This window comes from Thermobia domestica, chromosome 8 (genome assembly GCF_964235325.1).
Source record: "Thermobia domestica chromosome 8, izTheDome1.hap1.1, whole genome shotgun sequence".
Taxonomy (NCBI): domain Eukaryota; kingdom Metazoa; phylum Arthropoda; class Insecta; order Zygentoma; family Lepismatidae; genus Thermobia; species Thermobia domestica.
The window spans coordinates 56,154,927-56,299,105 of NC_137461.1; the positions used below are offsets into that span (position 1 = coordinate 56,154,927).

Below are 144,179 nucleotides of genomic sequence, written 5' to 3' on the forward strand. Positions count from 1 at the left end.
TTAGCGTTAACAGATTCATTCAAATTGTCCGAAACGTTACTCGCAGATAAACGCAGTATGAGCACATTGTCTTCTCGATGCACTACTTTCAGTTCCACACCTAGGACATACTAGCCATTCCACTTCACTTTGACTTAAAGAATCAAGTTCTTCATTTGGTATGTTCATGCAGTCGAAATGGTACCAGGACCCACAGCGACTACACATGATTGATTTTATGGTTTCGTCACTCGACGATAAACTAGTAACTGACGCGCAACACACGTATTCACTGTCCTGCCTATTAGCATTAGAAAGTCTGTTACTTCAAAACGCCATTTCTATCTTCATAAAATACCCTCATATCCTAAGTAAACACTGGTGTAATATTGAATTAGTTAGAACTTAAGCACTTCTTCGACGACAATACAACTTCCGCCTTAGCTTCTCAATCATAAAGTTGTTGCTAAATCAACCTGATAAAATTCTGTTCACAGTCGCCATTTTGTTGTAGTACATCTCCTCCTTTTTCTCACGTATACGAAGACCGGAGGGAGTAGTTAATTTAGTTAAATTAGTTCTCATCTGTTTTTTCATATTAAAATTTCTTTAAATTCGGTGCCATATCTATAGTAAATTGCAGATTCGGAATTAAGACGATGTGCCCTCGGAAAAAGTGCCTAATTGGATGTAGTTAACAAATTTGATGAATATTGTGTACATGGTTAAGTTGAACTAGATACCAATAAAAGGAACTTAGATTGTCAGATGTGAATAAATCTTACATCTAATATATTTTCTTATAGCTAATGATATCTGTAGGATTCGGGAGGACGTTGGTTTACATCTACATAATTTTTTTTCTTAAACTTCCTGGCAACAAATCCCTTTTATCAAAATATAGAAAAACAGAATAAATAATTGCAAATCTTGCAATTACTTTTTTGTTTTAAGACAACACACTAACTATATATATATATATATATATATATATATATATATATATATATATATATATATATATATATATATATATATATATATATTTCAATCTTGATTACAAAAATTCAAAGATGATTTATATCTGTCAGAGAGACAATTTTACAACATTTACACGTAACACGAGGTAATTAATAAGCAATAAAATCAACATAAACAGCACAGAGACATAATGTCGGCATATACCTAGTTATATCATAAATACTGTCAAAGTTTGGAGTGGCGCTGTAGGCATCCGGAGTGGCACAGTGCTGCCATCTGTATAGAGCGGAAGATGCATGTAGTGTGTGTTTGACTGTTCATGACATACGTTGATGTTGTACTGTTTTGATGGAGTGGGGCGGTTACGAAAATCGTGTAGTAGTAATAGCACTACAAGGTCAGGAAGACAGCAGGTGAGATTTTCAACCTCCTGAAAAGCCTACAAATCAGCAAGAGATTCATGTATCGCGCCACACAGCGATACACCGAGACTGGAACGGCAGCTGACCGCACAGAGTGGCAGACCACGAACGGTACGAACACCGCAGATCCAAAAAGCAGTCGCAGCAAGAATTCGAAGAAATCCTGTTCGAACACAAAGAATGTTGAACATCAGCAGAAATTCCATGTCTCATGTGCTCAGGAGTGACCTACATCTACGGGCGTATAAGAGGCGGACTGTCACTTTCTGATCCAAACATTAATGTCGCAGAGAGTCCTTAAATCAAAGAGACTGTTGGGGCGTTATGCCAACAATCTGCACAGAAAGATTCTGTTCACTGACAAAAAGATGTTCACAACTGAGCAGGCCTACAACTCCCAAAATGATCATGTGTATGCCACGTCATCTACTGCAGCTGCTGAGGCAGCTCCAAGGGTTCAGAGGACACTCATCCTGCCTCAGTGATGGTTTGGTGGGGAGTGAGTTACTCAGGCACAACCAGGGTTGTAAAAAATAGTTTTTTTAAAAAATAACAAAACATGTGTTTAAAACATGAAAAAGATGTTCAAAATGTTTTAAACATGGCTTTTAGGCCTATAAAATTTTTAATGAATTTTTATTGGCCATTTGTTGTTTAAGATGATTTCCGAAACAAAGATTAAATATTTTCGTAGTACACTGGTAATAATGCACCTTTATATATCAAATTTCGTTTTGTAGCACCAGCGGTTTTGGAAATGACTTTTGTGAGACTGGTAACGCACTTTTTTTTTTACCTAGTTTAATTTGTGTAACACCAGTGGTTTGCCAAATGACTTCGAATGACCATCGGATTTAATATGACATTTTTTAATGGTAATTGGCTCAAATAATTGTATTGTTATTTGAATTGTATTCATATGTACATAATTTTTACTCAATTGGTCACCTAGAGGTGGGTGAAATTTTAGTTGCAAAAATTTGATCGCTATTTCGGAATACTGATGCTAATAAAATTATTTTAAAATAATAAATTTTCCAAAAGTGATGTTTCAAGCACATTTCATGTTGTGCTAACTTTAGAATATTTTCTGCAAGCCTGTGTATTGGTTGTTGTTTAACTCAATAATTGTATTGAAGAAAAAACAATATTTGGGACATTAAGAGCACAATGGATCCAAGTACATTTTCAATAATGTTCCGTTTTACTCAGCAAATGAATGCTATTTCAAAATATAATATCTTCGTAGTCAAGAATACGAAATAAATGAAACTAAAACCACGTGAAAGGGCGTGGGCTAATTTCATATGACAGCCGCTAGACAGGAGCGTCAGTGGGGGCAGGAGGGCAGCCGCGCCCACTCCCACTCTGAATTCAGATTTTGAGGGCAGTAAGGCAGATTTAGAAACTTTTTGATAAGCAAAGCCCAACAGAACACGTTTGAAGTCCTTACACCGAATAAATACGGAGGAAATATAGATGATCAAAACTGGAAAGTTGCTTGGGCACAATTTCCAGAATTTTAAGCAGACCCGAAGCTCGAAAGTAGAGCCACCTTTGGAATCCTTGGGTCAAAAAGAAAAAAAAATACAAAAGAGCAATATAAGCCTATAGCTACTTGTGGCCAATGGAAATGGATTTTAATTGTTCAAACTCCGTATTTATTCGGTGTAAGGACTTCATTTTTTTCTGTTGGACTTTGCTCAGCAAAAGGTTTCAAAATCTGCATTACTATCCCAAAATTTGAAATTCAGGGTAAGCGGTAGGAAGGCGGATGACCTTTAAACGGATGCCTCTATCTAGCGGTAATCATATAAAACTCCAGATTGCACCTTGTCACGTAGTTTTCTTTTTTTCTTTTCGGATTCGTGGTTGCGAATATATGACGTTTTCCGTCGGTGTATTCTTTTTGACACACCCTGCATTTATGTAATATAATTATGTATCATTGACAATGACATTTGGAGCTTGACTTGTTAATCTTTCTCACGTTGCAGCGTGCACAATATCTTAAATTTATGAACAGGGAGGGGGGAATTAGCCCTTCTGTTCCCCCGTTCTACAAACGCCCTTGTCTAGCGGTTGTCCTATGAAACTCTAGCCCACACTACAACTTTTTACGTGGTTTTTGGTTCATTTATTTCGGACTCTTCGCTACAAAGATACTACGTTTGCTGAGCAAAAATGAACCTTTTTGAAAATGAACTTGGATTCTTGTGCTCTGAACGACCCATATCTAAAAGTATTTTTTAAAAACTCTAAGTTGGAGCCAAATTTATCCTGCAACTCAAGTTTGTTCGAAACGTATAAAATTAGTTTCTTCGGTTTACTCGAAATGGTGTCCTTTTTTCTTCCCGTAAAACTCATGTTAAACGATTCCAAGTTGTACGAAGACTGAGAACCAACATGTACGGTATGTATTAACGAATGCCTGCGACATTTTAATTTCAGAACTGCAATTTAGTAAAGACCCCTTTGTTTTCTGAATATAACACAAAAACTTGTTTCAATGATAATTCTTTTATTTATTGTTTAATATCATTTCTACAAGTAGTCCAACCTTCGACTACAACACTTTCTCGCAAGTTAACTGATAAGCATTTAAGCAATACAATAGACGATAAAGAAAAACAAGAGAAAAAGAGACGAAATAAATTGTGGATCACCACATCGACCTGCAGTAGCCACGAGAAATCAAAACATTCACACGGGAACAGTATTGTCACAGTCCTAGCTCTGGAATGGGCTGAAAATAGTGCCGAATTAAAACAAAAAAGGGCTGAATTCATTACTTTATCTCAGTGTAATTATATGGCTTTATAATACGAAACTAAAAGAAGTAAAGTTCTAGAATACTCCGCCCCTTTTTCCAAGAGTCCAAATCAAGAAATTGCTCTTTTTAAAAATATCCTAATAGGAAGACCCCGAACAACTGTGGAAATAGATTAAACTTTTCTCGCACGTAGGAAGTGTAACAGAGGCCACAAATTAAGGGAAAACAGTTATCATCTTCGAGATGTATTGTAAGGAAATCAAAAGCGCCTCTATTTCAAAATTACCAATAGACCAAAACGGTATTATGGCCGTATATGAAAAAAAAATATATAAAAGAGGAACAAATCAATCAATCAATCATGAGATGTAGGAAAAGTCTTACTGACACTTTTGAAAATGTGCCAAGTATCTCTTAAATGATGCTGAATTTGATAGAATTGTACCAACTTCTTTTCACACAAGGGGCTGAAAATGCCAGCGTGGTACCAACGGACCGATGAATGACAAAAAGGGCTGAATTTAATAATTGTACCAAGTGTGGCAACACTGTACGGGAAGGAAATGGCCTTCTGAACGGATCACTTTTTGGTAAATTTCTTTCTCTGGCAGATTTTCTTACAAAAATTAAATAAAATAAAGATAAACATATATTTAAAACAAGCCTTAAAAATACACGTGTTTAAAACAAGTTTTAATCATTTGTTTCAAACAAAACAACCCTGGGCACAACCCAGCTGCATTTTTGTGAACAAGGTGTTAAAACATCTGCCAAGGTGTACCAGGACACAGTGCTAACACCTACAGTGAAACCACTGTCTGCTACCATGTTCCCTGGAGCAAGATGGACCTTCCAGTAGGATTCCGCTCCAAGCCACAAAGCGAAAACAACCCAGGAGAGGCTGGCACGGAACGTCCCCGACTTCATTTCCAAAGCTGATTGACCTTCTAGCAGCCCATACCTTAATCTATTGGACTAAAAACTTTGGGCAGTCCTTCAGGCAAAGGTCTGCCATAAACGGCATCCATCTGTCGACAGTCTGAAACAATCCTTGACCCGAGCAGTGAACAATTTTCCCATGGACATGGTGCGTAATGTCATTGCCCAGTGGCCTGACAGACTTCGTGCCTGCATCAAGGCCAGGGGGGGACATTTCGAAAAATAATTCGTGCGTCAGGTGTATAACATATCAATGTAATACATGACCAAAATAAATTGCCTTGGTGTTAATATTCTGTGTTATTCACATTCAAACTTGTGACAGTATTTATGATACAACTAGGTAGATAAAAAAATAATTAAAAATAAACCAAGCAACATTGAAATAAAATTAACATTGCTGGAACGGTCCGTTACAAACATTAGCATAATAATCTCCATTTATAGTTTGATTACCTGGACGCCAATGCTGTAGTATTATAAGACGGATATAAAAAACAATCAACACTAACTTCTTTGAGGAATCAGAAACCCGAACATTTTTTGGGAGGTCGTGAATCGGTGTTTCCGTATACTGTACTCTTGGTTTGGTTGAGGATTATGTCTGATCCAGAATTCGTCAGTGATAATTATTTTATTCGAGACTTCAGGATACTGTTTCACTCGTTGAAGAAATGCCCGGTATCAATAAAATGCGACGAACCTTCTGTTCTTCACTAACAATTTCGTGATATCTTGTTACATCAACATTTAATTTAGCTGCCAATTCACGAAACAATCAACGTTTATCTTCTTTCACCATGTTCTCATGTTTCCACTTCGTCAGTACGGCTGATCTGCTCATTACTTCTTCACCGTACGATTGTTTAATAATCTCAAAGGTTTTTTGGCCACCTTTGTACAGTTTCGCACAAAATTCAACACCAATCACTTGTGTAGTAATTAAAAGTATATCATTTTTATCTGTCATTGTAATACACACTGCACTTCAACTTTTGTAGCGAGCAAATAAACAACTGCGGGTTGGCTTTAACTTACATTAACAAAGTACGCTACAGGCTATCTTCACGTGCGCCATCTTACACAGAATCGGCGCAGTGTTGCCAGCTCATGAACTTTCGAAACAGCCCTCGTAGCGATTAATTTGAAATGAAAGTTAGTGATCATCTTACAATGTGAATTTCAAGTTTCAATTTTGAAAATGGATCGCCTTAAATATTTTTGCTTGGATATTCTGATATGTTAGGGTAAGGTATAGAAAAAGTATGGTAAATAAAGTTCTTTCTTATTCCTATCTCACAAACAAATAATGGTTGTTAATATTTTAAATGGATTGAAGGTATCTTTCTCATTTTCATTCCATTAACAAAAAATAGTTGTTAATGTTTTACAAGGATTGAGGGTATAAAATGAAAACAATTGATCTTTTTATATAACTTTTTTATGTACAAGTAATATTATACAAATCCGTACAAAAACTTTTGTGCCGTGCTTTATTTCTAATGGTGATTAATATTTTATTTCCTTTCCATAAACATCCTTACCTTACTACTACTTTTCTATATTTACAAAGTATTATCTATAAGACACAAGAAACAGTTCTGTAATTTTTCTTCATTTTTGACCGAAAGGATAAAATCATTGGCATAGTTCAGTACTTGCACAATTTTATACAAATACGATTTTTGGACATATCCATTCACAAGGATATTTTATGCTCAAATACGGGGATCAATTATGCTTGAACAAATCGAGTAGCACATCCAGAATTTAACTGCGAATTTCGAATGTATTAATACCAAGCTGAACTTGAAAACGACTATCTTCTCACCGCTGCGCTGGTTCGCTATTTTAATGTTTTAATTAAATAAACGTTTGTAGGTTTTACTGTTGAATATTTCATTATTTTTGTGTGCTAGTTTGTTACACTAGTGGCAGACATAACAACTGAAGCTATATATTTTTTAACAGCTCATCATGTCACTATCACATATCATGTAACATAATTATATTCTATATAAACCTTTCGATTATTAATATTAGAGTCGCGGATACAAGACTATCGACTTTATGACTAGAATAATTCCGATATTGAAATTGATTCACAAATTAAAGTACGAGCTATAATCGAAATGATCCGGCCATAAGGCCAAATTGTAGAATTGTTTACACTAAAAAAAATGTAATATATAACATGAGGTAATGAAGCAAGACGTGTATACATTGTTTTAAGTAACTTAAAGATTGTATTGAAGTGAAAATTATCTAAAAGTAAAATTATATAAAAAGAAAGAAAAAAACAGGGAAAAAGTGAGAGTTTTAAACTCGTGTATTCACCTGTCCGGCCGTCATCTTGATTCTATTCTATTCTATTCATCTCCCTCGCGGGAGATTTTATAAAAAAAAGTCACAGCACTATGGCCCAGTTGACTGCTTCACTATAATTGTTTTAAATCTTTTTGTTGATATTGTAACTGTAGAAGATGGCCCGTTCCAAACTGGACGAATTGGCCTGTTTCAAGTAATTCTGTTTCCACACTATTTTGTTAATTGAAAAGGAAGGCAGAAACGTAGAACATACAAAAAATTATGAATAATACTATAAAATTGCAATACACTAAATTGTGTCTAAAATTGAAATTGTTTTTTAAATTTAAATTGAAATAATTAAAGAGTATGACGCTCTACTGTGTAAAACATTCTACGCCATCTTGCCATCCTCATCTTGATTCCCTATGAACATTAGAATTATTACTAACAATTTCCTCGTTGTCTTCTTTCAAGCAAGTGCATACACTGGAATAAAGCACTTCTTGTCCATTATAATACAAGCTCTTATCCAGTTGTAACTTTGCTGAACTAGTTCGCACATGAATATGTTAGTGTGCGAACTAGAGGCAGCACATCTGAACTATTATAGTGGATAACTTACTGAACTAGTTTGCACATGAATATGTTAGTGTGCGAACCAGAGACAGCACACCTGAACTATTAGTGTGGAAGGAAAGGAAAAAGTTTGTTTGAATGAACTCAAAATTCAAATTTGCGATTGTGTGAATCAAGAATCTTTCTTCTGTTCTCTATGAGAAATTTATATATATATATATATATATATATATATATATATATATATATATATATATATATATATATATATATATATATATATAGATAGATAGATAGATAGATAGATAGATAGATAGATAGATATAGATATATATAGATAGATAAACTAAAAATTATTACTACAATTACATTCTTTTGTTGGTCTCAAACGAGAACAGGGTCACTCGGCGTCGTATGAAACCAAACTGTTTACGGTATTGCTTAGGATGTGGACTTAAGAAAGACTTTTCCTGTACGAAAATAATTTATTTTTGAAACTTCTGGATACTGTACATTCATATCAGTGCTGCCTAGTCTGCAGATTTATCTGCGGATATACACATTTTTCACCACAACAAGGAAATAACACTCTTTTGTATAATTTACTAACTTTTCTTCAGTGCTTGAGAACGTAGTCCGAGCAAGCTAATTTACAATTCACTATCAAGTCGAAGGTTAAAGTAAAAAGCTTGTAGTGGTTCCGCGTAGCGTAGTCCTCACGCTCTCGCCTTTGGCGCAAGCAGTCTCGGGTTCGATTCCTAGAGGGGATACTCCGTCGAAAAGATGTTACAGCTTTTCCAGGCAGTCATCCTGAAAGAGGGTTTTCCTGAGTTTTCCTCATTCACCAGGCAAATGCTGAGAAGGTAAATAACATACAGGTCGCATGTCGCATCCTTCTTTTCCCATTCCTTTATTCCTTCCCACTTCCACGAATAGTGTGCTCCCCGAGGTATATCATTCCTCACATGTGACAGGTTTACGGTCGTAGATGCCAGTAATGCCAACAAATACGTATGAATAAACAAATAAAAGAGAAACCTTGTAACTCAAAGGTAGCAAGCACATATTTTTCACTTTAATACACTTTTAAAATTTGGTTATGCTCTAGGATACATATTTAACGTAGAAAAGAAACTCATCTTGCATCCGGTGCTTTTGTATCCCTGTTAAAAGTTAATATTCGTTATTTCAGCCTGCGCTGGAGCCATGATCGCGAACACTTCTACCGGAAACTGGAAGAAAACCACCGAGACATTATGATTTTTTTTTAATTCTGTAATTACGAAACATTCCAAGTGTCCACAGAGCACTAAGAAGTATTTAACACTTAATAGTTCGAACTATGTCCGTTCTGTTTTAAGGTGTAAAATTTATTCTACGGAAGATTTTCTTGTTTAGAAATTTTCACTTTTCAATACTTGTTCCCACTCACTGCTTTTTCATAACCAAATATAAATTTTGTACATAGGGGAACAGTGAAAATATCTAAACTAGACAAATTCTTCTCTAGAATGCATATTACATCTTAAAAATGAACGGACATAATTCGAACTGTTACGCATTAAACACTCTTTAGTGCTTTGTAGTCACTTGGAGTCTTTTGTGGATACAGGATTAGAAACTTCATGTTTCAGTGATTTCTTTCAGTTTGCGGTAGGAATGTTCACAATCATGGCCTAAGCGCGGGCTGAAATATGAATATTAAGTTTTAACAGGATACAAAAGCACCAGTGCAAGATGAGTTCTTCCTTTAATGCACATATTTAGAAGCTGTTAAAATGCAGTGACGCTCTGGCATATGAGAAGTTATTGCTGGCTGGTGAAACGCGTAGCCATTTCAAGACCTGAAGATATTATTTTGGCTTCCTACCGGAATTCGCTGTCTCTTCGCTCTTCGTTCAAGTGGTCACCTAGTTATCTCACAACAGTGAAGTTCTGCTCACCAGGGATGGCTTCTGACCTTTTGGTATTTTTATTAATTAGAATTCAGTGCATGGACTAGGGCCCTATTCCACCATTGAACTTTGCAACTTTTAACTTTGCGCTTTGCAATTTGCAGCAAGGTTTATGTTCCACGAAAAAAAAAAAAAAAAATATTTCTGCAAAGTGAAAAGTGCAAAGCGTAAACTTCCAAAGACTTTGCAGAAATTTCTGACTTTTGTTCCATCATCATCTTAAAACTGAAAAGTGCAAAGGAAGAGTTCGCAAAATTGTGTTGTATTTTGCAAAGAGAAGTTTCGCTTTGCCTGAATAATTGACTAAGAACCATTGTTGTTTGAAAATGTTTCGGAGGTTATTATATTCATCAAATGATGAATCACATGAGGATAAGATTCCTAAGAAACTGTATAAAAGCATAATCAACTTCTACGGTATGAATTTATTTCAGTTTAAAGAATGTTTTCGTTTGACAACTGAGCAAGTAGAATTCGTATTGGAGTACATTGGAAAAAATTAACAAAGTTAGTTTTTGTTAATACTATAATACTACTATAATACCACTATAATTACTAAGATGCTCACTTGGCAAATACACCGGACTGAGATAACTTTATATTCCTATTTTTAATTAACTGATTTGTATATATTTTAATATTCAACAATAATTGTCGCTGAGACCGAACTAAATTCATAATTTATTAGGTTTGCTGCATGACACGATACTAACTATGGAAGTGTAAAATAAACTATTGTACAAAATGCATTCAGTAAACATACCCTTTTGAAGTTTTTCTGTACGTATTCATAATAAACTAATATTGCGTCATGAAGGCGATTGCGATATAAAATACTTGCAGAAATATTTGTTTGAGAACAAATATGACTAAAAATAAATAACATTTATGAAACCGGTACCATAGCAAATCATAGTAACAATTACCATTAACTGCTAAATACTGGACGTAAAAGAACTCAGTGTAAATGAAATAATAGGAACACATTCACTTTACTGGAACACATGAATTAACTCAATTAATAATTACTACTTCGCAACAGAAACGTTATTTATTCATTACACACGGATTTTCGTGGTTTTACTATGCAGATTCATAGTATAAGTAGTAGTAGTAACAGGAGTAGGAGTAGTAGCAGGAACGGGTTAGAAGCCCCGCAGGGGTTGGTTGAGTTCTGTTCTTGACATGAAATGGACAAATTAAGAACTTGCCCAAATTTTTCTGTACATTTTACAATCTATGAGTGAGTGAGTGAGTAGGGGGTTAATGGGGACGTCAGCAACGAGTCTATATGTCCCCGTCACGATTGATTTGGTACAATCTATGGATCCGTATAATAAAACCGCACACGGATTTTAACGTAAGTATTTGTGTCATATTTGCCATTTATAAAAAGTCTAATCATACTATAAAATAAAATTCCAACTATACACTGTAATTTGTGGCTGTATACTCTATTCTTCACTTTTCAATTCCATTCATATCTCAAAACTTTTTTTTTTTTTTTCCATGAGTAAGTAGGTTTGCAAAGACTTTGCAACTGAGTGAAAAATTGCAAAATTCAATGGTGGAATAGGCCTCAGGTATCAATCAGCTGAATGTAATCCGTCTGGCTGGCCACAGCAGTCCTTCATGGCACTACAGTCACGGAATTTCAAGTGGCTTTTCAAACAATAGTTCACTGAGCTGACAAGGAAAGTTTGCTTTATTTCACCTACAAGTTCCTTATTTAAATATTTCGCGAATTTTTAACTAACGTTGTACACATTGAATTTTCAAATATCAAAGAAAAGTCGATAGAACATTAAGATGAAACTATAAATATAGCAACACTGCTGAACTAAACCAAAGAAAACCTCACAACACCGCTGGACTAAATAAAAAATTCGCTTACAAACTAATAGTTTTCTAGTTTGCGAACTGGATGTGCCCTCATTTAGAATCTTTCGCGAAGAGAACTTCCATCTTGCCAGTAATCCTCCACCTCCGATCATATTTAGTTAAGCAGCTATTTCCTCTATAAATGTTCGTATCCTCATGTTAGTGAGTCATAATTCCTTCATTGACGAACTAAAGAACTACAATGTCCAACACTAATCCTGAATTATAAAAGGAAAAGAAAATCTAAAATAAAATTTTCCAAAAACAATGTTTAAAAATGTGCATACACTAAACTAGAACAGCGAAAAACTTGCATCAACTTCCATTGTTTTCCTTTTAGAACAAGATTTTTGCTGAGGACTGTACAACAGGTTTTTTTATATGTATACAATATATATATACTGTATATGAGAAGATGTTTAATGTTCAACTGTCAAATGTTAATAATAAAATCTGAACCTTGCTGTACACATTTATTCATATACACACATATCCAAAAGACAACGTATTTTTGTGAGTGACACTGAAGGAATGAATTACGTTTGCAGTGTAGCAAATGAAACTGTTAGTGTGCAAAGTTTCCCAACATTTTTTTCAGAATTACCTAGTACTTGGTTCAGTTTTTTTTTTTTGAAACAACAACATAGTAGTTTATTATTATAAATAGTTCAGTAGAATCAATTTGAAAATTGAATTAAAATAATTTCGAATAGGAAATATTTCTGTCTTTAGTTTTGATAAAATAAAACTTTTTTATATATATAATACTGTTAAACTTAACATTAATAACTATAAAAATACAAAAGAAATGCAATTTTTCCTCAGCGTCATGGAAATGATGCTTGAATATATATATATATACATACATTAAAAGTTTCAATAATACACTACATTATATAAAATATACACCAAATGTTAAACACATATCATATTAGTCCTCTTTCCTTTTAAAACACAAGTCAGTTCTTGGGATGGCAATACAGTTAAACAGAAAACGAATATCATCACCAGCTGTTGTGAAGAAGTCTGACAGGCGCTAGTCTTCTGGTTCTTTTATCGAATGCCTGAATGAAGTCATACAGTTCTCTCAAATGAACCTTCGTTAGCTCGAAAGCGACCTAAAAATGAAGAATTAATTGAATGACCATTAAATATTCCCCAACAGTTCAGGAGAAAATCTCTCTCTAAGACATAGGTATGCTACTTGTATTATTATTATTTTCAATGTTGCCTAGCCTTCTTGAGATGGTTCCAGTCCACCTTGAATTTCCAAAGCCTCGCGATTGCAAAAACTACCTTGCAATATTTTTTTGATTCTTTGCAATAATTGTTTCCCTAGATTCCGTGTATGTATCCAAAATCGAAATCTTATTCAATATATGTCGATCTTCACTGCTGAGATTGTTTATCTGGAACTAAGGGATGTGCCAAGGACAAAGGAAAAAGATAACCATGCCTTTTACATGAAATACTGGAGCATAACTATTAATTGAAATTGTCAATTGTTGTATATTAGTGATCGTCCAAAAAATTCGCTCTGTTTAAATTTCCTATAAGTGAAGGTGTTGTTTCGTTTTGACTTTGCTAAGTAATATGAAAATGTTCATGATGACCTAAGAACAATTCGAGTGAAAACAGTTTTTAAATCGATCCAGGGGATCACAAGATATAAACGAGAACGCTAATACTTGAAACCAAAGGACAAGCCTGCTTGCCTTTCCCTCACCCATCTAATGATATCGTGTTAAGTGTGAGATTACTGTGGTTTGTATCCTCAGTGAAGAATGGAATAGTTTATTAATTTTTCTCATAAGTGATTCCTTTCGTATTAATTTATTATCAATTATACTCAATAATTTATTTCGGTCATTATTCGTTAACATTTAATATTTGAATCATTCAGTAACAATACTTCAAACTACAAAATGTGTTAGAATGAAAACAATGATTAATACGCAAATTACAAATCTACCCAGCATCCCTTCTAGTAGTTCCAATAATTCCCAATGTTCTATATGTAGTAAGAGTTTTTTCAACTCAAGAGGACTAACCATACATAACAGCAAATGCCACAATGACATTAATAAGGATAAGAAAGTAATCGATGCCACCGCGAAACAACAACCTAGTGCGCAAATTTCGAATACAAATGCCAATGTGATAGATGAAAATGCATTAATTTCTAAATATAGTGATATTTTACGAAAATTAAAATCATCAGTAAATATTTTACGAAGAGTTCCGCGAGGAGCAAGACATGTTATGGCAGATTTCTTATGTGAAGTGCTTGAACAGATAGTGAACTCTGACAATTTGGAATCCTGGATGAATCTGTTATTCTTCCCCTACGTAATACTTTGTATGCCTCCACATACTGTAAAAACCAATAACCTAACTACGTGGGTAAAACAAAGAATCCAAAATTGGTCAAGCAGCTCCAGTGACAATATACCAAACCAAACATCTTTGAAAAAAATAAACAAAAACGCACAACTGACAAATCATCTAATAGCATATTTATCAAAATAATTGAAAATAAACTCGCAGATGGAGATGTACATGGAGCAGTCAGACTTTTTATTTCCGAAGATACTTTAGCTCCAACAGATGTCAACATATTGAAAGCCCTAAAAGCCAAACATCCTACACATGCATATGCATTTACAGCTTCTGATATAAATGATTTTAGCACTGATCTTAACAACGTCACATCTAATGAATTTATTAAAGCACTGAAATCCTTTCCTTCAGGATCGGCTGATGGTTTAGATAACATGCGCCCTTCAATTATCAAGGATTTGATACTATATAATAATCAAGATTCTAAAGATCGCCTAATTAAGAACATTTGTGAGTTTCTATCAAAGATTATATCAGGTAATGTTCCTAAAGAAATAAGACCCATTTTCTTTGGAGCATCCTTAATAGCCTTGACAAAGAAAAATGGCGGTATAAGACCCATTGCCATTGGGAATGTTTGGAGGAGACTTGCATCCAAGATTATCTGTGGGAGGATTAAACAACCACTACTCCAATTCCTTGTTCCACACCAACTTGGAGTAGGCATTCAACATGGTGCTGAAGCGGCAGCACATACAGCACGTATCTATTACTCATATCATCACCAGAAGCCCAAAGCTTTCTTAAAAATCGATTTTAGGAACGCATTCAATGAAATAGACAGGTATACAATGCTATCTATCGTCAAAGAAAAATTTCCTTCGATATATCCCTATGTACACCAAAGCTATGCTGAAGCCAGTCATTTATATTATGGCAAAGATATAATCTTATCAGAAAGAGGAGTTCAACAAGGTGATCCTTTAGGTCCAGCATTATTTGCCGTAACATTGCAGCCTATAGTCAATAATACCAAGACAGACTTAAATATCTGGTACCTTGATGATGGTGCAATAGCTGGAGATCCGGATATTGTATTAAATACACTGAAAATGATCAACACACAGGCAGCTACAATTGGTCTGCAACTAAATTTCTCGAAATGCGAAATCAGCTTTCTTGAAACTACAAATGAACAAAAGCACACGCTGTTTTCGTCATACAACCAAGTAGCTCCAGGTATCTAATTCATATCGCCATCAAACGCTTTCCTCCTTGGAGCTGCTCTCTCAGCTGAATCAAGAAGAACTCTATTAACCGAGAAGATTAACCAGTTAGACATGTATTTCTCACGTCTATCATCAATATCTGCTCATTCTGCGTTTTACTTACTAAGAACATCATTTTCAATCCCAAGATTATTATACTTCCTGCGATGTTCACCTTCATGGAAAGAAGAGGATTTATTAGAAAGATATGACAACAGTATAAAATCTGGTTTGGAGTCTATCCTAAACTGTGTCCTTGAAGATAGCACATGGCTTCAGGCATCTCTCCCAGTTAATCTTGGTGGATTAGGCATTCGAAAAGCCTTAGATTTGGCTATTCCCGCCTTCTTGGCTTCATTCTACGGCTCTCAATGTCTAATAAAATCACTTCTCCAACAGAACAACAATCTCCACTGGGATTCTGAAGTTCAAGATTGCTCGTCCACATGGTCATTGTTGGTGGGCTCCGATTTACCCGACTTCAGTTTCAGGGCTAAACAATCCACATGGGAAGAACCTATCATACAATCAAATTTTTCACTTTTACTACAGTCTTCCGACAACCCAGAAGACAAGGCCAGACTGGTCGCTGCATCGCCCATTGAGTCAGGTGCTTGGCTCAAAGCTTTGCCCTCACGTCCTCTAGGCCTTCACCTGAATGATGAATCTTTTAGAATAGCAATTGCGTTAAGACTGGGAGCAGATATTTGCGAACTCCATAAATGCCAAGCGTACAAAAATCCTGTTGACAAAAAAGGACTACATGGTCTCTCCTGCATAAAAAGCACAGGTAGACACCCTCGACACTCGAGCTGCAACGATATCATTGTGAGAGCACTCATCTCCGCAGGTGTACCGGCACAATAAGGGAGCCAAATGGCTGTAGTAGAACAGATGGAAAAAGACCAGATGGGATGTCCTTAATTCCTTGGAAGAAAGGTAAAGCCTTAATTTGGGACTTCATATGCACAGACACTTTTGCACCTTCCAACCTTCCTTTCTCTTCAATCCAGGCGGGCAATGCAGCAGGTCGGAAAGAGATAGAGAAAAGAAGAAAATACAACAACCTTGTGGAAAAATATAAATTCGTACCAGTTACAGTTTAATCCGGTGGCTCGTGGAGAAGGGAAGGCCTAAACTTCATAAAGGAAGTAGGAAAACGCATCACACACTTATCCGGTGATGAAAGAGCAACCAGCTTCCTAATCCAAAGGATAAGCATGGCGGTGCAGAGAGGTAATGTAGCCTCAATACTAGGAACCATACCTCCCGGTAAAGCACTGGAGGAGATTTTCTTACTTTAAAAACAAGAGTAATGTGTCCATATTGTTGTATACTAATTATTATTCATTAATTGTTTCAACTGCAACAATGTAATATTAATTTACAACTACATCTCTGGTATATGATATGTTCAAATGAGAATTTGCCACTTTGTCTTAAGATGTAGATTAAGAGGTACTAAGGTAAAGTGTCAGACATAACTGACCAAAACAAATAAAGAAAATTCCATTCGAGAATTGTGACAAAATACAAGGGACAAGATTTTGGTCATATACTGAGCTCGTATCTTACTTGGCCGTGAAAATTCAATGCAAGAAACGATTCAATTCAATTTCGAATAACTCTTACATAAAAATACTACTTTGAATAACTTACAGGAAATGTATGTGTCTGTATGCATGGAGAAGAAAGATTTTACACAAGGAAAAGTTTTCACTTTCCCCTCATTTACTCTCTTTCCTTTTGACAAAAATCTCTTACTTCTAGGGAACTTTGGAACGTCCTTGTCTGAACGTAACACAATGAAATAACAACAGTGATTTTCAAACCACCTATTACATCCATTAAACTGATGTACAAGATAGAAAAAACTTACGAATGAATATTTCCATTATACGAAAACATAATTACTGATGATTCGTGTTGGAAAATAATTACAGTATAACTTAGATGACAATCCATAAGTTACATGAATAGTAGAAAGCATTAATTTTTCTACATGGAACAAGCATACTATTGTACAAATGTCATATATGAATCAGACAAAACACTTACGAGTATACTGGGCTTGCACGACTATCCAAATACCTGATACATCAGTAGTACAAATACAGCTATTACAGCACTACATTACAACTAAAGTAGCTGTGCAATCTAGAATTACTATGTAACCTGAAGTATTACCCACTTCTTTCCAAAGTTGTGTGCCTCCATCGGGATTGAACATGTACTAGAAGTACGTATTAACCATTCTGCTATACGAAAAGGGCAAAAGGGCGCTTGCATATATAATAAAGATATACCAGGCTTTAAGGTGTGTTTGTTACATATGCATAGAAAAGAATCCATTGTATATCTTAACATACAATGTTGAAACATGAGGTACGTAACTTAAATAATAATATATATAATAAATCTATAAAGAAACAGGGCATGATATAGATTGGGAAGGTGTAAAGGGGCTAGAAAGCGAGAGTAGACCAATGATAAAATGGAAGGAAGCACGAAGGATAAAGAAAGAGAAAAGTGACACAGTAATGAACTGGACAAGTGGACTGTAAATATATGATCTATGGGATAAATTATTGGAACAAATTGAAGTAAAAGAACAAAATTGAACATATTTTTATGTAATTTATATTCATATATTTAATATTATATATAGTTTAATATTGTATATAGTTATACAGTGAAACCTCTACTAACGGACACCTCTCACAACGGACATATTTTGTAATCCCCAAACACTGTAATAGGAAAAAAACATGTTGACAAACCTCTCTAAAGCGGACACTCTCTAGTACAGACACGGACAGTCTTTTCTGTCTCTTATAGATATTATTTACCTTCATATTACGGACACTTTCTCTAGAAACAAGTTGAAAAGTACAGAAAAAAATACATTTTCAGAAATGCATACATGTATCACCAAGGAAGCATTGTAATAACATTTTTCCTCGTCAACTTGCTGTTCAGAAACTCAGATGAAGCGTCTTTGTTTAACAACACCCTCATATCCTTTGCTTGCATTCCACTCCCACCCAACCTGTTTTAGAACCAAAAGTGATTGACAGTTGCCTGCCATTTGGGATGACACGTCATTTTACTGTTCCGCTGGAATCAAGCAGAAGACATGTTTGGTATTTTTTGTCCGCGTATTCGCATATTGTCTTAGTGACTCTATTTGTAGACGGAAATCTTTTTAAGTCATTCTGCATCGAATAAGCAATAAGGTGTAAGTTGTTGTGAGCTTTCGAAATGCTAATGTTAAAATCGAATTGATTGAATTTTCGAATAATACTGAGGTGTGCGAAGGATAGCTGAAATTTTTTGTATCGGTAAAACACAAGCACCTGAGATAATATAAAACCAAAACAAGTTAATAAAGTTGTGGTGTGAAAATGACAATGAAAATAGCGTCTCATTGCTTTGAACAAAGTTGGTGTGCAAGTGAATGTTTCTATGGAGTGCGGAATGAAAAAAATTCCTGTGTTAGGGTCGATGCTAAAAGCTAAGAATTTGGAGGTAGCAACAGAAATGAATGTTTCAGATTTCAAGGACTCGAACGAGTAGTTAGAGAAGTTTCGGATTAGACAAAATTTCTTTCAAAACGATTTGTGGAGAATCCGCAGATGTCGACATGCCCACAGCCATAGAACGGTTTGATAAATTACCTTCAATAGTTTGTAATTACATATCACCTTATTTACTAATTTACGTAAGAAAATATCGAAACCTCTCTAAGACGGACACCTCTCTATAGCGAACAATTTTTGATTCCCCACGGCTGTCCGCTTTAGAGAGGTTTCACTGTACTTATATAGAGCTTTATTAATTGTTATATTTTATAGTTTATATTTTTTATGTTTATATATATTTTTATATAGTTGTATTTATAATCAGTTGTATGTAGTATAGTCTGTTATTTATCTCTAATAGGCATCAAAGGAAGATTAAAATAAAGTTTTAAGGCAATTGGCCTAGTATAAACAACAGGTGTGTTACAGATGTCTGGAAAAGATAAACAAGGGTGGGAGGGTAATTAGGTCAGGGCAAGTGGTCGAGAGATGACGCCCGGGGAAGTACAACACAGGTGGCTTCCCATGCACACACAGAATTTGATTTCCAATACTTTCACTTTTAGTATAAATATCTATGCTCTAAGATATCTTTTTCAGTTAGTGTCTGATGAAGACAACGTTAAGTTGTCGAAACTGTTACACTGTAATTTAGTTTTTAATAAACAAGTGTATATACTCTGGTCAGAAGTGTTTATTATTTCTTTAGTTCGTGATGAATGTGAGATTTATTCTTGTGGGGCTACTTCAAAGATAATGTCTCCGCAAGAAAGCCTTAAAGTGCAGCTCAACCCAGGGCTTTCATTATGCAGTTGTGCCGTCTAATTTCGGAAGACTTGTGCAGGAAGGTTGTGACAAATGTAAAGGTTCGCTTGCAAGAGGTTGTGAAACAAAATGGTGATCACATTGAACACATACCACAATGAACTAAATTTCCATGCTCATACAATTCTGCACTAATTTTGTAATACTTTGATAACAAATACACGTGTAATGAACAAAACAAATGGTATGACATTTCGTGCGCCAGCCTGTACTTATTTCACACACTTGCCTATTGACCAAAAATTATTCATCAAATCAAATTACTGCAAAAACTTACGTGCTTGTTAGTGAGAAATTGCGCTCTTTCTTGACTCTCGGCCACATATGGTGCAAGAGCTAAATGATTATTTATTGTAAAAGCTGTCCACAGTGAAGGTAATGCCGAAATGTTGTTACTAAAGGCTCCCAATATAAATCCATTTCTGCTTACGGATGTCTGTACAAAATATATAAAATAAATGAAAATAAAATAAATAAATAAACTAAGATTGTACCATTTCTTTATTATTTAAAAAAATAAATTATTCGATAAGCTTACCTTGTGTATGTGTGGAGAGGAAAATCTCATAACAATCGATGAGTGCCTCGTGTAAGTGACGAATTAAATCCATGCGAGTGAAGTGATTCACTTAATATTGGAACGAGCATATCTACTTCTCAATTTCGCGCATAAAATTTTTTTTTTCAATGTATTTGCTTTATATACTACTTTCAAATGTGACATGTGGTGGACAAACACCGTCTGCATGGATTTCCTCAGGGTTCTCCCGTTTCCTTCCACTTCATTCATTTGTCATCATCACCGTCTCCTTTAGCCTAACCAGTATAACCGTGAGACGTAAAGCTCAAGGATTTCATTTCATTTCAAATGTGATAAGGAAGCGTGTTGTAAACTAGCTTTTTTTTTTTTTTTTTTTTTTTTTTTTTTTTTTTTTTTTTTTTTTTTTTTTTTAAGATTATAACGAGAATAGAACCTAAAGTACTTCCTAGTTTGTATGCATATTTCTGACTGTAAGGTTCAAGTATTTGTCTTTCATATTTACCTTCTTTTTTCTAAAAAAAAAATCTGGCGGTCATCTGAAGAGATTTTTTAAAATTATTTTTTTTTTTTACATGTTTATAATTTATTAACGGTACAGGTATATTTGCATGCATACCTATATTATTACTATCAGAACTTCAATATTATTACTTTGTGTTCTATTGCAGGTATAGTGTTGGAATCATTTGCTGTTCCATTTATACTTGTGTCCAAAAGTTACGGGATACCACTGGAAACTGATACATGAATGAAGCCAGGGACTGATGCCGATCTGCGGAATCGAACGTGTAGGAGAGATACAGAGAGACTATACTGAAGTTTAAATGACAAAGAAATACGGCAAACAGCGACTGAAAGGTACCTATCTCGTGTGGGTTCAGCCTGTCGACCGAACATCGGTCCCTTTGCACCACAAGGAACATTCAGTATGAAGTGCGATCACCCCGAACGGCTACGCATATTGCAAAGCGTGTTCCCATACTGTGAATGAGGTCATCCAGCAGCTTCTATGATAATAGATCCCACTCTTGCACAAACATCGTCGGGTTGTAATTCGTCGTCTAAGAGCATCCTAGACATATTCAGTCGGATTAAGAACCAGGGAGTGTGGTGGCTACTCCAAGCGTGTAATACCCTTATGTTACACCACAACCTGTACCCTGTGTAGAGGCATTATCGTTCATTAGATAAATCCTAGGACCACAAGCACACGGAAGAGTTACACATATGATAGCAGGATAACATCCCTATAGATCGCACTTGTCACAGTATCCTGCGAGAACACATACTGTAGTGTCACCAATTGTTTGTGCTACTAAATTAGTATCTTTAGTTTCTCAAGGTTGCTTACAGAAATAAAATATTGAGATTTTTCCGAAACCTGGTTTCTTCACGTAGGTTCTTTCTTTTCTTTTATTATTATTATTATTATTATTATTATTATTATTATTATTATTATTATTATTATTATTTGTGAATTTATACGATAAATTATACTTTTCATTCTTTTGAATAATTACGTAACACTTTCCGGCTTCAATTATACACATTACTAAAATGTATCTTGTGCTTGTTGTTTTTCCATTCTCGATAATAGACGACAATTTATAATATACGTGTCCCTAACATGATATCGCTCCAGATCATAACTCCCGCACCGCCACTACGAGCTCGTTTCTCAAAATTGGCACGGTCATGTCCTTGTTCCCCGCCAGACTGAACCAGGACTTATCAATAAAGAGTACTGCACCCCACTGTTCTTTGGTCCACTTACCAGTGGGATAGACAGCATTGTAAGCGGTCGTTGTAGTGTCGTGGTAGAGCGAAACGCCTTTAGAGAATCGCCTTGTATAAAGAAAACCCTCGTGAAGCCGATGATACAATCTGTCTGGAGGCATGGTCCCAGAGGCTGCTGTAAGATCTCGAGATAATGCAGATACAGTGCTAGCTGGACGTTGCCGGGCATTTAACGACAGATATCCAACTCTGCACCCAGAGCCCATTGACTTAGCCCTATTTCTAGTGTTTCAATGGTACGGCCATGCGTAATCCTTCTTTGTACCACTTTCTACACCGAATGAAATATGCCCTTGTTAGCTTTGCATGTTCCATTTGCCGATGATAACTGACAGTAGTAGAGGGCACTTATGTCACTCATATGATTAACAACACAATTAACTCTGACTTTAACAAAATCACATTTTGTGCCATGGTGTCTCAGGGTTTCGAAGAAGAAGAAGAGTAAATCCCTTAACTTCTGAACATTAGGGTATTTTTGTTGCGTAATCAACCAATTACATAAAATTAACATGCTACTTACTATTCTATTAAACTGTGTTATTTTTAGATTATCTTACAGTAAGCATGGAAGGAAAAAAACAAGACAAGCGTAGGTATTTATTGTTGAAAGTATGTTATTTGTATACTGTAATTATTTTTAGCTTATCACAGTTCGACTTAAGACGTTATACATTCAGTTCCCATATCGGCGATATCAGTGTCCTTAGAAGCGTAAACAAATACTTGTATTTCAACATGTGAAACAACTTAATATTGAAATAGGGGACTTAAAGAAGAAACTTTAAAAGCAAAAGCTACTAAAGAAAATAATATATAATCGTTTAAGTGTGTATCATTTGCAAAATATGATATGTCCAGGAAGTTATACAGGGTGTCTCAAAAGTCCCCTGACATAGAGTAACTGTTATTATCCGAGTTACAAAATTTAAGATGGGAAACCGTCTCCAAATATGATGTTTTCAATCTAAAGTGAAGGAATTTTTTAAATTGGACAAGCCATTTGGGCTGTACACTCTTTATGCGCCCAATGTTAAATCAAAATGCTACGTTGCCATTAATAAAAGGGCTGGGAGAGGAGAGGCCGGGGCGAAAGGTGGATAAATTTTTGTAAGAGTATGGTGAACCGGGGTATGTTTGAAATGGGGGCTGGCCATCTACACGTTAGTGTAAAAGACAGTAACTTCATTCACTTACGTTGTGGGTCCAGGTAAATAGCAACGTTGCATTTTTATTTAACATTGGGCGCATAAAGAGTGTACAACCCAAACAGCTCGTCCGATTTAAAAAAATCCTTCACTTTAGATTGAAAACATCATATTTGGATACGGTTTCCCTTTTACATTTTGTTGTAATTCTGAAAGTAACAGAGTTACACTATGTCAGGGGGCTTTTGAGACATCCTGTATACAGTCAATTGTGTTGGCTACACTCACATCAGATATAACAGAACTACAAGAAATGATTAAAGAAAACAAGATTAACATACTTGGAACAAACGAGGGTTAACAAGACAAATCATCATAATAAATAAATAAATACAGTCAAAAGAAATTCTCACTGGTTCTTACTAAGACTTAGATTATTTTACGGATTATCGTCAAATCTTGTATTTCCCTTTTGTAGTGCATGTTCTTTAAGCCAGGTTATCATTTTACAAGAATCTTGTACCTGTCATAAAAAAATTTTGCAACCCTACTATATTTCTCCATGTAAATATAGTCTTGAAAGGAACATACAAAATTTTTTTTTCCATCATGCAAGGAGTCAAAGGATGTGCAACTTTCTAGGCCGTCTTGCTTGCTACGTGTTATCGACCTCCCGGTGTCATAAAGAAAAAAAAAAGTTTTGTGGCTTCCGAAACGACGGATTCTTTTGGACGGGGAGGGGAAGCGCGCCAAAATACACGTTTTTAATGAGGAGGTTCACTATTTGTCCACTAGAGTGCAGTGCTGATGGGTAGAGATATCTTTCTTGCTTTCAGAAAGTTGTAATGTGTAAACAGTGAATAGAAAGATCAGGTTTCAAGATTTTTTAAAGACAACTACAATATTCTTGTAAAATGATAACCTGGCTTTACGCAAGGAGCTCAAAGATGTAATAAGTAAAATATTTTGATGTAAAAACATTCAACATCAAAAAATTCATAGGGAAAAGTTTACAATTTTGCTCAATTTATGCAAATTTCTGTAAAAATCAACGACAAGTTTGAGGAGCAATATTTGGCTACAAGAAAAAAGAAAATAAAAATGATTGAAGAAGAGAAAAGCCCTTGAAAGTTAAATTTAAAACAATATCCCTGAGTTCATGAAGGTCCTTAATTTTTGAAAATAAATATAAAAGCCGCAGAAGTTCTAGAGCTTCAGATATCATATATGAGATCAATATGACCTACTAAACTTAATTTTGAAAAATCGACGCTAATATGATATTCACCTTTCTGTTCCACAACAAAAGCATGAAATCATCTTTGTAAATTTCAATAATTTTTTGTTTTTGCCATGCATCTTCATCGCTGAGGCCCTCACTCTTTTGTCTTTCAAGGAAATACAAGCACTTTGTTTCACACCTGAAATACATGAAGAAAACTTAATATTGCAATAATATAGATTGCGAGCAGTGATAATAGTCACAATGAAAAATAAAAGATAACGCTTCATGTGCGCCGCTAGAAATCATAAAACAGCAGCACTTTCGAGGGCTACAGCCGTCATCTTCAATTGACTGAAGTCTGAAAAATATTAAGGTGAAAAGGTAAAAATGGTTATTTGATGTAAACAAAAAACTTTATGCACAAACATTATGGCGAATGAACCTGTGTTAAACACTATACAGATAGTCACTGTTCATTGTTCATGCACAGAATAATAGTTGAGCATGTTCCCGGATTTGGACTCAATCCGCAGCAAATATCTTGACTGACACAGAATCTTAAATAAATAAATAAATAAAAATAAAAATAAACATGACATTGTAAATGTACATGTAATGGAAAAAATGAAAACGTAGCTTTCCTAAATTAATAAATTTAAGCCTCAACTCAACCTGGACAAAGGCAAATTTAATCCAATATGGAGTGACCTCACTACGTACTGCTACTGGTTGGAAAGAAAGAGAAACAATAACAGTGAACAGTGACTACCTTCATAGTGTTTAACGTATGTTCACTTGTCATAGTGTTCTTGGACGTGAAGTGGTTTGTTTAATTCGAATAATCATTTTTTTTTTTTTTTTTTTTTTTTTTTTATCCTTTCACCTTCCCACAAGTTTTTACCTGTTTAGTCTTTAAAGCTACTGTTTTGTGTGATTTATAGCGGTAAGTATGAAGTGTTATCTTTTACTTTCTATTATTAGGATTACACAATACTGTAATTACTCGAATAATAATGTAATTTTAGTATGTTCATACGTACGTTAACTCCTCACGATAACTCTTGAACAGAAGCGAATTTTTAAATTCCTTTTTAGCAATCGATAGCTACATCGATTATCTCGGCCAAGTTAGTCAATCCGTTACCATTTTAACAGATAACGGCGACAAACGTTTGATCGTTGGTACACACGTTAACTTGAATGAAAGTGTATTTTTGAATTTAGTTTTCTGTTGTAGACAGCTAGAGTAATTATCTCCGCCGAATTCGTCAATCGAGTCGATCCGTTAATATCTTAACAGGCAACTTCAACTTTTGTTTGTCCGTTAGTGCACACAATAACTCTTGAACGAAAGCGATTTTTTTTTTTTTTTTTTTTTTTTTGCAATAGATAGCTAGAGCAATTGTCTCGGCCAAGTTCGTCAATGGGGCCAATCCGTTAATATCTTAACGAGTAACGACGCTTTACGTCTGTCCGTTAATGCACACGATACTCTCGAATGAAAACGAATTTTTGAATTCTGCTTCTTGTAAATGTTGAAGTGCCACAAATTCAACACTAGATGGCATAAAAGTCATCAACCGCTGACATCTACCACATAAAATTGAAACTTCTACTGCATAATCTTCTTTGCTGTCTACTAGAGTTTATTATAACTTGAAATTGTTAATTAATTACCATTGGTTTGGAGATCCTAAATGATTCGACGTTTGACTATTCCTTCTAAGACTCACGTTTTGTGTTAGAACAAATATGCTCTTCATGCAATTTTGAAAATCAATTCTAGACTGTAATGACGCTGTAGCTACACTGTTGTGTGAAATTTGTAACACCAAGAAAGATACATACGAGCGGAATGAAATTTATACCACCAATACGTTTACACGACTACACAGAAGTAATTAAAATTTCAGAACTGAACAAAGTCTCAAACCTTGACACACTAATATGTCGCAACGTTTCATGCTAAAAACAGAGACAGGCGTTGAATATATTTCTGAGGATTCGCTCACCATTCTGTTTGTATACACATCTACAAGAGCTCCCTCGTGGCTATGTGGCTAGCGGACGGGTCTTGGCGCGGGAGACTCGGATTCCATTACTGGCGAAGCTCATGTGGCTCAGATTCCATGTTCCCCTGTAGGTCAATGTCTGCCTCGTATGGCCTCGCTGCTGAAAGGGATGTTAAACTACAATCCAACCAACAAGTCCACAAAACATCTACACTGTCTGCTGGAGAACCGTGATGAATAAGTTGTCGACCAAGCCCACCCCACACATGCTCTCGATGGGCAACCACATAAGCCAGGGAATCAGCAGTTCCCGTCGTTCGTCAAAGTTTGCCATATTCCGGAATAGATGTGGTTGGGCACAAAAACCAATTTTCTGATTTACAGAAACACCGAAACCGGTTTATAAAAACATTTAAAAAAACAGTTTGGGCTTTTCAATCAAAAAACCGATAGTTTTCTACCAAAGCAAGGTTTCAGTTTCAAAATCCGTTCGGTTTAAGCCCGGTTCTGTTTTCTAACACTCTTTGCTTCTTCGTTAACTTTTTTGAAAATGAATATTACAAGAACAAGACAGAATACCGGCTTCGGCGAAAATCACACTGGTTTCAGTAAAATATCCACAACTATTGAAGAAAAATGAAACCAGCTTAGGAGAAAACCGATTTTGCCCATGCCTAGCTAAACGTAGCGTCCGGAGCTCTTTCAAAAGAAGAATATGACCATGGCCTGAGACCTTCAGTGATATAATGGCCTCCACGCGTAGCAGCCTAGCTTGCGTGTTGTACCTAATGGCGCTCCGCATCATCACACATGATGTTCGGCCGCTATGATGGTCAACAGTGCACGCTGGCAGATTGCGCCCATCATGAATCCATCTAACACATATGAGATCATCATGCCAAAACTCATCCGAACACACGACAATCTAGGTCTCAGTATGCCAGTCATGATATTCATGCGTCCATTGTAGCTTGAAACGTTTGTGGTTCTGGGTTAATGGAAGCCGCCGCAAAAGCATGCTTGCCGCCAGATCAAATGCCGTCGAGTTAACACTGCATAAGACGCTTTATGGTCCATAACCCCCATGTGAACAATTGTGATATAATCACATCGCGCGGTCCACTGCTCAATCGTCACTAAGTTCGGTTCTCTTCTTTTGCGTATTGCTACCTCGCACGCATCACGGTCATGGTGCCATATCCTATGTGGCACCCTATACCTCAATTTCGCGGTAGGAAAAACTGCCTCCCTGCAAGGCAATCATACGACTCGCTTCCTTTTCGCTTGTTTCACCCTCTACTAGTGGAGTGTGACGTCAACTACCCTTTCGTAGTACTACTTCGTGCACCGAATAGAGGGCACCTGGGCTCTGAAATGCGCCATCTCCTTGAAACTGTAATCGTTCGTACGTCATACTCTGTTGTATAAATCCCAGTTATGAGTTTGGACACATTCCTTCTACGTGTTGCAATTTTCACAAAGAAGAGTGCACTTGTTTTGTTTTACATTCCTCGAAATTTGCAAGCACATTAGAATGAACACACTTTTTAAGTACTGTGCCGAAATTCAAATGGCGTGCCAAAGATAGTACATATGAAGTGGGAATTCAAGTCATTTGGGAATTTTTTCTTTTACAGGTTTAAAACTGCATCCCAGAGTGGAGGTAGAGGATGTAGTAAGAACTGACAACTGTGTAGGCAGCATTCATTTCGCGCGTCAATCGGAGACCTATTCAAGATGGTGAACAAGAGTGTGTAGTGGTAAACTCTTTAGTGACGAAGGGCACAATACCAGCTGGAATTTACAGAACTCTTCAGTCAGTACAATGATGAGAAACTCAGCGGCAGTAACACATTTGAATGATACAAGCGCTTCAAAGACTGCCTTACGTCTGTCATTGACGATCCCAGTTGTGATGGATCCCAGTCATTTTTGGGAATATTCAGTGTGTTGAACACTTATCATTGACAACCACTGTATAACCTGTCGTAAAATTGTAAAGGTGTATAATCTTTTGTTAAGAACAGTAAAGAATAATTCATGACCATTTGCTCTTTCGAAAAGTCAGTGCATGCTGGATATCACAACAATTTGACTGGCGCAGAATTGAAGTCTGCATTGAACTGAAGGACCACTATGCCTTAGCGTGAAGTGATTTTCCTGTTTGGAGCTCAAAAGAATTCCTTGAAAGTCAACACTTCCATAGTGATAACGAAGTAAAGCAAGCTGCCTTACAGGGTTCAGACGTACTGACAAATCTTTCTATACCGAAGACTTCAAAGCACTATCTAAACGCTGATATAACTGTAACAGGGGGTTGTGTAGAAAAATGAACAATTTCTACTTCTTGATAATTATTTCCAACTCCTTTTACAAAAAGTTCCAGATTAACTTGAACGTCCGTCCTATCTGAAAAATTCCACTCAAGATAAGCTAATTATTGCAATAAAATTAGCCACTAGATAAGCATACGTGATTTAATAATATCAGTAATGTTTAAAAACAATAATCAAGAAATCATTCTTCTTACCATTTCAATAATGAGCAAGCACGCGCTAGTTGTACCGCATTGATTGTGAAAAGGCCGTGATACACAATACTTGGACGAAACTGAAGACCAAGTGGCAGCTTCCCAAATCCTCTGATTTTTAGAACCTGAAAACAAATACTGTAGTTAAGAATCGACTTTAAGGTGTTAGTGGCGTTTTTTGTTTAACTTTTTTGTATTCTCTTCCTTATAATGTTGAACGAGAGCTATTTGTAGGTAGTTCAACTAATCAAAGGTATCAAATATTTTAGAGTTCTGAATATTATATTAATTTCTTACTGCATTTTGTTTCAATATCTCATTTTCAAAATAAGTTATAATCATTAAAAAAAAAAAAAAAAACTAAGTAAGTAAGGGAACTTCTACTAAACGACTAAAGTTGTCCATAGTATGAGGGACAAACTTAATTAAAGACTAAAGTCGTATTAGGTCACTTTCTTAAAGAAGGGAATACTAATTTGGATAATTTTAATCATATTTTGCTTTTTAATGGACGGAATATACAGAAGACTGTTCGCTCTACATCCGATCATCTGGTACTGGGAGTGTTAAGTAATGGCCTTTTTCCATGCCAAGTTTTCGTATGTACGCATTGTGAAACAGATCCGGGAGAATGGGTTAACACTTGGAGTGACTACCGCGAAAGCTATTGCAGCCCGTTACACACAACAGGCTCCTCTTGTGAAACATTCACCCACGAAAACCACCAGAAGAGCTGCAAGGAAAGTAACATTCGTATTGTTAAGGAGAATCCGTCGATTGGCGTACGAAGAAAATCCTCCAACACAACGCGTTATGGGCCGCAGATTCCACCTCGCACCGTCAACTGTGAACAAAACAATTCGCAAGTGCCTCAGGTTGAAGTGTGTGCTGAAGGCCCGTGTACATCACTTTCTACCGCGTCACATTACCGAACGTAAGACGAACTGGAGGAAACTGAAAAGTACCTGGTGGGTTTCAAATGGAAGGAAGTTGTCACAATGGATGAATCATATGTCCATCCCACTGCTGGTGGTCACATTCGGGCGATCACATAACGTGACATTGATGGTAAGGAGCGCAGTAACTTTGTTCGGCAGTACAGGGGAAGTTTCCCTAGTGGCTTTATGGTTGTAATGGGATTCGGATGTAAGAGTAAGTTGGTGATACATAAGGTAGACAAAAATGTGAAGGCAAATGTAAGATACTTCCAAGAATCCATTCTGACACCTATCTATCGGAGACATCTCACCAGGTGATGATTCATATGGACAAGGCTTCGCGTCATACCGCCAAACATCAATACGTTTTCATCAGGAAATGGCAGAGGAATTAGGAATGCGTGTCATTTCATTTGAAGACATTCCTGTTAAAAAGTCAGATACAGTCTAATGGATTTTTGCGCATTTGAACTGTTGAAACGACGTCTTCAACACATCGCCATCCGTGCATCCTGGGTGGTCTATGGAAAGCATGCAGGGACGAGTGGATCAGAATTCTCGTGCCTGGAGCTTGCTGCAATGGCAACTGCAATGATGTGTGATAGTCCACAATGCTTGGGGTCTAATAGAACATGATCGGTGGTGGAGGCGAGGTATCTCTTTAAATGAGTACCGGTCAAAAATGATCAGATATAAAGCGAACAACCTTCTGTATTCCTTATTTTTGTACTGTTATTAGTAACCGCATTTAAGTTAAGTTTATACAAATTTCAATTTTTATAGAACTTTCAATAGGTTGGTTGGAGTTGAGCATTCTTTTTCAGCACCGAGGGTATTTGAGACATGGATCTCTAGTTTAAAGGGAAATTCGAACCTCCGTAATGCGTTCAAATTTCAAGAATCTCCACCAGGAATCGACCCTGGGACTAAGTTATCAAAAGTGTATACATATAAGTTCTCACTCAGCTGCAACCGAGAGGAAAAGATGCAATTTATCGATACTGAATCATGCTAATAATATTCTAATCGTTGTTTTACTAATAAGGCCACTCCAATGATAAGCCCACTCATCGATCAGATTCATTCTTATCCAACAATACAGAGTAAAACAATTAAAGTGGTGATTCCCTCTAAAGGACCAAGAACACATTATAAAATACAAAGATCAATCCTATAATCATTAGAAGAGTTCAGATTATTTTCTTTTGAAAGCTCAATGGTTAGCTAGACTTCAACTTTCACGGTACGTACACTTTTAAGCAATACTACACGGCGTATATCTCTGCATGTTTCTCTCTCTCTTTTATATGGTGATTTTTTTTTATTTTTTACCTAATGTAAATCAATTGTGTTGTAGTTCTAGTGTTTATTCTTATGTCATATTTCTGAGATTAGTTCCCTTACAATTCTTGAGAACTTTTCTACTTTTCTTTTTCTCACAATGGTTAGGTGTTATAACAGCCTTAAATGAATCTTGTCCTACTGTCTATTTGGAAACAAAATAATCGAGAAGACTTGTAACCACAAACAACAGAAAGATATTAATTGACAGCCAGATTTTGATTTTTAGTCTTTCATTGCATCATATAAAATCTATAGTCATTTAAAACAAAACTGAAATTCATTCTAGATTGCTTTCCAATATAGAACAAGTACCTGATCATTATTGTGATAAAGAGAAAATGAGTATTGATACATCCATACCATTAAGGAAAAATTAGAATTAAGAAAAAAAGAGTGAAATTCCCCATCTGAAAGTAGCACACATATATATAAAATTCTTCGGAATACAGAGTTGTCCCGTAATTTTTGTATTTACGTATAACATTCTTGTTGTGAAATTTAAAGCATGTAATGGCCAAAAAATTGATAGTATGTGTCGTAAAAATCGTACCAATCGGCAATACTGTGATGTTATGAGAATAGTGCCCCAGAGGACGCAGTAATAACTAAGCACGGTTTAATTGATACGGCATTACTCTGCTATGAAACAAAATTAGTTTTATTATTTCGTATTCCTTCAAAATGCCGAAGAGAAAATGTGTTCTCAAAGAAAAGCTACGGACTAATTACCCTTTTATTATGCCATGCAATTTATTCCCGGCGGGAGCTCATGTGGTTCGGATTCCACGTTAATCAATAGGTCCACTTCTCATATAGCCTCGCTGATGAACGAGACGTTAAATTCAAAATCAACATATACCATGCAATTGTCATAAAATGCTATAATCAAAGTAAATCTTTTTCTCTTTGCTAATGTTCGTATATAATACAAGTAATAAAATTTTATTGGTTTATTTAAAAAGCATAGTTTTACTATGGATCAACCTCAATTCTCAAGAAGTGCATGATCACGAAAAGAAAAGAAATATTAACGAACTACAGAACGAAGAAGCATCCGACTCAGTGTAAGCTTTCACCAAGTACTTGAATCGTTCTCGACTTGCAACACAAAACATTAACATTTTGAAATAAATGAAAATAAATAAATAAATTAATTAATTAATTACTAAATATCAAGCTACCCGATAAAATTTTCTACATGAGATGTTCGAAATTCATTTTGATTAAGTATCTGGGAAACTTGTTAAGTATTTGATTTCATACATACCGATTCATGAAAATTCAATACTGCGTGATACATGACAGAGCTTCCTTTCTCCAGTATCATTCCACAAACACACAAGTCTGAAATAAACTTTTCTAAAAGAATCAAAGTTTCTTCAGTTGGCCACATTTTCTTTGTATTCAAGAACAATCCTGGTAGGTCATTTTCTTCGCAAAATAAGTCAACAGTCACCTGGAATAAAATAATAATAATAATAATAGCCATCCTTCTTAGTTGTTGATGTTACTACGAACTAAAATAGTGAAAAACGTAGTACTAGTCGATAAATATTTTGTGTTATAACACATTAAAATTATTTTTAGTACAATCGCAACTGCACGATACAGAACAAAAGTATGATGGTGTTAATAAAACTCGGCGTGTCTACCATTTTAGCATATCATTTCAACACCAATCTGGCGTTGAGCAATGCTAAAAGAACTAAGTGGATGAACGGAAGAATCCGGAGATAGAAACAGTGTCATTCAATATATATATATATATTCAAAACTAATTTTAGTACAACCGCAACTGCATGATACAGAATGCCTGTGTTCTAAAGCCATTCAGGTAGTAATATTCATAACTGCACTATTCTCCAATGATCAGCGAAATCTTATATTTGCTAAGAAGGGTTCAGCAAACGTATCGCAGTCACTCCTAAATCCTACGTATTAGAGATATACGTCTACACTATAATTTTTAGCATATAGGTTGCATCATTTATAATGTCCAACCGTGATAATGGAGAAAAAGAGGAAGAAAAGTGAAACTTTGCACTAAGCAACTATAAGAAGGGGGACATCTTTGCATGTATTAAACAGAAACAGCGTTGCCCAATATAAAGGTATATTTTTTCAAATGGCACTACGTCAGATTATTACATATTTGAAATCAACATGACAAACGAAAATAAAAAATACCAAATTTATTATTCAATGTTGCAAACTAAGGATATTATAGTATCAAAAATATCCAAAGTTTGGAAGCCATTAACACACATGTAGCACAACGTAGATGGACAGGATAACACATATCGGAAGTACCTTAGGACTGGATACCATGGTCATGGTATGACTTGTTTCGGATGAATTGGAACGAAGTGTCTGGGGCTTGAAAATTTGATTTTTTTAAATGCTTTGTTTCGAAAAAAATGCTTAGATAAGTATCATATCTAGTTACTTGTATGGTTTGCAATTAACGTACAAATTATTTTGTCGTTTACAGCACTCTGATATCTCAAACCGTTCCGAAGCTTGTGGATAAACTCAGTGTGTAGCTGTCAACACTGAAAACAAAATAGCAACGATATATAGACAGCGCAAAAAAAAAAAAAAAAGTTCGTTTTGTGTAGTGTAGTTTAGATGTCTTGTGGAGATCTATTCAAAATATAACAGCTACGTTACAAAATAGATTATTAGTGTTTTTTCTAGTTGCTCAAAACCCATTTAGCATATTACCATACATAATTTTGGTTAAATAAACCACAACATGGTAGCAGAACGTGGTTAAACCAGCCTTGCAATTTACGCGCTAAACTGTTCTTTTCATGTGCGTGTGAACTGAACTGTGAACAATGGCAAGTGAATTTAAAGTGCAGATTGAAAAACTGGAACGTCCAGAAGATTGGACTCAGTGGAAGAGGTAAATGGGTTTGCAATTCGAGCAATATGGCTTGGAAGATATCATTGATGGGACTCGAACCAAGCCTGAAGTTCCTGATACCGGTGCTAGTGAACAACAAAAGAAAGCAGCATCTGAATGGAAGAAGGACAATGCGAAAGCCGCAAGTCTAATTGCTAGTGCTGTGAGTAAATCAGTGTCCGAATTAGTGCTGACATGTAAGAATGCTAAAGACATGGGATAAACTGTGCAGTAGGTTTGAGCAAAGTAGCACTCAACGACTGAACATGTTAATGGAAGCATTCTATACCGCCGAGTGGAATCGAACACAAGACATCAACAGTCACATAGCCAAGTTGCAGAAACTGTTTGGGGAGCTGAATGAAGAACTAAAAGAAGCAGGGCGAAAATACGTTATCCGAAAAAATGCTCGTGGGAAGAATTCTGTCAACTTTGGGACGAGAAAAAAATGAAATGAAATCTTTGAGTTTTACGTCCCACGGTTATGCCGGTTAGGCTAAAGGAGACGGTGATGATGAGTAATGAATGAAATGGTGGAATGAAGAAAGTGGGAGGAAACGGGAGAACCCCGAGAAAATCCACGCACACGGTGCTTGTCCACCACAAAGGTCACTTGGCGGGAGCTGGGATCGAACCCGGGACCCCAAGCACCAGAGGTGAACGCTCTACCACTGAGCCACCGCGGCCCCTAACTTTGGGACGAGAATATCACGAATTTAAGAATGTGTGGGAAACTATCGATATGAGAAACCAGATAGTTAATTTGTTGACAGAAAAATTGTGTGCAATTAAAATGAGAACAAAAGACATCCGCAACGATTCCAGTGCTTTTGTGAGTGAATCTAGTCTCTCGAGAACCCCTTCCCTAAGTTATGAGAAAATAGAACATTAAAAAATAGTCTCAGAAGCAAACTAAAAAGTCAGTTCAACGAGCCAAGCAAAAATTTCCATGTAGAATTTGTTCCGAAGTAGGCCACTGGGCTGCAGAATGCCCAAGGAAACCCTCTTCAGACAATAATAGTGGAAAATCGTACAAAAAGAAAACAAGTGGGCCTAGTGCAGGTGTATTTAGTACAAGTGCTTGTAGTCAAAAGGTCTTGTACTCAAAAGATCAAAACATGTTCACCTAAAATTTCATCATCACTTTGCAACTAATAACAATATTACAACCATCTGTGCAAAACTTCACTGAACGTCCCTTGTACATTTGTAACATGTATAAAATATTTTTATAAAATGCACAGTAGTAACAGTACATCAATTTTATTACTTAATATTAATGCAAATTGACGCCATATTCTCTTTTAATACGTTTGTATCTGAAATCTGAATGTTCTTTAAACAATCTGATAAAATACGTAAAAAACATACATGCACATACCATGTTTATCAATAGTGCTGTCAAACTTGTAATTATTCGATAACGAATGTATGACGGCGAAGACAGGAATAAATCATATAACGGGCTTAAAATGCAGATATACAACTCTAGAAAGAAAAAAAAAAAAGAAACAATTAGCAATATATATAAACATAATTTTAAAAAGAGCGACAGAAATCAATTCTTCGGAATACACCAATAAAAATATATTTAATTTCCCTTGAATATCTAAAGATCAACTATTGCATATTCAAACAGTTACTTAATTTTGCAGGATGAATGTTCATTATTCATTAATTGCGTACGTTTCGGCAAAGAGTTATTGCCTTCGTTTGCACATATCTATTTAGAGAAGAACCCATTGTCCTACTTACTTAGAATCTATTTATTATTATTATTAAGTATTCTGCCTTTCGGCAAATTCTTGGACTAATGAGGATTTTTTTTTTTTTTTTTCAATTTTAGATTTGGGCCTGGAAATGTTTCTTCCACTTTTCTCGATCTTCAGCTTCCTCTTTTAACTCCCAATATTTTCTCCTATCTTTCAAATCATCGATCAGCTGTGTTCTTCTTCTTCCTATTCCTCGCTTCCCTTCCGTCTTTCCTTCTATGGCGGTGTGAAGAAGACAATTTCTTCGCAAGATGTGTCCAATCCAATTGGCCTTTCTACGAAGGATAGTGGCTAGAAGTGTCCTCTTCTCTCCTATCTGTTTTAAAACATCTTCGTTTGTTGCTCTCTGTGTCCATTTTATCTTCTCCATTTTCGTCCAACACCACATTTCGAAGCTCTCTAAATACTTCTTCTCTAACTTCCGTAATGTCCAAGTCTCTGAACCATAAAGTCCAATGTCCCATATATAGCACTTGGCGAACTCCTTCTTAAGTCCAATATTGAGCCTGCTAGTTAAGAGTGACTTTTTCTTGTTGAATGCTTCTTTAGCTATGGCCAGTGGCGTAGGGAAGGGGGGGGGCGGAGGCCCCCCCCCCAAAGAGGTCCGACAATGTACTTTGGTACTTTGATGTTTGTAATTTTTATATACTTTTATGTTTATATATTTTTTGTTTGTAATTTTTCTATATGTACCTATAACAGCACTTGCCCCCCCCCCAAACACACATCCTGGCTACGCTACTGGCTATGGCAATTCTTGACTTGATCTCTTTGGTGCAGTAAGCGTCTCTCGTCAAAATATTTCCCAGATACTTGAAATTATCGACCTCGTCAAGTTCTCTTTATTCTATTCTGATCTGTAAAGGCGTGTTTCCGCGGGATATTCTCATGACTTTCGTCTTTTCGATGTTAACTTCCATTCCATACAGTTTTCCAGTGTCAACTATTTTGTCAATCATCTCCTATAGTCCTCCTTAGGTTTTAGCTATTATAACCGTATCATCTGCATATCTGATCTTGTTAATGACCTGCTCTCCAACCTTGAAATTTCCAGTTCCCATTAATGCTTCCTTCATTAAACATTCACTGTAAATGTTGAATAATTGGAGCGACAAACTACATTCTTGTCTGACTCCTCTTCCAATCTGCACACTATTGGCTTCTCCTTCATTCGAGCGCAACTTCACTTGTTGTTGTATGTACAGGTTTTGAATGAGTCGTCGATCTCTCTAGTTGACTCCGATTTGTAGGAATGAAAATATCACAAGCCTGTCCCAGCTTTCTCACAATTTTCAACATGGCGTAAGCGGTGTTAATAAAGAAACTTAATACATCAGGTAAGATGTTATATGATGTTTTGACGATTAGTTTTGACACATGGAATCCATAAAACTAAACCATTTTACATGCCTGTAGAAACTAATCACGTACTATGCAATGAAAGTCTTATCCGTTTAATCTGCTTCATAACGAAATCCGGGTTTGTTTACCTTTTGCAAAAATCGAACATAGGCCTAGTGTTTTTCTACGTATTTCTGTTCTTGAATCTTCTTACTCAGGATTTCACTTGTTATGGTTTCCACTGCTGTCTGAAGTAGGTTATAATGCTCGTAATGAACCATACCAAATTCGATAGTATTTTATATTTACATGTAATATTGCAGTATGATATCGGTATATAGTATGTTATTTACAATTACCACTACATTGTCAAACATCCGAACAGGTTACTTAAACATATTCATACACATTGTTACATGTGGGACTACCTGTTCAGCATGCTGAAAACGAAAATAAAGTTACCTCAACAATATGAAACAATGAAAAGAGGACAAAGATCACTAAAAGTATACCAAAGCACAAGAGTATACAGGGTTAGTCCATTTACATTTAAACAAATACTGTTCGTAATTGCGAAAAAGCAAGTCGTAACGTATGTTACAAATTCAAGGAAAAACTTATCCATTAAGGAATGAAAATGTGCGATTATCCATTGAAAGTAACTTCTCCAACAATACATAAGGCAGTGATATTGTTTATTGTCGAAGAGCGTATAAAGTAAACTGACGCAGTTAAACCTTGCCATTCATATTCAACATTGCAAGACATAATCCAGTCCACATGGATTTACTGAGCTACAGATGCCCATTGTTTCCTTAACGTATTCGAATCCTATCTTTTTTTCTTCTAGGCCTCTTGGAGGAAATTTGCAGCAAAGAATTATCTGATTCATATTACGAAGTATAAAATGGAAAGAGAAAAAAAATATAACAGGGCAGGTGGATTTTGTTCTGCTGTTTGCTGGACCAATTAACAGGGTGCTGTTTATAAATACTCAATATGGCTTTTAGATGGTTGGTTGATTATTACGATTTAGTGAAATGAAATGAAATCTTTAAGTTTTACGTCCCACTGTTATACCGGTTAGGCTAAAGGAGACGGTAATGATGAGTGATGAATGAACTGGTGGAATGAGGAAGGTGGGAGGAAACGGGAGAACCCCGAGAAAGCCCACGCACACGGTGTTTGTCCACCACAAAGTCCACTTGGCGGGGGCTGGGATCGAACCCGGGACCCCAAGCACCAGAGGTGAACGCTCTACCACTGAGCCACCGCGGCCCCTATTACGATTTAATGTGTTTTTTTTTTTTTTTTTTTTGTTTTTTTGTTTTTTTTCACCAAAGGTATATAAGACGTAGACTTAAAGCTTAACGTGGGATCTGAACCACATGAATTCCCACCAGGAGGCTACTTTCAGTATTCCGTTACTTGGTATTAAGGGTTACACAATATAGATGTTTCGAGTATTTCCTGGAACTGATAATTGTCCGCACATATTATCATTAGATGGAAGAAAGAATGTGTAGTAACGTTTTGGGTTATTAGCCTACTGAAATTGCATTTAAATCACAATGCATGAATGGCAATCTTATATATTTATTACATGCCATAATTTTATACTGGAGAAATAGTTTTACAATTAACGAAATACAAACTAATAGGTATAACAAAATACAATTTTTAGGGGTTTGGTTTTCAAACAACTTTTAAGGGTTTGGTTTACTTTCTGTAAGTTGGTCAGTTTTCAATAAAATAAATGGCTAAGGGATGAGGTTTCACCGTACTTCAAAGAAAATGAAAAACTGTGGGTGTACATGTGGTAGGAAGTGCGAATAATCGTATAATCTCATAATGAAGTTTGTTAGTTTTGAGTTTTAGGCCTTCAATTATAAAAGAAATGGAAACATAAATGATGTTTGAAGCATTCGGTGAAGTAATTAAAATGCAGCAGAAAAAAGCCCACGTTCATTTGGTTGGTTTTGGGATTCAACCCAACAAGGTGCAAGCTGCGAATGGACACGTGTTCAATCACACTACTATGCTCGAGAAGTAAACGCTTTACCATTAAACCATGGTAACCTCTACAGACAATCTAAAATATTTTTGGTCTGATTTAAATGTCTGTATGTTTCTAATTCTTCAGCAAAAGGTTCATATTTGAAAACTCCGTTTACATAAATACTAGTCTTACTACTGAGAGGTGTAGAGAATGTGTTAAATTGGCATAGGAGGCGTTACTGAAATGTAGAGATGCCACCATTGAAAGGAAGGGGAAAAAATGTTAAGATGTGTGGGCATGGATGTATAATCATCATGACTTATTATAATGATATCGAAGTAATTCTGATGTAAAGATCGGAAGATGACTTGAAGAATTATTAAAGAAACAAAGAAAAGGAATCAAACGGTAGGTATATAAACATAATGATTGATTTATTAGTCATGATTGGTTTATTATTAGAAAATTTAAACCAAAATCATTCTGATGTAAAGATCGGAAGATGACTTGAAGAATTATTAAAGAAACAAAGAAAAGGAATCAAACGGTAGGTATATAAACATAATGATTGATTTATTAGTCATGATTGGTTTATTATTAGAAAATTTAAACCAAAATCATACACAGAAACCTTTTAGCAGTTAGTGGAACATTGAACCGGTCGAAGAATAGCAACACTGGCCGTAATTTCAATGCTATCAACACGAAATATTTTAGAGATAGAACCTTATCAACATCACGATAGTTATAGGCACACACATCGTGAATCGAAACCTAGACATGTCACTAAGAATTTCTGTCGCATGTTTTAGAAGTGTTTTGAAAAGGTTCGTGTCTCGCTACGCAATGCATCCCTCTTAGACATAATTCAGAATGCTTAAAATTTGGAACGTCCCACCTAATGAGGGGCAGGTGGCAACCCTAAGGGCACTACCACTGTAATATACGTGATTCAAGATCTTCCGCTTTCTCAACATTTACTTTCCCAGTTGCTTTTTCATTCGTGAGAAATTTACACAAATTTAAATCACGGTATACACATCTTTATTTCTCATTTGTTAAACTAATATATTTCACATCTTGTACCTAGCCAAAAGATACAACACTCAGCAAAATATGAATTTCGTGAACTTACCCTTATATGAAGAAAATACAAGTCTCTCAACCAGACGAAATATAAAGTTCATGTAATCGAATCCATCCCATGTTATTAAATATCTTGCCAAGAATCTTGAAACTACGGGAATACCTTGCTGCAGGCAATTCTGCAAAACTATTATTTGATTCAGGAAATGTTCCTTTTCTTTCGTAGTAATATCAGGGTCAAGATCGTCCAGGAACACTGAAAATGCGCGAAATAATTTTAGTTATATCTTCCTAGTTGTTATATACAAACTTACCTTACCTTACAATAAAAATACGTATAACTGTACTATAATAAAGTTATTTTTAAAATTATAAATCTTGTACATATTCCATGGCGCGCCATAGGAATACGTACAAAATTAGTAATTTCGATTACAATTTAAAATGTATTATCTTTTACCACATACGTACTTATTCTTTACCACCATGTGTTACAATCTGGACCGGGTTTAAGGAAGTAAACTCTGTGTCACGAGTAAGGCTAACATGTACTTCTGACTTTGAAAACTCAATGAAACGCATTTAAATTCGAATAAATATTTTAGCAAAATACGATCATGCAAACTATTATTGAACAAGTCGTATGTATGCTTTTTTTTAAGGGGAGGGGGGACTCAAAATTATAATACACCTCCAGTAAGAATCAAATAATTGTTAGCATCCTTAAATCCTTATTAGTAAAGTTCCTGCCATAATATCTAAAATAATTTTAAAATAGTTAATATTAAAATTTGGTGAAAACATAGTAGCGGAAAATAGGAAGTATGATGAACTAGACATTTGGACATGTTACTTTCAGTTGAAAAATACGATATAATTTTACGACGTGATAAGATATCATGTACTTCTCAGCTGAAAACAATAGAACTGAATTTTTTGTACCTTTATTTCTTATACTAATTTCTATGTTCTACATACTATCTTCTTACAGTTGTTTTGAAGAAAGAAAACACAAAGACAAACAAACAAATAAAAAAAAGAAACTTTACTGCGAATGACGGTTGAATAAAATTTCCAGGAAAGGGATAATAGTACATATGGCATTCGCACTTTAGTATCTAATATTTTAATGCTTTTATTTATGTAATTATTTGGTATTTTTCCAGTACACTTTAATAACTAAAGAAAGGCCACAAAGTAGATTGATCACCATTACTAGTTTCAGGGATGAAAACCAGAAACACTGGAGCAAGAAAGAAGTCGTTTCTTCATTCAAAAACAACAAATTCAACTGAAATTCGAAAGAGTGAAAAATGTGCGACTAGACCGAAGATCGAATCAGTTTCTAGCTTACCACCTAGTTCATTAAGGCTCTTCGCTCAGTCCAACGTCTTTGAAACTTAGTAAATAACTTAAAGGCAGTGAAGAATTAAGAAATCTATAAGGTGAACCAGGCAGTACTTATAAAATGATATTATATAAACTAATAAACGTTTCCAAATCTTTTCTTATAAACCAGAAATTTGGGTCCGCAGTTTATGACGTCATAATTATTGGGCACCCAAATATATACACTGTACGAAGGTTATTGAAAACAATTATTGGTTCATATAATATCATTTTGTAGATACTATCTGGTTCACTTTCTGTATTTTTGATATTGTAAAGTTCTGCTTAGGTAGAAGCACAGGTAGAGCAAATTATTCTCCGGAATCGTTTTCTCCCACTACCAAGCTTTATTACAAAATTCTCTTTTCTATAAACAGTAGGTTACAAAAATCACTATGATGTAAAATATAGTATGGGCAAAATATAGTATCTCAAGGTCCGAGCAGCCTACAGAAAAATCTCAACGGAATTCCGAACAAACTAAGTGGAGTGGATTTAGGATCCTGAATGCTCCGAGCAAGCAGAGTTCCTACTGATCAGGAGAAATCTATTTCCCTGACTCTCCCTGACCTTTGACAGGAAATTCCCTGACTTTCATGACAGCTGTCAGATGACGTTGACTTGTAAATAAGGAATAAATAACGGTGAATATTTATATATGAGAACATTTATTCTATAGAGGCAAATAGTAATCAATAGCTCATACGTACACTCATGTCCAAAATGATTGTCGCATATCTATAACTGTCTTCTTGTAAGAATTTAATTTGATAATAATTTTGCAGGGTACTTTTAATACTGATACTATGTTTATAATCGGAAAATGTATATTTGTGGTAAATTTCGTAGGAAAAGAATTATAAATACGAAAATGAGAATGAGTAAAACATAATGTTGCTAAATGGACAAGAGAGTTTTATTTTCATTTTATTGTTCTTATTTACTGCTCTTTTTATATGAAATTTGCCACATACATGTCTGCCGATTATACTGTATACATACTAACATTATAAGCAATACCGGGCAAATACGTTATCAAATTATATTCCTACAACAACATATTTATAGACATGCGACAATAATTTGACATGAGTATACATTCCACTTACCTTTCATAAAAATCTGAACGTCCATTATAATAGTTGGCTAAACTGAAATTGGTATACAATTAATGTTAGAAAACATATATGTTATAAAATTTCTCTGTTTTCAAGTCTTTCCCCTCAACTTCCCTGACCTGCACCATTTTCTCTGACTTCCCTGACCAGTAGGAACCCTGTTAAGAATTCCACAGAGTTCTGAGAAAACTAAGTGGGCAGAACAAGACCTAGAGCTCCGAGCAAGCTAAAGGCTTTGGGTTTGGTTTCTCTCAAAGCTCCAGGCAAGCTGAGAGAGTGGATTTGACCAGCCAAAGACGGATGCCAATCGCTGTGATTTTCCTGGTTTTATAGCTGCTCCAGTATGGCAGTGGCGCTAGTGGTCCTTCGTCACGTGACTAGTGATGTCGCTGATGTTCCAGTCGTCTGCCACTGTAGTAGTTCGCACGCACTTTAGTATTAGGACGAACATGGTGTTGTTTGTAAATACAAACATGTGTTGCTTGTTTGTGAACAGAGCCATGTGCGGGATATTCCAATATTCATTGTTTTTAAGTGAATCACTAAATTTTTTAGAAAAGTGGGAATAAGCTTAGGGAAGAGCCTTCATTACTACGTTGCTCAGTCCTTTCAAAGATCATCACACACTTTCACTTAAATCGCTGAGTGAAACGCTAGAGATGGTCTGAGAAAAAACTGGGTAGCCGCACTTGCATGGTAAGCCAAATACTGGGTTCGATCTCCGCTCCACTCACATTGATAATTTTAATATAATTTCCCTTACAGTAAGGTAGATATTGAAAAATAGTTTAGCATTTTGCTTTTAAAATATAGTGTTAGTTTTGCTTTTAAAATACTAAATGATTCATTGGGTTTCAAAGCACTGTTTAATGACAAGCATACAACGTGAAAGATGGGTGATGCATAAAAAGATAGATACATTCACCAAGTTTCTAGTACATTCTACAAATGTTCAATATGTGCGCTCTTGTCACCAGGTACACAACCAAATGGCAATCCAGTTCCATCCATACGTTCACTAATATGTTTCCGTCTGTGTTCGTCACAGCAGCAGTGATGCGTTCTTGCAGTGTTGTTGGCATTGGCAGTACACAAACTTTGTCTTTAACATAACCCCACAGGAAGGAGTGACATGGCATGAGATCTGGCGACCTAGAGGAACACAGCAACAGAGGAACATCACCCAGTCCAGCAATGTAGCAGTTCTCTGTTGAGAATGGTACGGAAAAAAAGTTGTGTTTTCCCTTTCACAAAGACAACCAATAACACAAAATGCTCTAATGACCAGGTGCAGCTTTTCCGTATTTGCATACGAATGCTCGCTGAACGCTCATAACCGACGATGCATATAGTAACACACAAAAACTTTTTTCTTTTGCATGGTTTCCATCTTTTAGAGTGATACTACAGGACTGCCATCTAGCATGCACGCGAGCCACGAAGCGGGCTTTTAAAACCTGATGAGTGTACCTATCTTTTCGTGTATCACTCGTCTTTGTACGTCATATACTTGTCATTAAATATTGCTTTGAAACCCGATGAATCATTTAGGCTAACCCTGCATTAACAATTTTCGTTACTATCTAAAACAAGCTAATTAATATTTCTACACTTACCACTGCAAAGTCTGCTGTACAAAAGGTAAGAAAATCTACTCTGTATTTGTCTACTGCAATGTGTTAGAAGAAAGCAGCCCTGAGGTGAGCCTAATAGGGATAAAATATTATTTGGCATTTCTAATTCTGAAAATTTTTCCTTTAACTTCTTCGCACTAGAACAAGAGAAACAAATAAACAAATTATACATATTTTCTTATAAATACAGACATATATGCTCACACACTAAAATTACACTCTTGAATACATTCGCTTAAACTTTTCACCAGATAGGAAGACACAGAAGTAGGAAGAAAAGATAAAGACAGAGAACGAGCAGAGTGAGTGCTGGCACATCCATGTATATATCAGGTTTTGAATAGATGGAGTTTAGTATGGGGAAGATAAAACTGGTAGAACGGAAAGGTTGATAGGAGTGCAGGGTAGCAACGGAATAATGAATTGAAGAGAAAAGTGATTGACAAATGATTGAGAAAACCCACGAACATGGTGTCTGTCCACCACAAAGCCCACTTGGCGCAAGTGGAGATCGAACCACAGACATTACACCCCAAATGGCAGCACTCTACCACTGATCCAGCACGATCCCTCTGTTGCAGAAATAATGCTCATTATATGTTTTAATAATAATAAAATAAATTGACAAAAATAAAATGTATATCAAACAGAATGTAAGTAGTAAGTAGATAATTACAGACGATTGAGACCAGTACACACACTCCATTTGCTATCTTTGTCAATTTCCGTTATTATTATTATTATTATTATTATTATTACTTTTTATTGTCTAAATCTCTCATTTTATTTATTATTATATGTATATATATTCTTTTAAATTTAATTATTACTATTTATTTCATATCTTCATTATTTCTCTATTTTTCCTTCGCTTTCTTGTACTTCTTTCGACCTACCCGTTCCAGTAGTTTCATCATCCTCCACTAAACTTCATAACCCTCAGTCCAATATGGTGCCCACCTGAACGGTTCTCAGCTTTTCTCTGTTCATTATTATTATTATTATTTCATTTCTTTTCTGCATAATTTTTCATCCTGTATGATGAAGCGTTTCAGTGAAAGTGCTCATAGTATATCTTTTTAAAGTACTGATTATATTTTCTGGTAAGTACTTCACTACATATCCAACGTGTATTAGTAATATGAACTATCCACTTATACACTACATTTACCAACTCAATATTGGTTTAAAAGCTTATGCAAATTTCTTGACGTTTACTTTTTTAAAAAAATACATAGCTATACACAGTGTCACCACAAGAGTTTTACAAAACAAATTAAAATTTTCAGTTTTACGTCCGACAGATGTGTGTAGGCTCAAGAAGACGGCGATGGGGAGAATGAATGAAATGGTGGAATGAAGAAAGTGGGAGAACCCGAGAAAACCGACACTCATGGTGTTTATCCATGACTAAGCCCACTTAGCATGGGTGGGAGCAAAGCAGGGATCGCATGCACCAGAAGTGAAGCTTTATCCCAGTCACACTACGACTACTTAAGAGTTCTGCAAGAACAGGTAAAAGTAAAGATACACTTCGTTTACAAGACAGAACAACGGGCGTTGTAAACATAAGGTTTTACACCTCCATTACCTCTGCACTTAGAAAAAGTTATGTGGCTAGCACCATGTTCTAGATGGAATCTGAGTCGCATTTGGATGAGAGTAGAACGAAAAATTAACATTGCGCCCCCAGGGGTCAAAAGAAGATTAGATAGACGTTTTACCCACTGTCATCACAGTTCTTTACAAGAAAGGAAGTTCGTGAATAAAAAGAAAAATACCGATCCATTATTTTTCAATGACTTTTATAAATCCTTTCTAATTATTTCGCATTTTCCTGAAGTAGTTTGAAAACTCAAACGAAAGCTAGAATTAAAATCGTATTAATTTAAGCAAACTACGCTGTTTTATCTGTGCTAATGAGCATCATTATGAATCAAAAAGTTACATATTTTTCTTTAATATCTGACAACAAAAGATTATGAATTAAGAAAATATCCTAATTTACTTCCATTTATACAACGATTTTTATATTATACTTACTTATTAACTTGAGTCAAATAGGTGCGTTGCTTTCTAATCAACTTTGATCGAAGCTTCACGTATGTAATAGGAGGAATTAGACCAATTTTCATTTTCTTTGTCTGTAAAATAAATAAATATTAGACTAGCCTAGACTCCGAAACCAAATTAGTTATGTTTTAAATATGAAATAAAAGTTGGTTTGGAAAATAAAAATAGAATATTATTCTTTCATTGTATTTAGTTTTCCGCAGATTGTGCAGCGCAGAGCAGTAAACAACAGTAAGAATAATCAAAGATGACAATACTCAAAAGGAATCGCATTGTACATCTCTTTCCAGCTTAGACGTAAACAGCAGATGTAAACAAACTCACCTGACTTCCAGTGGGTCGATGATCAGTGACTGATTGTTGGTCTCACTGCACTAGTATCCTACCGCAATATAATCCCTACTAAAATAATAATTTCAAATAAAGATATCTGAATTTATCCTGGATTTTGTGATAATAAACTCAATATATATAATATTTAACACAGCTTTATTTCAACCTCATCAGTACTTGGACATATAGTATTTACTGTGCATGCGTATGCGTTCGCGCGCCGACCCCGCTCATTTGAAATTGCAGAATGCAGAGTTTCCTGACGATGATAAGTGACAATAATTTATCTTCATCACGTGTTATAAAACACAAAAGAGGACAACAGAAACAGGGGCACAACAGGAACAATACAACTTCCAACATAGCAGTAGTCAGTGTCAGTGTCTTAATTATTTACCAACCAACCGTAGCCTTACACTTTGGAAATTATGCGACGACAGTAAGCTAGCGACGATCTTGCTGTTCACGTCTCTCGCTGATGAAGCACGCGTGAACCGCGGAGTAACACATTTCGCTTTGTTTACGTCTACTTTGTTTTAAAGCTGGAAAGATTTTATATACGGGTTTCCACTTAATGCAGGTTATACTTAATGGTATCCTAAACATTTCCATTAAAGACAGGTTTCCGTTAAAGGCAAGTTATTTCCTTCTTGTTAGGGTGATTAAAATTCAAGTACTTAATTATTAACATTATTAAATACAACCCCAATGTCACCTAAATCAATATTACTTAAGAGTAATGTTTGCCCCCTCATTATATAAGTATGCCCCGGATTGGATAGGTAATTACTGCTCCACTTTTTCCCATTTACGTACACTATTACAGATAATAACACTTTTATTTTATTTTATTTTATTTGAGAAACTGTGAAGTAGAAGTAAATAATTTACATATTTTTACATTTCGTAAATAAACGAATCCATATTTCTGTTGCAATAGGAATTCCAGTCTTTTATTCGATCTATATGGCAAATACAAGAATAGTACAGCCATCATAAGTCTGCATTTATATCATCATTTTATCCGACTCTTCCATTCATTCAAAAGAATGTTGCTCAAAATTTATATAGCCTTGTGAAAAAGTAAATGTGAAATATGCGAACGACTAAACAAAATAAAATTTTTATCAATACATTTATACAATTTCAAAAATAAATGAACAAACAACAACATATATGGCAAAATCATTTTTGTATTTCCGAAAAGCTTTAAAGATATCTGAAGGTACAATGGGATGTGATTACACAGAAACATCTGGACACTGGGTAGTGACTGGAACGCGATCCCTCACTTGCAGAGTGATTGATCTAACCAAAAATGCAAAAATAGAAAACCCAGTTCGTTTGATTAGACCAATCGCCGGCAAGAGGGAAACGGGCTTTTAAATTCCGTCAATCCCAGTCCAGAATTTTTTCCCCGCCAATTCCAGTCCATCGTAACATGTTGAAGTTCAAGAAGAAAATAAATAAGAGGAAACATTTTCCAGATTTCCACAATTACATAAGAAATACACTAAAATAACGACTGCATACAACCAAAAGTAAATCAATTTTGTACCAAAAATAAATAAATAAACAATATTGGCCTATACTTATATCCTCGAGCAACTGCTTCCAGACGAGCTAAGTCTTACTTTGTTTATGTGAAATTCAAGTAATTTTTAAAATTAAAACCCCATAATTGGTAACTGATACGATGTAATGCATCATTATGAACAGTAAATAAAAATTCTCATACTTTTAAACGTCCAAAACACACAAGACCTGTAAACAGTTTCGAGGCACTCTTCACCTCTTCTTCGGCGTATCTAAAGAAAAATTAATCGGCCAAGTAAGTTTGTTGGTGGACAAAATCGTGTCCGTAGGTTTTCTCGGGATACTCTCACTTCTTCCCACATCTACATTCCACCAATTCTTCTGTCATCATTCACTTGCCTTAATCATCCGTCTCCCTTAGCCTAACGGGCATAATTGTGGGACGTTAAAGTGGAATATTTTATTTCATTTCATTTTAAAGAAATAGTTATTAAGTGAAACAAATGATGTAAGAAATTTTCTGTGTGTTCATCCTGTTGGTTAAAAGTGATAAGGTAAGTCTGTAGTTCGTTAGTAAGACTTTTACTCTTCCTAATTTTTGGGTACTGAAAAATCCTTGGTATGTACTTCTACGCAAGATCACAAATAAAATGTGCCGAACTGTTGAAGTATAAGCTCACCGTACTTCAGGACATAACATTATGGTATGTTTAATTTGTTTGATAACAGTTGTAAACAGTGCTAACTGATTAGTAAAGAGAAGAAGAAGTAGAGCAGACTGAATTTTGGTAATCTGTATTAGTTACCGGTTATGTTAGCTTGCATGTCGGAAGTTGTGACAGGAATATCACGAATGTAATTTTACTTAATTTTTACGTGAATAAAAGAGATACCATTAATCCACAGCTAATTTAAGTACCCAACTTAAATTAGGTTGAAGAGGTTATGGGTACCAGACGGGTATCTCTGTAGTCAGAACAGTTCGATACAACTATCAGTAGAAAGGATTTCGTACAGTTCGGAGTACATAGGACAGGCAGTACAGTACGATCATTACTGTAAAGCCAGAAATACGAGTTCTTCTACCGTATTTCATTGTGATTTCAGTTTCGGGAATAGAAATTGAAACAATTTGTGTGTGAGTCCAAGTATAGAAAATTGCGCGAAGATGACTGAGCCTCAAGTAAAAGTTGAGAAACTTTTTTGGCGCCGAAAATTTTCAGAAGTGGAAATGACATATGATGTATTTTGAACAGTTTGATATGACGTCGATTATTGATGGTTCAAAAAAGTGTCCCTAAGTAATTGAAGGAATAAGTTCCGAGAACGACAAGAAAAAAAGTGCGAGAATGGAAACGAGACAATGCAAGGGCGTCTGCATTAATCGCTAGTGCACTTAGTCCTACAGTCTCAAATTAAATACTTAACTATACAAGTGCAAAGGATATTTGGGACAAGTTACTTAGTGTATATGAACAAAGTAGTATACAAAGGTTGAACATGCTAATGACAGAGTTTTTAATCTAAAAAGGGAACCAGATACAGATGTTGCCATGTATGTTGCAAAAGCAGAAAAACTATTTTCCGACATGAACACAGAACTGAAAAAACTAGGTTCGAATAATATACCGGTGGGCGTATTCTAGCTACCATAAGGCCAGAGTACAAGAAGTTTACAAAACGTGTGGGAGGCACTAGACGATGAGAAGAGAACAACAAGTTGTCTTCTGTAAAAACTCTGTACCATTGAGAAAAGAATGCAAACAGAAGTCAGTGAAGAAAAAGGTGCGTTTCTAATGCAAAAGACAAAACAAAATTCAAACAATCGGTAACAAAACCAAATGCAACAGTGACCAGTGGAAAGACGAAAGAAGACAATCGTAAATGTTACTACTGCCAGTCTATAAACATTTAAAATACCAATGGAAGGCTGACAAGGAAAAGAAGAAAGCGTCAGGGAGAGAAACCAGTCCATCAAGTGCCCAGAAGAAAGAAGAAGTCGGATCAGCGCTTGCAGCAACAAAAGAAGCAAAAGGAGTGGATCAGTGGATTTGTGACAGTGGTGCAACGAATCATATGACCGCAAATAAGCAGTATTTTGAAACGTACACAAATTTCTCAATCCCAGTGCAAGCGTCTGTTGCAAACAAACAAATAGTGAAAGCATATAGTGCCGGTAAAATAAGTGTTGAATTATATGTAGAAAACAAATGGAAACTAGGCTATCTTGAAAATGTGTGGTATGTTCCTGAAATTGGAGAACATCTGTTTTCAGTGAAAAGTGCCGTGGAGCATAGTGTGAATGTTTCAATGGAAGAACAAAAAGTCACATTAAAGAAAAAGGGTCAAATTATTGCAACAGGTAAGTGAGAAAATAATGCATACATAATGAACATGCGAGTAGTGGTGCCAAATGAACCAGCTGTAGTAAATGTTGCATCATCACCAGAGTCACTGCAAGTGTGGCATAAAAAGCTGGTGCATCAGGACAAAAGACACGTAAAGAAACTTTTAGCTAACATAAAAGCAAGTGACAGTGAAAAAGATACTTCATTTTGTGATGGATGTGTTTTGGGAAAAGCACATAGACAGCCTTTTAAGGTTAGGTCGAATAGGCCTAAAGAAGTAGGTAGTTTAATACATGCTGATGTGAACGGACCGATGTCAGTGGAAACACGAGAAAAGCACAAATATTACGTGTGTTTTACAGATGATTACAGCAAGTACCGCAGAATATTTTTCACCAAGCTTAAAAATGAAGTAGCAAAATGTCTACAAACATTTCTCAATGAAACGTCAACAGCAGGACACACTGTGAAAATGTTACGGTGTGATGGTGGTAAAGAATTTGATTGTGAAGAAGTGCGTCAAGTACTGAACAAAAAGGGAATTACACAAGCTATCTCAGCACCATACAATCCAGAGCAAAATGGCTAGGCAGAAAGGGAAAATCGTACTGTTGTCGAAATGGAAAAGGTCGATAATAAGTGTAAGTGGCTTACCAAAAACAATATGGGCGAATGCGTGTGAAACTGCTGTGTACATTCTGAATCACACAGGAAAATAAATAAAAAAAAAAAAAAAAAAAAAAGATAAAACACCGGTGGATAGGAAAACAGCTAAAAGTGCTCAACCATTTGAAAGTTTTTGGAATTGAATGTTATGTTCACATTCCAAAGCAATTTCGCAAAAAGTTTGATAATAAGAGTGTGTACTGAAAACTTGGAGGTTACTTGAACGAAAAAGATGGATACAAAGTGTTCGTACCTTCATTGCAGAAAGTTGTACATTCGCATGATGTATATTTCAAACCAGAAACTGTATGCTCGAATTTGTTAGAAGAAACTGCAATTTCGGAGGAAGTCGACTTTTTGAAGAAGTCCAGGGTCAAGTTCCGGAGGAAGATGTACAAGATCAAAGAAGTGGTGATTTTTCGGACGAAGAACAAGTTAATACTTCAGAAGAAGAGGGAGTTCGAAAGTCAACACGGAAGATGAAGAAACCAGTATGGATGAGGTCAGGAGACTACGTAATTGGAGCAGCCTGTTATGCTTCAGCAGAAGAGAACGAAGGTGATACGCAAAGTTACGATGAAGCAAGTCTGTCAACAGATAACATTGGCTGGACGCAATAAAAGAAGAAATGGAAGATCTGAAAGAAAATGATACATGGGAGTTAGTAGATCTTCCAAGAAATGCTAGTTACAGAAAACAGATGGGTTTTTCAAACAAAGTTGAATGCAGATGGGACTGTACAACGCTATAAGGCAAGATTAGTAGCAAAAGGCTATTCGCAAAAGGCGGGAATAGATTACAGTGAAACATTCAGTCCATTAATAACACGCTACGATACAGTAAGAGCTGCATTAGCTGTTGCAGCGGCAGAAAACTTATCGGTGAATCAATTTGACGTTAAAACAGCGTTTCTAAATGGTAAGCTTCAAGAAGAAATATACATGCGTCAACCGGAAGGATTTGTGACCACAGTCAACGAGTATGTAAGCTTAAAAGAAGCTTGTATGGACTGAAACAAGCACCAAGGTGTTGGAATCAAAGGCTAGTAAATTTCATGAAGCATCAAGGTTTCAAAAGAAGTGAAGCAGATCCTTGTTTATTTGTAAGACAGCAAAAAGGAAAGAAAATACTAGTGACAATCTTTGTCGACGATGGTCTTGTATTAAGTAACAGCGACAAGGAAATAGAGAAATTCTCACAACAACTTCAGTGTGAATTCAAAATAACCAGTGAGGAAGTTGATAATTCTCTAAGAATGCAAACAGAGCAAAGGAAAGAAGGAATTTTTGTATATCAGTGTGTATATACAAAAAATATTCTCAAGAGATTTAGAATGAAAGATTCAAACCCAGTGCCTACTCCTAGTGACAAAAATAATAGTGGTTCAGATGAATTACTCGATAGTAAAGTACCTTATCGCGAAGCTTGTTATATTTGGCTCAAGCAACACGACTTGATATTGCATATGCAGTGTCGCGAACAAAGTGCATATGCAGCAAGTTATGCAGAATCCAACTGAAGCTGACTGGATAAAAGTAAAGAGGATCTTCAAGTATTTAAAAGGAACTTCAAACTTAGGATTGCTGTACACTCGTGAAGAGAAGACAACGTAAAGACTTACAGTGATGCAAATTTTGCTGGTGATCTGAAAACAAGAAGATCAACAAGTGGTGATTGCAACGTATGGAGGAAGTGCAATTGCTTGGTCCAGTAATCCCCAGAAATCAGTAGCACTTTCAACTACGGAAGCCGAGTTCGTTGCAGCTAGTGAAGGTGCAAAAGAATTAATGTGGTTAAATCGTATTCTTCAAAAAATTAGTGCTAAATGTGGTGAGAAACCAATGTTGTTAGTTGATAATGCCAGTGCAGTAAAGTTAGCGAGAAACCCAGGATTTCACAAGCGCTCAAAACACATCGAAGTGCGCCATTATTTTGTACGTGAATGCTATCAGGAGGGGAAGATAAGTGTGGATCATATCCCTAGACAAGAACAAATAGCAGAAATATTGACAAAGCCTCTTGAGCGAGTGAAATTTCAATACTTTCGTAAAAGTTTGGGTCTAACCAAGTTTACAAAAAAGTGAGCTTAGGAGGAACTGTTGAAGTATAAGCTCACCGTACTTCCGGACGTAAGTTTATGATGTATTTAAGTTGTTTGATAACAGTTGTAAACAGTGCTAACTGATTAGTAAAGAGAAGAAGAAGAAGTAGAGCAGACTGAATTTTGGTAGTCTGTATTAGTTACCGGTTATGTTAGCTTGCATGTCGGAAGTCGTGACAGGAATACGAATGTAATGTTGCTTAGTTTTTACGTGAATAAAAGAGATACCATTAATCCACAGCTAATTTAAGTACCCAACTTAAATTAGGTTGAAGACGAACAAGAGGTGAAAGGTGAACAGTGCTTCGAAACCGTATATTATTATAATGTCTCCAATTATATCTACTTATAGAAGCACATACTTATAAGAAAAGTGGTTTGCCTTGTGTCCGTGAATTGATGGTAAATACAGGGACACTTATTAAGAGCAATGACAAATCGAAATTAAATCACTGAATACTTTGCACTTATTGATCTTTAAAGAAGATAAAACTTACAATACGAGATGCAAATGTAAGGATACGGTGATACAGTAATAAAAAGGGTACTGATAACGTTTCCAGGGAAAAAGGAAATATTCAATTAAAATAATAAACACAGAGCTACAAGGTGAGCCACGACCCCAATATAATATATATATATATATATATAAATATATAAAGAAATATACAGCTTTAACATGAACGTGGCCAAGTGAGTTCTACAAGAAAAGATAAACATTATTTTCCCTCCTGACCTCCCTTCTTCCGAACAAGGCATGCAAATCACGGGTGGTGTGATGGTAAGATTCTGAATGTTCATCTCGACACCTAGAAGAGATGACATGATAGACACAACGCCTTGGGGGAACTTCTTAGCCGCGTTTGTGCGAGGGAAGAACGGGAAAATAAACTCCGACCACACTGGGGATCAAGGGTAAACCGGGTTGGTAAGTAGCCGTCTTACTGACTAAGCCCCCAGGAAGGGAAGTCCGTGAAGAAAGAGAGAAAAAAACTATCGATTCAATACTTTTCAATGATTCTTATCATAATCCGTTTTACTTATTTTGCCTTTTTCTGAAGTAGTTTTCAGATCATACTAATTTAAGCAAATCACATTGTTTTGAATGTATATATGAACATCATTAACAAAAATATCTTCATTTATTTCCAACTATTCAATGATTCTTATACCTTAACTTACTTTTTATTTTACGTCAAGCAGGCGCATGCGAGCAAAATTTCACGTATGTACGGGAGGATCAGATCATGTTTGGTTCTTTGCCTTACGTTAATCTTTCTAGTCTTTCGCATCTGCTAATGAGTGGTGATAAAACAGTACAACTATATGATCGGAGAAAACGGAAGTATCAACGAATAAGAATACAGTATATGCTTACTGTACTTGTCCGTCACGCGCCCCATATAGATAGAATTGGCGAACCTATGATCCGGAAATAACTGTTTTACAATAATCTAGTTCTTCCTGATAGTAACTTGAACAGGAAACTGAAACAGGAACTGGAACAGAAACAGGACTGATTTACCTAACGTCGAGAGGAAAAAAAAAAAAATTACCCGTGGCAATCTTACTCCAAAACTTACACTACTTCGAGCAAATGAATCGGTCCACGTAAAATCCAAACTTGGGTTGCCGGTTTCTTCTTGCATCTTGTTTCTCTTCTGAACTTGTTCAAACCTCTCCGATAATTGGCTAGGAAGTTTCGGGAATGCAGAAGAATTTTTCATAGTTGATGTATCCTGAGGTACAAGCTCTGGCTTATAGGATTTATAAAGGCTGTTAAAATAAGTAAAATAAAATAAAAAGAATATATAAAACATAAGCTGTAACAAATAAAAACGAAATAATAAAGAAGAAATTAAATGTAGATTGAGAGGAAAGCGCGGGATTAACACAAACTAAGGATATGTGTAAACAACTTAATGAAAAAAAAAAAAAATGAACCTAAAAGGGACGAGTGAATCGAGGAAGTTACAAAATGATCAAAAGCATCAAGGGAGAAAGTTACAAGACAATCAAACCATTTCAGTGTTGTCAATGTCTGACTATGTTGCTTACCACTAATTGTTCAAACCTCCATACTTGCCAGGCACAGAGTAAGTCGCTCATTCAAACTTTATACTAGCATTGCGACAGCATCCTATGCAGGATTGTGATTAGGCAACACCAAATCAGGATGAATGTCTCTTGCATTAAACGCATGTCTTGTTTGCCCACTACTTTACGATCACTTGCGATAGAAAAAGAATGGAAAATTTCCGCCTTCCCCCAAATTCTCCGATTGTCCCTCGTATATCTCCATATCACCCAGACATTGCCATTTGTTTCAAAGTACCATTGCCATTCATCAGACAACTGTCTGCATGGTAGACGGTTTCATACCCTCGATGAGGCCACCCACGCACTGAACGATTTTTCTGGTTCACACACCACTGTCTTCTATCGTAGTGACATGCATAATCTTCCCAAACGTTGGAGAGAGGTTTCTTAGTACTGATGGGGTCTCTTTGTGATTTCCCAGATAAAAATTTGTCTGCCATTCAAGCCGCAATAACACTTGTAGATAGGATTCGGATACTTATGGGCAATTTTCAAAGGAAAAGGGGAAAATGCGCTAAAATATGTCGAAAAAGGAGCCAAAAGAATTGTGCTATTTTCATCAACTATTTTGGCAACTGCTATTTTATCTAACTGAAAATAAGTTCACATAACTACTTTGTCTGTTCGTCTCTCTCTCTCTCTCCTCTTTATATATCTTTATATATATTGAATAGACTAAAGTATATCACTTGTCAACAAAGGAAGAGAAAACATTAAGCTGTTGTACTTAACAACATTAAAGCATCATCAAGTTGTCGTCTTTGTAGATGATAAAGCTTCTTTTCACATCCACAGAGATCAGTGAGTCAAACTTCATACTCATTCGTAAGCATGACAACTCAGTAAATGTTGCAAATTCGATAATATTAGAATTTTTCTGAAAATTAACTTCAAGCTTTTCTTTGGCAAAACCACTTAACTGTTATCTCACAGAAATAGATACCTCACAGTTCCATTTTTTAGGCGTTCTTATTGCAAGTTTTTAATGGTAACCGACATATTTTTTTTTATAAGCATTGCAATTGCGTCGTTTGGATCCAGAGAAAGTACAACTGCCTAATCTAGTCAAACTTGCCCCACAAGAAACAATACTCTCAATTTATGAACGCGATAATTGGAATCAAATTTTAGAAAGAACTAGTAAAAGAAGAAGGAAGGGAACTAGGACAAGATTGTGGAAATAGAGGACCCAGAAAGGGGAGCTTCTTGTTCTACAAGAAAAACAGTGTGTACCTTAAAATCCTAATCCTACTTTATAAAACAGGGAAACTCTAGAAATTACAAACACTGATCTTAGAGATTGGTTTTGGTTAAGATAGAATACAATGGTTGTCTTTTGTTTCTGATCCGATAAAAAATCGAGTTCTTGGGCCACAAAGTTAACCCATAGTGTTGAGAGTAAAGCTAAAAATATAAAGCATACTGGCAGTTTATTACGAAACACTTACCTTAAAAGTACGCTAATGTATCTCAAGTGTTCCATTTTCATTTCCTGATTTCCTAGTCTGTCTACTCTCCATTTGGTTACTGACTCTTCTTTTGTCAACAGGTACAAAATATGGCACGCGTACGGTTGCTGTAAAATAATAATAATAATAATTCCCACCTCGATATTGCAAAAATAATAAAATATTGTGAATGATGTATACAACTTTATTATATTATATTATAACTGACGAATTCTACTATATTCATTTTGAATACCTTAGAAAATTTAATTCTATTTGAACATTCAGTTGGAAGTGTTAAATAATTTATTCTTACAAACCAATAAAGAGAATTCAGTTGACTTAGAAAATTATTATTATTATTATTATTATTATTATTATTATTATTATTATTATTATTATTATTATTATTATTATTATTATTATTATTATTATTTAAGCGAATTGAAATCACTATAAGATATGTGGTTTAAAGCCTGAAACTAAGAGCTATTTCTCCATCCAAACGTATTAAAAAGTACGAGGAAGTACTAGAAACTATCGATTCATGTATGATGTTAATTTAGTGTTTTCATATAATAGTATAATGAGACTTGCTAATAATAACATCAGCAACTCTACAGTTTTATCAAACGGTATGCAAAAAGAAACAATATGTTGAAACTGAAACTAATAAAAGACATAAATAATGTGTCGACTCAAATCCAATAAAGTAAAATCCAAACTATTATTCAACTTTTTATACAAAGTTTAATATCTTCACCGAAGACTGAACACGAGAACACTGCCTTTATATCACTTCCCAGGAAGACTAGTGAAGTAATACAGACGGTTATCTTGTACGAGAGAGAGACCAAATCACAACTGACACGTCATGTGATTGCTAGCTCAGTGCCGGAGACCACTCAGCTATACTAACTAGCTACGCTTTCTTAGTGTTTTAATGTATGGGATACTCAAGATATTGATTATTTCTATTTTATTTTCATAACCAGTAAACAACCATGATGCTCAAAGTTCTACAAGTAACCTACAATTAGTCAGAAACAATTAGTCAACAGCACTGTTTCAGAAAGACAGTACTCTTGATACCGTTCCGAACAAGTATTTTATTCTCAAATAAACTTACCAGCTTCTGAATATTTAAAAGTTGAAAATAAGTCTCATAATAAACACTTAAAAGACGAGTCTCCACCAATTCATACTTTATCAGTCCTGTAATGAAATACATTATTGTAAGATACTCTCAAAAATCAGAAATATTAGATATCATATAAAAATAAAATGCTAACTTTATAGTCTCCTTTAAGTTTTTTTTCTATTAAGTAGAAAATCAATACAATGGTGGCGATAGACTCAATAGAACAGTCAATACACAAGTAGATACCCGCTTCTCTGAAGTTTGTGGGTGGAAACTAAGATTTTTGCACACAAGAGAGAAAACCAATTGCCTCTTTAAAATACAGAAATATTCAAACAGTTATTTGATTTGAAATTTATTGACAAAAGGAGCTGTACAAGCAGGTATCCATGTTTGCTCCCTAAGAAAAGAAAGAAAAAATACTATAGCGGCCATAGAAGTTATGTGCATTCCTAAGGCATTATTTAAAATAATGATGTCCAATTTGTAACCCAATGCGGGCCAGAACAAAATAAAATCAATACTTGGAGAGCACTTCTTATTTTTCCCCAATCCTGGAGCAACAGTTCGCTAAATATGTCAACTAGATGTACTCACTCTTTGTTCTATTCTGTGTATTCTGCTTCTTGTTCAAAGTGTCTAGGCCAATCAGAGCCTGAGCTATGAACATTAGAAGGGTAAGGGGAAAAAACAAGGAATGTCCATGTGTGTGCTTTATCGGGTGCTTTGTCCTATCTGTTGGTGACTCTTGGTACTATTTGACTGTGTATGCCATGCATAGGTAGATGTAGAAAAGTCCATGTAAAAAGAGCAGAAGATTTGACTAATTCTATTCTTTTTTTACGCAGTTTTCAATATTAAAACGCTGCTTTCTCGAAAATGGAGTTTTGTGACATTCCTTCTTTTTTCCCTTTACCCTTCATTTGAAAGTTACTATGAAATCTTCAGTTTTCTAATAATAATAAAATATTCGACTTTATTGAACCAACAGCCTTACACAGAATGGACTTGGGCACCAAAAGATTAAAGAAAATGTTTTAACAGTTAATTTCGATTCAGCTATATTCTGATGATCAGGCGTATGCATGGAATTAATTTTTTCTAAAAATAGAAACAAATAATTTTCAAAGACAGCATAAAACAAATTCTTGGGATGAATTTGGCCTGCAGGCCGCTATTTGGCCATCAATGATGTAAAATGTCATTATGCACTGTTTAACATAAATATAAAATATAACATCATATTTCATGGGAACAATTCGGAAATCTTACCAGTATTTAATTTAGATTTCAAAAATTTGCAGTAACGATTGTTATTAACAAAAAATAAACTAAATTGAAATATCAGTCCTCTCGAGACCTATTCAAAAACATACAATATTAGCACCGTCGCAAATTCACTTGTATGAGAAAACACAACTCACCTAACGGACTGTACCTCAGAAACAATAGCTCCAGCCTATACTTATTGTTTCTCACTGTACAAAAATGAAATGAAATCTTTAAGTTTTACGTCCCACGGTTATGCCGGTTAGGCTAAAGGAGACGGTGATGATGGGAGATGAGTGAAATGGTGGAATGAAGAAAGTGGGAGGAAACGGGAGAACCGCAAGAAAACCCACGAGCACGGTGTTTGTCCACCACAAAGTCCACACGGCGCGAGCTGGGATCGAACCAGGGACACCAAGCACCAGAGGTGAACGCTCTACCACTGAACCACCGCGCTTTCTGACTGTACAAGTAATAAATATTATATATATATATACAGTATATTTTTTGAACATTTTACAATAAACAAACGCGTTTACAATTATAACACTTAATTACACATTTTCTTAATCGCAGTAGACATATTTAAAAGCTAATTACACCCTATTACAAAAAGAATGCGGCACATTGATTATGGCTGTATTGAACTGAAAATTTTCTAAGTCCAACTTCGAGTATCTTTGAAAACAGTAAACCACAGATGCCAAGTTTGAGCCCCCAGGCCAACCTTCGAAATCAAGAAAAAATTGTGCAATGTGTTTTTTCTTATTTAAGTGTAATAAAACATGTTGAAATGTTAAGTGTAGGGAAAAAAAGTAACATTCATTGAAATACTATATGATACAGTATTTCGAAACTATGTATACATGTGACCATATGCTGGTTTCGCCACCTACATTTCCATACGTGAAAGAACATTTTCAATGAAAGGACAGGCAGCGAACATAGTTCTTGCATCCACAGGAGAATAAAAAAGACAGAGGAGTAAAAAGAACAAACAGTATTTGCAACGGATATGAATGTCACTGTCAACGGATATCAATGTCAATGTTTCATGTGTGTTCCAGCATAACTCTGGAACGTTTTGAGCAATTTTAATCTAACTTCCTACACATATTACTTACAGTATGGAAAGCAATACTCTCGAGATAAGACCCCCCCCCCCTAACACACCCATGAGAGTGGGACGGGGATACATCTAAAAATGATCGAAAACAATCAATATTAGTGTCGAATCCATACTTTTCAGGGTTGCTCAGAAAAACAGTAACATTTCCAATTCCGTATAACTCCTAATTAAGCTCCCATTTGCACCCGGGAATGACATAGTGACGTAAAAATATCGAAATCTTAAGATTTGAATGTCGAATCCTTAGCTTTCACCGTCGCTAAGCTAATTGTTGGCAGTTCTAATGTCGTGTGGCAAGTCCAAGTTCAGCTTCCAGTGGTGGCAATATCCCTTAGCCCTCCTAGGTGGAGTGGAAGGGGCACACATAAAAATGATAATAAACGACCGATATTAGTGTCGAATATATAGTTTGCGGGGTAGCTTAGATAAAGAGTGACACTCCAGATGCCATTTAAGTTTAACTTCGGCCTGCAATAGCACCCTGAAGGGGAGTGTGAAATTGTGACATGTAAAAATAATTGAAAATGGCAGATATTAGTGTCGAATCCGTAGTTTTTGGGGTCAGTAAGTTGATTGGTAGCAGTTCCGATGACCTTTTAAGTTTAGCCTCTAATAGACCCTCTAGCACATTTAGAAAGAGTGGAAGGAAATAACATATAAAATGATCGAAAAGGACCGATATTAGTGTAGAATACAGAGTTTCGAAGTCGTTGAAATGAATAACAACACTTCAGATAGCGTAAGTCCAAGTTCAGCCCCATTACTGTCCCTGGGGGAGGGAAAATGGTGAAATAAAAAAAATAATAAACTCACGACCTTACGATTAGAAGTCCCGCGGTTTATCATTGAGCTAACAACACTTTGGCAACCTCCTTCTGAAGAAATATAACTGAATTTCACAGACAATGACAGTCATATCCGTTGCATATGCTATTGTTTTTGGATCCTTTGTCTCTTTTATTCTGCTACAGATGCGAAAACTATGTTCACTCTTTCCTTTCATTGGAAATATTCTTTTACATATGGAAACGTAAATGCCAAGACCAGCATGTATACATAGTATGTATGATAGGATGACAAGATCAGCAGCTCACATGTATACATTGTTTCGAAATATTATATCAAGTAGTGAATGAATGCTGCATTTTCTTTATTTAATAACACTCCAACGCATCTTATTATAGATAAAACAAGAAAAACGCATGTGCACAATTTTTCCCAACTGCGAAGGTTGACTTGGGGGCTCGAACCTAGCAACTATGGTTTATTGTTTCCGAAGATACCTGAAGTTGGACTTGGAAAAATTTTAGTTCAAAACGGTCATAATCAGTGCGCTCATTCTTTTTTTGGAGTAGGGTCCCTACAATTTGCTAGATTCGAATAAAAAACAAGAATGAGAGAGTAAATTTATTTCCACTACCGATTTTCTTTAGAAAAAGGTGCACAGCAGGACCTTTCATGTAAAAAATACTCGATTTTGATACAATATGGTGTATATTTTCCTTAAGGCCTTTCCAAAATCCACAATGATTCGAGTTACTATCAGTGAAGTTTGAGTAATTAATTTACCCACAATGAGGGTTTAATTGCCCCTATTGCGATTAAAAATAAATAAAAAAAAAAAAAAAACTACGATAACTTGTAAATAATATATTCGATTTTGATGTAATATAAAGCAAATTTTTGTTAGGCTTCTCAATCATCGGTATTGCTTGGAGTCGAAGTAAGTGAATATTTAATGAATTAGTCCTCCCACCCTTCCGATTAAAACATAAATGTTTCGGGAAAATTTCACGAAAAGTATCCTATTTTTATGGAATATACTGTGTTTTGTTTAATATTACACTGCTATTGTTTAAGACTGAAATTGATCAGTGAGAAGGGAATGAATTCGCACTATTTTACGATAGAAGGAGTTACCTAATTTTCATGAAATATTCCATAGATTGAAATTTATAATTATAAATAGAAATTTAAAATTTACAACTACGAAAGAAAAATGCTTGGTTATTGGATGGATTGAAGTTTATGCTGTATGAAAGGTAGACCTACAGCTGGAAGAGATTGTAAACTCCAGTTCAACCAACCAGCCAAAACACATGAACTACAACCGAAAACGAATCCGAGCCTTTCGCGCCAAAGGCACATACGCTAACCATATGGACATGAGGGAGATCCAATAAGTGTCCATATACTTTTTAAATAAAAATAATGACTGAAAAGTTGAAAAAAATAATAGCGAATACCAATCTACCAACCTATAATCCAACACAATGCACAAATAATCTTGTTCGGATGTATGACATCATACAACGACAAAATCCATCTAATTACTTCATCAACTGCATCTTCAGATACCATATTAGTTGGAATTAAGCAGAGGAAAAGATCTTCAGTTTTGCGTATGCCTAAAAAAAAAAATAACAAAAAGTACGAATTATTGAACGCATTAAACAGACGTATTCTAGCTTATACAAGAAAAGACAAATACTTCTTCAAATAAAAGACAAATATATATAGTATTCGGGTTAAATTTGACAGTTGCTGGTGAAAGATAACAACTGGGAATATCTGAATCAAAACGAAATATATTGGAAATACGGAAGAGTGACATAACTATGACAACGAAAACAGAAATCACGCAACAATGGCACACTCAGCATAAATAGCTGCCTTGAGGCGACTCATGACTCCTGAGTCTGCACGGTCTTCCGAAGGAGAGGTTTAAACGTTTCCCGAATCCTGTCGGTCAGCTAATTGCACCCAGTACAGTTGATTCCTTGCTCAATCACGCTTCACACAAAATAATGCAGTAAGGGGCGGAGAGGGGCATATGCTGGGACCAGTAAAGTAATAAATATTTTGTGACTACTTCTAAGCCTTCCCAGTATAGCAGAAAGTTGAATCTTGCTGCCGCACGTAGAGTCTTCCAGCAGCCAACCTCTCCCCTCAAGATACCACATAGCCCACAGATTGCACCATTAGTTCCAAACCGAATACATTATTATGAGTCATTTTCAGTTATGACTAGTATGCATAACTGTGTGAATCAGAAGATAACTGCCGGTATAGGGAATCTTTATCAAGCAATTGCATTTTTTTTTTTTTTTTTTTTTTTTTTAACAATTTGAAGACCCAGAGGTCATTAAGTATTCAGTGAAGAAGGGCATGAAGGGAACGGTAACATATAATAATATGAAAAATATTCTGATGCCTATCATTTTCAACTATTGCTAAGTGAACACTGAGATAAAACGCAGTTGTAAAAAACTGGAAGTTGGACCGCGAAGTGGGCGACCAATATTTGCCACTACACCACACATTATTGAAAAAGTGCACGATATGGAACTTCAAGGCGCCAATTAAAGGTGAACGATGTTGCAGGAGCTCTAGGCATTTCAGGTGAATGAATATTTTGTATTTTGACCAAAGAATTGTGCATGAAGGATCTGCAACATTGGTGTAACGACTGCTGACAACTGACCAATACAATAAAGAATACAAATCTGCAAGGACAATTTAGCCGTTTAAATAATAATAATAATAATAATAAAGATAATTTTATGCGTCGATTCACAATTACCGATAAAACATCCGTACATTACAACACTTCAGAAACGAAGCACCAGTCAAATTAATGGAAAGATCCTGAATTCGCATCTCCAAAGATGGCCATTTGTGTGAAATCTGACCGAAAAACCATGGCTTTTCTTGTCTTGAGATTCAAAAACTGTGGTTATCTTTCACCCGGTAATGCTACACAAAACTTGTAGATCAACTACAACTACACTATACAGAAAACAGGAGGAGACTAGGAAACTCATCCTGCATAATAATCAAGAAACCCATCTCCATATGAGAATCATTGAAATGACAAAACTGAATGAGTTGAGATATGATTTGGGGACCACACTCGTGTTACTTACTAGATTAGGTTCAATTATACCCATCTATTTCCAAAGCTGAAACAATACTGTAATATGACTGAAGTTAATTGGTAAAGGGTAAATGATATTTTATTAACTTTGACATCAATATTTTGTAGATTTTCATATTTTAAATAGAAATAAAACTCAATTCCCACTCTGGTGCTGTCAAGTCGTTCACATTTTTTGAGCAATCAAGGAAGTCTCGTAACAATTTAAAACTATATCCTGATAAAACATTCCTTTTAATAGAAAATATAACTTAGCAGTATACGTAAGAATGTGTTACGTAGCAATGTGTCAACTCAATAACAAACACTTTCTACTTCGGGTCATGAGGAAATTCTTGTAAATGTAGTGGTAAGCGGAAGAAATGACTACATCAAAAACTAGGAAGAGAAGGTAGGTTCACAAAAGGAGTAGTGAACTCGAGAGAGTTTTGAAGTGACCACAAAGGTGCTAAGTTCGTCTTCGTCGTCCTCTCCGATTAATCTAGGTAAGTACATACTGGTTACAAACTGATAACACACTTCTATCATTCAACTTAATTTCCAATCTCACTTACATAAAAAAATTTAACTTCCAATCTAGTTTGACAGTTATTATTAATTTTGTCGTAAGGCCACAGCACTAATTTTGGGTAATTATCTAAATCTGTTATGTCTACTTTTATTTATCCAATTACGACATTATCATTTTTCAAATCATTGCTCTACTTAAGTTTGTTATGAGACTACACTCTAAATTACCCCCATGCTAACATGATTATTATTGTCTGCATTAAGTGTGGATATAAGCATGTGTCTCGACGTCAGGATTTTCGATCCAATACGTTGGCATACATTAATACCTTGGTAAACTTAGATTATCTTCAAAGTAAAAGCTTAAAGCACTAACAGAGGATTGTGGATACCTGTCATAACTGCTTTAAAACCATTGAACCAAGTACGTTCGTATCGAGAGAAACAACTTGAAAAATAAATACAATTTTCAAAATATACGTATATTTTCACGTCTTTTCGAGAACTATTTCAGTGACCCTTATGTAATAAGTTTCTTGTTGCAGTATATATAAATATCAAGTAATAGTAGAAAGACAAAAAAGTAAAGAGTACTGATTTTGATTTAAAAATCAAGGTAACGCTTTGGTTTTAAAATACTTAAGTTTTAATTCACTATCTGTTTATCCTGCATGTAAGATTTTTGGACCTAAACACGATCACTTTAACTTACTATATTTCTTCGAATATAAGGCGCCATCGAATCCAAGGCGCCCTGAAATTTCACCTCTTTAAACTCATTTTAAAAAAGCTTCGAATCTAAGGCGCAGAAATAATGTACAAATGCATTACTATTTTATTACATACTACCGGTATGTGATACATTTATTTACCTACAGTATATATGGTACTATGCCGTGCAACATTGGAAAGTTCTGTACATTTTTCAATCTAGCCCTTCACTTGCACTTTCAGCGTCACTTTCCCTATTAACAGAAGAATCCATTGCAGGGCTAAGGTCAGAATCAGGTTCACTTGAATCATCCCACAACAGGATGTCTTCCGATCCATCGAGAGCATTAATCACGCAACACTTCTTGAAAAGATTTTTATTACCATATTAAGAGAGATCTCTTTCCAAGCATTGAAAATCCATTGAACTATCAGGGAAGAAGATGCCCTTTTGATCTTCTCAGAAGGTGTCAAGGCGTGGTCTTCGGATGACAACCAAGCTTCGTACCACTTACATACGTTAGCTTTGAATGGTTTGTTTATTGAAACGTCTAGGGGCTGCAGTTGGCTCGTCATGCCTCCTGGAATTACTACTAAGTCGCACCGACTCTCATGTAACAAAGATTTAATGTCTTCTGTGATATGGCCCTTAAATGAATCTAGAATGAGCATGCTGCGTTTCTTCAGAAGAGCTCCAGGTTACCTGTTCCACCCAGTTCTTCATGAGTTCCCCTGTAACTCAAGCACGGACAATAACATTCTTTGGGAAGTTTTCGTTCTTTGGTATTGTTTTCCTGTTCCGCACAATGTACGTAGTAGCTTATGACCATCACCGGTAACAAAAAGTAAAACAGTGACTTTCTGTTTTTCGTATCCAGTAGTTTTAATACGAACTTCACTGGCACCTCTTTCATTAATTGTGTAATTCCGTGGCATGTCGAAATACACAGGTATTTCATCCGCATTGCCTATCTGTTCCAGACTGTAATTGTGCGATTTCCTTAACACGATTACATGACATTGGAAGTTAACTAGCCTCTCTTCAAAATCAGCTGGTAACTTCTGACAAATGGCTGTTCTTCGCAAGGCCAGTCTACTTCTCTTCATAAATTTATCACACCAACCACGACTTGCTTTAAAGTTTGCACGGGGAATGCCGTGTCATTTTGCAACTTCCAGAGCTTTAAGTGATAACAATTCCCGAGTTACACGTAATCCTGCTGACCTTTGCTCTCTCCCAAACTTCAAAACAGCCTGATCCACTTCCGAATGTCGACCTTCTTTTGGTACAGAGAATTACTGCCCAGTTGCTTTACAACTAAATAACTGCTGTCGCTAATTTCTCCAACGGCGAACCTCACTAAGAGTAAATCTTCGTCCAGCTTCACGGTTTCCGAGCGTCTCAGCACACTTAATAACTGTACGCTTAAACGCTGCATCGTATGTATACCGTTTTAGCTTTTCCATGTCGTATTTATACTGCAACCAAACTACAAATACGTCTCCTCAACGAAGCGTGCCTGTGGACTGGGAGAAATTACCGTAAGATTTTATCTCCTGCACTTTCCCGATTACGAAACTAATTGTTGTCCTAACAGAGCAAATTTAAATGGGAATAATTTCGATGAGCATTTTCTAATCAGTAAAAAGAAATATTCATTGTTCGTGAGCGATTACCATCTTTGTGCAATCTGTAATTGTTGTAATACAACCAATTTTAAGCAAATTAGTTGTAACTACCAGTATTAAAGACTGCAGTAGATTCTATGTTGTAACCTACGTGCAATGAATAAATATGTGTATTGCACTATATACATGGAATCTAAGGCACACCTGAGTTTTGGACGTCTAAAAGCTGGCAAAAAGGTGCGCCTTAATATTCGAAGAAATACGGTAACATAAAAAAGAAAATCCTAAAACTTTATTACTTCAAGTGTGACCTCTAGAGGACATTTAATACCTACTTTTTCTCTCATGTGGGGACAGTTTGTCATTTACGCTGAGATCACTAATTAATAGCCTTGGTAGCGTTGGCTTACTCCTTCCATTCTCAAAAAGCAATTCTTGTTTAAAATAGAGCGCTACTGAATCAGTACGGAGGGGAAAAAATGAAATAGCTGTACTTGTCTTATTCTGACTTACTTTCTCACCTCTGGGGAAAGTTCGATTTCGTATGTTAAGTCAAGCTCTTTAAGAGAAAAAATGCTTTTCTGTTTTCGCAGTGCTCAAGCTAATGCATGCACTCCACAAATTTCACTAAACCTAGCTGACAGCTGTATTTTGTTGTATTTGTTTCACTAAAGTCAGAAAATATTATGAAGATAGGACTATATCACGGGAACATTGATCAGTCGAAAGGATCCATCGCTTTACAATAACATCCTGCAAATTTCACAAGTCTCCCATATGAACACAATCAAACTATTTAAATTTTAAAAAAAATCCATTAGCACCTTTGTAAAAACAAGCGGAAGGACTATTTCATTTTGTCTCGATAGATAGAATATCCTGCAATTCGCAACCCTGTAGTAACCAACACACGTTTATATAGTAGTTCCACATAGGGATGAACTGTATTTGTTTCTTTACGACCAAACCACCTTAAAAGAATACATAAATTGTAATAAAAGTAATAGAGCACTTACTGAGATTTGAATAGACTACGAAGTCTACAATGGCCTTGATATTCTCATTACTTAATCCACTATTGTAAGATTTCTCCTTCAGTTTTGAGACATGTTGTGCATAATCCAACTCATTTATTCTTTTGGACTGAGATGCTATAATGGGAAGCATTGACAAAGATTATGATTATTATTGCGTCATTTATTGTATAACACATTAAACAAATATATAATAACAAAATGTTATACAGTTTAGATATCAGTTATTTGTGAAATAACGTGTAAAATATAACCCTCATGAGTATACAGTTATTAGCAATGACATTATATTACATTAATGAGTATTATATTATATTTGAATCTGTGCGAAGGATATAAATACCTTACTGTACACAATATTTCGTCATTTTTTATATTATAACTTCTCGAAAAACCAATATTGAAATCACGCATTATGGAGTTTCGTTTTTGCGTTTTTTTGAGACGATTAATTACACTTAGTTTTGTTGTACAGCAAGAGGCGCATGCTTACATTAATTAGTTTTGTTAGCATTTGAATAACTCATGCTGGGCTTCGAGAACACACTACTACGGTCAGGGACGGCGTTAGCAGTTTTACCGCCCTGGGTGGTACTATCACATGCCACTCCTTTAATTCGCAAACCTTATTTTGACAGAAAAAGTTCAAGTGTCAGTTTGACAGAAGACGTACGAAAAAGTAAGATGCCCCATTTAAAAATATGTATGAAATGGAAAAGTAAACAAAAAATTGAACTACCTCTCTCGAATACTTATGTAGTATTTGTGGGGTCACGGTGACTCAGTGGTAGAGCGTTCAGTTCTGGTGCATGTGGTGCCTGTTTCGATTTCAGCTCGCGCCAAGTGAATTTTGGGATGAACAAATGCCATGTGCGTGGATTTCCTCTGGGTTCTTCTTTCTACCATTTTCATACATGTCTCATTATCACCGTCTGCTTTAGCCAAGCCGGCATAACCGTAGGACGTAAAACTCAAAGATTTCATATTTTTCATCTTCTTTACGTACTTCATACATGACACAATATTCAGTATGCTCGATTTCGCTGTATATCTGTGAAATACAGCAGCGCATACAGAAAATAAAATAAAAATGCTTTAGTCACGACTAAGAATTTTAATTTTTAAGCTTATTTTATGTCAAAAGATGTTTCCAATAGAGTATGGAGCATAAAGATAATAGAGTGAATCAGATATTACGGCAAAACTAAGTGATTATACCTTAACTGAAAGAAACTTTTCTTACTTTGATACGAGCAAATTCCTTTATCACATTCGCGTAGTCCAATGTTTCAGCCAATTCGCATTCTATTGATATCGCTAGACCACTCAAGTGTGTTTCAAACATGGAAGAACGTAGATAGTTTAAATAAACTTATGTTTCGAAAAACTACTTTCTCCACTTGCCACTGTTACCGGTAAGGTTAACAAAATCCTAAGTGCAACACTGACATTCCGAGCAAAGTCATGTTCCTTAATTAATTTTAACGGCTCTTTTGGTGACCTTTTAGGCTTAATTAAAGCAGATAATACTTTCAGTTTGTCTTTCAAATCATTGGGGTTAATATCTTTCGATTCTTCATGTGTTGAAACGCTGACAAGTTTAGTACTTTTCAGGTGACATATCTTTAAGATTACTTATATCGTAAATAAATTTGAAATACTCGCTGTGATGTTTAAGTGGATGGAGCACATGTTTTATGAATTAAACATAAAGTACGTAGTATTTGAGGGCAATTTTATAGGCTATATAACTTCTAAGTTATCAACATTTTTCTTCTTTAGATCATTTCATTTTTAGTTATCCGTGTTTCATTTCTTCGAGCTTAGCACTCTAGCTTCTAGCGCATAAGTTGAATTTGTTTTTCAATATATCTGTCAGAGCATACTTTCACATTTCTGTTATACTGTAGCTATGTAATGATGTAGCAACAATCTTCCGGATACAACCTTGAATACCATTTTATACGAAAAATCAGTACGGATTTAGAAAAATGTTTTGGTGGGGTTTATTTCTTATTAATTGTTAGTTTTTTTCAAGCCTCAAGTTTAGGAGTAAACACGTAACTAAAATTTCGTTTGTTTTAGGAATTCTGTAATTTCGGAGAACAGGCTTCAGTCCGTAAGACACCCCCACCCTAATCCCTTTTGAAAATCCATCACTGCTGATAATTAGTAACAACGACGATTTAGAACATAAAAAAATAAATCGGCCAGAACTCACAGTACACGCACTATCTCTACATTCACAGATGGAATTAAGAACTTCTTTTGTCAGAATAGTCGAATGCGGGATTGAATCCCGGACCTCCCGATAGAAGCGGAAAAGCTAACCACTCACTCATGTTAGTTGTGCTTGATTGAAATGTAGTTTTTTTTCTTTTGTTGTTGTTGTTTAAGGGAGAGAGTTTTGTAATAACATGATAACATGTTGAATTCTTGTTGAAAATTCAGAAACCTTCAGGACTGGGTAAACCGTGATGGTGGTTATATATTTAAGAGCCTTGGAAACCAAACGCTCAGATGAACAGTATTACATATGATCCGTGAACAGAAAATTCAGTACTTTCCTGACTCTAAACAAGCTTAAGGAACAGTCAGTGCATTACAAAATTCTGAACTTTGCCGATTTTGCAGACCGAAGCACCTGATAGGTGATAACAGCTTATTAAGTATGTAATAAATGAATAGAAAATACATTTTCAACATTGCTATTCTATTTCAAAGAAGATTCTGTAGGAGTAGCAAAGGCGGAAGCAAGAGGTGCATTAACAATTTAGGTAATTTTTGAGCGTCCCATACAAAGATTGCAATTTTTTCAGTCTTTTAAAGTAATACTTTGTGTTGTAATAAAACAATATTATTTTTCATTGTTACTCTAGTACGAATATTTATGAAAGTCTCAGAAGTCAGACATAATCAAGTTATAGGCTATAACACATTGACGAGGGAATGATATACGCAATGAACAAAGACAAGTATATAATATTATTTTTGAGAAGGCTACGGTGTCGAAACTTACATTTTTGTATGTTTGTTCAGTAAATATATTATTATCTTTTTTTATTTTTTTTATTATTATTTTTTTTTACTCACACACAGTACAATAAATTCTGTATATCACGTAACAGTTTTCCCCTTGTTTTTGTACGTACAGTATTTTTAATTCACAATAAAAGAAATTGCTTATAATTCATATGAAAGTTAAAACTTAACTGCAACTTATTATATACATGGATTAATCCTTTGGGATTCATAATATAAATGCGTTAAGAATTAAAATTGTTTGAAATATGTTTTCGAAATTCATGTTTATTTTCGAGGTTTTGTATTATTATCTGCATCAGCTACTAGTAAAATGAGTTTATGTATTGTAAAGAAGCGAAACAAAACCTGTTATATAAATTTAAAGCAGAATTTGGAAAAAAGCCCAAAATTTCCCAAACAAAAAAGCGAAGCAGAAAAAACCGAGTTTTTTCCTATAAAAAACGGTTCTTTTCGAGCCCTTGCATCTCTATTGGGATTGAAATAGGTTAACAATTGGCAATTAATTCAAAACTCAAGCCCAATACTTTCAGTTAAATGGCATAATTAACATTTAATACTAATTCCTAATGTTTTATCTTCAGTTCGTGACTTGTATTACGCGAGAAGCCAGATTTGATTTAAATAAAAAAAATCAACAATTTTTTTAAATCGATTTTTTCCACCCTGTTTAACAAGTAGATGACGAGCACTGGTACCCCTTGCATGACTCGCGTTTTCTTGTCATTCATTTATTTTAAAAAGGAAGAAGGATGTTATGATGTTCACCAGCCGAGAATCATTATTTATTTATTTGTCCAAGGAAATGAAACAAGGAGAGATCAGGTTTCTACTCCCAGGTCTCATCGACCCTTTAGTTGAGTCTAGGACAGGAAAAGGAAGCGGCCCTGGCCTGAGAAGACACTATTCTAGCATGCACCTGGGGGAGACTGAGGAAAAAAAATAGGAGAAACCTTAGTCAGTATGGCCCGTCGGAGCAGGGCTCGTGCCCACGTTTGGCCAAGTTCGACCCACCCAAATGCCATGTGGAACGCAGGCACGCTACCCCTACACCAGCGGCTGGGTACGAGATAATTAACCTGTCTCGTTTGAACTCGTCTGAAAACTGGTGCTTCTATTTCTAGACGAGACAACAAATGAATAATGAGACAGGATCTAAATGCCGCAATAAGTAGACTTGAATTGTATCGTTCGAAGTTAACGTTGCCACGAGAAGGAACGAGGAGTACTGTACTCTCCCTGAAGCCTTGTCTCGTGCAAAACATTTCGTCTCGAGTTGTACTCGTCTCGTTTACCCACGATACGAGACACGAGAAATATCTCGTCTCATTACAACACTAGAGCGACTGAGACACACAAAAAAGCGCTTTTAAGCCAAGAGGTTAAAATTACAACATTTAACGAAGTTTGGTTTGGTTAACAGAGCACAACACACATTATGACTACAATTTTCGAACAAGGACAGCTTTGCTTCGGATGGAACAGTAATAAATTACTGCGACAGAAATATTTGTCAATATCGTCGGTACAGTTGAAAGGCAAGCCTTCCCCACTTATTATGAAATCCTTTCTTCAGAACCTCTGGCGTCACTAAAAAATAAGGAGGCCTATGTGACTTTCCGATTTCAAAAGCGGCTTAGGTTCGAATAACATCATATTAAAAAAAAAAAATGTTATTGTCAAACCAGCATCCTTTCAAAACTCAGTACCAAAAATGGCTGACACGTTTCTGTCTTTGTTTGGAACGAGAAAGACCATGAAACAATGGTTACTTACTAACAAAACAACCATTAAGAGAACTTGTAATTCTATAACAGGATTTTTATATATAGGTATCCCCACCAGCACTCGAAATGAAATCTGAAACACTTATCTCGGTGAATGCTCTAACATTACATTTGAATCTGAAGAACTATCACAAAATAATTAAACCTGAATCGGTTGAAAAATGGAAATGAAAGCCGTTTGTAAGAATCATTTTAAAAAATATAACTTTAGATATTCCCTTTTCTTTGTAGGATAGTTTTCATTTGAAATAATAAACACTGGTATACTTTTCGAAGGCAAACAATTTATTCTGTGTTAATAAATTTGTATACAAGTTCAAAAATTGTGTTTGCATTTTCGAGATACGAGACATTTCACGACACGTCTCGTCTAGTCTCATGTGTCTCCTCAAAGTCCCGTCTCGTCTCCTTTACAAGACTTTGTGTTAAACAAACACCGTGCTCGTGGGTTTTCTCGGGGTACTCCTGTTCCCTCCCACTTTCTTCATTCCACCATTTCATTCATTTCTCATCGTCACCATCTCCTTTAGCCTAACCGGCATAATCGTGGAACGTAAAACTTAAAGATTTCATTTCATTACATTTTCCTTTACGAGACGAGACGAGACAAGGGAAATTTTTCGTCTCGTGGCAACACTACTCAAAGTTATCTTAGTACCAAGCAGAATACATTTGTAAGAAGTTTATAGCTTAAAAGTTGTTGTGTCTGTTTTAAAGTACTCACATGGTCGCAGTACCAGTTTAACTTGTATTGCGATAACCCATGTTTATCGACTTTTCTCTGGTTTTTGAGTATTAGGGCTTAGGTCCTTTCTAATTTTATTCAATTGCCCTCTTGCCCCGTCTCGTTGATATCACTAAGCGAGTAATACCAGTTTGCTGTGAATAAATTCAATTCATTTTAGTTTCCGTACTTGCCCCTCCCCTTCTGATAGGGACACCACTGCCTTGGATTGACATTGCGTGTGATCCTTCTTCATATCCTTCATTGTGGCCGTCCCTTCTATTCTGCTTGGTCCACGATACTTCAAACCACAAGCACTTTCCTTCATTGTTGTCCAACAAAAACGTGGCAACGTTGCATTTTTCTTTACCGTTGGACGCTATACCAGTGTAGAGCCCAAACGATTGGTCCAATTCCGAAAATTCCAACAATTTAGATTGAAAACACACACTTTCCAACAACATTGCTCTCTTATTTTTCCTAACTTTAATAGTTTCCGAGATGACTTATGTAAGCGGACTTATGGTACATCCTGTATATATATATATATAATATTATCTATTATGACGTTGTCTATTGCTATGAATAGTTTAACGACGGGATTCAAGTCGGGGGAGCAGATAGGACAGTCTATTCGCCGAATATCCTTTCGTTCCAAGAGTTGCAGCACCTGCGCTCTTCGGTCGCGTATTAACCAACTGCATCTCTGTAAAGACGCACGTGGTGGAGTACAGTGCCACAATAATGATGACCGGTGAGTGTACTGCATTCAAAAAATGGGAGGTCGGTGCATCCCCATGCAACATTACGCCTCCACACACAATAGGATCATATTGCTTCGAATAATAATTAAAAAAATAACTTGAAAATCGCTACTTCATTCCTGCCTTGTTAAAATTTCAAAATAACTGTAATAGGGATCCGTAGAATAACGCATCGAAAACAGAAAATTTGCACAGCAAGTGGAAGATTGGAATTCGAATCCACCCAGCCCAGTAATTACTGTTTCTCTTTGTTATTCCAATGAAAGAAGTGAGTTGTGTGCGTTCTACGCTGAGTAGCGTATTGGTATCATTTCCTTTCAGGGAAAGACAACTGATGTAAGAGAACACAATGCAGATAAAACCTGAAAGAACATTGGATATTGAACAGAAATTCACTCACTTACGTAAGGCAAATCACAGCACTCACCTTTTATTCTTATTAAGTATTCAACATCTTCATCCATGATTCCTCTTGCACACTGTAAGAAAAGAACATACACAATTACAGTACGTATTGTAATTTAACACACAATTTAGAAACGTAAACAAGACACACCTGTGCGAGTTACCCAAGGATCCGCGAAATAACTTTCGAATTTAGCATGAATTCATTTATTTCTTTTACCATGTAACTTTAAAACAGCGCTTGGGTTCATCTACACAGAATGAGTTATTCGGAATAGATTGACGTGTATGGAATTTATGCTTTAATAAGAAAATTTGCAGGAATAACTTTCTCAGTTTCCCTGTGTGTGTGATATTTTCTATTCTTCTCGTACTGATTTATGTTTTACAGGTACGGCAACTCTTAGGTTAAACTTGAAACAGCTAACTCATCCATTGAACTTCGAATAATTTTTGTACGTGATTGCAGAATCTTGCTAAATGTAGAAATCCTACAGAAGGAAACTTCAAGAAATTTCAAATTATAATCAATACGAAATCATGCATATACTGATCGTAAACGCAATATTTTATTAAGAAGAATACACTACTCAGAAATTACTAAAACAATATATCCTTACAGTATTTTGTAAATAAACTTTTAGAGGAGGTTTCGGGATGATGCCCTCTATGAAACACATGTCCCTAAAATATTAAAAATTACAGAACTCATATAAAAATACTTCTTTCCTGCGTGTTATCCCATTCTGAGGAGAGCATACTTATATTCATCGAAAATGCATTTCTTTTAGAATAACATGCACTAAATGAGGAGCTTCCACGGACTGACTTCAGGAGGGTTGAATATACAGTGTGGACGTATGGCATAAGAACTACAGTGCATACAACACGAACCAACTCGTCCTAGATGGCAACCAAAAAGCACGAATGCAATCTAAGCGAATCAGGGCAGGGGTGTAGCAGAAACCCGAGCGATAGCGAGGGGGTGCATCAACGACGGTCGGTGTACGTATGAACAAGAATAAAGGAAACGCTTTATATGGCAAAAAATACATGCCTTGTATATTGCACGACTTTGCAACACTTGTATGATCACTTTGTACACTGCCCTGACAGCATTTCAATTTATCATGCCTTTTTTTTTATATAAAGTACTATGTGGTAAAGAGTACACTTTCCATTTTGTACTTCAATCTTAATATACATGTAAAATCCCGATGTATTTTCATTACTTGTGCAAGTCTCCATGGTGTTTACAAATTTACGCTCCTCTAAAACACACATAAAATGCGACAGTACCCAAAATGTTGCACCATTTTGGTACATTCTGTGGCAAAAATTTACTTTAGGCAAGGCAGTGAGAGGAATCAATTCATCTAAACCGGTTTCCGCAGCAGGTCTCAAGAACGAAACGATTTATCGCAGCAGTGACCAAATCACTTACAACACCTACTAAGCAACCGGAGCACACCGATTATGGAAGTAATGCATCTAAAAACATAGATGCATTATTCCCATAACCAGTGTATTCTGATTCCTCAGAAGGTGTGAATAACTTGGCCAATTTGAGAATAAAATCCTCATAACCAAAAACGTAATATTACACTATTCCAATACATCAAAACATACTTGAAAATAACTTCCTGAACTATCCTGAGAACCGCTCCAGATGAATCGGTTCATAACAACCTAACCTAAATTAACCTAATCAAATCCTGGGCTAACCTACTAGCTGACAGAAACAGACTCACTCTCAGTATTGTCCAATCTTAAGCTAACCAGAAGCAAACAGCATTACGAGTTATAAATACACAGAAAAAATCTAAACTACTCTAACCTAAATTAAAAATTCATAGCACCTCTAAAGAATTAAAAAAAAAATCAAAAAATAATAATTAAAAAAACAACAACAAGGAAACAATATTCACCGAGAGAACCATCCGCACCAAATTTACGCTTCAACAAATACCAAGCAAAATGCAAAATTAGGTTCTCAGACCTATAAATAAACACCAAGTTCCGTTTCAAATGAGACACAAATTTTCAACATTTTGAGTATAAGCACGACTAGAAGGATCAACAAAATTCAAAGAATGAATAACAGTGAAATGCTGCCATTTTTCTTTCTCCAATGCACTATAATCTTTCCAGCAAATCAGTAAACACGACAAACTCTGGACGCACATGCGCAAAAATCAGGGTGGAAAAAAATCATGATTTTTTTTAAAAAAATCATTTTTGTTGATTTTTTTTATTTAAACCGATTTTTTTGATTTAAATCAAATCTTTCTCCTCGTAAATTACAAGTCGCGAACTGAAGAAAAAGCCTTAGGAATTAGTATTAAATGCTAATTATGTCATTTAAGTGAAAGTATTAGGGTTGAATTTTGAATTAATCCCCAATTGTTAACCTATATCAATCCCAAACAATGTTTCTTAACCCTTTTAAATTATGGCTTTTCTTTTAAAGTTAATTATAGACTTTCAGTCAAGCAGCTATAATATCATCCCTATTTATCCTAGGATCATGGTTCATACCTCATTCTCTTCAGAATAGAACAGCCTTTGAAACTGTAACATTCACATTTCCCTATGATGTCCCTGAAGCGGGCAATTTTGAGAGAAAATGGGATTTTTCTGATTTTTTTTTTTTTTAATTTTGATACCCTCTGGACTCTTTCGTGTTAACGCACATATCTCAAAATCAACCGGGAAATATTAAGGGAGTACTAAATATGTGTATAAAATTTCAAGCTGTCTTAAATAGTAAGGGCGGGGAAAATATTTAACAATGAGCTAAGAACATCCCCACAATGCCCCAGATAACCCGCATGTAATGTAAACATTGTTGGAAATTTTACAAAAAAAAAAAAAAAAAAAAAAAAAACTAAATAAAGTACGTGAGTATCTTACCTCAATTTCCGCAAACGTGGTTTCCGTTCGTCGTCGTGGATAAAAAGGAAAAACCTTCTCTTACAGGTAATGCTCCCCTTGATCTTCCTATCTTCTAGAAGATACGACGTGATTTTTACACTGTCAGTCAGTCCTGTGCACAGGCTGGAGTCCAATATTATACACGTCCCAACTTCCTGCAGTACTAACTTCCAGTAGCTATAAAAATCACACCGGAGCACGTAATTATATTCACTTCACTTACTATTTAAACTCACGATCTGTGTTAGACAAGCACACGATCTGTGTTGACCGCACTTTACGATAGTTGCATACGACTGCTTCCTACAGAGCAGCAACTTCCAGCGCACAGCACTCATACATAACACGAACTGTAACTGTAACTGTGTGTGTGTGCATCTCGCTACAACTGCCCTTACGTATTGTCACTAGAGGGCGTAAGGTAATACACGTCACTCACCCTGACGTCACTAAACGAAAACTTGATAAACAAAAGCACATAAAAAAAAGATCTGTATGTGCAACACTTTCCCTTGTTGACAAGTTTTCGTCAATATTATGATACATGGATAATATCAAAGGTACTTACATATATATACAATTAATGTACAACTAACTATGTTCTAATTTACAAGGCCTATCTTGTTACAAAGTAATGCTAACCTATTTCTCATGATAGGCTTTGTCAGCAAATCTGCCAGCTGTTCTTGTGTTGAGATCTGGTTCACCCCTAATTCTTCTTGTGTCACCTTTTCGCGAATAAAGAACTGCTTGGTCTGAATATGTTTGGTCCTCTTGTGAAATTCCGGGTTCTCTGCAAGTCTCACCGCTGCGCTGTTATCGACTTGAATGACGGGCATCTTTTCCAGCTGTGTAAGCTCTTGGAAAAGCCGTTTTAGCCAGATGACTTCCTTCGCCGCCTCTGTAGCTGCTACTAGTTCAGCTTCTGTGGTTGAGGTTGTTACCATACTTTGACGTTGACTCAACCAACTTATACTTCCTCCAGAATACAGCACAAGAACTCCCGTGGTTGACTTCCCTGTTTTCTCACAACCAGCAAAGTCAGCATCACTGAAGCATTCAAGAATACCTGTATTCTTGTTATGCTGATAAACAATTCCTAGCCCAACAGTACCTCTTATGTATCTAAATACACGTTTTAGTCTCATGACATCAGTGTCTGTAGGATGTTCAAGCGTTCTTGAAAGCACACTCACACTGTAAGCAATATCTGGTCTCGTACCTAGCATGAGATACATCAAACAACCCACTGCCTTGCGATAAGGATAGTCTTTGTTTACCTTTTCTTCTTCAGATGTTTTCATTTTAATAACAGGTGTTGTTACTGCTCTACACGCATCAAAATGGAACTTGTGAAGCAGTCTTTTGGTGTATGCTGTCTGATGTATTTTGATATCGCCATTGTCACGCCTCTCTATTTCCAATCCCAGGAAGTAGTGAGCCTCTTCTTGAACAGTTATCTTGAATTCGCTTTTCAGCGTCGCTAGGAATTCATTAACTTTTTCTTTATTACTAAATGCGACCAGGCCGTCATCCACATAAAGAATTAAGAGAATTTTATCCGTATCTCTTTCCCGAATAAAAAGGCATGGATCAGCATCACTTTTCTTAAAACCCTGATTAAACAAGAAATCACCAAATCGTCTGTTCCAACAACGGGGTGCTTGCTTCAATCCGTACAGACTTCTCTTAAGTTTGCACACCTTTTCTGAGCCATCCTGGTACCCTTCTGGCTGCTTTATATATATTTCTTCTTCTAGATTTCCATAGAGAAAAGCTGTGGATACGTCAAATTGAAGTAGATGTAGTCCCTCATTCGCTGCTACACTCAACATGGCTCTTATTGTACCAAGTTTTGCCACTGGACTGAAAGTCTGCTTGTAATCGATGTCTTTCTTCTGACTAAAACCTTTCGCCACTAGTCTCGCTTTGTATTTCTCAATGCTACCATCTGGGTTATTCTTCACCTTGTAGACCCATTTACATGGAATTGCCTTTTTTCCTTGCGGTAAATCACATAGTTCCCATGTCTCATTCTCGCGCAACGACTCCATTTCCTTGTCCATTGCCTTCTTCCATTCAAAACTTTCTTTGCTTTGTATGGCTTCGTCATAGGAACTGGGACTGTCTAAGTCATTAACTAACTCTTCTACTGCCATCACATAATCGTCGTATTTTGCAGGTTTCTTCAGAGTAGCTCGGTCTCGCAACACTATGCCCTGACCATTAAGTTTCTCTTCCGTACTCGGCTTGGGAAACACTAGCGGTTTATCATCTTTCATTTTTGCCGATTCTTGCTTGACTATAGGTTTTGAGATCTCTTCCGGTTCTCTACTCTGAACGTCCCTTGTTCGTAGTTGCACTTCTTCTCGAGACGTTTCTTCAAGTGTACTCTCTTTGAAAATGACGTCTCTGGAGATAATAACTCTTCTTTCTTCTTTAATCCAGACTCGATATGCTTCATCTCCATTGTAACCAATGAGATATCCTTGCTTGGCTTTCCTGTCCATCTTTCTTCTTTTTTGTACTGGAATGTGCACGTAACACTTGCAACCGATCTGTCTCATATGCTTAATCCTTGGTCTCTTCTTCTTCCAAAGTTCATATGGACTGACACCTTTTTGTGAAGATTTTCCGGTCCTGTTAAGAATGTAGATCGCTGTTGAGGCCATTTCTGCCCACATCTCTTGCGGAAATTGCACTTCTTGGTTAGAGTAAAGGAATGTTCTTGCCATTTCCACAATGGTTCTATTCTCACGCTCACTACCCCCATTTTGTTCCGGTGTATAAGGCGCTGTGAACCGTTGATTGATGCCATACTCCTTGAGTATCTTCCGTACTTCGGCATTATCGAACTCTCCTCCGTTGTCGCTAAGAAACTCTCTAATGGTATGTCCTTCTGCCTTGGCACTGGCTAACACCTGTTTCAAGGCATCTTTCACTTCTGATTTTTGATGTAGAAAAACACCAAACCTGTACTTTGAATAATCGTCTCTGAATATAGCTAAGTACTTGTATTTCTGAAACGATTCACTAAAGGGACCACAGACATCTGCTGATAATAACTGTCCCACTGAAGATGAAGGTTTTCTACTACTAAACGGTAGTCTGTGCGCTTTTCCGTAAACACAAGAGTCACAGAGAACATTTTCATCTTTCACAGAAATATTCAGCTCTTTCTTCATTAAATCTTTGATATGTTGCTTGTCCTGATGTCCCCATCTGCTATGGTACAATTGTAAAAGAGCTTTATCAGACATCACAACATTCACTTCTTCACGATTACTTGAGGGTACTGTTTCAAACTGCGCTTTGAACAATGCCCCTTGTACTTTTCTTTTGCCTTGAACGATAGCAACTCCGTCCACTTCTAACAAACACTCTGTGGTAGAGGACGTAAATTTACTATTCCTATTCCTATCCTGTGCGGCCAAAACTGAGAACAGATTTTTCGTAATATTCGGAACGTACCACACATCCGTAAGGATTAAGTCAACTTTCTTACCTTTCACTTTTGAAAGCACTTTGACGTCACCTTTCCCTAATGCAAACAGCTTCTCTTTACCTGCTGCTGAAATACTACTCGGGTTCTCAAACTTCTGATAATTGAGGAAGAAATCGGGTGTGTGTGTTACATGCTTCGTTGCACCATTGTCAATCCACCAAACGAAAGGTCCATTTTCATCTGTAGAACATTCTTCGTTCGCAGAATAGACAATTGTCAACTTGGTTTCACTAGATTTCTGATTCTTCTTCTCATTCTTAGGCGGTTTCCCATCTGCAATCCACTTTTTGCACGTTCGAACCCAATGCCCTCTTCGTCTGCAGTAATTACAGATATCGTCCTTCTTCACCTTCTTCTGTAATTGCTTCGGTTGATTCACTACTAATGCTTCTTGCTCTGAAGACGCACCCTTGTACTTGCCTACTGGTGACCGCTGTACAAAGTTCCTTTCGAACATACACAATTGTGTAGTCAATTCGTCAAACGTACGTTGTACTTCTTTGGTCAGCAACATCCAACTTGATTTGAAAGTTTCAAAAGTACTGGGTAGGATATGTAACACTTTACAGATCAACAAAAGATCCGGTAATTCAGTATGTCCTTTGTCCTTCAATCCACTGTTAAGTTCCATCCACAAACTGTTCAATTTAGCTATGTGTGTGGAAACATCTTCACTTTCACTCCAAGAAAAGGCGAAAAAGTCCATACAAATCTTGAACAATTGATCTGTGGAACTTGCCTCAAATAGCTTCTTTAAAGCTAACCACATTTCTTCAGCCGTATCTTTCTCCATTATCTTCTGGTAGACTTCATCCGTTACTGCACTAGTTATCATCGACTTGGCATAACTATTAGCTTTCCGGTAAACGTCAGCCTCTGCTCTATATTTCTTCTTTTGAGCTTCTGAAGCGGAATCTTCTAACGGTTCCGGTTTTCGCAACTTGCCATCGATAACTTCTAGTGTCCCTTCATGGTATTCTAATAAGTCCCTAATTTTTCTTTTCCATATGGGCCACTCTTTCTCACACGATAACGGCTTTATATTCTTTAACAAATCCATCTTCGTGTTTAAAGAAAGAAAGAAAAAAAAAAAAAAAAAAAAACTGACACAGACCAACTAACCTACTAGGTGTATTTGAATACAAGCGTCTCGACTTTTACTACTAGGAAACATAAAATGCAATAAATCTATTTGCACTTCACACCACACTAGTTGCACTTCACTTAGAATATGCATATGTCACTAGCACGCCTAAAAATAATGCGTAAGCCGTTCGTTGCACTATTCAAGCACTTAAAACCAGATACAGCAATTTCGGAAAAATTTCAGTAAGCACACTGGGCCTTATTAAGCACACTGGGCCCATAACCAGTATGTTGGAAATTTTACAAAAAAAAAAAAAAAAAAAACAAAACTAAATAAAGTACGTGAGTATCTTACCTCAATTTCCGCAAACGTGGTTTCCGTTCGTCGTCGTGGATAAAAAGGAAAAACCTTCTCTTACAGGTAATGCTCCCCTTGATCTTCCTATCTTCTAGAAGATACGACGTGATTTTTACACTGTCAGTCAGTCCTGTGCACAGGCTGGAGTCCAATATTATACACGTCCCAACTTCCTGCAGTACTAACTTCCAGTAGCTATAAAAATCACACCGGAGCACGTAATTATATTCACTTCACTTACTATTTAAACTCACGATCTGTGTTAGACAAGCACACGATCTGTGTTGACCGCACTTTACGATAGTTGCATACGACTGCTTCCTACAGAGCAGCAACTTCCAGCGCACAGCACTCATACATAACACGAACTGTAACTGTAACTGTGTGTGTGTGCATCTCGCTACAACTGCCCTTACGTATTGTCACTAGAGGGCGTAAGGTAATACACGTCACTCACCCTGACGTCACTAAACGAAAACTTGATAAACAAAAGCACATAAAAAAAAATCTGTATGTGCAACAAACATTTCCTCAGATATCCCTATTTATCCTAGGGTCGTGGTTTCTACATTATTCTCTTCATATAAAAGAAGATTTCCAATCGTACCATTCAAATCTCCATCGTGTATCTGGGGCGAAAAAATCACGGAAAAAGGGATTTTCTGTTAAAAATATCCTTTTTTACTTGTTTACCCCTCTGGACCAATCGTTTTAAGGTAAAGATCTGAAACAGTGAAAAATACTAAGGAGTGCATTGAATAAATGTGCAAAATTTTAATCTTCTAGGTGCAAAAGTAAGCCCGCGAAAAATATTATCCCCCAAATACCCCAGATTACCGTATAAAACAGGATCTCAGGTAACAGTTTCCTGAAACATCCCTATTTATCCTAGGATCATGGTTCGTACATCAACATTACAATTCATATGTCTCCGTCTGAATTTCGAAAAAAGCTATTTTGTTAAAAATACCCTTTTTTTTTTACATTTTCCCCTCTGCATCCCCTGTTTTCACGCAGATCTGAAAACATCTGAAAAATACTAAGGGGTGCACTGAAGGACTGCAAAACTTCAGTCTTTTGAATACAAAATGTAAGCCTGCAAAAAAAGAAAAAAAAAAGGCATCTGTGTCTCGACGCAGAAAGGCGTGAAAACATATGTAACATGTTCTACAATGCCTCCAGTCTTGGAAAAAAAAACGAAATAAAAAGGTTTATTTGATATTTTTTTAATCGAATAATGAAGATTCGATTTTTAATAGAATAAAAATAGGTAATATAATTTAAAAGGTTAAGCATTAAGGAAAAAGTATAGCAAAGTTTATCAAAATGACACCTTTTTCACAAAAGTTACTGATATTTGGTAGGGGCGTATTTTTTTAAAAAAATGGAACTACTTTGAGGCACGAAATACATAAATTTCGTCTAGTTATATTTTTTTTAAAAAAGTCGGAGGGGGGATAGGACCCCTCTAAATACGCCCTATTATATGGGAACAATCAAGCAGACGCGCGCACAAAAGAATTTTCGTCTGAAATGTCGATGGTGGAATAGTTAACGATTTAAAGACCCAAACCCATTGTTACGAAGAGAAGAAAGCAGGACTGCTCCGTTACCCGTTCAAAACGGGATTTTCCCTAATCATCCTCTGCATGACACTTGTTTTCATACTATGCTGTACATTTGAGTCTCATTGTATTATGATTATTAACTTCCGTAACCGAAATAACAGAACAGAAACGGGATTTTACTTATTTTCACTTTAAATTATTTTGTTTCGGAATTTGATTTAAATCAACGATTTTTATTTAAAAAATCAACTGATTTAAATCTTGATTTAAATCGTGATTTAAATCAGCCTGATTTAAATCAATCCACCCTGGCAAAAATATTAAACAAACTTTCAGGGGAACGCAAATTATCAACATATTCGATCAAATAAATATCGCCATTTTCCCTGCAAGTCTGTTTACATCTCACACGACCGACATTAAACTTACGTCTACCAAATAAGTATTCATAAATTTTAACAGGAAGATTCGATCCACCAATCAACACATTAAATTCTTTCACCAGAGTTTCTTAACAAAGTTCACGACAAAACGATAACCAATCAAACAGAGTAGTACCACTTAAAGTCCGCAAAGACAAACATTCATGAATCAAAAATTTATAATTGGTCACACCGCAAACAAAAAAATTCAAAAAAATACTTGACCAATACTTAAATTCACATTACCAAGAAAGAACCTTTACGAATAGAAGTAAACACCATAAACACTTGGATTATAGCAAACTACATACATGATCAAACGAGTACTTTCACATGTATAAAGTAAAATCCGTAAAAATTTTTCACATGTGATGAAAAACGATAAATATTTACACCTGAATTAATTACGTACTTTTCAAAAACGGTGAATTAATATCACTAGCATTAAATTCCATAAAAGGTTCACTATGAGCAACTCGTAATGCATGTACACTCGCTATATAACTTGCTTGCTTCAACTCTCCACAACGCAGTCGAACAGTATCTCAAACAACAGATACGCGAGCGAGCTGACAGCTGGCATAAAAACAGCAATGACATCTAGTAAAAATATAAAAACCACATTCATGTCAATTAGGAGGAGCCAGGAACTAGTGACAACCTGTGAATAATCGTAACAGTGACAGTGTGTGAATCACCGCCTTGCCGAAAGTAGACTTATCCATTCAGTTCAGATGCAACTCCCCTAATTTTTCCTCTACATTTCTGCATTTCCCTTCATTATAGCGGTATATACGTCCTAGGTTAGTTAATAAGATAGTCAGTTTCAAGCACTTTCATATTATGCTCTATTGCTCGTTACCTAATATCGCATAAATCCAAGAACTCTAGTCCAGAATTTAACTTCGCTTTTGTCCCTAATTAATCACCCTACACAATGACCGTTATTGTCCTTTTTGTAACTCTCATGCTGACATTTCGCTTAATTCTGTACATTTCTCCGTAAATTTTGGATTTCGGGACCGCCATCTGCGGTAGTTAACAATTTTACTAGTTTCCTGATAACTCATCCGTACATGCTGAGTTAATGATTACCGTATTTTTGTATTTCCTAAATGATAATATGGACTAAGTGACACACACTAGGTTCAAGAATGTGGCACCTAACCAAAACTAAAACTGCCTCAATCTAACCTACCCTACCCTTAAGCTTTAACATGCTGGACCAAATCTGCAGCGCTAAAGACGATATTTTTATTCTATCTGCATTTGTCAAACTGTCAAAACATTTAAAAATGCGACATATTTACATTTTTGGAAGACAAGCTATAAATATTTTAAGTTTCGTTAATCATTCACTTGAGGGGAAATTCTTTTAACATTAACCTTGAAAAACATGTCTTATACATACGTCACGTATGTTTTGTTAGTATACCTCGGCGAACAGCAAATCTGGGGAAATGAGGAACGAAGGAAGCGGATTGAAACATCGTTATTGGGTACCATCCCGGCATTTGCCTGTTGTGAATGAGGAAAAGCCTCACGATAGCTGGCCTGGAAAAGCTTTGACACATTTTCGACCGAATGACCCAATCAGCAACCGAAGCCGGGATCGCTCCGATCAGAGGCAAGAGCGTTATCCACTAAGGTACGCGGGGCTACTACCGTTGAAAAAGATCTCATTAAAAGTGTCATTAGTAACTAAGAAAGGCCTTTGTGCCGCAGAGCAGGTCCAACACATTACGGCTTAAATCAGTCTCGGTTAGTTTTTTTTTTTTTTTTTTTTTTTTTTTTTTTTGAGGGGGGCTTAAGTACCACAGTTTGTCGTCTGTTTCTAACAAAATTTTGAAAATTCACCGAGAAGAAATGAATAATTTGCTTGTGTGCTCGATAATGTATTAGGAGAGTGACAGTTGTGTTTATTACTCTTATATAAACGGTTCTACACATCGAATTATTTGGCAAGCGGAGGGAACTACTTGGCGCAAGGTTATTTCATGGTAGGATTATGGAGATATAATGAGCATTTGTTTTCTAAAAATGGCTAGTGATAATCAGTCAAATCTATTGCTTAATAAATCTAAAAATAGATTGTAAAAAAATAGGTAAGAAAGTAATTGTAAAGAAACGTGGAGAAAATTATACTTGTCAATGTAACAGTAACATAACCACCATGGCAGCAAGGTTCTAGAACACAGGTCCTCCTTCCCATTTAGCTGTAATAAAGACAGAAAACGTGTCCTATGGGGATCTAACCCGCCTTCACTCGCTGACGCTCGTTCTGCAATACTATTTCAATTAAATATTAAATATTGGTACACAAAGGAACCAATTATACGTTTCTTGCTAAAAACTAGACGGATGACCAACTTTGGAATAAATGCTGAACCTACTCTGCGCCACTTAGTCCTTAAGAAATTCAAACTATTTAATGCGGCATATAACATGCGTCTAATTACGTAACAAAACTTGACGTGCTTACTTAAGGGTTAACCTAACTTGCCCTTCCGGATACAGAGGTTATCACTCAGTTTGTAATCCTAAAATAACAATTGCCGCCATATAGGATTCACGTACTGGTGCAGTCTTACTATACGAATCCAGTTTGGAAAATGTACAGAAAAATTTGGGAAGTCTTTAATTTGCCCATTTTAGGTCAAGAACAAGGCTTAAGTTTAGAGTCACCCCTCCAGTTTCATACCTACAGACAAGCAGTAAAAACATTAAAAGTGCAGTTTTAGTAAACGGATCCATAGTATAAGTAATAGTAGTAGTAGAAGTACGAACGGATTAGAAGCCCCCGCAGGGGTTCGTTGGGTTTTGTTTTCGACATAAAATGGGCACGCTGCTGACCCACGTCTTACAAATAGTACCAACTTCCACGTATCTTTTCTCATGTTAAACATAACTTGCTCAATGTTCCGTTAAGCGGGTCCAGTAATTTCTTCCACACGAAATTTACAATTTCTCCACTTTTTTCAATTGATTTTCGTTTGATTACACAATATAACGTTATATTAGGTTAGGTTAGTTTTGGACCCCCTTAACGGAACATGGACCCATAACTTTACTGCCAAATTTACACACCTAAACATCACGTAAGAACTCCAAATCATAATTTCTTGCCTCATTTCTCCTGTAAATTTTCCTAATTTTTATAAAAAAAACGGAGGGGCAACTCTATAAACTTAACCCAAGAATAAACCCAATCAACCTCTGCAAGGCTTGTAACCCATTTCTACTACTACTATACTATGGATCCGTATAGAAAAACTGACGCACGTGTGTATCTTTTATACCCCGCCTTCCTTTATTTATATTGAATATTACAAATTGTCTGATTTCAACCTTGATTTACACAAGCCAACTCTGGTTAGACGTATTTCCTCTTAAAACACGAAATTCAACCTTATGTTTTGAAAAGAAATATCTTTAAACAGAATGCACATTTTTTTTTTTCATAATTGCACCTCGTTTCTTACCCTCTCTCAAGGAGTTCATTTATTATCATATGTACAATCTTTTTACTCAGTAGTCTAATCACACATATTATATTTAATCACATCACCGAAAACCTTGAAGAAACCGCTCTCAATCAAAATACGCGGGTAAGTACTTTCAACTGTTTTCAGGGTTGGAAATTCATCTTTCTACAAGAATGGATTGGTGGGCTACATGGAAATGGAAATTTTAAAATTTTTCTTTTCATACGGAGAACTGTTTAGAACTTTGATAAGGTCTCTTCTTCGTATCTGCATCTAGATATTCCATCCTTGGTCTTCCTTTTTCTGGTTTTTCTTCTGCATTTCCCTAACATCGCAAAAAAGTACATTTATAATACTGAATGTCTGGGCCTTATTCCGTGTAAAACATCACAAAAATATTGGAACATAACACAATGCGAACATTTTTTAAAAATTTTAAAACTGCTATACGTGCTCTTACTTTATTGAAGCATACTTATATACATGATATATTAACTTCTCTTGGCATAAAATGCACTGAGATAGTGTTTCTAGAGGTAGGACTTGATTTAATTGGCTTAGATTAAATTTAAGAGAAATGTATAAAACAAATCAACTTGTGATAGGTTGACACTACAAAGGTCGTAGTTTGAGAAAATTTCCCTAATCCAGGGAAATATCATAGGTAAATTTAGCAAAAAGGGAAAAGGAATTTTCGATAAAACGTGAAAAATCCAGGAAAATTCTTGTCTAACTGATTGACCAATGAAATGCTTAAATTTTTCTGTACTTCAGAAGTAAACCAATAGAATAACAATAGTTTGTGTATGCGTCGGTTTAGAGTAGTATAATTTGCACCAATTGTTGTGTGTGTGCAGTAAGTACGCCAGAAATTTTTACTTGGGTGTGTTTTAAAATAAAAGGGGGTGTGCTCTCAGAATAGTGGTATAATTTTTAAACAAACTCAAAGAAAACAGTATATTTTTACGCAACAATTGCAATACTACTACTACTACTACTACTACTACTACTACTACTAATAATAATAATAATAATAATAATAATAATAATAATAATAATAATAATAATAATAATAATAATAATAATAATAATAATATCAGCTCTTTGCAGCGGTAGGTTCAATAAAGTAAGTTCACACATTTGAGCATTTATCATTATTATTAAACTAAGTAATACAATGAAATCTCTCAAAACGGACATCGGTGAAACCGATTGTTTGTCCGTAAATGAGAGGTATCCCTAAAAGGAAGATTTCTCTCTCATAACACCACACCACCACACATATTTATGGCATGGAAGAATAAGAAAGTTTTTCCTCTTATGAAGATGTCTAATATTGAAAGATGCCTGTTAAGAGAAGTTTCACTGTATTAGGAATTAACCTCCACTGTTTTACCCAGTAATTACATGTGAATTGATTACATACGAATTATTGTAATTATTTTGCAAATTTCTGCTATTATTTCAATTTATTCACCCCAGCAAGTTTCCAAAATATTAATTAGGAAAAAATTCCCTCGTCCCATGCTGAAATGACATTCGTTTAGTAATTAATACTGTACATAGTTCCAATTTCATTATTTTAATATTCTAACCCTGTTGTTAACCCTTCCTGGCTACGTTATTGCTCTGAATATCTTTCATAAGAAAATTATACATTGATTTAGTTGTTTTCCAGAAATCCAGTTTTTCAATTTACAAATATGTTGTATCTTTCTGTTTTGTCTTCTTTGATATACCCTAATTTTAGTAATTCCAGGACTCATAATGGTCTGATCTCTTGTAAATAGTTGAAAAGTGACCAAAAAATGACAAAAAGCAAAGGAAAAATTAACCAAAATCTCATCACTTCATCAACCTTTTTCCTTTTTCGATTTCTCCATCGCCTCTCTCTTTGTTTGTTCTTTTGTCTCTTCTTTTCTTCTTCTTTTTGAGCTTCCTCCTTTCTTAGTTTTCAAAGTATTCTTTGTAGTTACTGTAAGCAGACTTAGCAGATGTAAAACGCTTCTGAGTAAGTGGAACCAGTTCTGGCCTATTTCCGAATTTCTTCATCCCAGACATTATATTTAATTTCGCATTAAGAGTTCTCAAAAACGTGAAGTATTCAAATTCATCACCTACTCTTAAGAAGAACATACAAGAAGCATAACACAAGACGAACATGAGGAACCACACAAACACACACGCACACAACGTTGAACGGAGCGTTAACTATTACGAGAGAAAACTAAAATATTATTATGATAGAAGAAAGAATAGACACAGAAGAGTTCTCAACCCCCACTTTGAGAACTTAAGCATCCACCAACCGACCACTGTGCTTTAGAAAGAATAAAAGTTGAAGTGAGAATAAAACTGGCTGTTTCACATATGGCAGCAAGTACTGAAGCTTTCAGAAGAGTAATGAATAACAAGTTTCTCCCTTTTTCCGTTTGTTTTTATATTTTTCTTAGAAAACTGCCAATGCAAAACATAAATCACACGAAAAAGTCACTTTACCTCTTAAAAAAGTAACTTTTAGTGACAAATTTGAAAAAAGCAACTTTTAGTGACCAACTTGAAAAAAGTAAATTTTAGTTTAAAAAGTGACTCGCTATGAGCCCTGTTCCGCTCAATGAATTTACCTGAATAAAAATATACTTTACAAAAATTAAGCTAGCGCCAAATGCGTTCCTGCATAACACTAGACTCAGTCTAAAAAATATATAATTCTTACTTCGATCGATCTCTTCATTTATAAAACGTTTTGACTACACCCTTCTAACGTCCGTCCGTTGATGCACGACTTGCAGAGCAGCCTCGAAACCAGCCACAGAGCTTTAGGGTCCATGAATATGTTAGGAGGGGCCAAGTCATTAAAAATTCCCTTACAAATATCTAAATTGTGCATTTTGTATTGAGGTCTCGAGGGGACATGAAAAATTTAGGGAGTACCAGGCCCTCCCTAGCCCCCCTCTGGTTGCGAGCCTGTTGCAGAGTAGCATTTACCAACTGAATCTGGTATAGACTTATTACTATATTGTCACATTTTCCCTTATTGAGGAGGAGGTAGGTGAATGACCGCTCAAGACGTTGCCAATTTCAGTTATCTGCATCTGTCCATCAACCTCTTTTCTCGGAAACAACCGCGGAGCCCAGGAGGGTAGGTATCAGCGGTCTGTTTTGTCAATTGTTTCGATCAAAAAAAAACCCTAAACAATGAGGTCATGTGGTTTTCGAAGCCGTACATGACAACGAGGTCGCTTCGTATTTTGAAGTGAAATAAATAAATAAGAATATTGCTTTCTTTCCTAAACGCTAAACCTTTTTTAACTTGATGTAATAAACAACCTATATGATACTGATTGATACAATTGGATTTGGAGGAGTATTCCTTTTCCATCTAGGGGTGTGTGTAAAGAAATTTGGAGGAGTGTTAGGGGGTGTTGGGGGGGTGTAGATTACTCCCTGTGTGTGTGTACATTTTGTTTACAAAAATGAAGGAAATAGTGAAAAAGTAGAAGCAAAAACTTAATGAATAAAACAAATGGGGTTTGAATCTTATCACATAACTTCTGTCATAGTAATTGGACAGTCAAAAAACTAGGGAAAATTTGATAATAAAAGGAAAAATTTTGCGTTAGTCGAGGGAAATTTCTCACGGAAACCTACGAACACTGGCGGTAGCGGCGTGCGGCCGTAGAGAGCAGGCAAGACAGCGATGATGGGTGTGTGCGTAGACTACATACGTCAACACAACTAACCCAGTTTCCAATGAAATTTTCATCAGTACTTTCTTCTTTCTTTTGCACATTTTCACTGCCAATTTCTTTCTTGTATTTTACATTTCACTGTACTGCAGTACCACCTTAAGCCAACGGCTGATTTATTTTTCTTTGTCACCGTCATATAACAATGTATTTCTCACATATTACATCAATTGAGTATGTTATCCCTCAAATATTTCACTCGTCACAGGAACTTTTCCTGATAAACTAAAAGTTGCTAAAGTTAAATCATTACACAAAAAATGTAAACCCAACGAAATATAAAACTATAGACCGATATCATTGCTACCCATTATAGGTAAAATTCTGGAAAAAATCATGTTCAATCGAGTAATGGATTTCATTAATAAATACTCTATTTTAACCAACACACAACATGGTTTCTTCAAAGGTAAATCCTCAGAGACAGCAATTTTTTCATTTTCTAGAAACCTGCAGGAAGTTGCTGGACAAGAAAAAATTATGCATAGGAATATTTTTGGATCTAACAAAAACCTTGATTTAGTAAATCATAATAGCCTATATTGCTGAAAAAAACTTAGCTGCTATATGGTATTAGAGGCTTAGTAAATAATGGTTTGAGTTATACCTTAAAGATCGGAAGCAAGTAATTGAAAGGGCCACTTCTCTCTCTTCTTTATATAAATGATCTTTCTGAGAGTATTAACAGTTCATGTGTGACTTTATATGCAGATGATATAAATATGGAAGATGAAAGCGAATTAGTTTCAAACTGCCAAACGGCAATGAACCAACTTTTAAGATGGATGAATAAATATGGCCTAAAATGGTCTAATTCATCCATCCATAATTAATGCAAATAAAACATGTGCCTTAAATTTTCACAGTGGTAAAAGAAAACAAGTCAATGCAATAATAAGAATAAATAATAAAACAGTTAAATATGTAGAAATTGCTACCTTTCTTGGAGATAAAATTTCTAATAATTTCAACTGGAAATCACATACAGAACATGTAAGAAGTAAGTTAAGCAAACTGTGTTATGCAATTAGATGTATAAGAGATAAGATTAATGTAAAAACAACTAAGTGTATATATTATTCAAATTTTCATTCTATAATAAAATATGGCTAGATGTTTTGGGGAAATACACCTAAGAGCATTGTCGTCTTTAGGTTACAGAACAAAGTAGTAAGAATACTTGCAGAAGTAGAATGGAACTCTCCTTGCAGAAATGTTTTTAAGGAACTTGAAATAATGACTCCTCCCTCAATGTATTTGTTCGAAATATTAATATATTAGAAAAAACATAGTAGTGAATTTATTGTTAACAAAGACATTCACAGGTACAACACAAGAAGTAAACAAGGCATTCATTTGCATGCACACAGAACAAATATATACAATAAATCATTTACTCACGAAGGTACTCTATGATACAATATACTTCCATAATGTATAAAATATCATATCTCTGTATATAGCTTTAGAATTAAACTTAAAACGTACTTGATAGAACAATGCTTTTACTCTGTTGAAGAAAATATGCAAAACAATTCGTATATGTAAAATTAAATGTATATTAAGTAAATTAGTGAAACTATAAGAATTCAAATGTAATAATAGTATGTATGTTTATGTATACCGGTATATATATAACTGACATGTCAAATTTCGTTGTATGACGATGAATGGATGCAATAAATGATTATGATTACACTCTTGCAAACAAAAAAAAAAAAAAAAAAAGAAAAAGAAAAGAAAAATTAATATGCATATCAGAAATTGAAGATTTGGAATTTCTTAAAATCTTAACGTTTTATCCTCTCCGACGTCATAATTTTATTTTATATTTAAATACTGGCGCAAATTTCGGGCGATGAGAGGGACATGTCCTCTCCAATCTTGGAACTGGGGGACTGTCCCCCCAATAATCCGATTTGAAATCTGTTTTATGGGGAGGAATCTGATGGTTTGTGTCTGATTGTCACAAAGGAAAGTGAGAGGAAATTGATGTTCCCCGAGAATAAGCCTTAAATCTGCCCGCCTACCAATGTTGAATACAACTCTGCTCCCCTGATCCTTCACATCATTGTTTTTCAACTTTCATAACTATTTTGAACATCGCTTTAAAAAAAATATTGGAACGGTCTTACCCGTCCCCCCCTCCTTCCCCAAGGTTGAAGACAAATTTGCGCAACTATATTTCAACACGAAATCAGACAGTTCCACCATACTTTATTAATGTTCTCGGACACCATTAGCATTGCCAGTATGTTACTTCAGACTTTTCACTGGAACGAATGGGACATTTTTCGGATACTTCGATTATTACGGATCACGTCATATAACGGTGCTTATTATCGCTTCCATATTTAACATACGTTCTTATGTGCTAATAAGTGCTGACTTTGTACTAGACATTCTCGCGTTATACGCACACTACAGATAAGATCCACATATATTCCGATTTCTTATATGTTCCTCTTTCGAAATCAGAATTCATACTTCTTCTGTAAATTTTTCAAAACGGTAGGATGTGCCCCATAAAATAGGATACGGCGCTGCTATGTGTATTATCGGTAACGCAGATATAGCGTGATGTGGATAGAGCCTCCTAGATTTGATGATAATAACAATGTTTGCAAACGGTATGAATTATATAGTTCCTCGTTATGAAGTTTCCGCCATTCCCCATTCCGGTTCCTCTTGGGTCCGAATATTCGTCTTAGGATCTCGTTCCCAAATACTTTCAGTCTGCGTTCCTCCCTCAGAGTAAGCGACCATTTCGCAACCATAGAGAACAACAGACATGATTATCATTCTTTATATTTTAAGTTCAAATTTCTCGCCAGAATTCGCGATGAAAAAAGTTTTGAACTGAATGATAACAAATTCTATGCTTTTAGTCGACATTTAATTTCTTCGTGAATGTGGTTTTAGTCTTTTAATATTGATAGGTATTTGAAAGTATTCACTTTATCGAAAGTATTGTTTGATATTTTAAAGTCAGAGGCATAGTCGGCGCCACAGTGGGTGCAATGGGTGCAGTGGGTAACTTCGATTTTCAGATTTCCTAGAATAATCGTTTCTATTTTGTATATTTCTTGTTTCCTACTTTTGGATATATTTGAGTGACTTTTTAAGTCTCATAAGTTACTTGCTATCATAGCGTGTTTTTCTTTGAGTAAAACTCAGGGATTATTTTTGAGATCTTAAGGCTCAATAGAGCAGAGCGTTCTGGCAACAATGTTAGGATGTGTTGTCCCATCCTAGCCTGCACCCACATTACCAAAATCCTGGCTCCGTCTATGGTCAGTGGTACATTAATCCATATTTGTTAGAGTAAATACTGCCACAGTGTACGAGAACAGCCACTGTAAGATCGCGGTTATTTACTTGCTTTACATACTGTGATTTGAGATGCGCAAGTTAGTGAGACATTCGTGTATACTCACGATATAATTTGGCCAAAGACACTAACCAAACTCGTTTTTTTTTTTAAAGTTATTTATTGGAATCTGTAAGTAAGTTTGAAGAAGCATGTCAGGAATAATGGGGCTTGTCTTTGCATTTGTAATAGGAAATGGCGGTTCATGCAAATGAATTTTGGTTTCGTAAAATACGTAAAATTCACGTAAACTTTTAACAATGTCTGCAAATGTCCGTGTTTTCCTATTGAACCTACTGCAGAGAGTAATATTTCATCTTCCATTACCATGTCTCATATCTTGCTACTTTGCTATCTTCTCAAATACCTATCTTTTTCATCCAGAGGTATATACCTCTCAGGCGTCCCAAATAACATCTGATGTGGAAAGACGAGAACTTTGCGACCAAGTATTTCATAAAATCATTTAATGATAAAATCATTTAATCATTTTTTGTCCAGGTCTTTTCTTGTGAATGGACTTTCGTACAGCACCACTCAACAATGAGGAGTAATACTGGGCATTAATTGTGCTCCCTTTGTCCAGAAAATCCACATGGATAACACCCTTCATGTCCCAGAAGACACTTGCCATGATCTTACCAGCGGACAGCTGCATTTTGCTTCCGTCACACCATTCGTACACTCTTGTCCGTGAAATCGTTTGTTCACCATATTGTGCTTGCAATTTTCTGAAAATCTCAGCTGGTTTAACTTTCTCCTTCATAAGAAATTTGATTACACACCGCTGCTCTATAACTACAGACACACTAATTGTCGCCATGTCCGTTGCAACTGCTGCGCATGCACCAAATACGTCATGCCGAGCGCTAGTTACTAGAGAAGGAATACATTACGTCACCCGCAAGTTTCATCATGATCCGGGTATTCATCGATGATTTACGTACGAAAATCCCGGTCAACCTCGAACGACCTTTGTAGGCCTAATAGCATCCCTGCTCCAACTCATTTTTCTTTACTGCAATTCAATTTCCCACAAAACAAAGAGCATGGATATTTGGCACAAAATCTTTCGCCTCCTTTTAACACACCACGGCGCTGCAATCGGACCAGAAATGCTACGAAATAAAGCAGATTCTATTGACAAGAAATGCCATAGGATATGCCATGGCATGGGAAATGCTACAGCATTTGCTACTTTACACGGTAGGATATCGATGATACGATTTTTGCTACGAGAAATGCTTCCGTCTAAAACTAGCCTAAGAAAGAAGAAGCAAGGAAATATTATTCGTCACACGAAGATGTCGACATAGGAAGAACTTTTCGTTTTATTTTTTTGTTTCGTCCCCTTTTAGAATACAGAGACCCAAGTCCTTAACAAAGTAATTAAGATCAAAAAATAGTCTGAATCAAGTTCAAGATTGTTTTCAAATACTATAAAAATGGAATGGCTTTTTAGAAATTTCGATTATGACTCATTATTTAAGTGATATTTAAAAAAAATGCCTGAATAGCAAGAGGATTATATTTGGTTGTTATTTGTTCTACATCAAACGCTTGCGGTAGTCGGTCGTCGCTGAAAGTTTGTTTGAATCCCTCCCCCCTCAGCTTGGCTTGTGGTCTCGTGACCTGTATGGCCAACCCTACTGATTTTTCGGTAGATCTATTGATGGATTTTTAGAAAAACTACTAAATCTCCTGAAATTTACGTTCCACAGTAAAGCGATTGCTATTATTTATCTAGGCTATAATATACTCATTGTATAAAGTTGTGTAATAATCATATATTGGCGGCTTGGAACTATTTTACAGAGTTATTACACATAAGTGGTAATTAGTGTTGTAAATAGAAAAAAACTGTTCGTATTTTTCAGGAATGTACGTTTCTTTAGAAAAAACATTGCTTATCGTTTTTTTCTAAATTTCGTTTTTTTTTAAATAGTCATTTGTAATGCATCTTACGTCTATTTAACTATGAAATATTTTTATATAGGTGTAATTACCGTAAAATGCAACACAAATTAAATGCTAGATACTGATACGCTACAAATATTTTACAATTTACATGAAAACCATACCTATTAACAACTCGAGTCACAGCAGTTTTCATTAACATCAACTAAGAAATAATAGCAGAAATGAAATTTTGTTTTTTCGTGAAAGCGGGCCGTTAATAAGTACAAAAATAATGTCACGAACAGTATAAAATTCAAATAACTTGTCTAAAGATAAAAACTAATACTAATTTTGCTTAATAGTATTTTTCTAAATATCATATATAAATAATTTGTCGACTAGATATATATATATGATATGCAGAGCCGGCTCTACCGTATATGTAACACGTGCATTTGCATGGAGCGGCAAGTTTGGAGAGTCCGGCAAAATCTGTCAAGTATATTATTTAAATTAAATATTTCTTGTTGGAAACAGACTTCCTGATGATGGTAGTTACATTTAATAGTCTGACCTTCTATTTGAATGCTACATTCATAAATTATGTTTAGGTTGCATTAGTTTAAGGCCACATGGACAATGCTAAAGCAAATGGTCGAATAAATTCGAGCACAAATTGCTTGATTGTTGCCAAATGCAAGAATTCAGTTCTCGAATAGTAGCGAATATCTGTTCCATTTAGTAAGTTATCAAAGTTTTGATATGACAACTAGTCTTGTTTTTGTCAGAAACAAATTCCTTATCATTGAAGATAGAAACAAGTTTTTTTAAAAAAAATGATAACAGATGTACAAGAAAAATCAAGAAATAAAGATAAAAGAGCTAGTTGCAGTGGAATTGCAAACAGATACATTGAGATTGAAGCTCGATATTGAATTCTATAAAAAGGATTACCATCTTTCCTCTGCAGGTGTGTTTGCTTTATCTTTCACTAACATAATAGATTAATATTTAAAAGAAAGAGAAAAACAGACACAACGGGATTGCATTTTTAGTAAGTATTTAAGCATTTCTGAGTGCAACTGCACTTACCCTCCTTTTCATTTTTCATGCTGGAGTAGCATACTTAAAATGATGATTTTTAAGATTTGTTCTTTCTGGAGAAAGGGGGAGGCGGCAAATTATGCCATTGCACGGGGTGACAAATTGCCTAGGGCCGACCCTGGTGGTATGTATATACAAGACATGAATATAGGATGACACAATTTGAAGTAATGCAAGGTATTTCAAAATTAATATTAGAGTTTTGAAACTTTGTAGTATTTATTACAATTAACTTACAATTACAAATATTATATCAAATGAATGAGCAACTCAAACAGTTTTGTACGCACGCATGTGTATGCATTGTTTCTTCTGTCTGCTGTTAGGAAGAGCAAGTAGCAAAGATGGAGACTAGAGAGCAGAAAGCTTTTTGTGTTTTAATAAAGACTGAATCTGTACAGTGCAACCATCTGTGTGAAAAATATTAAAGAGACGCTTGCAACTACGTCCTTATCGTTTACAGTTGCTACAGCTCTAAAGACTACAGATTACGGTTTACGTGCCAATTTTGCAAGTGAAATATTGCTGCATAACAATGAAGATTTTTTGGATCGTGTCGTCTTCAGTGATAAATCGACATTTCACCTAATTGCTAATGCGAACACTCATAATGTTTGCATCTGGCCGTCAGCAAATCCTCAGGAGATGGTACAGTTGAAACGAAACTTCCCTAAATTGAATGTGTTTTGTGCCATATGGCGGAATGTTTATGGGCCTTTCTCGCCTATCGACTAGATGTGTGCCGTGTGACGAATGAATCTCACACTGAACACTTGTACGTAAAATGTAATAAGTACTACGAAAACTTAAATATCCCATATTCAATTTGAAATACCCTGCATTTCTCACCAACAGTGTTGGAACTAAGATTTAAAAAGGAGCGAAAATTTTCGTTATAAAGTTATTGTTTACACCAACGATATTATTATTAGTCGAGACTATAACTACAACAACAACATGGGTTAGTAGTAAAATAAATGTAATCAAATGTTCACTCGGTGGCCCAGGTGGCCAAAGTGGCACATACGGGTGTGTCACTTTTTTAATCCGCTCCTATGTGGACACTAATTAAGATATCGGGACATTATTCTTGCGAAATGTGGTTGGACAAAAGTTTACCATATTAATTTCTTTTTCAGAAGTGGTGTCGAATTTCCTTCTCAAATTTCACCCGAGTCAAAAATTCGAGAATTTTCTAATTTCGAATGTCCTTTACTTCTTTTTTCTCTGTAGCTTTCTTCATTGTAGAAGACTTCCTTAAGACTTGCCAGGTAGATACCTTGGATGGATACCTAACTGTTGACATCAATTAGACGGGCCTGCGCGCAGTGTTTCCAATTAGGGAAATTAAAATTTCCCTAAATTTGGGCAAAAATTCGAAATTTTTGTTTATAAATCCGTACCTATCCGTCCGAGTGCAAGTCTACTTACACCAATCGAACATTTGTCCATACTTAACAAACGAAAGTACAGATCGTTATAATGGGGTAATTAGGGGGCGCACGAAAAATTTGTATTTAGGTTCTAATTCTTGATTTTTCTAGTTTTTCCCTACTTTTCTGTTTGCCGTAATATATTTTTGGTAAGTAGAAGCTTTGTTCCTTAAATATCGCCATAATACTTGTAAGATATATTAGTGGTGTACCAATGTTTAATTTAAGATAGTTTGGGCGGTATTCAGAGAGAATTCGTTAATCGAAGGTTAACTACAGACTAGTTAGTAATCATACTAACTCTTTAATAAGGAAGGTGTCCTTTTTGATATTCAGAGTCTACTTTGAGTATAACTAAAATGATGATTTGGGTATGATTAACTTATAGATCCCCAATGTATCGGTGAGTAAAATAAATGTGGCAACTTTGAAAAGTAGATGAGCGCATGCGTAGTCTGTAAAAATGAAAATACATGAATTACGAAATACGAAATGTTGTGTCGCACACTAAACCGTGGGTAAAAGATTAGTCTCTGCTCTAGATTTATTAATCACACGTGATTAACTTCGTCCAATACTACGTTCTAATCAGAGACTCTGAATACAATTTTGATAACCATCCGTTAGTCAACTCCGTAGTATGGTGTTAATCAGACGTCAAAACGACTCTGCATAAGGACCTTTGTGTCTGTCTGGTAGCAGTGTTACCAGCTACAGAAAATTTAATTCCAGATTTTAGGGGGAAATTTTGGGAAATTATCAGTTTTGTCTTTATTATTTCGCTTTTGTTGGCTACATCGGAACAAACGTACCAGTATTTGAAAGTCTCGTCTTTGCTCAACACAACGCAATATAGAAAGTTTCAATAGGATAATTAGGGCAAGTACAGTTGAGGTTTACAGTAGACCTTGTTCTCTAATTGGAAAGATAACTGTGATTTTTTAAGGTAGAATGAGATATTTTTTATTGACATGCTTACTTTATTAGGAGGGATATCAAAGCTTATTTTAGGATAGTTTGTGTGTCTGATAGCAGTGTTGTCAGCAACAGAAAATTTTAATTCCAGACTTTAGGGGCAAATTTTGGAAAAATTCCCTTCTTTCTATTATTTCCCTCTTGTTAGCTACACTCGAACAAACGTACCAGTGTCTAAAAGCCTCGTCCTTAGCCTACACAGCACACCATAAAAAGTTTCACTAGAATAGTTAGGGGAAGTACAGTTGATGTTTATAATAAACCATGTTCTGTAAAAGAATTTCTGAGGTAGAATGAGATACTTTTTTAAAAAATGTCATGCTTACTTTGTTAGATATCGCCATGATACTTGTAGGATATATTCTTGGAGTAATAAGGTTTATTTTCAGATAGTTTTCGTTTGTCTGGTGACAGTGTTTCCAGCCAAACAATTAATTCTCAATTTTAAGTGAAAAATTCGAAAAATTTCCCTTTTCCTTCTGTTATTACCCTCTTGCTGGCTACATTGAAACAAACGTACCACCATCTTAAAGATTCCTCTTTGACCTACAGAACGCACCATAAAAATTTTCAATAGGATAATTTGAGAAACTGTAGCCCCGGCGTATCTGTTGATTTTTGCTTCTGAGATGTAAAAAGTGTCAACATTTCATGTGTATGATGACAGAGAACTTTTTCTTTCCCTCTTTGAATGGAAGCCAGCGACTTCAGGATTTCACTGTACCTTGTCAACACACCAAAGATTTTTAGGTGACCTTAACCCATATAGCAGCAGTTTCAGATACAAAAAATTTTGAAATTCGGTTAGGGATTTTTTGTAAAGTTTCACCCTACATTTCCATCAATATTTTCCCATTCGTTCGCAACAATGCAATGCAACTTACACCAAAAAATAGCCACATCAAATTTCTAAAAAGCAAGTCCTTAACCATATCAATCGAATGAATGGTTTTTGAGCAATAAGTCACTAACTGAAAATGTAGGAAAACGCCAAAAATGACCTGGGTCCGAATGTAATAATCACACAATTTTGCTCGTATAGGTACAAAGAAATAAACGATTTGTAAGTTACGAGGACTTCGATTCAAGTTCTGTTGATTATTTCAATAATCTGCAACATAAATCAATAAATAATAGTTGCCAGAAAAAAACAGACATTTGAAAAAAAAACATGAAAAAGAACGATGTTTTTTTTTAAAAAAACTTCACAGAAAAAAAACGTTTTTTTACAACACTAGTGGTAATTACGTTCTAACGGGACTGTTGAGTTGACTTTAAGCGGGATTTATTCCTTTCAACCCATTCCAAGAAGAATGATTCGTTCATCCGAATCAGATCCTTTCGTTTCGGTATGTTGAATGATTCCGAATTCCATGGTTTCCCAATTTGATTCCTCACAAGGATTCGTTCTTCTCTGAATCGAATTCTTTCATTCCAGTAAGTTGAATAAATCCGAGTTCCATATGGTTATGCAGTTTGATTCCTTCTTTCATCGAAAGTAGTCAAACTACGTTTATCAGTTAGCCCCGGACACTAATGGAAAACAAACCTTTTTTTTTTTAAAAAAAAAAAGAAAGATCTTAATATATGATAATAAACATAGTGAAGCACAACAGTATACAACATTGTTTTGGTATTCTGTGTAGCCAGAAACTATGAACAAAGAGGTGTAACACACTTGATATTGGATGTGAGGTAATGCCTCGAATTCGAAACTGGGGAGGAAGTTTACTTGATTGTTTGTTTCTATACACATGTCTGAATACATACGTCACAACTGTAGTAGGGGTTTCTTGGATCAGTTTCTGCACATACCTTATGAGCCCAGTCCTTCAGATTGAACACTGAATCCAATCTTCTATGAGGTTCATTTAGAAATGCTTTTGTGCAGTTTTCTGCTCTTTAGTAGATCTGTGCTCAAGTTTGAGTTATTCACAGTGGCGGCTCGTACTGTCATTAACAATGCGTGCTACAATATATATATATATATATATATATATATATATATATATATATATATATATATATATATATATATACGTGTATTTACCCACTGAAGGCGGAAGTTGATATCCATCCTTCGATTCTTAATGCTGGCAAACTTTTCTATCACCCTGGAGTTGAAATCTAGCATGTTGTTGATCAAACTTTTTTCTATCGAGAGCATGGCAAGGGCAGTTAACCTTTCTGACCTACGGAAATTCCCCACGAATGTCTTAATTCTCTTTAGAGAGGAAAAGCATCTCTCAGGCTCTGCTGTGGACATTGGTATGGTCACTATTATTTGCAAAAGGGTTGTTATTTCGCTAAAATTGGCCTGTAGCTTGTTTTTAAGGATAAGCTGACAGAACCAAAAGCTCAGTGCGAAGTCACTGCTTACCTAACATTGGGTAGCTTTAAACCGCAGTATCCAGAATATGTTCCGGAAAAATCACTAAAATTTGCAAAATCCAGAAGTTTGGCGGCATCCAAATGGCTTGTTTTCTCAAATCGATTTCGCGCATCCGCAGAAATGCGATTACATACTTCTTTGGCATTGGGTACTCTGTAAGATATAATCCGCCCACATTTGTTTTCACCAACTGTTGGAAGAAACATATCACTTGTCCTAATATTGTCTGTGTCATTCCGAATTTTCTCAATGGCTTCAATGAAATATTTAAGTGCTGTTTGTACTTTAATGGTAGGCCTGCACTGAATTTGATTATAGAAAATATTAACATGCGGCATTATTTTGTGAAAGAATTCTAACCAAAACATGAATTCCCGGTGTTGGATTTCTCTAGTTCTGAAAAGCACTATTTCGAAACATTTTAATTTTCATAGACGGAATTTGCGGTTCGTGACTTGAAATTACATCGAGTAGCTGACCCATTCGGAATACGTCGCAGAGCCACTTTTTCCAAAACAGATACACGCTGTGGGGAGCAGGAGGAAAAATGTGGAAAATCTTGAAAGACTACAGGAAAAAAACACTTGTCGATTGATTTTGAGATGCAGTTCTTTCCATTATCAAATTTAATTGGTTAACAATGGACGTAGTGTACCAAAGAAAAGTGTTCTTTAATTTTATATTGCACGTCATTAATTGATCCCTTATTACCGATGCCCCATTAAATGTATGTGCTATAATTTTACTACGATCTGAATGTGTGTCAAAAATGTTCAATTCATTTAACATACACTCCCGACAATTCTGGGCTCTCGGACCTTTAGGATTAAAGAAAGTAAAAAAGAGGAGAAAAGACAGAACCGAGCGGCGAGCACCGCCAGTAAGCAGAAGAAGAAAGCGAGAAAGAGGAATATTTGGCGCTTGCGCAGAATGTCTTTGGGCTCAACCTAACTCAGCACGGTGGAAGCTATTCTGGGTGTGAAAAAAAGAAAGTGGACAAGGCATATTGAGATCTTTGCTCCATGCTAGAGATATATTTGTTGAGTAGGCTTGTATAGTTCAAGCGGGCTCTATTCAGTACAGCCCGCTCGGTTCGTTACTACAACTTTCACACTGCTGAAGGCGCTGATAATCGCGCTCCAGGCTCGAAAAAGAAGATCGTCATGGGAAAGTTCTGTATTTTTTTAATTAACGAACAGTTTAAACAAATGAATAGATGAACATTTTTTGAACTAAAATTAGTCTAACACAAATACACAAACATAGGAAGCGTGCTGTAGCCCGGTAGCCCTACGTCAGGAACCGCTACTGGTTATTCAGCCAGGTTATATGCAAGCTAAGAAATTCTTTACGTGTGAGGGACATCAAACGATTATCAAGTTCTTCGACGTGTCGAACAAGTTGCTCTTCAACGAAATACTGTTGAAAACGTTCTAACTTTGGTTCAAGGCTGACTCCTGTTCCATTTCTTATCCATTTAACCCTATCATCAAGGTGACCAGACGTCCCGTTTTAGCAGGGACATTCCCTTATTTTCAACCGTTGTCCCGTTTTTTTCTGATTCTCAAACGGGACGCCTAAATATCCCGTTTTTAAGGAAACATGACCCAGGTGTCCCGTAATTATTATTCAAAATATAAATGGAGAATGCTAATTCTATACTCTTCCGTACCAACACTCATCGGGAAGGTTCAGCCGTGCCTAGAACTTCTGAATATTCAAATGAGAATTGATGTTCTGTGGTTCAAGTGGGAATTGAGTGGGAATTCTGAGTGTTGAAGTAGTTAAAAGTATTGTTGGGTAGTACTTAAGTTAGAAACGCTGTGTTATCATTCTTACTTGTGTATTTTGTAAATTGAGAACACTGCTGAGTTCCAAAATGCAGTGTGAAAGTCACCCCCCATTCTCCGATACGTATGCGTCCCGTTTTTGTAAGTAAAAGTTCTGGTCACCTTGCTATCATGCAGTGAACCTCTGAAAATACCAAATCTAGCAGTTGCTTCTCTGGTTCCTAATTTTCCACTAATTATCTGATCAAGAACGTTCTTCATAGACTCTTCACCTCAGACACCTCTCTTTGTAGTTCCTGGCATCTTACTTGTAAATAATTTAAAACGATTTTAATATTTGTTTGTATTCTTATTTGATGTTATATAAATAATAATTAATTACATAGGCCACTATATTTCCAATCTAAGAACATTCATAGGTGTCCGGGGCTAGAAGCCAAACATGTGTTCGGGGCTAGGCGGGACGTATATGACCATAGACAATGCTATAAACTGTTCTCATAAGAATAATTTAACCTTTGGAGAGTAGAATAGTTCCCAATCTTCGCCTTCCCCTTTTTAATCCTTAGGATAGGTATACAGGTATATACGGGCTTACGATAGTTTTTTATATGGTTAGAGGGACTTTTTACCTGTTTGTGGACCGATAATGATGTAATTTTACCCATAATTCACCTGATTTTCCATTAAATAAACACAATTCATTTTTTATTTTCCCTGTTCATTTTTTATTAAGCATTAGAAACCCCTGTTTATTTTTTATCAGCCCACAGAAGGCCCTGTTTATTTTTTAACAGCCCTCAGAAGGCCCTGTTTACTTTTTAATCGTCCACAGAAAGCCCTGTTTATTTTTTATCAGTTAACAGAAAGCCCTGTTCATCTTTTAGCAGCCCTCAGAAGGCCGTGTTTATTTTTTATTAGTTTACAGAAAGCCCTGTTCATTTTTTATTAGTCCACAGAAAGCTATATTTATTTTTAACAGCCCTCAGAAGGCCCTGTTCATTTTTTATTAGTTCTCAGAAAGCCCTGTTCATTTTTTAACAGCCCTCAGAAAGCACTGTTTTTTATTTACCTTATGACGCGTGTAAGATGTTTTCGCTGGCGCCCGTACTGTCTGGTTGTGCTGCGACTTTCCTTTATACTTTCCCCGCCCGTCCACTTTGTATATTACCGATTGTCCATTAACCGTACTGTATTGAACGTTAACTTTGCACTGGCGCCATTATTGTCGCGAGTTTTTTTGCCCGCCCTCTTTGTATATTTGCCGCTTGGTAGCCGTGGACGCTAATGGTATTTTCCTTTTATAGATACCGGCACACTTTGTATATTGTAACGATTGCAAAATCGTTACATTTTTGTTAATAGTTTCATTATGAAAATTACTCTTTTTGTTTTCTTTTTTTTAAAAAAAGTAAGAAAGTTTAAAAAATTGTTTTTGAAGAATAATTTAGTTATACATTGTTGTATTGAAATGAGAATACTTTCATTGCAAAGATCGTTTAAAAAGCTTTAAAATGATATATATATGTCTATATGTTAGCTTAGTAATACTTGTAATACGGCAGAGAATCAATCTTTAAAAAAAAACTTTCGCAACCACTTCAGTTTAGCGCAGTATTCTAGAGTGACGTATGTAATGAGTTGGGCTCTGCGCAGTAGCGAGAGTCTTGGTCTTATATATGCCATTCTGATCCGCTGCGCCTCATAACTGTTTCGTAGTTTATTGAGCCAACACGGGTTGGACTCAAGTATTCGACTTACATTACTTCGCGCCGAAAGTTGTGCTTTTTAGAAAAAAGTAAAACGTGGTCAAAGTGTTCAGTATAGTTATGCCTCGTGTTATATGGTGAAGAGTGCATTAATTATAACTGTGCAACTAAACTTAGTGCTAAATTACTCAGACTTTTAAAAATCTTAGTTTAAATTACGTGCCTAATTAAGTTCTATAAAGTTGAATCAGTTTAAAAGTAAAAAAAATACTGGTATTTCCGTGTTTCTAGTGTGTGAAGTAGTGGTAAAGAAGACGTATCTTGCAAGTGAATGAAATGAAATTAAAAAGGTCTAATTCCTTTTAATAATAGTTCCGTATTAAACCCTTTTAAAGGCTGGAAAATACGTTAAATTCAAATGCTGTTATGTGAGAGACGGAACATGTGTGATACGTCAACGTGTCTAGTGCCTTTCTTGCTTTCGTTGTGCCATTGAAGGTAGAGTGAGAAATTTAACTGGGCAATCGTAAATGGGGGGAAAAAAAGTAAAACGTAAATTCAAGTGTTAAAATTCCACCCTTAAATTGCATACTCTCGTGGTAACTAAGATGAGAAGGATTTCCATAACTTATTTTCGTTCATTATTAAACTTCGTTGCTAAATAACGGTAATTTAATTTCCTAATTACTTCAGTTTTCGTTCATTTCGAAAATAGTCAATTACATTTTAAAATCTAAACCGTCTCTAGTAACTTGATTATAGTTATTGAAGGACTAAAGTAATTTAGTAAAAATGTTTGCTAATTACCGTAATGGCCGTAATTAAGATAGGGTTTAATTAATCTGAGTTTTCTTTCTTAAAAGTGTAACTGCTTCTCAATAACTAAAGTAAATTATAAATAGGTATTTCCTGCTGTGGAAATAGTTTAATCGTCTTACAGTGCTGTTAATGAAAACTTCATTAGTTAGCTAATTAACTAATTAATTGCTGTTAAATGCATTTACTGTTATAATAAATTTCCTGAATTTTTTGGCTAGGTTTCAAATGTAAATTTGAAACAAAATAAATAAATTTTGATTAAAATTAGAACATACTGTCCGTCCGGATAAATTTTTTCTTAAATTTTGAAATGATTGAAGTATTCGCGTGCACTGCACTTTTTGGTATTGTATCGTAATGGAACAGTCACTAAGACCCAAGAGGATCTGGAGAAGAGAATGGTAACTACCTCTGCCTTTCTGTAACTATTATTTCCTGCTGAGTTATGGTAAGTGTGAAGTAGTAATGCTAGTTAAAAGTATTGTAGTTAGTTGAATAGTATCTAGTAGCACGATCACTGCGTATATTCCTCAATTAAGAAATACAGAGAGAAATAAAAATAAATAGTTCAGAACTAAATTGTTAATAAATATACGAGGCTACTTCGAAAGTCACGATAACTGTTTGTTACAGTGAGATAAATTAATTGACGTGGTTGTTACCTTTGCTGTTTTTGAATTATAGAATTCTATTTAACATTTAATATTTGATGATTTGAGAGTTTTGATATTGTGGTCTTCATTCTTGATCTAAATTACTGTAAATGATCTCTGCCTTGTGAAAATTAACTGAGTGTGGTTAAGTCACTCGAGGTCACATTTAGTTTCCTTTTTAACTATTGTAGCTAATAGATACAGGAAACATTCTGACCGCGATACCGAGAATTGTGACAATATTTATCCAATATTTTAACTTAAGTAAGAAGAGAAAGTTTACTTACCTTTGATGACACGCCCGCTATTTTGCTGTTTATTTCCTGGTTGCGGTTGGTGGTTCATTGATGTTGACAATCTTCTTTATGACGTAGAAGAACTTGTTGCGCGAACCGAAAGCAAACAAATATTGCGATACCGCCGTTGTATTTTCGGTTTTAGGTATATTTATAACCTCGGTTGACTAGTTGATTCAGGCTATTTTTGAATTTAATAAAATAATAATTAATTAGCTGAATATATAAATTTGATATTGTAATTTTTATGAAAAACATAATTATTGTGCACTTATGTGCTTTTTTTCCGGAAGCATGGCTTATTTGACACTGATTGCAGGTACAGCATTTGATTGTAGGATATTTGTTGTACCTTGCAAGTCAGAACTATGTTCTTTTACACATTTGGATTGATAATACAGTTTCAATTGGAATTTTTGGTTATTATTATTATTATTATTATTATTATTATTATTATTATTATTATTATTTGAAGTATGAAAATAAGTATTATTTTACGTAAATAGAATTGGAACTTGGGCTCTGAATTAATACTCCGTTATGTTAGGATATATATGACTGGAAGAAAGTTAGTTTTGTATGCTTCATGAAATTATTATAAGTATGTGATTGCGTTTTTAGTATATGAAATTGGATAGAAATAACAGTACATAACACGTAGATGAGATCGTTTTTATTCCATCCCCCTATTATTTAATTGTGAAATTACACGTTACAATTATTTGATATTATAATACAGTTATTATTTTGTTACTAATTGCAGATGCCATATGATTTTAGTTTACTTTTGGATTGTAATATTTAGATTTTAATGTTTAGTGTGTGTATCCTACCAGTTATGTAATTGGCAAGATCAAACAAACAATTTGAAAATGTGTAGAAGTCTTGTTTACCAACCTAATTTTGTGCTGTTTAGATTTTCATATTACATATATATAAGAATAGACAATCCATACATAGGTTGAAACTGAAATTGTATTTTAGATATTTTGGAGGGTGGATTTTAAGGATACCCATTTAGATACTTATTCTTTTATTTAGGGTGCTGCATTTTATTTACAATATTAATGCATAGACATTCAAGATATAAGACCAGAATTTAATAATTTTATTACTAATTTAATACAGCTTGTATTCAAAATAATGGTGAGATTATGGATTGTCAAGTCAAGCGTGAATTTTACTAATTAAACTATATTTACTACGTATGGCACTAATTTTACTAGAACTTGCAATGGTTTTAAGCTGTTTTGTTTGCATGAAATTAATATTAGCGGTTTGATTTACGTTGGAGTTATTTGAATTATGCTTTGAGATTAGTTTTTTTATTTATAATGGGAAACTTTATAGTTGCATTTACTTAGAAATCCTGTTGCAGCGTTTGAATGGTATAGTTTAAGCTTGCTGAGGACTGTATTATTATACTTTGAAGGAAATATACTACGGATATTTAATCTTGTACTTACAAGTGGGCTTGATTCACAAGCCTTCTGGTTAACACTTGGATCTGGTAGATGATTATTTATTTTCTATGCTGCACAACAATAGTTTAATGTATATGGTTTTATTTGACTCAATTTATGTACATTTAAATTACTGACAGAATCATTATAGGTAAAAATTGTTTTTGTCTCGAAATTTTATGTTAAGTGTTTTGATTGTTTACCCTAAAAATATTTTCTATGGAGTATATGTGAATTTGATTATATCTAAGACTAGAATATATTGTTATTGACAGAGTATTTGACATAGGTTTAATTGAAGTTGGGAATCAAAGATTCACAAATTGTCATGTGATGCATATATGGCACATTGATATTTAGTATAGTGTAGTGTAGATATATTTAAATTTAGAATGCACGATAATATTAGAATTTCACATATTATGTATTGTGGTAAAAGATTACCCTACAGAACCAACATATGAAGATTTGGATGATTACACTTTGTATTTTGCTGAACTAGGCCCTTGACGAGATAAGTTTTGTATAGAGATACAGATTAACTACACGCTATTACTGTATGATGATGAAAATGATTGATACTTTATTGTTTGGATATTAGATATATGGGTTAATGGTTTTTAGAAAAGAATTTACGGAAACTTGTGTCCATTAAGATTTTGGAATTTTACATTGCAAGATAGAACTTTGATGTTATTTGGTTTATTTATGGATGTTGATTTAAATTTGTTGAATTATAATTACACTATTCAAACTTGAAACTTGTTTACTGTATTATATTTATGTGACTTACCAGAAATAACTACAAATTAGTTTGTTATATTACATTAGGCCATATTAGAAACTATTTATCAGAATTGGTAACTATATTTGAAATAAGATTGAAGACAAAGAACTATGCTTGAATTTGGCGATGAATAATATTTACTTATTATACTGATTAGAACTTTAATTATGTGTTATGGTACCACCACTAATTTAATACTTTACTGTTCACATATTGCATACATTTTAGGATAAATTAGTTTTTTATGACTATTTGTAGATACTGCACTAAGATTAGAATTTATTTTATGTTGAAATATGACACAATATTAAGTATGAACTATTGATAACTAATACTAACTACGGTTTACTAGGAACACAAGTTCACACTATACTTTGTAGGTTTGAAATTACTAGTCTTTTAAGAAGTAGATGGTTACTATGTTTTAAGAGCAAGGACAATTGATTTGTACAATAGTGACAGCTATTATACAGGATTGGAGATACTCTATTTATATAACTTTAATTTATTAGTATTGCAATTAGCAGATAGAAGTACATTATTTATAAATATTGATGATAACGACTCTCTTAATTATCTATAAATGGTATGTTTATTATTGTTATTTAGATTTGTTTAACTGGAATCAACTAAAGTAACAGTTTTAACTATGACCAATATTATGATCCACTGGAGAATGTTTTTGAGTTGATATCAGTGAAAATGTACACTAGAGACTTATTATATCCTTCGAATTGTAGTTTTTACTAAGAAATGCTATGATTATGAATTATTATGATTTTGAGAGATATATTGATATGTATTGCTTTAATAATAAGAATTAATTGATTTAGAATATTAAGATTGTCAGATGATTCCTGGAATATAGTTATTTATTTATTTATTTTGGATACAAAGCACCACAGCTAAATGACAAGTATTATCCTCTTGAACTACTAAGCACATAATTGACAGATTGCCACATAGTACTTTATAACATAAATGCATAGCAATTACATGTAATGCTAACTGAAGAGTGCACTATCGACATTTACTTAATAGATAGCCAGGCCACCACAAATAGTGACAACTATTGTTTTGTTTAAAGCTATTTAAATATAATTGACAGATGGATATGTTTTGCTTTTATAATAAGATATATTTGGTTTACATTTATGGAGACACTTTTGTTTTTGGTATTAGTCACTTATTTTAGATATGAGGCAGCGCAACTAACGACAGCTATTATTTTATTTGAAGTATTAAATTACGCGAATGTTACTGTGATTTGTTTTTTTTTCGTCATAAGATGTATTTGCTTTACATTAAAGTTGGATATTTTGATTATTACAATACTGAAATCTATATATGTTAGATAGAGGGAAATACAACTAGCGACATCTATTAACTTATTTGCCAGTTTGAATGCCAGTTTGATTTGTTTTCTTTTCATTATAAGATATATTAGGTTTACATTTAAGGATTGATATTTGATTAGTATGATATCAAGACTACTCATGTTAGATAGAAGCTAGCACAACTAGCGACATCTGTTGACTTATTTGAGTTATTAACTGCATGAATGTCAGATTGAATTGTTTTACTTCAAATATTAATTTATTAAACTATAAATATTTTTAAACTGGTTGTATAGTAACAAGGTATATTGACGCTAAATACGACTCAGTATACGACATTACCATGCACTACTTCGTATTTAAATTATTAGATTTTGAATAACAGACTAGGAAGTTTTGCTGTTATACTAAAAGACTAATTATTTTGAATATTTATTCATTCAATTAATAAATACTAATGGATATGCATTATATTTTCTTTTACATAACTTTATATTTCAATCATTTTGCTGCTTATATTAACTTGTTATTGTAGACAGTTTCTTTTGTTAAAGAAATTTGATAAGATAAATATAATTGTATAAACACAGTTAAATTGAAATTATATATTTATAGCCTACATATTGAATAAGTACTGGTTTGATTTACGAGTTGATGATGAAGAGTTGAACAAACACACTGTGAATTTTATATTTGTATATCGGTAAGCATAACATTAAGGATAACTTTCTATGAATATGGAATAATTTTCTTGTACTGAAGAACACTGTATCCTTATTGAACAGAAATTTTTCAAATACATGAAGTTTAAAGAATCATAAGAAATATTTACAAGTAATTGATAAAAACTAAAACGATGAGACCTGACATTATGATGTGGAGATATATCAGGAGAATATGATGGATAAGAAAATAGCAATTTTTACTTATGAAGACTCTTTATGTATTTTTTTTTTGTTTAATAGTGACATCAAGTATTTTTATTTCAGGTTGTTTACAGACAAAAACTATATACTATTTTCACTACTGATGAATTACATGATAATTTAATTGTATTATAGATTATGACACTTTCAGTATTAAGTGCTTTGAAGGTTTGAAATCCTCCGAAAACAATGTTTGTGAATAGATGAATGTTATGTCCATTTATAAATGTTTTAATAAACGTATTAATCAGCGGATTAACACATTATAGGATTTGTTCATAATTTCAGCACATACAAAGAATAATTTAGTTATCAGTAACTATAAGCGCTTGTTTATCTTAGGTGACAGTTTTGAGATTATATTGACTTTAGCAATTGCATATTATTGTTTTCATTATAATGATTCCTTTATTTTCTGCAAGATATGTTTTATGTTACGTTTGTTGATCCTATCTTTTCAGTATAGTGACAAATGTTTCAGCTGTATTACGATATTTGAATGAAAATGATACCAACCAACTTGTTTTATTATTAGAGGTTCATTTTACGGAAGAGTATGATGGATATGAGGTTGTAATGAAGGAGAAGATAGATTGATTATGTCGGCTGGATGTTTATATGATTATGTGGGACTTGTGGTGTGAAGATGTTTTGAAGGAAATCAGCAAAAGCATCAGCTTTGGAGGAATCTGTCTCTATATGTAAGGCATCATTTGATAGTTGATATGCTGTAAAAATAAAACGGAAAATGAAAAAGTGTAGAAGTAAAATCAAAACTGCAACTTGAAAAACAAAAAATGTAGAATCGAAATAAAATACTGGAAAAAATATTCAGAATGCAAGTCTTGCAATGAATTTTGTTTCCAGTATTTTATTTCGATTCTACATTTTTTTTGTTTTTCAAGTTGCAGTTTTGATTTTACTTCTACACTTTTTCATTTTCCGTTTTATTTTTTTTTGTTTATCATGTTGTATTTTTCGTTCTGCACTTTTTTCAGTTTTACATTTCTTGTTTGTTTAAAATTTGTATAATATTGTTTACTCTTGATTTAATATTGTAATGTACGTAACTTTTGTGAAACTAAACATTTCAGTCTGACAATCACGGTGTTAAAATTTCAAATATGTTAATATTTGCCAATTGGTATGATACTTCATATTTAATGCTGATACATAACGGTTCTGTAGTAATCAAATCCACAAGAACTTTGTGGTGGACATTCACCGTGTGCGTGGGTTTTCTCGGGGTTCTCCCGTTTCCTCCTACATTCTTCATTCCACCTTTTTCATTCATTACTCATCATCGTCGTCTCCTTTAGCCTAACCGGCATAATCGTGGGACGTAAAACTCAAAGATTTCATTTCATTTTTTTCATTAATTCACAAAAATTCATAAACCATATCTTATGTAGAAGTTAAATTAACAACTATCATGTGTGCTTATCATATTTCAAATAATATAATTATTGATACTAGATACGATATGTTGTATCTATTGCATATGAATAACACTGATATACCAATCAAATATTGTTCTGTGATATTATAAATCAAATAGTTCTTATCAGAACCTAAAACACATTAACGTGTCAATTAAACTCTCCATATTTCATAACATATCAATGTTTATTGTTAATTATAATACGGTGCATCTATCGATAATAAAAATTCTCTAGTATATCTTTCTTGATGCCAACTCCCAAGTATAAACTATCAAAATGTATCAAAGTATCAATTAAAACCTTACTACCTAGCAATAATTAACGTAAACTTCTTGGTTGCTCCACTAAAGTGGAAAAAATGCAGGGGCCATCACAAAACCTATCTGGTCGTACCAGAAGCTCTGTTATGTCTGTGGCTTCCCGCTCTTCAATCATGTAAACTTATTCTAACCGCTTGCAGTTCTCACCAGCTGCAAAGAAAGCACACGCTACACCAAATATAGTGGACAACACTATAAACATGGGAAGAAATTCTACTGTGGCTCGAACTTTACCTCGAACTTTATCTCAATCAATGTAATCGTTTGTGTTGACCCGTTTCGATTCACGTTTCTCGACTGAGAAACAAAACTGTACATGTACCTTCCTCGTGCGTCATTCAAAGAAATAGTCAAAACTAGGAACGGCTTTTTTTTCAAAACAGAAAATGCAAACTTGGTCAGCACTATAAAAAACAAAGTACATATAGAAACCTTCAACAAAAAAATGTTAAACTTACTAACCACAATGCATCTCAAGGCAAGCAAATACCACCACCTCGTCGTCCTCCTCTCCTTTCCGTGATGAATCGGGGTGTTGATCCTTATACCGATAAAAAAAAGAATTCAGGAGAAACTTACCTATAAAGAATACACACTCCTAAAGATTATACGAATTAGAAATGTCATATGTCCCACGTACATTATTCAAGTACTAACACCTTCTCAAACCACTAATGATTCTCTTCTAACTAGTGGGGCATACATTTATAACAAAAACAAAGTTAAACTTTCACGATCACCAACACCCTAACACTTCAATGCGAAAAATGCTGTACATATAATCAACACTCTACCGCAATATGCCCAAATACTTCAGTCTGCAGCTATTGATCTGATGATCACTCCAGTCATTCATATCCCAAACTACACCCCCAAATTGTTACACTTGCCATAAACAACACCCGACATATAGTTACAAGTGTAAAGGCAAATCCGTCCATACCAAAGTTCACCCTAAGTAGGTGGTGGTACCACTACGTATATACAACTATTTTGCAAACGTTCTACAATCACTGGACACTTCTATAACAGTACGCAATATATTGTGGTCTTTCTAACGCATACTCTTCAAAATATTCAACCAATTCATTGTTCACATGCCTTAAAACAAATCATCCACGCAGCAAAAATATTCCATGTTACATTTCATACTACTTATTATGGTCAAAATATCTATTTTCTTACAGTACCTTTGGAAACTACTGTCTAACCTACTAATCATGGATATAGTCTTTATATTTCTCAATATTAGATCCATTCATCAGAATAAAGCTTTATTCGAAGCGCTGTTAGTGGAAGAAAGAGCTGTAGTGTTTATCCTTAACGAAACCTTTCTCACTTCCTCCATCATATGTAATTTTTCTGGATATACATTAATTCTACAGGCTAGCACCTTTCTAGGAGATGCACAAATGGATAAACAGTTGTGGAATTTTCTCCACGTATTCCATCACGCCGCCACTTTTGTAGGCTGCCAGATCTTCCTGAATATCTCACCATTATTTTATATTTCCGTAATATAACTATAATCGTTGGTACAGTTTATATCAAACCTGTAAACCTGCTACCTACTGTAATCGTGCAACACATTTCCGATCATTATAAGAAATTCATAATTATGGCCAAGTTCAACATGCACAGCAAATCAGAAAGAGACAAATCTACCTTTCAAACCTTTGTCATAACTTACATATCTGGTATCAATCAAAGTCTTCCAAACCCAGTAGGCCTGTATCACAAAGCATACCTGATATTGTCATTACTTCGCTAATCACATTTCACAAATACAAATTAATGTTCTCGATCCAATAGAAAGTGAGCCTCTTCCGATCAAATTACAACTTAGTACTCATCATACGACTCAATCTACAGAATTTCAAAGAACTATCATCCGTTAACAAATTCAACTGTAAACAATACAAAACACCTTTATCGACAGCAGTAGACCCATTACAACCGTACATCAATGGACGCACTATATCATGACATTCATACCGATATATCTTCAATCCAAGAAGCTAGTACACTTTACATACCAGTAACTACATCAACGCTTTATCGACCAACATTGCCAATAAAATATCTCACATTTATCACTCGCTCTCGACAATTTTAGCGTAACTATCAACGTACAAAAAAATCCAAAATCACTCCGTCATCACCAACAACTTCAGAGAATGGTCAAAAAATTACATCTGTGGTTACAAGCTACGGTGTTGAATTAAAATATATAATACTCTCTAACGTCACTCGTCCTAACAAGTATTGAAAACATTTCAATGCTCTTTGCGAAAAAACATAGTAAAACAGCATATCAACTATCAAATGATGCCTTACATATAGAGACAGATTCCTCCAAAGCTGATGCTTTTGCTGATTTCCTTCAAAACATCTTCACACCACAAGTCCCACATAATCATATAAACATCCAGCCGACATAATCAATCTATCTTCTCCTTCATTACAACCTCATATCCATCATACTCTTCCGTAAAATGAACCTCTAATAATAAAACAAGTTGGTTAGTATCATTTTCATTCAAATATCATAATACAGCTGAAACATTTGTCACTATACTGAAAAGATAGGATCAACAAACGTAACATAAAACATATCTTGCAGAAAATAAAGGAATCATTATAATGAAAACAATAATATGCAATTGCTAAAGTCAATATAATCTCAAAACTGTCACCTAAGATAAACAAGCGCTTATAGTTACTGATAACTAAATTATTCTTTGTATGTGCTGAAATTATGAACAAATCCTACAATGTGTTAATCCGCTGATTAATACGTTTATTAAAACATTTATAAATGGACATAACATTCATCTATTCACAAACATTGTTTTCGGAGGATTTCAAACCTTCAAAGCACTTAATACTGAAAGTGTCATAATCTATAATACAATTAAATTATCATGTAATTCATCAGTAGTGAAAATAGTATATAGTTTTTGTCTGTAAACAATCTGAAATAAAAATACTTGATGTCACTATTAAACAAAAAAATACATAAAGAGTCTTCATAAGTAAAAATTGCTATTTTCTTATCCATCATATTCTCCTGATATATCTCCACATCATAATGTCAGGTCTCATCGTTTTAGTTTTTATCAATTACTTGTAAATATTTCTTATGATTCTTTAAACTTCATGTATTTGAAAAATTTCTGTTCAATAAGGATACAGTGTTCTTCAGTACAAGAAAATTATTTCATATTCATAGAAAGTTATCCTTAATGTTATGCTTACCGATATACAAATATAAAATTCACAGTGTGTTTGTTCAACTCTTCATCATCAACACGTAAATCAAACCAGTACTTATTCAATATGTAGGCTATAAATATATAATTTCAATTTAACTGTGTTTATACAATTATATTTATCTTATCAAATTTCTTTAACAAAAGAAACTGTCTACAATAACAAGTTAATATAAGCAGCAAAATGATTGAAATATAAAGTTATGTAAAAGAAAATATAATGCATATCCATTAGTATTTATTAATTGAATGAATAAATATTCAAAATAATTAGTCTTTTAGTATAACAGCAAAACTTCCTAGTCTGTTATTCAAAATCTAATAATTTAAATACGAAGTAGTGCATGGTAATGTCGTATACTGAGTCGTATTTAGCGTCAATATACCTTGTTACTATACAATCAGTTTAAAAATATTTATGGTTTAATAAATTAATATTTGAAGTAAAACAATTCAATCTGACATTCATGCAGTTAATAACTCAAATAAGTCAACAGATGTCGCTAGTTGTGCTAGCTTCTATCTAACATGAGTAGTCTTGATATCATACTAATCAAATATCAATCCTTAAATGTAAACCTAATATATCTTATAATGAAAAGAAAACAAATCAAACTGGCATTCAAACTGGCAAATAAGTTAATAGATGTCGCTAGTTGTACTTCCCTCTATCTAACATATATAGATTTCAGTATTGTAATAATCAAAATATCCAACTTTAATGTAAAGCAAATACATCTTATGACGGAAAAAAAACAAATCACAGTAACATTCGCGTAATTTAATACTTCAAATAAAATAATAGCTGTCGTTAGTTGCGCTGCCTCATATCTAAAATAAGTGACTAATACCAAAAACAAAAGTGTCTCCATAAATGTAAACCAAATATATCTTATTATAAAAGCAAAACATATCCATCTGTCAATTATATTTAAATAGCTTTAAACAAAACAATAGTTGTCACTATTTGTGGTGGCCTGGCTATCTATTAAGTAAATGTCGATAGTGCACTCTTCAGTTAGCATTACATGTAATTGCTATGCATTTATGTTATAAAGTACTATGTGGCAATCTGTCAATTATGTGCTTAGTAGTTCAAGAGGATAATACTTGTCATTTAGCTGTGGTGCTTTGTATCCAAAATAAATAAATAAATAACTATATTCCAGGAATCATCTGACAATCTTAATATTCTAAATCAATTAATTCTTATTATTAAAGCAATACATATCAATATATCTCTCAAAATCATAATAATTCATAATCATAGCATTTCTTAGTAAAAACTACAATTCGAAGGATATAATAAGTCTCTAGTGTACATTTTCACTGATATCAACTCAAAAACATTCTCCAGTGGATCATAATATTGGTCATAGTTAAAACTGTTACTTTAGTTGATTCCAGTTAAACAAATCTAAATAACAATAATAAACATACCATTTATAGATAATTAAGAGAGTCGTTATCATCAATATTTATAAATAATGTACTTCTATCTGCTAATTGCAATACTAATAAATTAAAGTTATATAAATAGAGTATCTCCAATCCTGTATAATAGCTGTCACTATTGTACAAATCAATTGTCCTTGCTCTTAAAACATAGTAACCATCTACTTCTTAAAAGACTAGTAATTTCAAACCTACAAAGTATAGTGTGAACTTGTGTTCCTAGTAAACCGTAGTTAGTATTAGTTATCAATAGTTCATACTTAATATTGTGTCATATTTCAATATAAAATAAATTTTAATCTTAGTGTAATATCTACAAATAGTCATAAAAAACTAATTTATCCTAAAATATATGCAATATGTGAACAGTAAAGTATTAAATTAGTGGTGGTACCATAACACATAATTAAAGTTCTAATCAGTATAATAAGTAAATATTATTCATCGCCAAATTCAAACATAGTTCTTTGTCTTCAATCTTATTTCAAATATAGTTACCAATTCTGATAAATAGTTTCTAATATGGCCTAATATAATATAACAAACTAATTTGTAGTTATTTCTGGCAATGTCACATAAATATAATACAGTAAACAAGTTTCAAGTTTGAATAGCGTAATTATAATTCAACAAATTTAAATCAACATCCATAAATAAACCAAATAACATCAAACAAAGTTCTATCTTGCAATCTGAAATTCCAAAATCTTAATGGACACAAGTTTCCGTAAATTCTTTTCTAAAAACCATTAACCCATATATCTAATATCCAAATAATAAAGTAACAATCATTTTCATCATCATACAGTAGTAGCGTGTAGTTAATCTGTATCTCTATACAAAACTAATCTCGTCAAGGACCTAGTTCAGCAAAATACAAAGTGTAATCATCCAAATCTTCATATGTTGGTTCTGTAGGGTAATCTTTTACCACAATACATAATATGTGAAATTCTAATATTATCGTGCATTCTAAATTTAAATATATCTACACTACACTATACTAGATATCAATGTGCCATATGTGCATCACATGTCAATTTGTGAATCTTTGATTCCCAACTTCAATTAAACCTATGTCAAATACTCTGTCAATAACAATATATTCTAGTCTTAGATATAATCAAATTCACATATACTCCATAGAAAATATATTTAGGGTAAACAATCAAAACACTTAACATAAAATTTCGAGACAAAAACAATTTTTACCTATAATGATTCTGTCAGTAATTTAAATGTACATAAATTGAGTCAAATAAAACCATATACATTAAAATATTGTTGTGCAGCATAGAAAATAAATAATCATCTACCACATCCAAGTGTTAACCAGAAGGCTTGTGAATCAAGCCCACTTGTAAGTACAAGATTAAATATCCGTAGTATATTTCCTTCAAAGTATAATAATACAGTCCTCAGCAAGCTTAAACTAAAAAAAACTCCCTATAAATGGCATCAACTATAATCTTCGCCTAAATCAATAGTCCCAGTACTGTATTCATTGTAAGTCCACATAATATATAAATAGTTCTGCAACACTATCACATAAAGTAAATAACTTTTACCCCTCAACAATTTCCCATTAAACTCGCTTCAAACAATGGAATACCCTCTATTCTTACTTATAGTGAACACACTTCGTAGTTAGTATCGTCAATACTCTTGGTTCAATTCTGGACCATGTATGTTTGTAATGGACAATCATCATACATATAAAATTTTCTCATGGTTCTACCGTTTCCTCCTACATTCTCATTCCATCGTTTCATTCATCTTAAAAGGGAAAGTCACGACAAAGTGTTCTAATACAAGTTATCTTAACATGTATAATCGTAGGACGATAAACTTAAAATTATTTAGTGTTCAATTGTAATGTCTGGAGCGTAAAATGTTTAGTTCAATTCCTGATAATACTATCAAAATCAAATATTTCTGTAATCATATCTTCATTCAGTAAACAGATATTCATTTCACCTACAAAAACAATAACCATCATGCTATAAACGTATATACCATTCAAACGCTGCAACAGGATTTCTAAGTAAATTCAACTATAAAGTTTCCCATTATAAATAAAAAAACTAATCTCAAAGCATAATTCAAATAACTCCAACGTAAATCAAACCGCTAATATTAATTTCATGCAAACAAAACAGCTTAAAACCATTGCAAGTTCTAGTAAAATTAGTGCCATACGTAGTAAATATAGTTTAATTAGTAAAATTCACGCTTGACTTGACAATCCATAATTTCACCATTATTTTGAATACAAGCTGTATTAAATTAGTAATAAAATTATTAAATTCTGGTCTTATATCTTGAATGTCTATGCATTAATATTGTAAATAAAATGCAGCACCCTAAATAAAAGAATAAGTATCTAAATGGGTATCCTTAAAATCCACCCTCCAAAATATCTAAAATACAATTTCAGTTTCAACCTATGTATGGATTGTCTATTCTTATATATATGTAATATGAAAATCTAAACAGCACAAAATTAGGTTGGTAAACAAGACTTCTACACATTTTCAAATTGTTTGTTTGATCTTGCCAATTACATAACTGGTAGGATACACACACTAAACTTTAAAATCTAAATATTAAAATCCAAAAGTAAACTAAAATCATATGGCCTCCGCAATTAGTAACAAAATAATAACTGTATTATAATATCAAATAATTGTAACGTGTAATTTCACAATTAAATAATAGGGGGATGGAATAAAAATGATCTCATCTACGTGTTATGTACTGTTATTTCTATCCAATTTCATATACTAAAAACGCAATCACATACTTATAATAATTTCATGAAACATACAAAACTAACTTTCTTCCAGTCATATATATCCTAACATAACGGAGTATTAATTCAGAGCCCAAGTTCCAATTCTATTTACGTAAAATAATACTTATTTTCATACTTCAAATAATAATAATAATAATAATAACCAAAAATTCCAATTGAAACTGTATTATCAATCCAAATGTGTAAAAGAACATAGTTCTGACTTGCAAGGTACAACAAATATCCTACAATCAAATGCTGTACCTGCAATCAGTGTCAAATAAGCCATGCTTCCGGAAAAAAAAGCAACATAAAAGTACCAACATACAACGTTAGCTTGTAAACATAGCTAGTTTCGGATAGTGTACGTGTAAGCGCCATAAAAATATCCCCACTCCAATAATGTATAGTTTCTCGTACTTTTTTAAAAAAAATTCTTCAATACATAAGTGCACAATAATTATGTTTTTCATAAAATTACAATATCAAATTTATATATTCAGCTAATTAATTATTATTTTATTAAATTCAAAAATAGCCTGAATCAACTAGTCAACCGAGGTTATAAATATACCTAAAACCGAAAATACAACGGCGGTATCGCAATATTTGTTTGCTTTCGGTTCGCGCAACAAGTTCTTCTACGTCATAAAGAAGATTGTCAACATCAATGAACCACCAACCGCAACCAGGAAATAAACAGCAAAATAGCGGGCGTGTCATCAAAGGTAAGTAAACTTTCTCTTCTTACTTAAGTTAAAATATTGGATAAATATACAAAGTGTGCCGGTATCTATAAAAGGAAAATACCATTAGCGTCCACGGCTACCAAGCGGCAAATATACAAAGAGGGCGGGCAAAAAAAAACTCGCGACAATAATGGCGCCAGTGCAAAATTAACGTTCAATACAGTACGGTTAATGGACAATCGGTAATATACAAAGTGGACGGGCGGGGAAAGTATAAAGGAAAGTCGCAGCACAACCAGACAGTACGGGCGCCAGCGAAAACATCTTACACGCGTCATAAGGTAAATAAAAAAACAAACAGTGCTTTCTGAGGGCTGTTAAAAAATGAACAGGCCTTTCTGAGAACTAATAAAAAATGAACAGGGCCTTCTGAGGGCTGTTAAAAATAAATATAGCTTTCTGTGGACTAATAAAAAATGAACAGGGCTTTCTGTAGACTAATAAAAAATAAACACGGCCTTCTGAGGGCTGCTAAAAGATGAACAGGGCTTTCTGTTAACTGATAAAAAATAAACAGGGCTTTGTGTGGACTATTAAAAAATAAACAGGGCCTTCTGAGGGCTGTTAAAAAATAAACAGGGCTTTCTGTGGGCTGATAAAAAATAAACAGGGGTTTCTAATGCTTAATAAAAAATGAACAGGGAAAATAAAAAATGAATTGTGTTTATTTAATGGAAAATCAGGTGAATTATGAGTAAAATTACGTCATTATCGGTCCACAAACAGGTAAAAAGTCCCTCTAACCATATAAAAAACTATCGTAAGCCAGTATATACCTGTATACCTATCCTAAGGATTAAAAAGGGGAAGGCGAAGATTGGGAACTATTCTACTTTGGAGTACATATCAACATACGAATATTCCTACCTCAATATTTAAAATAATAATAAAACAAAATGCTTACCAGTAATTTCACAACGAACACTGAGAGTTAGTTGCCCGCTAAAATACACAGTTGAACTGTGACTAAGCAGTACACACCTGCTTATTACAACGCTTCACTAGGACTGAAAGCTAAACGCTTAGACTTTTACATAGAGTAGTATGTCAGGCAAATTCCTTAAAGGTTTAATTTTGAATATACTATCATGAGAGATGTTGAAATATTGGATCCCATAAAAATGCAGTCATTTAAATACATTATTACTCTTGCAACAACATTTTCAAACATGGAGATATCTGAACAATTTCAATAGGTTGGTCGGAGTGGCAATTGTTACGAAATCCAACATTATGCTTGGTAACAACACACAAGATTTTTGAAGTCTAAATCAGTATGTTCTCTATTATCTAAAATCGTTTGATGCACTTTAAGCCTTTCTCATTCAAGTGCAGTGGTGGACAGGCCGGTAGCTAGCCCAAAAATGTTGGGGGAGGAAGAAGTTAAAGGGGCCCGATCCAACCATATTATAGTTCATTACCATATTATTGTTCATTTGCAAGCCTACCGTGAAAAATTTAGGGAGGCAGTAAATATTTAGGTGGCCCGGCCCCCCTATACCCTCGTGGATACGGGCCTGGTGTTGGAGCGTGTATTTTCTGCAGGCAGTTGCTGAAAACTAAGACATGGAAAAATAATCACTACATCAAGAGTGAGTTACAAGTTGAATGAGAGAAAGGGTAAAAGTTGATATGTACGACAGCCAGGAAAAGGAGGGGAGAACAAGAATTAAACAAATAGCAGCAATGATAGAAAATAAGTGGTAGAGAGGTATGATAGGAATAACAGTGGTAAAAAGAAAATGTCCTTATCTTCTTTAAAACTTAACTATATCCTAAAACTAATTATTCTCTATCAAAAAGAGTGTTTTTTTTTTTTTTAGTTTATAATAACATATAACTACAAGCTGGTGCAGTGGATGTGTACATTCTCGTGAAAGTTTAATTAAATAGCTCAGAAATTACATCAATGTGCTCATAGATTGGTTGTTCAAAATAGTTTGAATAATTTTAAAGATGTCCACTGAAATTTTACGGCGCTTGCTACTGATATTTTGGACCCGTGGGTTGCCAACGTTGCTCGTGACATAGCCAGATCAGACTATATAAACTAATGAGCGTCCTTTTTCGGCTACACATAAAAATGCAGCATGACCGACACAGGTTTTTTTCCTGGTTCGCAGTTATTTATCCCTCGATCAAAACAAAATAATCTTCTCTCGAGCTTTCCTATCTTCTTCTTTACCTTTCTTTCCTTCTATCTTACACAGCTACAGGTTCGCGAGTAAGTGTCTTTCGTAAAAGATAGCTACCGCGGCACACACCTTACACCGGACAGATGCTTTAGTGTACTAATTGCAAGTGAGGAGCACTGGCGGATTAAACCAAACGTCTTGGGGGGGGGGCTCTTTGTTGTGGAGTGAAATATGTTCCCATAAATTACCCCCCCCCCAAAAAAAATAAAGAAAGGTAAAGCGGATTCAGGAAAAGAGGGTAAAAGATATAATTGCTACGGAATTTTCACCACAATGCCCCAAAACGATATTCTGTCTACAGGCCTGGTCGTGGCTATGCTTTACTAAATATTTTGCTAGAAAAATATCAGGTTAAACATTTCTTAGAACGCTCATAATGTTTTTGTATTTTAGTAAAATGAATTAGACAAAAGGACAAAAGAACTTACGACAAGTTACAACGCAAAACGTGCTTTTTGGTGAATACTACCCAAGTTGTGTCTGTCGATATAATATTGTCGCGATTTACGACAATGTTCCTGTGACATTAAAAAGTGCTAGTCCTTCTACTTTCTCCATTCCATCATTTCATTCATTGCTCATCAGCACAGTCTCCTGTAGCCTAGCCCGCATAACCATGGGACGTAAAACTCAAAAATTTCATTTTCATTTTTTCCATTCAGCCGCTTTTCGCCAAAACGAGATCGCAACCACGTTTTCCGTCGGTGCAATGTGGATTAAGATCGTTCTGCACTAGCCGTATCGTATGCACAGCAGTTTTCGAATAGTCACGCGAAGATCTTCGTCACTGGTGGCCAAGGCTTCCAACGCAGTCCGTGATAGAGTTTCACCTTCATCTTTAATTCTCTTCCATTTAGAAGTACAGATTGCAAATTCAGAACTAAGGAGAGAAAACATAATTTTTTCTTCAGTTCCGATAGTTTTGTAAAGTCCGATAGTTTTAGAACGCGGTGGTGTTGCTCAGAGTTTTGTCAGTTGCACGTGTTGGCAATATAATGTTGAGTCCGTATACGTTTAAAACTTCCGGCGCAAGACGCATTCTGAGGTCTTCTACGACCGACTCTATCAACGGAATGTAGACAGCTCTTCAGTAGTAAGATGTCGTGTCATCTGTCCTGAAGTGAGTACGATGTGTTTGTCTTTGGGTGAGATGAGGAGTTCGAATCTGCACGTCGACACTGGCAGCCATTCTGGATATTGCTTCGAAAATTGCCTTGAATTCTTCTTTGCTGTTTGAACGCTTATTGTTTAATGCTGCGATAGTGTCCTGAATGACATCTGACGCTGCGTTCATGTCTAAATCTGTCTTCTGCAAAAGTCGATGAAGGAGAGAGTTATCGCGAGAACATCCTGAAGACAAGTAATAGTTACGATAAACTCGCTGTCGTGCATGGCAGAAGAAAGTGTCCGTGCTTTGGCTGTATCTAACTTGGATCACTTGGAACACACTGTAGAACCTCACTAATTTTCTTGAAATTTCAAGTGAAATTGTAAAACCATGCAGTTCCGTTCAACCCATCTCGTTTCACAAAACGTCTCCAATTGGCCAGCAAGCGTAAGCTTAAGGACAGAATTACGTTTTGACGATGCGGTGGAAAACACAATGATCTCTTTCATTGTTTCCAGACACTTCCTCACGCACTATACTGACGATGACCTGAAGATGGACAAGTTGAGGCTGTGATTGCAATATGAACAGTACAGCGCGTTTGAAGCCTCCTTCTGGATCTCCTGCACTGTCCCGCGACTTTGAGAGGTCATGACGGCGCAAATATCTCTACCAGTACCAACGCAGTTTTTCGGGTCGAGTGAGAAGTCTCGTAGCAAAGATAGAGCATTTTTTTTTTCAATTTTTCCTCCAGTCAGTGAAAGTTCGGGCGGTTCTGTGTCTTCAGATTCCGAGCTCGAACCAATGTCCTCACGTTTCAGCTCTGCTGATCGAGGATCAATGAAACTGAAGCAGCCTTATCTTATTTCACCCATGTGTTCGTACCTTAGAATCAAAGACAGCTGAGATGCGAAACGTCCGTAGTTTCATCAAACATAATAGAATAAAACTGACCCTCCTGCACTCGATTGACAATATTATAGACGTGATTTCTCATCCACAATCCACAATGAGGGCATTTTGTGTGGTTTTATTGGCAAAAATTGCCCTTTTCGATGCTTTCTTCCAGTGATTCTTTAAGATATCGTTACCACAAGTCATTCTAAATTTGCCCAATTCTCGAAAATTGCCCTCTTTGAACTTAGTTTCTACACCGTCACCATCTGAGGCCCAATTATCCGCACAAGCATCTTCCCTGTTGCCTTGAAAAGCAATGCCTTGCCTTCCAAGGAATATCACATTCTACAACATTAATTTCAGTTTGTTGCGATTTAGGATTGCTTGTCTTCTTGACGAGTTGATTTGATTCTCGACTGATTTCACTGGTTCCCAGTAGTTTTTCAGAAACGCTTTTTCGACCTCAAGAGCGTTAATGTGATATTGTGCCTTGTTGTGAGTTTCTAAAATACCGTAGAAAGTAGCGAATTTCTTCAAATGTTTAATCTCAAGAGTTTGGAGAGGCACGTTTCTTCGATAGCCCCCCCCCCAAAAAAAAAAAAACCGTTGCAAAAAGTGAGCAATATTTACAAAAAACATCCCTCTCCTTATGGGGAAGAACCAGCCATGGATGGTTTTCCAGATGTTCTGGCCTCAAGTAACCTCGTCCTTCTTCCTGAAATTTATCTGATATTATGACTCGAGTTATCGTTAGCGTAAACGCGGCATGCTGGACAGACACAATTTTTAAATAGAATTTAAAGAATTAACCCTCTTTTGAAATAACGCAAGAATGATCCCAAACTTTCGTTCGTGTGGCGGTAAGCTACAAGCAACAGTGTGTGTAATTTTAATAATTTGGAGGGCTCTTGGGGGGGCGATCGCCCCCCTCGCCCCCCCCCCCCTTTAATCCGCCCATGGTGAGGAGAGGCATGTAGATAGATGGTTGATGTCTTACTCTCTGTCAGGACGCGGGCTTTCCTGAGGGGCGTCCTTTTTTCTAACTTTTCTGTTTCTGTTTTCGGCTACATAGGAGAAAACCGGAACTCAAAAACTAGACAAGTCTCAGTGATCAAATTTTAACCACTTGTTACTACACATATTGTTTTGTAAAAATTTGAGATTTTTCAAGTGTGTTTGTCTTTTGGGATATTTCAGGTTGAACCTAGCCGATTCTCGAAAAATCGTAATGTTTGAAAACCCATAACAAGAAAAGGATGAGGTTCTCAGGTATCAAACTCTTTTAGGAAATATACCACGAGGCCTATCTAGAAAAAAAAATTAACTATGGGTCTCATTTTTAGCTTTGAAATCATTAATTTCAAAAATTACAGTTTGGGTTTTTCGAATTTTAACTTTCAACATTTTTTCTAGTATTTATATTGTAGGAGGCTTAAATGAGCACTCGAAACAGGTTAGTCTATGCTTTTCGTCTTATTTTGGTGTCAGGAATCAGCTCCTAAACGTTGTCGGTGTTGTTTCGAAACACCCTGTATAGGACGAGACCTATAGTGTAAAGTGGGATCCGAACCACTATGAAAGAGAAAGATAATAAAATGTAAAGTAAAAAGTATAAAAACATGTTCGAGGCGGGATTGGAACCTGCGATTGCTAATATGTTGGTTGTCTAGCCTTTTAGACCACACGGCTGAGCGAGCCGACTAAAAACGAAATGAGGTAGTAATAAAATATTTTCAATGTGACTAATGGTAATATTACAGTGTACAGTAACATAATCATATTATGTGTAGGAGAGGAAGTAAAATAATATGCCACTTAGCACGAAATACATAAACCAAGAAAGTACTCTTTTAAATATTGATAAAATAATCTGGAGAACCTGTTTACAGAATTAGAAAACACATGCTTCTTTCCTTGCGTATATCATATTGTTGCGGCTACAGAAGTATAATTCAAACCCCCACTTTTTTCTAATGCATTCCTTTATTCTCAGGTTAAAATTTTTGCTGGAACTTGCTGATTAAATTGGAAGACGCTGGTTTTCTAGCTGAAAAATACTGGACCAGCAAGAGATACTGATTTTAGTTGGGAAAATATCCAAAGTTTCTTGCTGCTTTCAAGCACATGTTGCTGGTTAGCTGGAAAATTATCTTCATTAGATATCTGGCATCTCGTAATCTTTGCTGGATACTACAAACTGCGCCTTATGGGGCGTTTACACTTAGTCGATTTGCGTTCGATTCAGTTGAATTGACGTCACTTTCAACTTAATCGACCGTGTAAACGAGACTTCAACTTAATCGCTTGTTGATCGAAAGCGACTAATCGACTGGCAACTGAATTGAAAGACGTTCTATATTCTGTGGTCGATTCGATCAGATTGCCTAGCGAATACGACTAGATTGCCTAGTGTAAACACCTGATTCCAAAACATTTTCAGGGGAAAGGAAAAGTGGCCGGCATGCGGTTATGCTTATTTTGCATTAAATTACTTTTATAATTATTTGAGAAAAATGAATGTTTATGGAACACAAAAATACTCTGTACAGAAATATTGCTACTAGAGGAACAGCATTAGATTTATTCGTCAACTGAATTTAAAAATCACAACTGCTGATCTACGTAATAAAATTAAAAATATTAAATTCTTCGAAAAGGTCAGGTGCAGGTGTGGAAGATATACTTCAACAAAAGATAGCTTGGTTCAAGAAGCCGATCGTTTTTTAGGCTATAAGTTCCATTAGAACGTACAGGTCTACTTTTGTCGCACCACTAGAAAGAATTGTTGAAAAAATTATAAATCTTTCACTAATATCCTTCTTATTATAGCCTAAAAAGTTTCCACTGGGCACCATGAAAATACCTAACTTGGCATAGATAAATCCAAAGGGGCCACAAGAAGTAATTGCTGAAAAATTACAATTCTTTTACGATTTGCGTATAAATACGGCTTCCGGGTGCGTAGAATAAACCGTACAGTTAAGAAACGCAAACCAACCTTTGCTAGGTGGCCATTGAAAGAAAAATACTATTTAACGGAGTCAGACAGGGCTAAGCTGGTGGGTCCACATAGTAGCGCGGGAGGGGGAAGTCCGAAGCTACCAAGAGCTCCGGCGATGGTAGGTGTGCGCGCAATCAAAGGTAGTGGGAAAAAATTGATTTTGGCAATGATACGAGTTTCAATAGCACTTGTTATGGTTTCATACTAGTAACGTTGCACTTGTAAACATAAAATAGAGGTCCTGTACACTGTGCAGAAATATGCCACAGGTGGAAAATAGCATATCTTCCATACACACTCACTTATTTTATCCATCGTAAAGCACTTGTAATTATTTTACACTAGTAACGTTACACTTGTAAACCTAAAATATAGGTGTATTACTTTGTATTTAATTCTGATGTCTGCAGAAATTTGCTCCTTATAAACATGTTTTTTCATGCAAAGTATTGAATCTTGTCTGTAAATCTTCCAAAATAGAATGCACCAAATAAAACCTGCATCCGTTAGTAACGTGGTAAGTGTTATGATTTGACCTGTTAAAGATGATCTATTATTTTGTGCTAAGCAAAGGTTTTGCTGCTCCTAGTCTGTGCGCTTTAAATACCATTCTTGCTTTACCTTCAGTGTGACCGGTCCCGGGTTCGATTTCCGGTGGGGGCACTTGATCGAAAAACTATAAAAAGCTTTTTAATGCGAACCATCCTGAATGAGGTTTCCTTATTCACACTAGGCAAACGCCGGGTGGTACCTAACGTAGGTCCTAGGCCTGTTCCTTCCTTCCTCAATTTTTTCTTTCTACACTTTCAGTGTGTTCGCCAAGGGACCTCATCCCTCAAAAACGTGTCGGGCTAACATGCCCTTTGATGCCGAAAGCCCAGAAATCTAAATCCTAAATCTAAATTCTCGCTTTTAGTAGCTACCTAACACAAGTTATTGGTTAGTGCTTTTTGTAGCTATTTACTGTTAGCTTTTATGGCACTTCGCTATACTTGTACCGATAACAGCTAAGAATTTTTAAAGTAAATCTGCATCCAGTAATGCAAGTCCGCCCTTCTGCAAGAATAAAACTGCCGTTGAAAGACATGGATACATTACTAATAAAACTCCAACTGACCAAAACAGTATATATATTTTAAAATTATATGTTTGCAGTGGCGTAGGGAAGGGGGTCCTCCCCCCCCCCAAAGAGGTTCGACAATGTACTTTGGTACTTTGATGTTTGTAATTTTTTATATATTTTTATGTTTATATATTTTCTTGTTTGTAATTTTTCTATATGTACCTATAACAGCACTTGGGCCCCTCCCAAACACACATCCTGGTTACGCTACTGTATGTTTGTGTTATAGTTTCGGCTATGTAACATAGCCTTCCTCATTACAATTAATACTTAGATAATATAGATAATGGTTACATTATGATTCTAAGTATGTGTACCTAAACTGGGACTGCACGGTTTCCACTTACTAAACTATCCTACCAAAGAACTTGTCAATTTTACTAGATAATGTTAATTAAAAAATCATATCATTTTTTCATTATTTAATGATTTTTAATACATTGTATAGTACAAGTTTATAATAGACCGTAATAAAAACGGTTATTTTAAGGTAAAAAAGAGTTGGCTATAGATGAAAGTATATTAATATGATATTGATTTCCAGTGGTGGAACATTTTTGCAAAATGAAGGTAAGCAGTATTTTATGTTAACAAGTGGTATACCGCGGTTATGATGAGTGACTTCATATGAAAGACGACTGTGTAATATATTAATTCCACCAGCGGAGTCTTTCTCTATAATAAGAAATTATATTTTATGTTTACAAGTTTAGAGTTATTACTATGGAACCATGACAAGTGCTTAAATCTACACAAAGATTCTCTACTGAAAATTCTTTCATCAAAGTACACGTATACTAAAGTTTATTCAAGGAACGTTCAATACCTCATGTAAACAAATACACGTGGTGATTGTTTCATTTTATTGGTTAAAGAGCCTTGGAACATCCATGCGGCAGAAGAAAATAATCCATTGTTAAGTAAGCTGTTTTTCAATGTCTTTGTTGCTTTTAAGGCTCATTATTAGAAATGCAGTTTCCTTACAGTTAAATAACAGAAACAACATTGTATCTAAGAACTAAATTGAATTAATGCAATAAAAGAGAATACGCATGCGTAGAAGGTGGCTTTGACCCATCTTACGGGCAAATCACAGTTTACAATATGGCCGCGTGCGGGAAGTATGTAAAACACGGACAGGATACAAGCACGTGCTTCTCGAAAGAAGCGCTGACCGATAGCCAATCATCTGATGACTGGCGGACTAATACCATTCTGCAATGTTTACATCAGGATCAGAAGGTTCGTTGAATGAACTTTATGCTTCTAAATACTGTTTTCTTAATATAAATTCCCTTATTCAACACCATTTTCTTTTCTTTTTTCTTGTCATTGCTATTTAGTTTCGTCCCTTAATTCTTCTGCTATTGTACCGCAAATTGTACCAATTACTTTTTGCTTGGACATCTTTAAAATTGCCAGTCGATTTCGAATTGACCAGAGGAGAGCGAGTCGACAAGTAGCATTCAATTTCGGTTGAAACAATTGAACATATCCATCGATCTGATTCGGCCTAGTTGTTTCGATTTAGTCGCAAATGCAACGAGTCGATTTAGCCGTGCGACTAAATCGACCAAGTGTAAACGCCCCATTATCCAGAGTCGTTCTGAAGCGTGATTAGTGCTATAGTAAAGAGTTTGACTAACATATGTTTCCTGAAGTAGTCAGGTCTTTAGTATGACGCTAATCTTACGTCAAAACGACTCTGCATAAGGCCTTATATGTTTAAAATCAATATTTGCTACACATATCAATTAGCTTCTACAGATATTCATTCTATACGTATACTCCTAGTATAAAAATATCTGTTGTATGGGCCGATATTAGATTAGGGGGAAAAATGACATGTCATGTTTTCAATATATATATATATATATATATATATATATATATATATATATATATATATATATATATATATATATATATATTTCTTCAAGCAAAGATACATCAGATAATAGTACATAGTTTAACGATACCTGTCAGTATAGGACAGCGCTGGAAAACGACCTATTTCAGAGAAATTATTCATTTTTCAGAAGTACTTGCAAAGTTTTATAATTACCGTCACATTTACATTTTTCTTCACCATAATTGATGTATTGCAATTTTCTTTTATTTATCATACTTGCTAGATCTATTGTAATATATTGAACAGTAATATAAAAAATTCTAGCGAAAAACAAACTAAAAATACTAATTTAGTACTGATAACTGTGCAAGTACGGTAATCAAACACAAAAGTAACACCAAAATATCTATGTATCATACAATTAAGTAACAATTTAGTATAATTATTGCGTAATACCAAAAATATGGGTTAGTTGTGTACATTTAGAACCTTGTTGTAGCTGATAACTGTTCACTTTACATATTAACTACAAATTATTGGTCCGTTGTGGGAATGACATCAGTATTATGGTAATGACACAATGTTGTGGTAGTGACATAATGCTATGTGGTGATGACAAACATAAATAAAAAAACAAACCAACAGTTGATGTACACTAGAAATTGTAATACTCACAAAAGTCTTTCCACAGAATTGGATCTATTTGAACATGTCCTCTTATTCTGCTTACATGCTGAGGTTTATATATGTTGAAACCTACAATATCATCTCTTTCATACCACAAAATATGATCTTGGAGGTCAAAAGAATCTATTTTTGCTAACAGACTTCATGCACTGAACTTCGTGATTATATTTTCCATCATTTTTTACTGTACTTAAATATGATTTGTCCATGTACACTCATGTCCCAAAAGATTGTCGTATATCTATAACTGACTTGTAAGAATATAAACCTAATTTGATAATGATTTTGCCGATACTTTTAATACTGATACTATGTATGTAATCGGGATATGTATACTTGTAAATTTTATAGGAAAAGAATTATAAATACAAAAATTAGAATGAGTAAATCAAAAGGTTGGTAAATGGACAAGAAAGTTTTATTTTCATTTTATTGTTCGTATTTACTGCTCTTTTGACATGAAATTTGCCACATACATGTCTTTACCGATTATACACATACTAACATTGTACGAAATACCGGGTGGAATTCGTTATCAAATTATATTTCTACAAGAACATATTTATAGACATGCGACAATAATTTTGGACATGAATGTACATTTCTATGCACAAAGTGTTGAGTTTCAATTGTTCTCAAGGATGTCGTCTCTTCCATTATCGGTGTTAGTTCCCTCTCATGGTGACCTGAAGACATGATCTAGTTTCTTTCCGAGGTCTAAGCTCTGTTAAGTTTTCACTTTTTTTTCATTATTGTTTGTTCATATTGTTCTTGTACGTTCCAGCTTTTCTCTTCTGTGCCTTCTATTTTCTCCAATTATTTAATTCTTTTATATGCAGTGGATCTTTCTCTCCTCACATGTTGTCTTCCGCATCTTCTCTGCGAACACTCGACCCTGGAAAAAAGGAACGAAATTGCAGTTACAATCTAAATAATGCACATAGAACAAATTTAATTTCTGACTTCTTTTATCTCAAAATATACTTTCCTGTCATCAGTTTTTCTTTTTCGAAAATGAGAATTAGTGAACTATAAGAATATTGCATGTCTTCCTGTGGCTATTACATAATCGAAGACTCGCTGTAGATAAAAATGTAAGTGCCAAAAACAATATTTGTTGTAGCAGTAGAGACAAAAGACAGTAAATTGTGCCCAAGCGTCACAAAATAGAAAATACTATTTCTTAGAAATACAACCTAGCATATAAGAAAGTGAAGCTGTGTATGAAAATCTAAGTAAGGCATAAACGTATTAAAAAAATAAGTGAAACAATTTCAAGGGAACACTTACATTGTTTTCTACAGCGGGTCTTCAATTATTGTAAATTCTGAGTTATCCTGTTTCATTGGTCTATGAATATATTGAACAACTCAAATATAATATTTTTAATAGTCATTATCTTATCAGGCGTATTCTAAACACCTACTTTATTTTCGTGATGGGTAGCGGTGAAGTCATAATTGTTCTGGTACTCACCACCCTGGAACTTGTTCTCAGGAGAAGGTTAATGGTTTTCAATCCCTTGACGCCAGATAGAATGCCATTTCCATTCGTTACCTTACGTAAAAGCGCATATAAACTCGGTGTTGGTCCCCATGTCTTGTTCTTTCTGCCCTTCCAAAAGAAAATGACAAAAATTACTAAACGACAACAAAGCTAAACGGCAGTAGGCATGTGCTAAGTTATTACTAGACTTCGGATTTGTGCATATTTGCATGTTTTCTTCCTGATGTGATATTCATATGCTCTTTAAACAGAAATTCGTTTCAGGTGTTTTGGGGTAAAATAGCAGAGTTTTATAGTGCATATATGTGCATATTTTGGAGGTTAGTGCATGTTTATATCGTTACTGCATATAAATGCATATTTAAAGGAACGACCAAATTGATAATTTTTAACGTCCAACTACTTTCCTCATAAATGGAATTTCAAGTTCTAATATAAACAGACTCAAGATTTTTAAATGGTTCATTGTTATCGGTTTAAAATATCTTCCAAGGTCATGTGAAAGAAGAATAAGAAAGGGGTGAGTGATCCTCCTGGCAATGATGCGTGACTGTCACCTTTTTGTAAGAATGTATAAATAACGATGTCAAATCACCTACAACAAAATTTCCGTCACCCATCTCAGAAGTTAAAGTTGCTACTGTTATGTGTGTGTTGATTTGAAATTGTGTGGTCCTGTGGCAGTATAAGAATACTAAAACAAAAATTTGGGTCCATTTAGTTGTAGTGCGACATCTTCAAATTCGAATTTTAACTTGCTCAGAATTTTGTCCAATTTTTGTCCATTTCTGTCCACCCAAGAAAAAAAATGTACCATTCAAATATACGAGGGAGGGCCATTTCAAAATTTCGGCAACTTCGATCACCTGTAGTGCAAAATCTTCAAATACGAATTTTAACTAGCTCTGAATTTTGTTGAATCTTTGAACATTTTTGTATCAACAAGAATAAATTCCATACCATTGAAATAAACGAGGGACAGTTATTTAAAAATTTGGCACTTCGATCACCTGTAGTGAGACATGTTCAAATCCGAATTTCAACTATCTTGGTGGTACAAAAATCTACAAAAATAAGGAAATTCTAAACTAAGAATTAGCTAGAATTCCAATTTAAAGATGTCACACTACTGGTGATCGAAGAGGCCAAAATTTTGAAATGGCCCTCCTTTGTTAATTTGAATGGTACAATTTTTTGATGGTACAAAAATATACAGAATAAACAAAATTCTGAACTAATTTAAATTCGAATTTGAAGATGTCGCACTACAGGTGATCGAAGTGGCCAAAATTTTAAATGGCTCTTCCTCATTTATTTGAATGGTAAAAAAAAATTCTTGGGTGGTGAAAAATGGACAAAATTCTGAGCTAGTTAAAATTCGAATTTGAACATGTCGCATTACAGGTGATCGAAGTGTTCGGAATTTTGAAATTTCCCTTCTTTTTTTAATTTCAATGGTACAACTTTTTTTTCTTGGATGGGCATGAATTGGACAAAGATGTCGCACTACAACTAAATGGGCCCGAAAAATATTACAGAAGTTATCTTCTGAAACAATAGATTGAAATTGAAAGACGTTAAAAATTTAAGAAGAAAATATATTTTGCAAAGTTTATGCTAAACAAGTAATGTTTTCAATGTAAGTAAGCTTGTTTTCAAAAGAGGATATTTCTATTTTGTTCGACAGCAAAAGCTCAAACTTGAGCAGCGCTCTATCTTTTGGCCTTCTTATATTTTCATAGCAGTTTCAAGTCTGGTATTAAGAGGTTTATACAACTATAAAACAACCCAGATGCGGCTTTTTTACATACTCGGCAGAGTTCATCCATAAGAAACTGTTGAAAAATGTATTTCGGGAAGAAATGAATACCCCTTTTGAAAATGAGCTCTAAATTAATTAAAATATTGCTTTACAAAATCTAAAACTTGTCACAGCAGTTACTTTCTGAGATAAGGAGATAAGTTCACAAGTTTTCCTTTAAGGAGTTTATGAAGGTATTTAAATATAAGCTTGTGTTGCTTTGTTACGCAAATCGGTCTCTCGAAACGTACCTTTCCGGTGGGAGTTTATGTGGTTCGGATTCCACGTTAATCAGTAGGTCCACGTCTCATATAGACCCGCTGCTGAACGAAACGTTAAACTCAAAATCAACTCAACTCAACTCGAAACGTACCTTTCCTACTAAGTCTTCTGTTATGTTTTCGATAACTTTACCTTCTTCCCATGCATGCTCTAGGTCCCGCTCAAATCACTTTGTTCCATTTAAAGTATCAATATTATACATTGTAAATTATTGCTGTTTGGAACGGGCAGGGTTATGCTAGAAGAAAATATTGTCAGATTTACACATAATTGGCTACAGAAGTAATTTCAAGTGGATTTATTTTCTTTTAAACAAGAACATAATACAGGGTTTTGAATACAGGATTTTAATACAGTAAAAAAATTCCTTCAGCAGGCTCCTTACTAAACGGAAATATTTCACGATCCCATAAATTCAAAGGTAAGGAAAAAGTGTTACATTCTGTGGATTAGGTGGAGCCTGTGTTGCGAACAACGGATGCTAAAATATACTTTTTAAAGAAAATTTTCAAGTTCCGAAATACAGCGTTTAGAAAAATGTTAGACATTCTGTGAGAGGTTAGGTATATGAACTACGTTGACTGTAAAGGTTTTCGTAAAGGTCTGTACAGGTTAAATGTGTTACCCTAAATATTTAACCTTTAGTCCACTGCCATGTAAGGTCCTAGATACCGTGCGAGTTTTTGAACGAAGTGCAATTTACATAGTTATTTCGAAATACTAATAACTCGTTCTCTAGACATGGAACAAGGAGCATAATATACACAACAGATCAAAAGGAAGCCAAAAGTAGAGGGAGGAGCGCTAAAAAGGGCATAACATCTGCTTTTTTTATTGGCCTTCGAAACCTATGTAGGCTTTGTTTTGTTCATTGTAAGTTTTATGGGCATTAATTCGTAGCATAAATTAATGCTGTAATTGAATACGGTAGGCGTATATACAACAATTTATCTACGTCCATTATATGTATGTACCTTAATTATTTTTGATAGATCTATCTTCGTTAATTTTAAAACCGTATTTTTTTTGCGAGTCCTGTTCAATTTTGAAAGGCAGGTTTTATTATATTCTTATGCCAGAAATGTTTATTTACTTTTCTGAGTATATTTATTCTTTATGCACAGATACTTGGCGTATATATAGGCGCGGATCCAAGGGGAGAGCAATAAGGGCTATAGCCCCCCTTCCCGTTGACGCTCAGGTATACACTGGATAAAATGGTCTTCAATCCTACTTTCTTTTGCACTGCATAAAGCGGCAAACTATGGTTGAGGCCATTCCTTGATCATATCCTGGATCCGTGGCTAATTTCACATACTGACTGTGAGCTGTTTGAACCCGAAGAAATCAAATGTACTCAGGAAGCCTTGGACGCTTGCGGAGCTGACAACATTAAAAGCAACCTTGCATTTATCAATACTCATTTCACTCCAATTTCAAAGATCATAACGAGATTAGAAGAGCGATGATTAGGACTTTGTAGTGCATTTGAGCTGTTTGATTCAATAAGAAAACAGACGCCACCAAGACTAATCGGACAAGCATTTCCTCGAAACGCATAGTCAATAGACGAGCAAAATCCTGGCGTAAAATTCTTGTATAATGTAAATAAAGTGTTCCTGGGAACAACTATGCACGAATCCCAGATTTATCGGCAAGTAATAATACTTTTTTGAAACACTGTCCCTTAATGACCCGTGACATGGAAGGAACATTTTCGATGTACACAGTAATGTTTTGACTGATGAATGCAGGTTTTTGTCAGAAAACACCGAAAATTACATAGTTGTGTTTTAGCATGAATGCATCATAGTTATACACCGAGTATATGTAGTTCAGGTAATACAACTTTTTCCTCTAAAGATAATAAAATTCCTCATTTAACTTTAGCTTTTGATTGGTGCATATTTAACCTTTTTAGTGCATATTTGAACATTTTCAGTGCATATTTTCGTGATTTTTAGCGCATATTTGCATGCATATTTTGCCGTTTTTTAGTGCATATCGATCCGAAGTCTAGTTATTACCTATATTTTTTCTATCATACACTACGTTCATTCTGATGACGGAGGAGATGCTGGTAGAGTTTCTCTGATAATACAGTATTTGATAAACATTTGTCTTTGCTTCTTTTCCTTCTTTGGTTCTCTCTCCATTGTTTTCATTGTCTTTTTTCATCTCTTGGGCTTCTCTCATTTACAGGTTTCAGATTCTTCTTACTGATCCTTTCTTTGTATCTTTCTCTTTCCATCTTCAAGTACTTTTGCCATTTTATTGAATCTTCCTTTAATTTTGCTCTATAACGAGCAGCTCGCCTTTTAATAGCCAATGCTTGACGTGGCATAGTACAGAAGGTCTGTGAGAAACCACTAATACACTTTAAGAAATTATTACGAAATTAATGAATAACCTTACATAAGAATATTAATTAAAACTAAACAGCAAAATTCTATTTAAAAAAAACTTGTTTAATCTACCACCTAATATGAATGAAACATTTCAAATGTAACATTACACTGTGATAGCACAAGATAGAGCTAGGTGGGGCTTAAGCCCCTAAGAAGATGTTAAGACACAAGCTGCCCTACAGATAAAATAAATAAAACAATATTTTTAATGTTTTCTGGTTGATATATTACAGATGTTAGGCTCCCTATTTTTGAAAGAAATTTTTGTAGCTTCCCCATCGCCTATTTAATTTTGGTACCGTCGCTGAATCTAGGACTTGTTGTCAAATTTCTAGTTAATTCATAAACGCCGTAATTGGCAGTTTAAATAGCATAAATCGTAGTAGTTTGCTTCCCTCTAGTATAAAGATGTGATCTGCATAATTTGTATATTTTATTAAGGAAAAGCATACCATAAATAGTTATGCTATACAGTAGAAACACGTGTATGTACTTCAATAGCCATTATCGCACTTCTATGTCATTACCGCAAGAGAAATATATGTTGCGGTAATGTCAGTTACGGTAATGACAAAACCACAATAAATCGTTATTGTCATTGTTCATTGTTAAATAATGGCCATGAGGTATGTTGGGCAAATATAATGCATTACAGCATAATGTAACTTCGTAAAAAGGTTTATGATTACAAATATTCTTAAAACAAAACACACGTTGTGGTAATGACGTTGAATAAAAATACTCACCCAAAAATAGAATTTTGAAGCACAATAAATCTTCAGTAATATACACTACACAGGAACTGTCGCGTACATCACACAAAACTAGGATGTCAAATCGTTCTTCAATTGTTACTTCTTCAATGTTGCCAGTTCCAAGTTGCTAAATAATTCAATTATCAACTTTCTGCGGTAATGACATACTAAGCTGGAGACTGAGATTTTACAAACAATGAAATAAATAGATTTAAAGGTGGAATATTTTATTCATCGGAGTAATGAGGAGCAATGTATATTCTCTTGAATGTGTCAATTATTTTTAAAAAAATAAAATATTGGAAAGTGACACAAACAGTTATGTATTTTGACAACTTGTTAGTGAGGACACGTTGTGATAATGACATTTAAGTAAAAATTTAAAAAAAATACAAAGAATAGATGCTAATGCAAAAACCGTATTTTAACGGTCGTAAAAGTTCATAAGGAATATCAGGAAGACAAATATAACATGTATTTGTTCAAAAATACAATGAAAGCTTAATGGGACACAATTTTACCCCTAATCAAATATTCACCCGTATATAAGTAAGAGGAAATGGAATGATATATCTGAAAAATAATTATCAAAGTTACCAGTTTATGAATGCCCATTTTCTATTTTTTTTCGGTTTTGAAAAGAAATTTTTGCTGATTTTCCGTTTACCGAGAAATTTTCTGACTATCGATGACTTTCCTGTTTCTCGATTTTCCAGAAAATTTTCCGCTTTCCAATATTTAAAAAAAAAATCGTATTTATTCAGATATCCGAAAAATCTTTTTCGAAAATTTACCGTGTTCCCATTTTGTTTTTTCTGATTTTCGAAAAAATCCGAAGTTTATTTCCGTTTTCGGGAAAATCTTTCCGAATTCCGATTCTGAGAAACACTCCCTACTTAGGTTCACCCCAGTAAGAGCTGTTAAATTGCTTTCCCAATCTGCTCTTTGACTATCGCTCTCGTTCAAAACTATTTTTTTCTTTACACCACACTCTACACTTTCCGCTATTTTTTTGTTACACATCTCTGTCTCTTTAGCAAGAGTTCGCATGTGATGTACAAAGGTTGTTTCTGGTGTTTCTGATGCATATTCGCGATTCCCTCCAGGTGATATCGCCAGATTTGTTGGAACGTATATACATTGTAACATATGCAAATGCAAGAAGTCTACTGTAGACGGATGTTCGTCGCAGCTAAGAGATCGTAATATGCCAAAATGACGTTCCAGAGGATCTTGATTAAATTTTGCCGTCAAAACATACTTAAACCCTTTTGTCCATAGATATTCTGAAGCTTCCAAAGTGCTTTCGAGTGTTACTATTAACGATTCAATTGTTCGTTGAGAGGCAAATGTATATTGGTTATTGCTGAGGATGGTGCGCCACTTTTTTTAAAAGATAGTATGAGATTTACATTCATTATATAAACCATTTATTGGTGTTTTTGAATTCAGAGCGCCAATCAAACTATTTAAGTCTCTTGTAAGTTGTTCTGTAGCTTCACTATTTGCAAGACTCTCTGCCTTTATGACATCTCTCTAAAATTTCATTCCTTTCACCACAGATGCGCTGAACAACTGAAAAGCCAAACTTATACTCATTTTCTGAAATGAAGAAGGATTTATATGAACAGATATCAGTTTGGGGCAAGTTCTCATTCCTGCAAATTCGGAACTGATATCAATTTCATAAACCTTGCTGTAGTTCTTGTAATTGACAGGCTGATTGCAGTAAATAGCTTCCCCTTTGTCGTTGAAGTAATTTCTAATACATTTTATGATGTGTACTGCATCAGAAAATGCCCAGTTTCCTACTTTCGTCTGCAGGATCGGAATCGAGCATTTCAAACTACCTCTCTTCCCCGAAATTCCCAAGCCTTTCCAAACTTTTTGTTTGATGGACTACCATCTGCTGTAAACCCAATAATTTTCGCACCACTCCGTTCAAGTTGAATTATAACTTGAATTAGTATTTTGCAGATTATATCTCCAGGAGAAGCGTTTCTACTTGCAAAAACAGCAACTGGTAGAACCCAATTATGCAATTGAAATACGAACATGAATAACAAAGCGTGATTTGCTATTTCACATTTGTTTTCTTCTCGGGTAAAATCCCCGAAATTCACAAAGCAGTCGACCTTGAATGAATTTGAGTTAAAACGTATTTCTTCTCGCAGTTTAACTTCATCGAAGATGACGATCCAAGTCGTTTGTTTTTGTCGTCATCTTCACAGAAATAATTTTCGATAGCTTTCAAAGCATGCTTATCAATTCCATAAGGGCATTTAAGACCTTTTACAAGCTTTCGTAGATGTGTTTCGAAAGGCAAAGGAAGTAACTCATGTTTCAAACAATGGCGTTAGCCTTTAGATTTAATTTTTAGAAGTAAGCTGTCCAAAAGAAATCCACTATTATATCACATGCCCTTTGCGTTTGAAAGCTTAACATTTTCTTAACATAGTGTCAATTATAATTTTTTGCTTTCTACTCAGGTGGTCGAATTTACTGGAAACTGATTCTTCTTTATTAGCTTTTAATGAACTATTCTCCTTCTTCACTAGAATTTGTGATTTGGCTGCACGAAGATTAATTTTCGTTCTATTTGCCATTCTACTTACATTTTAAAGATTTTTTTTTTTCTTTAAGGAAGCATTTTCCTTCCGAACAGCACAATCTTCGTCACACTGGCATGCACTAATAAGGGAGCTATATTTATTAGAACACTCCAATTTCTTTTTCTTTGCCGTTACTTGTGTCCTCTTTCTTTCTTTAAGCGTTGTACATCGCGGTTTGGAGGAGAACGTCGTCTTTTCATTGATTTGTAAAGGTATTTTGGCAGGTTGGAAAAAATATGGGGTACAGCACCGGGTTTTAACTTTCATCTCAATCTTGGAATTTCTAGTTTTGTCTTGGATTGTAAATGAATCGTTTTCATAATGGATTCGTTTGAAAAATGAATATCATACCCGGAACATCTTTCTGGAAGAACTCTTATCACTTCTGGGGATGGCTCTAACCCACTTCGAGAATTCTTTTTCCTCAGGGGGCCTCAAAAAATGTCTGCTTTGTGATTCGCGATATCCTGACTTACAACTAGGAACAAAAACATGTAAGCATTTTAACTAATTTACCCAATACATTAAGCACTAAACTAATGAAACAAAGCAACAAACCAA

At 35.0% G+C, this 144,179-nt stretch overlaps 1 protein-coding gene and 1 long non-coding RNA gene across 3 annotated transcripts; one reads left to right on the plus strand and one right to left on the minus strand.

The window, feature by feature from the left end:
- Positions 1 to 1,324: 1,324 nt before the first annotated feature.
- On the plus strand, positions 1,325 to 29,061 carry LOC145692907 (uncharacterized). The gene is made up of 3 exons (XR_014132663.1): positions 1,325 to 2,257; positions 21,040 to 21,229; positions 28,191 to 29,061. It is a non-coding gene; the product is annotated as an uncharacterized LOC145692907 (long non-coding RNA).
- Positions 11,656 to 88,812, minus strand: LOC145692906 (centromere protein I-like). Of its 2 annotated transcripts, none has more exons than XM_081768461.1 (16): positions 88,655 to 88,812; positions 75,322 to 75,373; positions 68,560 to 68,694; positions 63,015 to 63,164; positions 58,347 to 58,432; positions 57,218 to 57,345; positions 55,253 to 55,445; positions 46,656 to 46,756; positions 44,595 to 44,749; positions 40,521 to 40,727; positions 35,655 to 35,761; positions 32,633 to 32,821; positions 29,084 to 29,208; positions 24,605 to 24,737; positions 20,108 to 20,266; positions 11,656 to 12,934 (listed from the first exon to the last, which is right to left on the minus strand). In XM_081768461.1, exons 2-16 carry the CDS (start codon positions 75,356 to 75,358, stop codon positions 12,821 to 12,823), a joined length of 2,019 nt encoding a protein of 672 aa, XP_081624587.1. In that variant the 5' UTR covers positions 75,359 to 75,373; positions 88,655 to 88,812; the 3' UTR covers positions 11,656 to 12,820. The 2 variants fall into 2 exon arrangements, with proteins under 2 accessions (XP_081624587.1, XP_081624586.1); XM_081768460.1 differs by having other exon boundaries at positions 55,226 to 55,445.
- Between the last annotated feature and the right edge of the window lie 55,367 nt (positions 88,813 to 144,179).

Coding starts and splice junctions, on each gene's coding strand:
- LOC145692906 (XM_081768460.1), bottom strand. CDS start 75,358: ATGGATGAAGATGTTGAATACTTAATAAGAATAAAAG. Junction 32,822..35,654: donor CAGCACTATTGATAAACATG/GTATGTGCATGT, acceptor ATTTTATTCCAG/GTGACTGTTGACTTATTTTG. Junction 20,267..24,604: donor TTTTGTTGTGGAACAGAAAG/GTGAATATCATA, acceptor TATTTTGTACAG/ACATCCGTAAGCAGAAATGG.